General features: G+C 39.8%; 6 protein-coding genes across 6 annotated transcripts; all 6 read right to left on the reverse strand.

The window, feature by feature from the left end:
• Positions 1–1,026: 1,026 nt before the first annotated feature.
• On the reverse strand, positions 1,027–16,481 carry LOC117657916 (vomeronasal type-2 receptor 26-like). The gene is made up of 8 exons (XM_087885364.1): positions 16,329–16,481; positions 14,315–14,554; positions 13,235–13,630; positions 12,824–13,042; positions 11,505–11,705; positions 4,670–4,720; positions 3,579–3,612; positions 1,027–1,925 (listed from the first exon to the last, which is right to left on the reverse strand). The coding sequence occupies exons 1-8, from the start codon at positions 16,479–16,481 to the stop codon at positions 1,027–1,029; spliced, it is 2,193 nt and encodes a 730-aa protein (XP_087741490.1).
• Positions 16,482–21,088: 4,607 nt separating this feature from the next.
• Positions 21,089–52,383, reverse strand: LOC132709455 (vomeronasal type-2 receptor 26-like). The gene is made up of 9 exons (XM_087885365.1): positions 52,231–52,383; positions 50,506–50,745; positions 49,428–49,823; positions 49,017–49,235; positions 47,697–47,897; positions 46,654–46,704; positions 25,560–25,772; positions 23,619–23,745; positions 21,089–22,449 (listed from the first exon to the last, which is right to left on the reverse strand). The coding sequence occupies exons 1-9, from the start codon at positions 52,381–52,383 to the stop codon at positions 21,539–21,541; spliced, it is 2,511 nt and encodes an 836-aa protein (XP_087741491.1). The 3' UTR covers positions 21,089–21,538.
• A 4,141-nt stretch (positions 52,384–56,524) lies between these two features.
• Positions 56,525–77,820, reverse strand: LOC148116059 (vomeronasal type-2 receptor 26-like). Its single transcript, XM_087885366.1, has 4 exons — positions 77,521–77,820; positions 60,982–61,194; positions 59,046–59,172; positions 56,525–57,885 (listed from the first exon to the last, which is right to left on the reverse strand). The coding sequence occupies exons 1-4, from the start codon at positions 77,818–77,820 to the stop codon at positions 56,975–56,977; spliced, it is 1,551 nt and encodes a 516-aa protein (XP_087741492.1). The 3' UTR covers positions 56,525–56,974.
• A 5,269-nt stretch (positions 77,821–83,089) lies between these two features.
• Positions 83,090–87,794, reverse strand: LOC148116060 (vomeronasal type-2 receptor 1-like). Its single transcript, XM_087885367.1, has 5 exons — positions 87,642–87,794; positions 85,917–86,156; positions 84,839–85,234; positions 84,428–84,646; positions 83,090–83,308 (listed from the first exon to the last, which is right to left on the reverse strand). The coding sequence occupies exons 1-5, from the start codon at positions 87,792–87,794 to the stop codon at positions 83,090–83,092; spliced, it is 1,227 nt and encodes a 408-aa protein (XP_087741493.1).
• Positions 87,795–91,935: 4,141 nt separating this feature from the next.
• Positions 91,936–101,617, reverse strand: LOC148116061 (vomeronasal type-2 receptor 26-like). Its single transcript, XM_087885368.1, has 5 exons — positions 101,505–101,617; positions 99,450–99,513; positions 96,395–96,607; positions 94,457–94,583; positions 91,936–93,296 (listed from the first exon to the last, which is right to left on the reverse strand). The coding sequence occupies exons 1-5, from the start codon at positions 101,615–101,617 to the stop codon at positions 92,386–92,388; spliced, it is 1,428 nt and encodes a 475-aa protein (XP_087741494.1). The 3' UTR covers positions 91,936–92,385.
• Positions 101,618–109,795: 8,178 nt separating this feature from the next.
• Positions 109,796–120,229, reverse strand: LOC148116062 (vomeronasal type-2 receptor 26-like). The gene is made up of 5 exons (XM_087885369.1): positions 120,018–120,229; positions 118,631–118,916; positions 114,866–115,654; positions 113,092–113,304; positions 109,796–109,930 (listed from the first exon to the last, which is right to left on the reverse strand). Exons 1-5 carry the CDS (start codon positions 120,227–120,229, stop codon positions 109,796–109,798), a joined length of 1,635 nt encoding a protein of 544 aa, XP_087741495.1.
• Positions 120,230–144,179: the final 23,950 nt, after the last annotated feature.

Raw genomic sequence — 144,179 nt, forward strand, 5'->3', positions numbered from 1 at the left:
ATACTAATCGTAGAATGCTAACACCCCCAGTGATCATATCTTTATCTGCAGCGTAAAGAAAAATGTTCACTTGTCTCCAACTACGATACGGATTCCGATCTATGAACTTCTTACGGTAGGAAGTGGAAAAGGTTTCTGCTCTAACTGGACAAATGTCATTCCTGATCAGCATGGAAGTCATTGTCCTCATGAAATTCTGGCCATTGTCAGTGTCTGGTGCCATCAGACCAACCAAGGTCCACCGAAAATGTAAGAGGAGCTTGACCATCCCTGGATACTGGAATCCTTCAGCAGGAAGCATTGGATGGAAGAGAGGAAACCTAATTTTATCTACTCAGCATCTGGGCCGCAAAATTGTAACTGACCTGAAAAGGAATGAAAAGGTGGTAGAACGGAACGAAATGGAATGGAAATGGAATGGAACAGAACAGAACAACAGAGTTGGAAGGGACCTGGAGGTGTTCTAGTACAACACCCTGCTTAGGCATGAAACTCTATACCACTAGATTTTCTAGACATACCCAGTTCCAGCAACCGTTCCTCATATGTTTTAGCCTCCACTCCACTTCTCCAAACTGTTTTAGAGTCACATCGTGGCGACCAAAACTGGATGCAGTATTCCAAGGGTGACCTTCCCAAGTATTTTAAACTTTACACACAAAATTAAATGCATATTCTTCTTGTAATAAAACTCTTCTCTTAATTTACAACTGAGGATCTTTGATTGAATGTCGCATGATAGAAAACTGTCTCCCAAACAAAGACACACCTGTGGGATTTTATAGGTTCTCAACATGTATTGCAGGCTAATTCTGCTGACTGCCAGGAGTCCAATTCTCATCGGCACTCAACCTTCCATCCTCCCAAGGTCAGTAAAATGAGGATCCTGATTGTTGGAGGCAACATGCTTAGAAAGTGCTATAACATACTATGAAGTGGTATATAAGTCAAAATGCTACTGCTATTTGCCAGAATTATTATTTGACAAGTTTGGGGATTACATCACCCCGAATCCACTTTTCAGTGTTATATATTTGACATCAAATGTTCTTTTCTATTGAGATTTGGCCTTAGCAGAATGATGTAGCACTTGGGGATAAAGATGCAGCCCAGCAGGCCAGCACTGGAGGCCAAAATGGAAAAAACCTGCACAGCCACCACATATTTCCCCTTCGTGCTCAAGTAGGTGGGCACAAAAGTAATCCAGACGCTGCAGAAGACCAGCATGCTGAAGGTGATCAGTTTGGCTTCATTGAAGGCCCCAGGGAGGTTCCTGGCCAGAAAAGCCATCAGGAAGCAGATGGTGGCCAGTAGGCCCATGTAGCCCAGGACTCCATAAAACATGGTGACAGAGCCTTCATTGCATTGCAGGATGATCTCTCCAGGCTGGGAGCGCAGGTCGGAATCAGGGAATGGTGGAGAAGTGCCCAAATAGATGCTGCAAATGACAACTTGGAGGCCAGTGCAAGAAAAGACAATGAAATTGGCCAGACTCTTTCCCAGCCATCTCTGCCATTTATTTCCTGGTTTTGTGGCCAAGAAGGCTAACACCACCGTGATTGTTTTGGCCAAGACCGCAGAGACAGCAAGCGAGAAAACAATGCTGAAGGCTGTTTGTCGGAGAAGGCAGGTAGCTCTCGTTGGCTGGCCGATGAACAGGAAGGACGTCAGGAAGGAAAGCAGAAGGGAAACTAGGAGGATGTAGGAGAGATCCCGATTGTTGGCTTTGACAATTGGTGTTTCCTGGAATTTAATTAAGATTCTCAAGATAAAGCTTGTGATTAAAGAAAGGAACAAAGCAAGGGAAGCCAGGATGATTCCTAGATTTTCTTGATAGGATAGGAAGGTTTCAATCTTGGAGACACAATTATTTTTCTGGATGTTTGGATACTGATCTTCTGGACATTTGCTGCATTTTTCTGCATCTGAAAAAGAGGGCTAATAAATTTCCCTATACAGCTTTACTTCAATTAGTTAAATGCAATACTTTTGGTGAAAATGGTGATGGTAGCATGAACAATTTTGTGTATTGGAAGTCAGTATATAGTACAAATGGGGACCCAAAGACCCAAAGAGTTGGGTACTCCCCTTCAGGGTTCAAGTAGTCACAGCAATGTCATGGTTTAATGTTGCTTTAATTTGGATTGGAGTTAGGGAATTTCCTTGGGCAAATATGATGAGAAAAAAAAACCTGCTAGTGTTTTTTGCTTCTTCCTTTCACACCAGTTAGAAGGGGAGGGAGGGAGGGAGGGAGAGAGAGAGAGAGGGAGGGAAACAGATGGGAATGAAAAGGAGGGAGCAAGGGAAGGAGAAGATAAGGGAAGGAAGGAAGGAAGGAAGGAAGGAAGGAAGAAAAGAAAACAGATGGGAATGAAAAGGAGGAAGGGAGAGAGGGAATGAGGAGATAAGGGGAGGGAGGGAGGGAGGGAGGGAGGAAGGGAGGGAGGGAGGAAGGAAGGAAGGAAGGAAGGAAGGAAGGAAGGAAGGAAGGAAGAAAAGAAAACAGATGGGAATGAAAAGGAGGAAGGGAGAGAGGGAATGAGGAGATAAGGGGAGGGAGGGAGGGAGGGAGGGAGGGAGGAAGGAAGGAAGGAAGGAAGGAAGGAAGGAAGGAAGGAAGGAAGGAAGGAAAACAGATGGGAATGAAAAGGAGGAAGAGAGAGAGGGAATGAGGAGATAGGGGAAGGGTGGGATGGAGGGAGGAAGGAAGGAAGGAAAGGAGCCATTTTGGAGAGTGGGATAATCTGAATTTTGTGAACATAGCAAGAAAGATGTGAGATATGAGCAGGTTGAGCCTGAGGGTGGGGTCAAATTCATCATCAGTTTGGAGACTCTGTGCCCCTGTAAGAGATCTAAATTCAACCTTCCTTGAAGTCCATTGACTTTTATCTACCGCCAATTAATTTGCTTTGACCCTTAGTAGTTCAGGTATGTGGGTAGCATAAAATAAAACTTGTAGTACTTTTGAACTCTCCCCTAGTTCCAGATTTCTTATACATGACAGAAAAGTTGAACATGGAAATTGTCTTGTGGCTCCTCCTGATATTTGAAGGCATAAACTTTGGCTGCCCATAGAAGTGGTATCCATTGTTAAAAGGAGTAATTAAGGTGATAGAAGGAAGGGTAATATGATACATATCCATAGTAATAAGTGAAATATATTAGTATTAATATTTGTGATTGTAATATGAAATAAAGGAAATATGTTATATATCTATAGAATTAAATTAATTGTATTAAGATTAGTATTGTAAAATTGAATTTTGATACAAATTGTGAAATATAAAAAGAAGGCTAGAAGGGTTAATATGATTTTATGATGTATTTAGAAGGGGTTAAGATATGGAAATTTAAATGAAATTGAAATTGAAAAAGATATTAATAGAAATTAAGAAAAAGAAGATAATTAAGAGATTAAGAGAACGTTTTGATTTGAAAAAAGTGGTGTGAAAAATAAATTTGAAGAAATACATTATTTTTGGTAAAATGGTTAAGTGATTAATAGGGAAATAAGAAATGATAAATTGGTCCATCTTAGAAAACAATTGGCTTAAACTATGAGTAGGGAAAAAACCTACAATTGGCATTAAAAGTCAAATAGGAAATATTAAGCTACAACAACAAAAAAATAGAAATTAAGGATGGAAAAAAACTAGCTCAATTAAAGAAAGATTTCCTTAAAGATTGGCAGTTTGGAAATTCATTTAATTTTGAGATAGCACCGCAGTCTGACAGGGTTTCAATAGAAAAAAGAAAATAAGGGAAAACAAATAGATGATAATTTGTAAATGTGATGATTTTGAGAAATGTAGGTGATAAATGGAGAAATAAGATCATGAAATGAAATAAGACTTAGGGTGGAGGGTAATATTGATGATGTATTAAATACTAAGTAGAGATGGAAAATAAAAAAGTAGAAAACAAAAAGGAATATTATGGCAGAAATTGAAATATATAAATTATATTTGGGAAAAAACTTAAAAAGAGGATGGGAATTTAAAATATTATACTTATGATATAAGCGGTATAAATTTTGACTTGGTCAATACTCTATTCAGAAAAGATGTACTGTTTGTTTTTAAAAATAAAAAAAATATTTTAAAAAAAGGAAAAAAAAGAAGTGGTATCCATTGACATGGATAGTTGTAGAACAGGGGTGTCAAACTCGCGTCATTACATCATCACGTGACATAGCAGGACTTTCCCCCCCTTTGCTAAATTGGGGGTGGGCATGGCCAGTGCATGATTCATCCAGTCCACGGGCCGCGAGTTTGAATCCCCTGTTGTAGGGAGACCCGATCAAAGTAATTATACCGTATCTTGGACATTCTGCCTCTTCAGCTAAAAGAGATGTATAAAACATGAAGGGTGTATGTTGAAGTTGAAAAGAAAGAGATGCCATCCTTCTCATAATGCTAGGCCCTCCTTGTTCCAGTATCTTTTCAAGTCCTGTCCCCCAGTTTAATTTCCAAAGTCATTTCTTATCGTTCACTATGAAACTTATTATACATATTATAAAGAAGTGGATGTTTTAAAAGCCAAGCTTTTGTTGATGTTCTCCGAACTCTGCCCCTTTCTCTTCGTGTCACAGACCTGCCTTGGTGGAGATGGTTCCTTCTGCACAAGGATGACAGTCATAGCAGCAGATGGGCTTCTCCTCTTGAGTTACCTTCACGAATCCAGGAACACAGCTTTCCACACATCGGGAAGGAGGCAAGGGCTGGGCAGAGAGAGGAGGGAAATCCAAAAAATGAATTTCTTTCCAGAAAATAAGCAAAAGGAGAAAGGAATTGGTGATTCCTGCATTGAATATCGCATTCAGTTTTGGTTGCCACGATGTAAAAAAGATGTGGAGACTCTAGAAAGAGTGCAGAGAAGAGCAACAAAGATGATTAGGGGATTGGAGGCTAAAACATATGAAGAACAGTTGCAGGAACTGGGTACATCTAGTTTAATGAAAAGAAGGAGTAGGGATGACATGATAGCAGTGTTCCAATATCTCAGGGGCTCCCACAAAGAAGAGGGAGTCAAGCTATTCTTTAAAGCACCTGAGGGTAGAAGAAGAAGCAATGGGTGGAAACTAATCAAGGAGAGAAGCAAATTAGAACTAAGAAGAAATTTTCTGACAGTTAGAACAATTCATCAGTGGAACAACTTGCCTCCAGAAGTTGTGAATGTTCCAACACTGGAAGTTTTTAAGAAGATGTTAGATAACCATTTGTCTGAAGTGGTGTAGGGTTTCCTGCCTAAGCAGGGGGTTGGACTAGAAGACATCCAAGGTCCCTTCCAACTCTGTAATTATATTATATTTCTAGAGGAAGGTTCAGCTTGGCTTAAATTTGAAGGCAATAAAATCTTGAATCTTATTAAGTTGAACAGGCTACCTGAAGCTTTCCTGTTCTAACTTTTCACACATGATGATTTCTAGATTTGAACATTTTGTCTTAAATACTGAATAGAAGGTTTCTTCTAAGAAAAAGCATAGAAATCATTTCTCCCTGTCAGATGTAAATGCCTTATTCTCCAATGTGTAAATAATGTATATATGGAACATCAGAGGTTAACTTATTCTTTGGACTTTAATGTATTCATAACTTACCACTCCCATTCCTAGCTCCACCCCTTGTATATATAAGGAGCCACCCTCACCATTCTCGTCGCTTCTACCTTGAATATTCAGTGAATATAGAATGCCTATCATAATTAAAAAGAAATATATTTAAAGCTCTAACTCCAATTATCTTTATTGAGTCTGATCCTGAAAATATTGCAACAAGCTGGTAGCAGAGGATGGTTAATTGACTCAATAAGTAATTAAAAATGTCCAAGAAAGATAGGCCCAACACCAGGGCCTACAGCAAAGAAATAGAAACTGATCAAGAGATGATCAACGAATCCACCAATGCGATTTCGAGAGAATCCGAAGAATACACCACTGAAGAAGAAGAACTAATGAGTGAAAATAATGACCAGAAAGAAATCGAAATAGAAAATAACGAACTCAGGTCAGAGATATTAAAGATACTAAAAAGCCAAAAGAATGATGAAAGTCTCATCGCAGACCTCCAGGAGATGCTGAAGAACAGCGGAGCAGCGAGAGAGAAAAACGTCATTAAAGAAAAACCCAAAGATCAAAAAACCGTAAGTGAGATGACTACTGAGAAAATAGTTGTTAAAAAGAAAAGATGTGATCCCGCGCGAAATTTTGAATGGCAGCCATCTTGGTTTCAACGAACTTCAAAAGAGAATGAAGCAGAGCCAATCAAAACGCTCAGTTCAAAATTTCTGGCGCGAAAAACACTATCAGACGAAGAAAGTGAGAAAGAAGTCTCAAACTCTTCAGATGATCCAAAATCAGAAAGTGAAGACGATTTAACAAAATCTCAAGTAAAATCAGCAATGAAAACGCTTTTTGCTGCTTTTGGGCCAAGACTGAAAATTACCAAGACATCTACGAAGAAGCAAGAAATCAAACCGGCGACTCAAGACCTGCACGCTCCCATCCTGACTTCGAAAGCGACGACGCCCGAGCCCAGAGAGCCATGCCGATTTCGCCCTACACCACAGACAAAATTGAATACCAACGCACACAAAAAGAAGAAAAGAACCGTCACCACCACCAGAACCCCAAAAACCGAGCCAGAGACCGACTCATCTGAGGAGGAGCGGATCGAGAGAGCTGAAAGGGAGAGAACCTTCCACGACGCCACCAAAGAAGAAATGAGCAACGCGCATGTGCGAAACTACGTAGACGACCCAGAAGGACTTGAACTGGCCAGAGAACCGCGCAGACTCATTGCAAGCATCCCAATGCCGTTCTGTAATTTCCTGCACTTGAGAGATCACGGACTGCCCCAGGTTGTAAGTAATGGACAGAATAATGTAGGTAACTTACCCAGTGACTTCCCAAAACTTAGAATTGATGGCATTAATTTACAAGAGTGGTACCAACAGCTTCAGGTTATTTTCATGAAAGAAAATTTACTATTCTTTATAACTAGCCCTCCAAGAAGACCTTGGACTTTAAAAATAGATTGTTTACATCATAGAGCATTTTTCATAATAATATCTAGCGTGTCCCCTGCAATGTATCATAGCATCAAACCAAACCTAACGGTATCAGAAATAATTCAATGCATGTTTAATCTATTTCACAGCGATAGCGTAGCTACAACCACAAGAATGTCTAAGGATTTCTTTTCCTCTAGAGTAAAACCAGGGGTTTCTATAAGTGAGCATTTGATAAATCTAAACAAAATAAGAGCTGAGCTACAATTGAGGGGGGAAGTGATTTCAGATCAAACAATGAAAAGTGTTATTATCAATTCACTTGATCCATCATGGGATAGCTTTATGTCACACTTAGATACCATTAATTTGGGATATTTATCCATAGAAAGTCTATCTAACAAATTGATAGCAGAAGACAATTCAAGAAAAAATCGATCCAGTAACCAAACAGACCACAAACCTTTTAGGAAAGTAGTCTTTCAAGATAAACATAATGAGGCCTTTAGATGTTACAATTGTGGATCCAGGGAACATAGTAGAAGAGACTGCCCCAAAGCCTCAAGAGAGAGACATAGACCAGAATATAGGAGCAAATATAATTACAGACAATCTTCCACAGATAGACACAAATATAGAAGCCCACCAAATTACAAAGAAGGTAGAGGGGGTAGAGAAAATTCAAAAGAGAGGAAATCTGGGTCACTGAATGGGCTAAATAAACAAGACAGCACCAGAACACAGCAGGATGAGAATAACAATTGGCTTATTGATTCTGGTGCAACAAATCACACCACCAACAACAAAAGTATATTATCTTCATTTATAGAAGATAAGTTTGTGATAAAGGTAGCTAATCAAGAAAAGGTTCAAGTACTAGGCAAAGGAAATGTGACCTTGCCTGGTCTAGGGAAAATAGAGGGGGTATTATTAATCCCAGAAATACCTCACAACATACTAAGTGCCATAAAATTAAGCAGAGAATCTGATATCAATATAGTTTTCTCAAAGGGGAAAGCAACTATAGAAAAGAACAAAACAAATGTAGGTACTGTAATGATAAAAGGAGGTCTACCCTATCTGATAACTATAGAAAGATGTTTACATAACATTGATTCAAATATGGAAGATTGTATTGAAGCAGATGATGAAAATGTCAGTAACAGTGACAATGATGAGTGTAGAATAACTCATGATCACAAAAATACATACAAGGAAAAGAAACCAAAAATAGGTAAACCAATTCATGATGAGTGTGCTCACATCTTACACAGGAAGTTAGGACATGCAAGCTTTCCTGTAGTACAAAAAATGACTGAACACGCAGAAGGTGTCAAAATAAAAAATTGTGAAAATTATTTGGAATGCTCAGTATGTAAGTCCACCAAACTAAAAACCAGTCCCAGACCAAAAAAATCTAACAGATCAACTAACAATATTTTTGATTTGGTACACATGGACTTAGTTGGTCCATTAAGTCCCTCAATTACCTATAGAAAACGTTACTTCCTAACAATAGTGGATGACTACAGCCGATATGGTTTTGTTTACACATTAAAGCACAAGGATGAAACATTTCAGAAATTTAAGGAATTCTACAAACGTATAGAAACACAACATAATATCAGAATAAAGCAAATTATGACAGATAGGGGATGTGAGTTCATGTCTAAAGAATTCTCCCAATGGTTAAAGGATAGAGGAATGTTACATTTCACGTCCAATCCTTTTTCTGCATTTCAAAATGGAGTTGCAGAGAGGAAAAATTCCACACTACAAACCATGATTAGGTGCACATTAGAGGATGCTGGTTTAGGCAAACAATTTTGGTCAGAGGCATTACATTATTCGAATTACACTCAAAATAGAACCTGGTCCAGTATTGTGAATAAGACACCATATGAGGTGATGTACAATAGAAAACCCAAATTATCACACATGCACATATTTGGAGTCACTGCAGACGTACACATACCTAAACAATTGAGGAGAAAGGGAGAAAACGTATCCAGGAGATTAAGATTCATGGGATACGAAACTGGAACCAAAGGGTACAGATTTATTGATAGTAATAACAAATTTATAGTATCCAGAACAGCTGTGTTCCATGAACAGGCCAATTGGTCAAAATTGCACCTTAATGAAATATTTCCTAATAAATGTAAAGATACGATATCTTGCGAGGAAGGAACAACAGAAAATCAAAATATTAACAAAAGTAAGAACAAAACCAAAACTTGGACTAATAGTCAGCATAAAATAAAGACAGACACATTAACAAAAAAGGAAGCTAGATATTTGCATGATAACCATAGCAAGCCTGAAAGAACTATTAGAAACAATAGAAACCAAATACCAAATAAATACAAAGATTACATAATGCATATGAATGGAGAACAAATAACACCTAATACATATGAAGAAGTATTGAAACTTCCACATGAAGAAAGAGAAAAATGGGAACTAGCTATGGAAAAAGAGATGGAAAGTTTACAAGGATTAAATGTATTCACACCTGCGATCGCACCTAAGGATAAAACAATTATAGGTACCAGGTGGATTTATAAAATTAAGAACTTAGAAGGAGGCAATACCTTATACAAGGCTAGACTAGTTGCACAAGGCTATGCACAAAAATATCCAGAAGACTATACTGATACATATTCACCCACAGTGAGAACAGAGAGTGTCAAAACAGCCCTTGTAGTAGCATCTGCACTCAATCTGGACGTATTCCAATATGACATACAGACCGCATACTTACATGCAAAATTAGATAAGGAAATATATGTAAGAGCACCACACAGTCAATACACTAATAAGAACGAAATTTGGTTATTAAATAAGAGTCTGTACGGATTGAAGCAATCCGGCAAAAGATGGTACGATTGCTTGGTAAAAGTACTTAAGACCATGGATTTCAACGCCACCACTGCTGATAACTGTTTCTTTGTAAAAAGAGTAATGATCATATTGAATTTGTATTAATTTACGTGGACGATATTTTATACATTGGAAAGCATAAAGAGAGCAGGGAAATCTTTGTAAATAAGTTAAATGAACACTTCTCACTGAAATCTCTGGGTAAAGTGAATAAATACCTTGGTGTGCAAATTAACAAAACTAAAAGGGGATTCAAACTTACACAGAAAGATAAAATCATCGAACTCCTAAACAAATGTAACTTAAATAATGCTAAAACCTGTGACTCCCCTATGCAAACTGATTTCCTTAGAAACACTGATGAATCTTCCCCTGAGTTTAAAGACAACACATTTTACAGATCAGTTATAGGTTCACTCCTTTATATATCTAATTGGACTAGGCCAGATATTGCATTACCTCTCAATCTATTGTCAAGATATGTTAGTAAACCAACCTTGTATCATTGGGAAGCTGTCAAAAGAATTCTAAGATATCTGAAGGGTACATTAGATTTTTGTTTAATGTTGGAACCCAATAATGACAGAGAACCAAAAATTACTTGTTATGCTGATGCAGATTGGGCTGGTGATACATCATGCAGAAAGAGTACTTCTGGTTATGTTTTTCTATTGAATGATTGTCCAGTTTACTGGTATACTGGTAAACAAGAACTAGTAGCCACTTCTACTACAGAAGCGGAATATGTTTGTTTGTCCAAGGCTGCAAATAACCTTGTATGGTTCAATGATCTGATCACTGATGTTTGGAAGAAACCCACCTTACCATTTATTATGCATGAAGACAATAAAGCGGCCATTGAAATATCCAGATCCGATGCAATTGGACAAAGGTCCAGGCATATTGATATAAAGTTTAAGCATGTGAGACAACTGTCTCAAGACGGATTCATTAAAGCAATACATTGCGATACTTCTGAACAATTAGCTGACATATTAACAAAACCCTTACCTTCTAAACAACACAAATATTTAACTTCTAAATTATATGTATTATATTGTCCTGAATCAGAATGTAATTGGTGTTGTGTAACGAACCGGCATTTAGAGGGGGATTTGTCAGATGTAAATGCCTTATTCTCCAATGTGTAAATAATGTATATATGGAACATCAGAGGTTAACTTATTCTTTGGACTTTAATGTATTCATAACTTACCACTCCCATTCCTAGCTCCACCCCTTGTATATATAAGGAGCCACCCTCACCATTCTCGTCGCTTCTACCTTGAATATTCAGTGAATATAGAATGCCTATCATAATTAAAAAGAAATATATTTAAAGCTCTAACTCCAATTATCTTTATTGAGTCTGATCCTGAAAATATTGCAACACTCCCTGTGGCTCAAAACTTCCTCCCTTTTCACAAGTCTAATATACTCTTTATTGAAATAGTTGAGGGTGCATTTCTCACGGACATCTAATGACTAATGAATGTCTTGCCTTCCTGGGAGACTTTCCTTCTTAGATGACATTCAGAGGCATTTCTTGCCCCAGGGGTGTCATCTTCTAGGTAAGAACAAGAAGAAAAGTGAAATCAAGATTTAACCCCCACCTTCTTCAACCTTTCCATCTCTGCAGTAGCATTCTGGCGGATCATAAACGTGAAATCCAAGGATCCTTGTTTTTCTAGACTCCCAAAGATAACTCTCCTAAAGGATTTGTTAACCATAGCCTCCCACTTCACAATATCCAGGTTTGCTGAGAGGTCTCCTTTCTCCTCCAAAAACATTCCATTTATGGAATTATTGTAATACTGAAAGTTTTGAAGAAAGAAATTGAGCTGGAATAGAAGAAAAACTGGCTATGTTTAAACAGGACATTCTAAATTCAATTCTAACCTTAACCTACTAACTCTTGGAAGTCTTCAGGTCCAGCCCCCTGCTCAGGCATGAAACCCTATACCATTTCAGACCAATGGTTGTCCAATATCTTCTTAAAAACTTCCAGTGTTGGAGCATTCACAACTTCTGACAACATTCACAACAACATTCAAGTTGTTCCACTGATTAATTGTTCTCACTGTCAGGAAATTTCTTCTTAGCTCTAGGCTGTTTCTCTCCTTGATTAGTTTCCATCCATTGCTTCTTGTCCAGCCTTCAGATATTTTGGAGAATAGCCTGTTCTTTGTGGCAGCCCTTATATATTGGAACACTGCTATCATGTCACCCATAGTCCTTCTTTTCATTAAACTACACATACCTAATTCCAGTAAACATTCTTTATTTTTAGCCTCCAATCCCCTAATCATCTTTCTTGCTCTTTTCTGTACTCTTTCTAGAATCTCAATATCTTTCCTGTCCTTCTGTAAGATCTTGCTTCTCCAACCTTCCCAAGAAAGCAGGACTCTTGAAACTACATTTGTTCCAAAAGGAGCTTTTATTGAAATGTTTGTGATAACAAGAGCTCTAGGCAAGAACTGAAGCTTTTCACTTAAAACCAGCTATTTCAAGCAATGCTAACCAAACCCCTCCCACGTTACATCATTGCAGGGAAACAGAAACTTCATATTGAGATTAACACAGTAATGCAAGAAACAAAACAAAAAAAGAAGAAACTTCATATAGAGATTAGCACAGTAATGCAGGAAACAGAAACAGAAACTTCATATACAGATTACTCCATTCCTCCACCCTTCCTCTCACCAAAATGCCAGCATCCCTGTAGAAATATCTGGGACCTGACACCTTCTGTCCTTCTTTCCTCTCATAATGAAGTTAATACATTGCAACAATCAGGAAAGGAGTGAAGGGAATGAAAGAGGGACAGGACTGGAAAGTTGGGATTCATTTTATTTTTCGTATTCAAAATAAATCAATTTTTCAAAAGTAACTGCCCAATTCTTACACTTCTGGAATTGATTCTGAGACATACCTGCCATGGCTTTGGTGTTTCCATGTCTTCACCCCCTTTGATCCTTGTCTTCTTAGAACTGAGTGTAGAAGCTGCATGGATGGCTCGTGCCACAGCCCAGATCGTGTTATAAGTTAAATAGCCATCCAGAGACTGGATCGCATCGATGTTCTCCTGGGACAGAGCCTCCAGTTCTCTTGTCTCCCTGCAACGTCTCCAGACTTTCACAGAAAAGGTATCCTTGGGGTATGAACACGTAAAGGATTTTTCTGCTATGTTTTTGATGAAATAGTAAAAATCCACAGGCAAAAGAGACTTTGCCATTTGGTTTCCCTTAATAAGAAAGGAAAAAATGCTGTGGATGAATTGAAAGGGAAAAGTCAAACCCATAAAATAGATGGTGAGGTCCCAACAAATTGTTGTAATCATCACCTTTCCTATAACAGGTTGCTCAAAGGATTTAAATACTAATCGTAGAATGCTAACACCCCCAGTGATCATATCTTTATCTGCAGCGTAAAGAAAAATGTTCACTTGTCTCCAACTACGATACGGATTCCGATCTATGAACTTCTTACGGTAGGAAGTAGAAAAGGTTTCTGCTATAACTGGACAAATGTCATTCCTGATCAGCATGGAAGTCATTGTCCTCATGAAATTCTGGCCATTGTCAGTGTCTGGTGCCATCAGACCAACCAAGGTCCACCGAAAATGTAAGAGGAGCTTGACTATCCCTGGATACTGGAATCCTTCAGCGGGAAGCATTGGGTGGAAGAAAGGAAACCTAATTTTATCACTCAGCATCTGGGCTGCAAAATTGTAACTGACCTGAAAAGGAATGAAAAGATGGTGGAACAGAATGGAATGGAATGGAAATGGAATGGAATAGAATAACAGAGTTGGAAGGGACTTTGGACATCTTCTAGTTCAACCCCTTGCTTAGGCAGGAAACTCTATACCATTTCAGACAAATGGTTATCTAATCTCTTCTTAAAAAGTTCCAGTGTTGGAGCATTCACAGCTTCTGGAGGCAAGTTATTCCACTGATTGATTGTTCAAACTGTTAGGAAATTTCTCCTTAGTTGTAAGCTGCTTCTCTCCTTGATTAGTTTCCATCCGTTGCTTCTTGCTCTGTCTTCAGGTGCTTTGAAGAATAGTTTGACTCCCTCTTCTTTGTGGCAACCCCTGAGATATTGGAACACTGCTATCATGTCTCCCCTAGTCCTTCTTTTCATTAAACTAGACATGCCCAGTTCCTCCAACCATTCTTCATATGTTTTAGCGTCCATTCCCCTAATCATCTTTGTTGCTCTTCTCCACACTGTTTTTAGAGTCACATCGTGGTGACCAAAACTGGATGCAGTATTCCAAGTGTGGCCATACCAAGTATTTTAAACTTTACACGCAAAATTAAATGCATATTCTTCTTGTAATAAAACTCCTCTCTTAATTTACAACTGAGGATCTCTGATTGAATATTGCGAGAAAACTGTCTCCCAAACAAAGACACACCTGTGGGATTTTATAGGTTCTCAACATGGTTGAAATCTGGATGGAGATGTCAGTATCAGCCCCTTCAAGAACAGCCAGTGCGTTTCTCTGGCTTCCACAGTTGTAGTTGGGAATCTTGGTCTCCCCGTCTGAAAGTAGCCCCAGCAAAGCATCTGCAGTCCTTCCTGCATGGTAATAGTTTTCATAAATGCTGTAGCCCAAGGTGATGTTGGGTAAGACATAGAAATCCTGGTTGATCTTCTGGATGGCAAGAAGGAAGAAGAGGATTTTCCAATCTTCAGTCACTAATTTTCTACAGGTATAAATGTATGTAATCAATTAAAGAAATATTTTATTTAATCATTTATGTATGTATTTTATATATATACCCTCCCAATGACAAGATTTCCTCTGAATGGATTACAACATTATAGAAGTTTAACATAAAAGTAAATTCAAAAAACCAAAATACTATGTAAATAATGAATAGAATAGAATAGAATAGAATAGAATAGAATAGAATAGAATAGAATAGAATAGAATAGAATAGAATAGAATAGAATAGAATAGACTAACAGAGTTGGAAGGGATCTTGGAGGTCTTCTACTCCAACCCACTGTTTAGGCAGGAAACCCTATACCATTTCAGACAAATCTAATCTTTTCTTTAAAAGTTCCAGTGTTGGAGCATTCACCACTACTGGAGGCAAGTTGTTCCACTGATTAATTGTTCTAACTGCCAGGAAATTTTCTCAGTTTTAAGTTGCTTCTCTCCTTGACTAGTTTCCATCCATTGCTTCTTGTTCTACTCTCAGGTGCTTTGGAGAATAGCTTGACTCCCTCTTCTTTGTGGCAGCCCCAGAGAAATCAGAACACTGCTATCATGTCACTCCTTATCCTTCTTTTCCAGACATACCCAGACATACCCAATTCCAGCAACTGTTCCATATAATGTACATTGGGTGGGAATTATCCCTATAAATCTCAATTATTTGAAAGGACTGTTTTGCTTATGCTGGATATTCAGTGCTGCATACACTTTTGAGGTTGCTACCATGCTTGCACTTCTACTGAAATGTTGGACTGACTTTAGACATTCTTCCTGTTTCTCTTCTCATTAATAGAAATAGCAATAGCACTTAGACTTATATACCAGTATATAGACTTATATGCTTTACAGTCCTCTCTAAATGGTTCATAGAGTCAGCCTCTTGCCCCCAACAAGCTGGGTCTTCATTTTACCAACTTCAGAAGGGTGGAAGGCTGAGTCAACCTTGGGCCGGTGAGACTCAAACTGCCAAAATGCTGGTAGCCGGCAGTCAGCAGAAGTAGCCTACAGTACTGCATTCTAAGCACTGGGCCACCATGGCTCATAACCTTCTCAAATACTTCACAGTAATTCAACCTAATCTCCCAATTTAATAGAGATTCATTAATGGCAAAGTTGGAAAGGACCATTGGCACGCTATCAACAAAACTAACAAGTTACCAAATTCTGGAAATGTTTAAAGTCCCTTATCAAACATTTCTTGAGAGGAGATTTAACTGACCTCATTTACAAAGTAAGAAAGAAAATTTAGGGTCATCCCTACTTGATGTCCGTATTTGAGAATCAGCAGCGGGGTACAAAATGGATACCCAACTTTGAAAGGGGACAGAAGTAGAGAAAATGTAGCTGATCAAGGGGACAATGCCTGGAAGGAGAAGACGGCCAGAACCTTACAAATTACCAATAAAGAAGAATATTTGTAGCTCGGGGTTGAAATGAGGAGTCTTTAGTGCCCTCTGAGCTTGGCTGTTTTCTTGCAGATGTTTCATTACCCAAACTAGGACTAGTAGATAGTACTAGTGCTAGTACTATCACTGATGATGTTGTCTAGTTTGGGTAATGAAATATCTGTAGGAAAACAACCAAGGACCCCTCACCTTAGAAATTATTCAGAAAAGAAGTAGCTGTAATTCAGGGCACAAAAATGAACCTACATGTGTGCTTGGGATGAAGGAGTTGTGATGAAGCTTAGTGGCCGAAGAAAAACCTTAACTGCAGAGACTATGGCACCAATGAGAACTTCTCCTGGCCTGTAATGGTTCTCTGACTCCAACTTTGCCTTCTTTGGACTCAGGAGGTTTTTGGGATCGAGCCTCCCATGGACTTCCTGGGGCCTCTGAAGCAGGATGAGAAGTAACATGACTAGTAGTGCTGATGGAGCCTCCAGTTCTGTGTTTATTTTGAACAAAGAAGAATAAGAAGAGGTGGAAGAAAGCAAAGCCCTGTTCCAAGACAGAAGCTTCAGGGACTTTCCTCATCCAGAGCCCAGCTGAATCTTGAAAGCTGAAAGGCAGTTTAAACAAAGCTTCTGTCTGCCCTAAAAGCCTTCCCAGGTTCTCTCTGTCTCCAGACTCATTTACTCAAGACTTTCCAGTGCCGTGACATCATCCCACAAACCCTAATGGGATATTGAGGAGAAAGCCTGTTATTGATGTCTTTGCGGCAAAAGTTCTGAAAGTCTGCAGAAATATCTCTAGGGACTAGTGGCAAGACAACAAGCAAATCATTATGATTTGAATAATGGCAAGGAGGGGAGACATCACTTCTCTGCATTCTGAATGAGCCAACAGGCAGATGCTCTCTAGGGAAAGTTGCAGACGGGGTTCAAACTTTTAAGAGGAGCCAATAAATAAATCTTCTGGCCAAAGTTATCTCAGAAAATATTACTGCTTCTATCCATTTGGTCCTCTTTCTCCTGATTGTGTTGTGGGTTTACTGCAAGGTCTCTATAGTTCAATATGTTGTTATCATTATAACAGAATAAGAGAGTTGAGATCTTGGAAGTATTCAGGTCCAACCCCCCGCTTGGGCAGGAAACCCTATACCTGTGATGGTGAACCTATGGAACGCATGCCAGAGGTGGCACGCAGAACCCTCTCTGTGGGCACACCTGCTGTGCCAGCTGCTCTTCTGGTTTTCGGCACACATATGTGCAACTGCCAGCTGGTCTTCACTGGTGCTGGAGCACCAGAAAATGGCCTAAAATTGGCCTGAAAAATGGCCAAAAAACAGACCATTTTTTGGGCCTTTTTTATTTTTTTTAATTTTTTTTAAAATTTGATTTATATGCCGCCCTTCTCCGGAGACTCAGGGCGGCTTACAATGCATTAAGCAATAGCCTTCATACTTTTGTATATTTATACAAAGTCAGCTTATTGCCCCCACAACTGGGTCCTCAATTTACCTACCTTAGAAAGGATGGAAGGCTGAGTCAACCATGAGCCTGGTGAGATTCAAACTTACAGTCATTGCAGACAGCTGGTGTTAATCACAATGCTATCAGTCTGCTGAGCCACCAGGCCCTTTTGGGGCCCTTTTGGGGCCTTTTTCGGGCGTTTTTGGCCAAAACGGCCAAAAAAAAAAAAAAACAGCCAAAAAACAGGCAGAAAAAACAGGAAAACCAGCTGGTTGGCACGCATGCATGTGCCGGAAACCCGAAGACCAGCTGGCCAGTGCAAGCATGCACATCGGACAGCTAGTTTTCCAGTTTCCGGCACTCCAACATGTGTACATGCAGAGGCATGCACACGCGTTTCAGTTTGGACACTTGGTGCCCAAAAGTTTCGCCATCACTGCCCTATATCATTTCAGACAAATGGCTGTCCAACCTCTTCTTAAAAATCTCCAATGTTGGAGCACCCACAATTTCTGGAGGCAAGTCAGTCCATTGATTAATTGTTCTGTCAGGAAATTATTAGTTATCATTTATATGTTCCGCATCTCACCAATAAGTTGATTCTGGGTGACTGAAAAACAGTAAAAAAAATAACTATAAAAACATTTTTTTTAAAAAAGCTATATAAAAATGAAAACTAAGGAGACACTGTCAACCCTGAAACTGACCTGGCTGTAGCTGTTTTCTTTTCTGTAGTTTTTTTTTTTTTCTTCTATCAGAATTTCTTTTCATGTGGCTTCAGGCTTGACACAGTTTGGAGCTGAAGGGGGGTAGAGATAGATGAGGTTTTGTAGCTAAAACAAGATAATTCTCTCATGAGTCAAGGACATTCCAACTGCTGGCTGGACAGAGGAGGAAGAGAGTAGCAACCAGGCAACCAGACAGCACCCAGATTGGACAATGTGACTTGTTGTTTGGGAATAAGGGAAGCTTTTACTTTTTAATGAGGTGAAAAGGATGGGTATCCGCAGAGTTGGCTTTCCACCAGTTTGTGCCAAGATGATATATCCTAATAAAACTGTTCTTTGAGGAACCAACTTGCCTCAGAGTTCTCTGTGCGATGGGTGTATTACTTGGATCATTGACAGACAGATAGAATGGGGAGATCTTTTTACACTGTCAACTACCTCCAGTGGTGAGTGACCCCTTAAGGACCCCAAGCCTTGCGGTCTTGGATCCAGTCTTCGGAGGCTCCATTTCAGCTTGCAATGGGCTGGGGGAGTCCTCTGGAAGGCCAAACAGGGCTTCTGAGGGATTGATCCACCCCTCGGAAGCTCTATTTCGGCTGGCAAGATATCGGGTGAGGCCTCTGGATGGCCAAATGGGGTTTCTGAGGGACAGAGTTGCCCCTCAGAAGCTCCATTTAGGCTGGCAAGGTACTGGGCAAGGCCTCTGGATGGCCAAATGGGGCTTCTGAGGGGTGGACCTGCTCCTCAGAAGCTCCGTTTCAGCCAGCAATGTGCAGTGGTGCTGCAAGATTTATAGTTTTGGGCCTCGTTCGGAAACGTTAGGGGGAGCTGATCATGTAACTTTGAATGTTCACTAAGGGAATGCTTGTAACCTAGGGATTACCTGTACCATCAACAAGATTCTTTATGTGAGCTTTGAAAATGTTATTGAAATAAGTCACACAAGGCTTTTGGATTATGCATGAGAATGGACACTGTTGTCAGGGTTCCAAGTAATAATCCCGTAGAAAGGAAAACTCTGAGGCAGATGAATTCCTCAAAGAATAGCTTTATTGGATATAGCATATTGACACAAATCTGGTGAAAACCAACTCTGAAGGTTTCCACGGTTTTAACCTTATGAAAAGATAAAGTTTTCCCAGAACTCCAAACAATCAGTCACATAGTCCATTCAAGATGCTTTCTGGTTGTCTGGTGACCTCACTCCTCCTTCCACAGTCCAGGTGTAACAATGTCCTTGGTTCTCAAGAGAAAGTATTTTATTTTGGCTACACAACCCCCGCTATCTCTAATCCCCCCTCCCTTTTTTCAGCTGGAGGAAAATAATTCAATATCCAGGGAATTGACTTCTGCTGTCCTTCATCATGGTATCTTCTCTCCAGAGACCGCCGATGAAGGTTACCCAGAGGTATGAAGTTTGATTAAACTCTACGTTAATGACACAACTCTAGTCCTTCCTGTCTTCTTGTGCTTTTCTTTTCTCATTAATCCTAAATTGGAGCTGATTTTGAAATTCTTTGTGCCTGAAGTGAAATTTCATTTTTCATCTGTTCTAGAAATATCAATTTTTGGACAAAAGACAACCAAGAGTCCAGGAATTGATAGCCTACCGCAGAGAATTTGGACGCATGGTCAAGAACTGCCCTTCTAAGACTCCCAACATTTACACTGGTCTACTAATTTAGACATTTTGTCAAAGAATGAAATATGATTGGATTGGCATGATCTGTTTTTAACAAACCCATGCTGGCTACTAGTTATAACTTTATTTGTTTCTAGATGTTTGTTCACAGATCTATTTTTTGATATATTTTTCCAGTATCTTCCCAGGTATTCATGTTAGGCTGACAGGTCTGTGGTTTCCAAAGTCTGTCCCCCCCCTTTTATTTTTTTCCAAGATGGGAACTTCATCAGCTCTTTTCCAATTCTCTGGTAGTTCCCTGGTGCTCCAGGATTTTTGAAAAATATGATACAATGTTTGTGACATAGCATCTGCCAACTCCTTTAGAACTCTGAGATGTAAACCATCAGGTCCCAGTGATTTACATTCGTCAACATCAGATAGATGTTATCTGCACAATTTCTTGCTTATTTTAATTTTTATTTCTAGCCTGTCTTTTACAGTTAGCTTTTTCATAGGTTGGGCTACAGTTTCTTTTTGTGTGAAGACTGATGCAAAGGATAGGTTAAGCAACTCTGATTTCTCTTTACAGCCTGTTCCTTCCTTGCCATCATCTCTCTTTAGTGGATTTACTATTTCCTGACTTTTTTTCTTGTTATTTATACGTTGAAAAAAACCTTTTTAAAATTATCTTTGACTTTTGTTGTAAGTCTTTGTTCATTCTGAACCTTTGCTTTTCTGACTTCATCTTTGCAGATTCTGGCTACCTGTTGATATTCTGCCTTAGTTATGTGTCCCTCTTTCCATTTTTGTACTTATCCTTTTTGTCTTTCAGTTTATCAGAGAGATCTTTATACAACCATGCTGGTTTCTTCTTGGAATTCTTGTTTATCTTTTTCAGTAGTTTTGTGTTAGACTGGGCTTTTATAATCATATTTTTCTCTGTTTCCCATGCTTCTTACATTCCCCCCCGCCATTTAGGATTTTTGTCCATGAAATTTTGCTCAGGGTCCCTCTGAGTTTGTTAAAATCAGCTCTTTTAAAGTTTAAGATGCTGGTTGGATTATATTGTATTGCTTGTGTTTGCATTATATTGAATTCTAGAATGACTAAACGAAGAATGAATGCATGATGCTCCTATAGAGAATCCACCTACTACTGGAAATCTCTCTAATTTCTTTAGCCAATCAGAGATCATCCAGGAGTTCTAACTTTGCCCAATGCCCACCTGGGTTGCAATCTTAATGACAATCTCAATGATGTTCAAGCAATTTTCACTTTTATTATACAGGAAGGGTAAACAACAGGACCACAGAAAAATGACATGGACTTTCCCAGAGAAGGGGATTGAAGGAATCTTGTTTCTGAAAAACACAACTAAAATAATGGAATTTAAAGACTGCCCAAAGCCCCCCTCCCCATTTATTTTTGTGGCATATCTACAAGATTCCATTGCAGCAAGTGTCATGTTTCAAACACCTGGATGTGGCATCTTGGGCCTCAATAGGCTAAGGGCATTAAAGAGATATGCTGCTTTGAGAATTCAAAAAAACTGAGTGAACATCTTAGAATTTTATATATCAAGATTGGGGACATTATCTTCTAAACACTCTTTAATTATTTCAAGAAAAATCATTGGCCCCCTTGTGTATGGAGAGGAATTTGGATCAACTTCGAGGTGTGGAACTAATGAGACTTAAAATTCCTCTGTCTCACATTTCTACATTTCTTCTGGTCGTCATTTGCTCCTTTGTATTCAGCTCTGGCCTCAGGATGATAATGTAGCACTTGGGGATGAAGATGCAGCCAAGCAGACCAGTGCTGGAGGACAAGATGGAGAAGACCTGCACAGCCACCATATATTTCCCTTTGGTGCTCAGGTAGGTGGGCACAAAACTCACCCAGACACTGCAGAAGAGGAGCATGCTGAAGGTGATCAGTTTAGCTTCATTGAACGTCCCAGGGAGATTTCTGGCCAGGAAAGCCACCGTGAAGCAGATGGCAGCCAGGATGCCCATGTAGCATAGGCTGATGTAGAACATGACAACAGAACCTTCATTGCATTGCAGGATGATTTCTCCCGGCTGGGAGTGGAGGTCAGAGTCAGGGAATGGGGGAGAAACTCCTAGCCAGATGGAGCAGATGATAATTTGGACAGCAGAAGAAGAAAGGATGATGGAGTTGGCCAAGCTTTTCCCCAACCATCTCTTCACTCGGTTTCCCGGTTTTGTTGCTAGGAAAGCCAATACCACCATGATTGTTTTAGCCAGGAGAGAAGAAATGGCAACTGAGAAGACAATGCTGAACACTGCTTGTCGGAGAAGGCAGGTGGCTTTCCTTGGTTGACCAATGAAGAAAAAGGAGGACAAGAAGCAAAGCAAGAGAGAGACCAGGAGGATGTAGGAGAGGTCCCGATTGTTGGCTTTGACAATGGGAGTTTCTCGGTATTTAATGAATATCATTAAAAAAAGAGTTGTGGTTAAGAACAAGAGTAAGGTAAAAGACACAAGGATGATGCCCAGATATTCTTCATAAAACAGAAAGGTTATAATTTTGGAGATACATTGGACTCGGTCCTCATTTGGATATTGATCAGGTGGACATTTGGTGCATTTTTCTGTATCTGAGAATACCAAAAGGATTATTTAAAAAAAAAAAAATCTCCATTCACATTTTAAGAAGAAGCTCCTTGGGACAACAGCTGTTACCAGGAACATCTTCCCAAATTAATGTTTTAACATCTCCTCAGAATAAAGTTAATAAGAATATAATTTTTGAATATATAAATATATATCTGAGATCTATGGAATTTGGGCAGAACCTACATAGAAACCTACAGTGTTAGAAGTTAATAATGAATCAGTTAATCTTCCTAATTACACTTCCTGAATCCTGAAATATGGCAATTCTTAATCTACTGGGTTTAGAAGATTTGTGAAATCTCAAAAGCTAACAGAGAAAACCAGTTCTGCAATGAATCAGTGCAATGTCTTGCCTTCAGAAATTGTGGGTGCCTGATTGCTGGAGGCATTTAAGAAGAGACTGAACAGGCACTTGTCTGGAATGGTATAGGGCAGTGATGGCGAACCTATGGCATGCATGCCCCAGGTGGCACGTGGAGCCATATCTGTGGGCACATGAGCGTTGCCCTAACTCAGCTCCAGTGTGCATGCCAGCACTGGCCAGCTGATTTTTGGGCCTTCCGGTCCCACTGAAGTCGGGAAATGGGCCATTTCCAACCTCTGGAGGGCCTCTGGGAGGGTGGGGAAGGCTGTTTTTGCCCTCCCCAGGCTTCAAGAAAGCCTCTGGGGCCTGGGGAGGGCGAAAAATGAGCCTACCTGGCCTACCATGCCATCACATGCCAAAAGTGGGGGAACAGGGGGTTGTGTGTGCATACGTGGGAGGGGGGTAGGACACTTTCAATTATGGTGTGGGCATGCGCACGTATAACCCCCTGCTTTTGGCATGCAACAGCAAAAAGGTTACTCTGGTATAGGGTCTCCTGCTTGGACTAGAAGACTTCCAAGATCCCTTCTAACTGTTATTCTGTTCAGCAGATAAACCCAAATTATAAAACTGTAAGTAGTAAAGCATGCCCAGTCTGCAAAACAATCCTACTTCTAACGAATCCCTCTTTTTGCTATACCTCCTGTGAAATAAATTGAGCAGAAGATGAACCAAAAAAAATCCCAGTTGGGCTTCAATTTCTCAACTTGCACTTTCATGAAAATATTTTGGATGAGTCCACTACCAAAAAACTGCCCTCCCCCCTTTTTTTTTAGTGTGACCCACCTTCCTGAGTGGAGATGGTCCCCTCTGGACAAGGAATGCAGTTGTAGCAGCAAACTGGTTCTCCTTCTCGAGACTGCTTGACAAACCCAGGACGACAGTTTTCCACACATTGGGACCGAGGCAGAGTCTAAGCAGGAAAACAAAGAATGCCAAAGAAAATGTGTTAGGACTCACCATCCATGGAAAACAAAGGTCAAAATGTATATTCGCAAGAGAGTCTCTGGCCTTCATTTAGCTAAGTTTGAACTCTACAACTAGCAGCAAATAATTGCAGGAGATACAGCTAGTCGCAGATTCTTCATTTAGTTCATCCCTTTAGCTTTTGGAATATCTCATAGATATTCAGTAGTGGCCAAAATTGTGGAAACCTTTTGGGAAAAGTGTATTTTTGAGGTTTGATGGCTAATAACACCACTTTTTTTTTTCTTTTTTTTTTTTTGAGTTTCAAGATAATCCTATTCCACTGCTGGAATGACCTGGGAATAGCCCAGACCTTAACCCAATTGAAAATCTAGGAAGCCGAGCCAATTAAAGAAACTTCTTAGTCAGAAGCAACCCAGCAATAAAACCCAGTTAATAGCAACCATTCAATCTTGGTTTCACATTAGAACAGCTGCAGAACTAAAAGACTTGGTTCACTCCGTGGGAAGACGTTGTAAGGCTGTAATTCATGCTAAAGGTTACCCAACTAAGTATTAGCTGACATGGTGATAATTTTTGTATATCTCGGTTTTTTTCTACGTGTTTCACTTTTCTTCTTTATACTTTAACTCCTATTCTAATAGCAGATTCTTCATAAAAGTTGCATTACATTCTTGATTAAATTATCTTTCCATTGATATATAATTTTATGGTACTACTCCAAAAAAAAAAAAGTTGTGTTATTAGCTAGTTTTAGAAAATACACTTTTCCCAAAAGAAGCTTATCCCTGTGCAAAGGTTTCTTTAAAACTACGTAAAACATTGCAAAGCTACTCCCCTTTGAAAGTAATCTAAAATAGTCTCCATGTTAAGATACATAGGAAAAGGTCCTTACAAGCAGAGGTGTCAACCTTAAAAGAGAAAGTCTTTTTTAAGGGACAAAGACCAAACCTGAACTTGGGAAATATTAGAATACTTAGAATAACAGAGTTGGAAGGCACCTTGGAGGTATTCTAGTCCAACCACCTACTTAGGGTAGGAAACCCTACAGCACTTCAGACAAATGGTTATTCAATCTCCTCTTTAAAACTTCCAGTGTTGGAGCATTTACAACTTCTGGAGGCAAGTTGTTCCACGAAGTAATTGTTCTCAATGTCAGGAAATTTCTCCTTAGTTCTAAATTGCTTCTCTCCTTGATTAGTTTCCACCCATTGCTTCTTGTCCTGCCCTCAGGTGCTTTGGAGAATAGCTTGACTCCCTCTTCTTTGGGGAAGCCCCTTAGATATTGCAACACTGCAATCATGTCTCTCCTGGTCCTTCTATTCATTAACCTAGACATACCCAATTCCAGCAACCGTTCTTCAAATGCACTCTTTCTAGAATTGCAACAGAATTTAACAGAATTACCTTCTCCTTTGCTATTCTAGAACAAGGAACAAGCAAAGTTGATTCTATCATTACCACAGTCATTAGTATTTGGAAATCTCATCAGTTTTATGTAAATTCTAGATTGCAGAGGATGCAGAAAAGGACATGGCCTATGTGCTGAAACTTTGTCACCTAGCACCTCATGTTGGACAATGCAGAATCAGCTGAAAACAATAATCCATATTTTAACATGCAAAGGACACTTTGATCAATAGTACTGATGCCTTGTAAGCAGTCTAAGAAAACTGATACATCTACTCCTCACAGTTAATTCCCAATGAAGGTCAACCACCTTGGTGATTTAGCTTAGCCAAATTGAAAAGGGTGCTCAGGCTTTTGAAGGTAGAGAATGGACACCAATATTTCTCCCACCTTATTGAGTGACTTTAGCAATAACAGAGTATCTTTATTGACTGTAAATCTCTGCTTTTCAAAACTCCCCAGTTTCTCATCGAAGGGATCCAACAAGGGAAGAAGCACCCAGCTGATGATGTCCAGATCTGCTGTAACATCTCCATTTTGGTCCACATACAATTTCCAATGGGAAATATTGCAAAACTCATTCTTCTCCATAAAGGGATGGAACTAAAACAGGAACATCCAAGAATTTCAAAAGAAGAAAATTTAGTTTCTTATCCCAGGTGGTCTTTTCACATTCGAAACTTTCATCTACAGTTGCCTAACTTGCAAATATTGTGAGTTGGGAAAACAAGTGTTAGCCACTGTCTTCAAAAGTGAAAAAAGCTCAGATAAATTGGTCAATCATGTATTGATAAAAATATGTATGGACAAAATATACTGTATTTTTCGGAGTATAAGACACCTACCTTTTTTGGGGAGGAAAACGAGAAAAAAACCTGTCTCTGCCTCCCAGCAATTTGGCTCCTTGCAGCAAATGTGGTGTGTGGCAATAGGCTATGGCAATCCCTGCAGCCTTAAATAACTGATAGTCGGGAGGCTGATCCAACCAATAATCAGCTGCTTGTGCTAATCAGGCTGTGCTGATGCTGAAACGGGCTGTTTGCTGCAAGGAGCCAAATTGCTGGGAGGCAGAGGCAAAAGGTGGGGTCCGGTGGGTGGGCGGGACTACATTCCTTGTATACATTGAACAAAGAAACAAACAATGAGATTATTCATAAATGCCTTGGAGGAAACAAGAAAGCATGGAGTTCTCAAGAAAAAAGTTGCCAGGCTAATCTTCTCCCATGTAAACCAGATAGGAAACTAATGAGCTAATTCTACATTATTGTAAGGTACATTAAGGGACTCTTACAAGTCTTATGAGAGTCCAAAAAGGTGTTTTTCCAAGAGGCAACTGGACTTTCTGGTGCATTTTTTTTTAAAAAAAAGATGTTTCACTTTTCATCCAAGAAGCTTCTTCAGCTCTGAGTGGATGGTAGGGAATGGAAGGATTTATACCCCTTGCAGATAGCTAGTCATTTGCATTCCTTTAGCAAGTTGTTGAGGCCCCCTGCAGTTTTATTTATGCCATCTGGGTCACCTGAGTATTGCAAATGGGTGTAGAGCCTTCTTGGAACTGCTGAAAGGATTGTATTGTAGACTGTAGAATGATGTTGTATCCCACCCCCTCTGTTGAGAGAGGGCTGTTCAATTTTGACATAGTTGACCTCTTTGACCCCTCTTTCAAAGCAGTGGTCCTCTCTGTCCAAAATGTGGACTTTGCTGTCTTCAAAAGAGTGGCCTTTGTCTTTTAAATGCAGATGGGTCTAGTCCTCACGGATTTGTTCTCCTATGTTGTGCCATTTGTTTATGAAGTGGAAAGAATACAAGGTACTTACTATATGACTTCATGGCGTCCTTCAAATGGATGAATATAAAATTCTACAACGCTACTCATAATACTCTACCAATACCGATTTATTTAAAAACATCCACATTGTTTTAAAATTAGTCATTTTAACATAAATATATGTGTCATAGTGCCCACTCTTTGGAAATTGATTGACTGATTGATTGATTGATTTGATCTGTTTGCTACCCATCTCTCCTTGAGGTGACTCTAGGCATCATACAATATTAAAGCCAATAATACTATAAATAATGTTTCTAATCACAGTAAAAAAAATTACAGTTAAAAGGATGGGGAGGAAAGGAGCAGGATGTGGCACCACAGGAGCCTGAGTGGCGTAGGAGGCTAATGCCTCCTACTAAGGCAGCATTTAACATCCAGCTGCCTGCAATTTACTGCGAGTTCAATTCTCACCAGGCTCAAGGTCGACTCAGCCTTCCATCCTTTCTAAGGTGGATAAAATGAGGACCTGATTTGTGGGGGCAATAAGCTGTCCTTGTATAAAATATACAAAAGTATGAAGGCTATTGCTTAACACATTGTAAGCCTCCCTGAGTCTCCGGAGAAGGGCGGCATATAAAAATAAATAATAAATAAATAAATAAATAAATAAATAAATAAATAAATAAATAAATAATAAACAAACAAACAAACAAACAAACAAACAAACAAATAAATATAACGTGCTCTGGGGGATATGGGATCTTCTTTTAATCCATCAACCACCTCCATTATGACACAGCCCTGTGAGGGCTGCAAGCTATCTGGAGGAACCAAGTTCCCTGGCTCTTAGAGAAGGTCAGAAAGGAGGATGCAGATCTCACCTCAGGGGGAAGATGTTCCAAAGAGCAGGAGCCATGGCAGAAATTGCTCTTTCCCTGAACCCCACCAGCCAGAATTCCAAGGCTGCCAGGACCCACAGGATGACTCTTCTGCTGCCAGAGTGCTCTGGGACAATCCCATTGGGGTGAGATTGAGGTGAAATCTACTTACCCTCCCTACTGGTTCGGAAGTGCACACACCTCCATCATCATGTGCGATTTTGGACACTGCTCATGCAAACCAGAGCCAGTGCAGTTTGTCACACTAGGGACACCCAGAGCTGCCTGCCCTGCTGCCCTCTGGACCAGCAGTAGCTTCCGAATGCTCTTCAAGGGTAGCCCCATGTAGAGTGCATTGCAATATTCCCAGCAGAAGATGACTAGGGCTTGAGTGACTGAGCATAGGGCCTCTTCATCCAGGAAAGGATGCAACTGGCACACAAGACATAGTTCTGCAAAATCTGTCATAGATGTGACTGCCACCTACTCTTTGAACAGGAGTCGAGAGCTCAGAAGAATCCCAACGTTATGGACAGGTCTTCCAAAGGTAGTGCAACCCCATCCAGAATTAAAGATGTTAAATTTCCAGTTCTGAAGAACCATGCAGCTAAAGACACTTGATCTTGCCAGGATTCAGTCAAAGATTCTTGTTCTCCATCTCCAGAACTTTATTTCCTGAATTATTAGATTGGCGTTTTGTGGTACAAGGAGGTTGAGAAGGTTCTTCTCCATCTCCTTTGGCATTGTCAGATGTAAATGCCTTATTCTCTAATGTGTAAATAATGTATATATGGGATATCAGGGGTTAACTTATTCTTTGTTTCTTAATGTATTCATAATTCACCACTCCCACTCTTGGCTCCACCCTTTGTATATATAAGGAGCCACCTTCGCCATTTTTCCTTGCTTCTATCTGTGAATATTCAGTGAATATAGAATGCCTACTATAATTAAAGAGAAATATATTTGAACCTCTAACTCTCATTATTATTATTGAGTCTGATCCTAAAAATATTGCAACAAACTGGTAGCAGAGGATGGTTAATTGACTCAATAAATAACTAAAAATGTCTAAGAAAGATAGGCCCAACACCAGGGCCTACAGCAAAGAAATAGAAACTGAACAAGAAATAATCAACGAATCCACAAACGCGATTTCGAGAGAATCCGAAGAATACACCACTGAAGAAGAAGAACTAATAAATGAAAATGATGACCAGGAGGAAATCGAAATAGAAAATAACGAACTCAGGTCAGAGATACTGAAGCTTTTAAAAAGCCAGAAGAATGATGAAAGCCTCATCGCGAACCTCCAAGAAATGCTGAAGAACAGCGGAGCAGCGAGAGAGAAAAACATCGCTAAAGAGAAACCCAAAGACCAAAAAACTGTGAGTGATATGACTACAGAGAAAGTCGTTATGAAAAAGAAAAGATGTGATCCCGCGCGAAATTTTGAATGGCAGCCATCTTGGTTTCAACAAGCCCCCAAAGTGAGCGAAGCAGAGCCAATCAAAATGCTCAGTTCAAAATTTCTGGCGCGAAAAACGTTATCAGACAACGAAAGTGAAAAGGAGGATTCAAACTCTTCGGAAGAGCCAGAATCAGAAAATGAAAACGACTTAACGAAATCCCAAGTAAAGTCAGCAATGAAGACGCTTTTTGCTGCATTCGGGCCAAAATTAAAAATTTCCAAAGCGCCAACGAAGAAGCAAGCGAACAAGCCGATACCTCAAGACCTGCACGCTCCCATCCTGACTTCGAGAACGACGACGCCCGAGCCCAGAGAGCCATGTCGATTCCGCCCTACACCGCAGACCGAAGCAAGTGCCAACGCACCCAAAAGAAAGAGAAGAACAGTCACCGCCATCAGAACTCCTAAGACCGAGCCAGAGACCGACTCGTCTGAAGAGGAACGGAGCGAGCGAGCTGCAATGGAGAGAACCTTCCACGACGACGTCAAAGAAGAAATGAACAACGCGCATGTGCGAAACTACGTAGACGGTCCGGAAAGACTTGAACTGGCCAGAGAACCGCGCAGACTCGTTGCGAGCATTCCCATGCCGTTTTGCAATTTCCTACACTTGCGAGACCACGGACTGCCTCAGGTTGTAAGTAATGGACAAAATAATGTGGGTAACTTACCCAGTGACTTCCCAAAACTTAGGGTTGATGGCATTAATTTACAAGAATGGTATCAACAGCTCCAGGTTGTCTTTATGAAAGAAAATTTACTATTTTTTATCACTAGTCCCCCAAGAAGACCTTGGACTTTAAAAATAGATTGTTTACACCATAAGGCATTTTTCTTAATAATATCTAGCGTGTCTCCTGCAATGTATCATAGCATCAAACCAAATCTAACTGTTTCAGAAATAATTCAATGCATGTTTAATTTGTTTCACAGCGATAGTGTAGCTACCACCACAAGGATGTCTAAGGACTTCTTTTCTTCCAGAGTAAAACCAGGGGTTTCCATAAGTGAGCATTTAATATCTTTAAACAAAATAAGAGCTGAGCTGCATTTGAGGGGGGAAGTGATTTCAGATCAAACAATGAAAAGTGTTATTATCAACTCACTTGATTCATCATGGGATAGTTTTATGTCACACTTAGACACCATCAATCTAGGATATTTGTCAATAGAAAGTCTGTCTAACAAATTGATAGCAGAAGACAATTCAAGAAAAAATCGTTATAGCAATCACACAGAACACAAACCTTTTAGGAAGGTAGCTTTCCAAGAAAAATATAATGAAACTTTTAAATGCCACAATTGTGGGTCCAGAGAACACAATAGAAGAGATTGCCCCAAAATTTCAAAGGAAAGACATAGGTCAGAATATAGGAATAAATACAATTATAGACAGTCTTCCACAGATAGACATAAATATAGAAGCCCACCAAATTACAGAGAAAGTAGAGGGGGCAGAGAAAATTCAAAAGAGAGAAAATCTGGTTCACTGAATGGACTAAATAAACAAGATAGCACCAAAACGCAACCAAATGAGAACAATAATTGGCTTATTGATTCTGGAGCAACTAATCACACCACTAATAACAAAAATATATTGTCTTCATTTACAGAAGATAAGTTTGTAATAAAGGTAGCTAATCAAGAAAAAGTTCAAGTATTAGGCAGAGGGAATGTGACCTTACCTGGTCTAGGAAAAATAGAGGGGGTATTATTAATACCAGAAATACCTCATAACATACTAAGTGTCATAAAATTAAGCAGAGATTCTGACATCAATATAGTTTTCTCAAAGGGAAAGGCAACTTTAGAGAAGAATAAAACAAATGTAGGCACTGTGATGATTAAAGGAGGCCTACCCTATCTGATAACAAAAGAAAGATGGTTACATAACATTGATTCAAATATGGAAGATTGCATTGAGGCAGATGATGAAAATATTAGTAACAGTGACAATGATGAATGTAAAATATCTCATGATCACACAGATACACACAATGAGAAGAAACCAAAAATAGGTAAACCAATTCATGACGAGTGTGCTCATATCTTACATAGGAAGTTAGGACATGCAAGTTTTCCTGTAGTACAAAAAATGACTGAACACGCAGAAGGTGTCAAAATAAAAAATTGTGAAAATTATTTGGAATGCTCAGTATGTAAATCTACTAAATTAAAAACTAGTCCCAGGCCAAAAAAATCCACCAGATCAACTAACAAAATTTTTGACTTAGTACACATGGACTTAGTTGGTCCATTAACTCCATCAATCACTTATAGAAAACGTTACTTCCTAACAATAGTAGACGATTACAGTCGCTATGGTTTTGTTTACACATTAAAACACAAGGATGAAACCTTTCAAAAATTTAAGGAATTTTACAAACGCATAGAAACACAACATAATATCAGAATAAAACAAATTATGACAGATAGGGGATGTGAATTCATGTCTAAGGAATTCTCCCAATGGTTAAAGGATAGAGGAATGCTACATTACACGTCTAGTCCATTTTCTGCGTTCCAAAACGGGATTGCAGAGAGAAAGAATTCCACATTACAAACCATGATTAGATGCACATTAGAGGATGCTGGTTTAGGCAAACAATTTTGGTCAGAAGCCCTACATTATTCAAATTACACTCAAAATAGAACCTGGTCCAGTATTGTGAATAAGACACCATATGAGGTGATGTATAATAGGAAACCAAAATTAGCACACATGCACATATTTGGGGTCACTGCAGACGTACACATACCCAAACAATTGAGGAGAAAGGGAGAAAACGTATCCAGAAGATTAAGATTTATGGGATATGAAACTGGCACCAAAGGGTACAGATTCATTGATAATAATAATAAATTTATAGTTTCCAGAACAGCTGTGTTCCATGAACAGGCCAACTGGTCTAAATTACATCTTAATGAAATATTTCCGAATAAATGCAAGAATACCAAATCTCGTGAAGAAGGGACGATAGAAAATCAAAATATTAACAAAAGTAAAAGCAAAACCAAAACATGGACAAATAGTCAACACAAAATAAAGACAGACACATTAACAAAAAAGGAAGCAAGATATTTGCATGACTATCATAGCAAACCAGAAAGAGCTATTAGGAATAACAGAAATCAAATACCAAATAAATACAAAGATTACATAATGCATATGGATGGTGAACAAATAACACCTAATACATATGAGGAAGTATTAAAACTACCTCGTGAAGAAAAAGAAAAATGGGAACTAGCTATGAAAAAAGAGATGGAGAGTTTGCAAGGATTAAATGTATTCACACCTGCGATTGCACCCAAAGATAAAACAATTATTGGTACCAGGTGGATTTATAAAATTAAGAATCTAGAAGGAGGCAATACCTTATACAAAGCTAGATTGGTTGCACAAGGTTATGCACAAAAATATCCGGAGGACTATACTGACACATACTCTCCCACAGTGAGAACAGAGAGTGTTAAAACAGCTCTAGTAGTAGCATCCACACTCAATCTTGATGTATTTCAATATGACATACAGACTGCGTACCTACACGCAAAACTAGATAAGGAAATATACGTAAGAGCACCTCACAGTCAATACACTAATAAAAATGAAATTTGGCTATTGAACAAGAGTTTATACGGATTAAAGCAATCTGGCAAAAGATGGTACGATTGCTTGGTAAAAGTACTTAAAACCATGGATTTCAACGCTACCACTGCTGATAACTGTTTCTTTGTCAAAAAGAGTGATGATCACGTTGAGTTTGTATTGATTTATGTAGATGATATTTTATATATAGGAAAACACAGAGAGAGAAGAGAAATTTTTGTAAACAAGTTAAATGAACATTTCTCGTTGAAATCTCTAGGTAAAGTAAACAAATACCTTGGTGTACAAATTAACAAAACTAGAAGGGGTTTCAAACTTACTCAAAAAGATAAGATTATTGAACTTCTAAACAAATGCAATTTAAACAATGCCAAACCCTGTGACACTCCTATGCAAACTGATTTCCTTAGAAATAATGATGAATCTTCCCCTGAATTCAAGGATAATACATTTTATAGATCAGTCATAGGTTCACTTCTTTATATATCTAATTGGACCAGGCCAGATATTGCATTACCACTCAATTTATTATCAAGGCACGTTAGTAAACCAACAATGTATCACTGGGAAGCTGTCAAAAGAATTTTAAGATATCTGAAAAGTACATTAGACTTTTGCCTAGTATTAGAGCCTAGTGATAATAAAGAACCAAGACTTACATGTTACGCAGATGCGGATTGGGCTGGAGATGCATCATGCAGAAAAAGTACTTCTGGTTATATTTTTATGTTAAATGACTGTCCAGTTTACTGGTACACTGGTAAACAAGAACTGGTAGCCACTTCAACCACAGAAGCGGAATATGTTTGTTTATCCAAAGCTGCAAATAACCTTGTATGGTTTAATGATTTAATTTCAGATGTTTGGAAAAAACCTGCTTTGCCTTTTGTTATGCATGAAGACAATAAAGCAGCCATTGAAATATCTAGATCCGATGCTATTGGACAAAGATCCAGGCATATAGATATAAAATTTAAGCATGTGAGACAATTGTCCCAAGATGGATTTATCAAAGCAGTGCATTGTGATACCTCTGAACAATTAGCTGACATATTGACGAAGCCTTTACCTTCTAAACAGCACAAATACTTAACTTCTAAATTGTATGTCTTATATTGTCCTGAATCTGAATGTAATTGGTGTTGTATAGCGAACCGGCATTTAGAGGGGGATTTGTCAGATGTAAATGCCTTATTCTCTAATGTGTAAATAATGTATATATGGGATATCAGGGGTTAACTTATTCTTTGTTTCTTAATGTATTCATAATTCACCACTCCCACTCTTGGCTCCACCCTTTGTATATATAAGGAGCCACCTTCGCCATTTTTCCTTGCTTCTATCTGTGAATATTCAGTGAATATAGAATGCCTACTATAATTAAAGAGAAATATATTTGAACCTCTAACTCTCATTATTATTATTGAGTCTGATCCTAAAAATATTGCAACAGGCATTTCATGGATTCTGGTAGGGACTACATACCTGCCACGGCTGCAGCCTTGGAGACCCCAAACTCTCTTCGCCCTGCTTTCTTCTCCTTCTCGATCTGGAGGAATACGCAGCATTCAAGGTGTAGGCCAGAGTCTTAATAACACTGTGTATATGACAGTGAACAGAAATAAATTGACTCCTCCACTCCGTCTCAGACTGCAGGAGTGTTTTCTGGGTGCATCTTTTCCGGCTTTTGACAGAAAACATGCGCTTTGCAAAAGAACAATGAAAACACAGATCGTCAAATTTCACTAAGTGTTTGTCTCCAAAAACATCGTCTTCATAGGCATCTGGCCTTGTTTTTTGCTGAAAAGCAAAGCTCCAAATATTATGGACGTATTTGTAAAGGCTCTCCCGTCCCGATACCAAATACGCAATAGTTTCCACAATCCAGACTTTCCCTCCAATAGGTCCTGGCACATCTTCAAATGTTAAGTGTAAAGTAAGAATTCTGTCCCAAACGCTAGCATAACCTATATAGTTTACAAAGACATTGACTTGTCTCCACTTAGAGATGGCATCCCTGAGGGGTGCTGTCTGTCCAGTTGCTGTGAATCGTTGGGATATAACAACACAAATTCCATTCCTGACAAGCACAGGAATAAAAGTCCTCATGAAATTCTCTCCTTCCTCTGTGTCCGACGTAAAGAGCCCAATCATGGTCCATCTGAAATGGTGGAGCGCTTGAACAATTGCTGGATATGCGATCTCTTTTTTGGGGAAGATCCGGTGGAAAAAAGGGAATAGACTTTTATCATGCAGAGCCTCTGAAACAATGGCATCACTGATCTGAAAAAGCAATGAAAATGCTATGCTATATTTGGGGTCAGATTAAGTCCAAAACACTAGATTTTAATAAATCCAACTTATTACTCATGAACATCTTAGAAAAGCTTATTGTGGCGGCACAATATGTACTTCAGGACCCTTCATTAGCCCTTGTATGTCATTAATGTCTAGACTGAATGAAAATGGAGTAAGTACGCATCCTTGTCTTATCCCTTAGTAAGTATTTATCTTTGTTGTCTTGTCTTTATTGAGTCCAGACTGCACTTTCAAACATGTGTTTGTAAAAACGGCTTTAAGCAGAGCAAATGCTTCTCTTGTCTGTTCCCAATGAATCCATAAGTCATATAGGTTTTTCAGATGTAGGTAAAATACTCATTTGGATTCTTTTCAGAAATCACAGAATTGTTCACCATGGACAATATTATTTTGATTAAGAGTTTCTACAAACTCCACCTCAAAGCGTTACCTTCCTTTTTTACTGAAGACTTTTTTGATTGAACAAGGAGTCCCTCCTCATCTTCACAAGGACACAGTGGAAGCCCCCAAACAATGGGGATAGTGTCATAAGAGGATATAACTGCTTTCTCCCCCCCTTCCACACAGACTATCCCAATCCACAGCCACGATGCCTATAAAGGCCATGGTGAAAAGCAACTCTTGAATTTGAGAGACAAAATAAAGGTAACCGTTGCCTCTGTCCGGTCCTAGGGACTGGTGATCATCTCTATTTCCTAGCAGAGGGAGCCAGAGCTGTCTCAAAATTTTTCCATGGTCATGTGATCAGTATGACTATAAGCCGAGAAACATAGAACACTGTTACCTTCTCACTGATATGGTACCTATGTATCTACTTGTGTTTGCATGTTTTGAACTGCTAGGTTGGTAGGAGCTGAGGCTAGGATGGAAGCTCACCCTGTCACATGGTGCTTGGGTCTCCAACTTCCAATCTTCCAATTGACAAGTATCAACCCAGCATCTTATTCACTAGGTCCCTGCACCCCTTCTAGACAAAATATGGTTGGATTTATGGCTCATACACTGCAACTCCGCTCACTTTGCCAGAAAGAGAAACACACACACACACAAACCTGTGGGACTTTGTAGGCGGCTACTAATGTTGACATCTGGATGGAGATGTCCATCTTTGCTCCATCAACAAGAGCCAAAAGGTTTTCCTTCCTTCCACAGCTGTAGTTGGGAACGTTGGCTTCTCCAGTAGAGAGCATGTCCAACAAGGCTTCTGAAGTGCCAAGAGCATCGACATAGTTGTCATGGATGTTATAGCCTAGTGTGAGATTGTGCAGAAGCTGGGGATTCTGGTTGATCATTTGAATGGCGAAAATCATGATTCGCAGTTTAAAATGATTTACTGTACTGTAAGAAATGTTCATGTTATCATTATCAACAGAAACAATTAATTAAATGTAACCCTATTTGTCTCCACAAGCCTACTGAATTTTAAGGCAATATAGATCCAAAACCAAAGGCAAATAATAGCCACCCATGATCATATAAATTTTATGAGCATTGAGAAGATTGGATGGAGATAGTCTTCCACCATAGTTAAGAGTCACAAATACACCATTAATTTGTAACAGTCCTAATTTTCCTTTGCCCAGTAGCCTGCGCTTAAAATCATTCAATCATTAAAGTACAACCAACATAAAATGAAGAGATTGTTTCCTTAAAGGTAAAGGTAAAGGTTCCCCTCGCACATATGTGCTGGTCGTTCCTGACTCTAGGGGGCAATGCTCATCTCCATTTCAAAGCCGAAGAGCCAGTGGTGTCTGAAGATGTCTCCGTGGTCATGTGGCCGGCATGACTAAATGCCAAAGGCACATGGAATGATGTTACCTTCCCACCAAAGGTGGTCCCTATTTTTCTACTTGCATTTTTTTTTATAGAAACTTTATTGAGGTTTTTTACAAACAAAACAGAAATAAAAAGAAATAGAAAAAAAAGAGGAACAAAACATTCAGACAAAGACATAAAACATAAATATAATAACATTTTCAGTTACTATCAGATGTACAGTGTTTTCACTATTTACATAAATAATACTTGGTGATATTTCAGCTCACTTTTAATCAATATTTTGCACACCTTTAGGTCTTCCTTTCATTTTATCATGCAACCACTTATACCACCTTTCCCACACCAAATAATAAACTATCTTCTCATCATTTAATTCATAGGTTAATTTAGTCATTTCTGCGCACTCGAGTATTTTCTTAATTGTAAGCTCTTCTGGTGGTTGAGTTTTCTCTTTCCAGTACTGTGCATATGCCAATCTGGCGGCTGTAATTATATGGATCATTAAATGTATCATTTCCTTTCTATATGGCTTCTTTATTATTCCCAGGAGGAAAATCTCTGGTGTTAATTCAATATTGAATTTCTACTTGCATTTTTTATGTGCTTTCAAACTTAGGTTGGCAGAAGCTGGGACAAGTAACGGGAGCTCACCCCGTTATGCAGAACTAGGGATTCGAACCCCTGAACTGCCGACCTTTTGATCGATAAGCTCAGCGTCTTAGCCACTGTTTCTTTAGTGACCTAGAAAAGCAACTGTAGAAAGTCTAGAGAAGGAAGGACTGGAGGGGAATATGATAGCAGTCTTCCAGTATTTGAGAGGAGGGGGTCACATTTATTGCCACAAAGAGGAGGGGGTCAATTTATTTTCCAAAGCACCACAAGGCAAGACAGGAATCAATTGATGGAAACTAATCAAGGACAGAAGCAACCTGAAGTTAAGGAGAAACACTGAAGACAATTAACCAGTGTAATAGCTTGCCTTCAGATGTTGTGGGTGCTTCACCATTGGAGGTTTTTAAGAAGAGACTGGACAGTCACTTGTCTGAAATATTATAGGCTCTTCTGCTTGAGCAGAGGGCTGAACGAGGAGACCTCCAAGGTCACTTCCAGCTCTCTTCTTATTGATCTATACCTCTATGGATCAGAAATTGGATATCAACCAGTAGTTATTTAAATATGGAAATGGGCTGGACAGAGGCATCTATAACCCTTTCAACTATTACTTTTAACCAACCTCAGAATTTTAGTGATTGGAAGGGAAAGGATAAATAATCCGGACTCGTTTCAGGTTTTATTTGCCTCATATTGGGATTTGAGTTTATTCCACAAAAGAGGAAAGCCATAGAAATCAAAACAATTCAAGACATTAGACAGCTCCTGCAACATAAGAATAAATGAAATAAAAAGAAAATGACATTGTTGGAACTGCAAGTGGAACGAATGCGACTCTGTCACATTGAATAACTTACGAATGAGACTGACTCGTAGGAGCCATGTTGAAAGGCAACATTTCAAGCGATATTCTTGTCATAGAAGTGACTATACCAAGGAGATGGTCTCCTGGCATGTAATAGTTCCATGGTTTTTTCTCATCCTGGATCTCAAAATTCAATGGGCATTTCATTCTAAGCTTCCCAGAGACTCCCTGAGACACCAACACCATCAGAAGCATGAAATCCATAATTTATAGAGCCAAACGCTTTGTTTCTAAAGAAAACCAGAAAGAAGAATTAGAAGAATTCAAAACATTTCCACTTTCCTGATTCAGATAGGCAAACCAATCTTCGCCTGGAAAGGAGAGAAGGGCACAGTCTGAAGCACAATCTGTGCTTGTGCCAAAACTTGTGCCATACAGTGTGATCTGAAGCATTTATCCTTTTCTGATACAAGATCATTTCACGTTGCTTCAGTCTGATGTTTACATCAATGACAGTCAGTACAGTAGTAGCAGATGAAGTCTGAAAATCCAGGACGGTGATAATTACAGTGAGAAACAACTTCTCCTCTGGGGATCTTGAAGTTCTTCCAAGACTCCATGTGGAAAGGGTCAGCTGGAGAATAGCATTTAAGCAAAAAGTTACAAATACATCCCTGGGGTTGTTGTGGTCCTTCCTGTCAGGACATGTCCAGAAGGTGATGATGGAGGAAAATAGTTCGTGACCCAAGGAATTGACTTCGGCTGTCCTTCCTCAGGGTGCTTTGTCTCCAGAGGCTGCTGAGGAAGTTCACCCAGTTACAAAGTTCGATGAAACTCTACATTGATGACACAACTCTAGACCTTCCTGTCTTTTAATACAAAGGAGGCTATATGTATCCTTGGACCCTTCTTAATGTTAAGAGTAGGGTTTTCCTGTGACCATAGGGATGCTGCAACAGTGATAAGTGTGAAAAATGGCCGTGTCACTTTTTTTCAGTGCTGTTGTACCTTCAAACGGTCACTAAATGAACTGTTGTAAGTTGAGGACAACCTGCACAGTTGGGTTTATAAGTGATCTGTCCCTGTCTCCACACACACACAAACACAGCCAGCCGAGGGTTAAGAAAGCACTTGGCACACACACAGGTCGTTATCTCAAACTTGGCAACAATATAAGCACTGTCTGCCAAGAGCTTTACTTCAACAGATAACATAAAATTACATACGCATTGTAAATAGTCCAGCAAAACAATATCCCTTCGGCAGCTTCAGGTGTTGTTCAAGTGACTAGCCAGAGTTAGTTTTTGTTCGTCACAGAGTTTTACCAGCCACCACCCTCTCTTATATAGTTTCTGGGGTGTGGTCCAGTGACTCAGTTATAATCCCTAGCATGCCTCCTTAACTGCTGCAACCGTTTATCATGCCTTCGTTAGCGTGCATCCAGGAACGACGGCTCTCCTTCCTCACTCTCATCAGAGACACCTGGCTCCTGGCTAATCTCCTCTTCCTCGGCCAGCACCTGGGGCAGTGCCAGAGGGGAGGGGCCTGGAGAGGGATGCCTGGCTGACTCCTCTCCCTCATGTTCGGAGCCTTCTTCCTCCGATGAGATAGGCTCGGAGGACGGAGCCACAACAATAAGATTCAGCTCTTATATCCTGGCTAAATAAAGTAGAGCTCTAGTTTTCCTGTAGAGATTTTTTTTTCCCCTGGTCTGATATATCTGTTGTAGGAGTGCAGTTCCTCCCATGGTTAGGAGGCTGGGTTGGAGATTAGCAAGCCTCCAACGTTCAAGTCTAGAGTGCTGCTGCATGGCAGGGTGAGCTCCCTTCATTCACTCTAGCTCCTTGTCGAGGACATGAAAGGAGGCCTCACAGGTGTTCCACAGGCAATGGTGATGACACCAGCTAATACTTTTAACTAAGAAGCATCTTAAAAGATGCTTCCAACATGAATGGGGCAGGGGGAATATCTGTTTCGTCAACATCAATTTTGACACATATTTCTCCTTGCAATATTAATGATGTCTTTTGCCTTCTGTCCCAAGAAATACCTAGTCCGGAACTGGTTATTTGCCTGCTCAGAGCCAATGAAACAGGGTCCTTCATATTCTGCAAGGATGCATTATTTGCAATGAAAATACAATGACTGAGGCAGGCAAGCTTAACAAAAAAAAAGAGGGGGCAGGTAGTGGTCGCATGACCCTACAAGGATGCCACTCATGGAAAACTTTCACAACATTTATTTATTTATAAATTATTTATTTATTTATAAATAAAACTGCCTGTTAAATATAGCCTCAGATCCTGCCTCTTGTTGTGGTCCGCCAACAGCCTGCAGAGCTGGCAGCCGAGTCTGTGGAGGAATATGGGCCAGTCCTGGAGTCTGGGGAGGAACATGGGCCAGTCCTGGAGTCTGGGGAAGGCCCGGACAAGGCTCTACATTGGAATGCAGAGATGGGGCCAGGGCCATCTGGGAGTGATGCACGGACTCCGGAGCCCCCAGAGTCAAATAGCAGAGAGGTAGAGGAACAGGAGGGGCCTGTTCCTAGTGCACGCATGCACAGTTCTGCCGGAAGGCAAGAGCAGCTAAAGCAAAAGGAACTACTCAGGAGTAAGGCCAAGAGATGACTGGCCCCTCCCATAAGGCTTAAAATGATTCTTGATGAATGTATCTTTTATTTTATGTACACTGAGAGCATATTCACCAAGACAAATTCCTTGTGTGTCCAACGACATTTGGCCAATAAAAATTCTATTCTATTCTATTCTATTCTATTCTATTCTATTCTATTCTATTCTATTCTATTCTATTCTATTCTATTCTAAAGAGAAACAAAGGACTTGGGCCTTTTTGCAGGAAAGCAACTCTGTTTCCAGTCGATATCTCTCCTTTGTTTCTGAACTTTGTGGGGCTTTGCCAAGCAAGGTCTTTGGCAGGGTGTCAAAGAAGATAAAGGTTGGTGATTATCCCGAAGGACTTCTTCCAAAGGATTTGTTTTGCAACTAATTGGGCCCAGTGATGGGTTGCCCCTGGTTCAGACCAGTTCTATAGAACTAGCAGTGAAACTGGCAGGAGGCTTCGCCCACTGACCCCGACATCATCAGGAAGTTTCCGCACATGTGCAGAAGCATGCCCACAGCCCTGTTGCGAACCGGTAGTAAATGTAAGTAGAACCCACCCCTGATTGGGACTCAGCTGGGAATGAATGTAATTCTCAGCTGTTACAATAAAATAGGTTTATTTGGGACTAATTGTGTCTTGTAATGACTCAGTAAGCTTCCGTCACAACACCTCTGAGTTACATTTCTTCAGGTGTTCAGCTTTTCCTTAGAGTGAAAAGAGGCAATAGAGTTCATCAAGGCTGGTGGCAGGAAGAGGGCTAAGATTTAACAACCAGTTCAATAGCCATCCAGAGACTGGATCGCATTGATGTTCTCCTGGGACAGAGCCTCCAGTTCTTCTGTCTCCCTGCAACGTCTCCGGACTTTCACAGAAAAGGTATCCTTGGGGTATGAACATGTAAAGGATGTTTCTGCTATGTTTTGGATGAAATAGTAAAACTCCACAGGCAAAAGAGACTTTGCCATTTGGTTTCCCTTAATAAGAAAGGAAAAAATGCTGTGGATGAATTGAAAGGGAAAAGTCAAACCCATAAAATAGATGGTGAGGTCCCAACAAATTGTTGTAATCATCACCTTTCCTATAACAGGTTGCTCAAAGGATTTAAATACTAATCGTAGAATGCTAACACCCTCAGTGATCATATCTTTATCTGCAGCGTAAAGAAAAACGTTCACTTGTCTCCAACTGCGATACGGATTCCGATCTATGAACTTCTTACGGTAGGAAGTGGAAAAGGTTTCTGCTCTAACCGGACAAACGTCATTCCTGATCAGCATGGAAGTCATTGTCCTCATGAAATTCTGCCCATTGTCAGTGTCTGGTGCCATCAGACCAACCAAGGTCCACCGAAAATGTAAGAGGAGCTTGACCATCCCTGGATACTGGAATCCTTCAGCAGGAAGCATTGGGTGGAAGAGAGGAAACCTAATTTTATCTACTCAGCATCTGGGCCGCAAAATTGTAACTGACCTGAAAAGGAATGAAAAGATGGTAGAACAGAACGAAATGGAATGGAAATGGAATGGAACAGAACAGAACAACAGAGTTGGAAGGGACCTGGAGGTGTTCTAGTACAACTCCCTGCTTAGGCATGAAACTCTATACCACTAGATTTTCTAGACATACCCAGTTCCAGCAACCATTCCTCATATGTTTTAGCCTCCAGTCCACTTCTCCAAACTGTTTTAGAGTCACATCGTGGCGACCAAAACTGGATGCAGTATTCCAAGTGTGACCTTCCCAAGTATTTTAAACTTTACACACAAAATTAAATGCATATTCTTCTTGTAACAAAACTCTTCTCTTAATTTACAACTGAGGATCTTTGATTGAATGTCGCATGACAGAAAACTGTCTCCCAAACAAAGACACACCTGTGGGATTTTATAGGTTCTCAACATGTATTGCAGGCTAATTCTGCTGACTGCCAGGAGTCCAATTCTCATCGGCACTCAACCTTCCATCCTCCCAAGGTCAGTAAAATGAGGATCCTGATTGTTGCAGGTAATATGCTGCCTTCTGATTGTTGGAGGCAACATGCTTAGAAAGTGCTATAACATACTATGAAGTGGTATATAAGTCAAAATGCTACTGCTATTTGCCAGAAATATTATTTGACAAGTTTGGGGATTATGCCACCCCGAATCCACTTTTCAGTGTTATATATTTGACATCAAATGTTCTTTTCTATTGAGATTTGACCTTAGCAGAATGATGTAGCACTTGGGGATAAAGATACAGCCCAGCAGGCCAGCACTGGAGGCTAAAATGGAAAAAACCTGCACAGCCACCATGTATTTCCCCTTCGTGCTCAAGTAGGTGGGCACAAAAGTAATCCAGACGCTGCAGAAGACCAGCATGCTGAAGGTGATCAGCTTGGCTTCATTGAAGGCCCCAGGGAGATTCCTGGCCAGAAAAGCCATCAGGAAGCAGAAGGTGGCCAGTAGGCCCATGTAGCCAAGGACTCCATAAAACATGGTGACAGAGCCTTCATTGCATTGCAGGATGATCTCTCCAGGCTGGGAGCGCAGGTCGGAATCAGGGAATGGTGGAGAAGTGCCCAAATAGATGCTGCAGATGACAACTTGGAGGCCAGTGCAAGAAAAGACAATGAAATTGGCCAGACTCTTTCCCAGCCATCTCCGCCATTTATTTCCTGGTTTTGTGGCCAAGAAGGCTAACACCACCGTGATTGTTTTGGCCAAGACCGCAGAGACAGCAAGCGAGAAAACAATGCTGAAGGCTGCTTGTCGGAGAAGGCAGGTAGCTGTCGTTGGCTGGCCAATGAACAGGAAGGACATCAGGAAGGAAAGCAGAAGGGAAACTAGGAGGATGTAGGAGAGATCCCGATTGTTGGCTTTGACAATTGGTGTTTCCTGGAATTTAATTAAGATTCTCAAGATAAAGCTTGTTATTAAAGAAAGGAACAAAGCAAGGGAAGCCAGGATGATTCCTAGATTTTCTTGATAGGATAGGAAGGTTTCAATCTTGGAGACACAATTATTTTTCTGGATGTTTGGATACTGATCTTCTGGACATTTGCTGCATTTTTCTGCATCTGAAAAAGAGGGCTAATAAATTTCCCTATACAGCTTTACTTCAATTAGTTAAATGCAATACTTTTGGTGAAAATGGTGATGGTAGCATGAACAATTTTGTGTAGAGGAAGTCAGTATATAGTACAAATGGGGACCCAAAGACCCAAAGAGTTGGGTACTCCCCTTCAGGGTTCAAGTAGTCACAGCAATGTCATTGTTTAATGTTGCTTTAATTTGGATTGGAGTTAGGGAATTTCCTTGGGCAAATATGATGGAAAAAAAAACTGCTAGTGTTTTTTGCTTCTTCCTTTCACACCAGTTAAAAGGGGAGGGAGGGAGGGAGGGAGGGAGGGAGGGAAACAGATGGGAATGAAAAGGAGGGAGCAAGGGAATGAGAAGATAAGGGAAGGAAGAAAGGAAGGAAGGAAGGAAGGAAGGAAGGAAGGAAGGAAGGAAGGAAGGAAGGAAGGAAGGAAGGAAGAAAAGAAAACAGATGGGAATGAAAAAGAGGAAGGGAGAGAGGGAATGAGGAGATAAGGGGAGGGAGGGAGGGAGGGAGGGAGGAAGGGAGGGAGGAAGGAAGGAAGGAAGGAAGGAAAACAAATGGGAATGAAAAGGAGGAAGAGAGAGAGAGGGAATGAGGAGATAGGGGAAGGGTGGGATGGAGGGAGGAAGGAAGGAAGGAAAGGAGCCATTTTGGAGAGTGGGATAATCTGAATTTTGTGAACATAGCAAGAAAGATGTGAGATATGAGCAGGTTGAGCCTGAGGGTGGGGTCAAATTCATCATCAGTTTGGAGACTCTGTGCCCCTGTAAGAGATCTAAATTCAACCTTCCTTGAAGTCCATTGACTCTTATCTACCGCCAATTAATTTGCTTTGACTCTTAGTAGTTCAGGTAGTGTGTGTGTGGGTAGCATAAAATAAAACTTGTAGAACTTTTGAACTCTCCCCTAGTTCCAGATTTCTTATACATGACAGAAAAGTTGAACATGGAAATTGCTTGTCTTGTGGCTCCTCAGGATATTTGAAAGCATAAACTTTGGCTGCCCATAGAAGTGGTATCCATTGTTAAAAGGAGTAATTAAGGCGATAGAAGGAAGGGTAATATGATACATATCCATAGTAATAAGTGAAATATATTAATATTAATATTTGTGATTGTAATATGAAATAAAGGAAATATGTTATATATCTATAGAATTAAATTAATTGTATTAAGATTAGTATTGTAAAATTGAATTTTGATACAAATTGTGAAATATAAAAAGAAGGCTAGAAGGGTTAATATGATTTTATGATGTATTTAGAAGGGGTTAAGACATGGAAATTTAAATGAAATTGAAATTGAATAAGATATTAATAGAAATTAAGAAAAAGAAGATAATTAAGAGATTAAGAGAATGTTTTGATTTGAAAAAAGTGGTGTGAAAAATAAATTTGAAGAAATACATTATTTTTGGTAAAATGGTTAAGTGATTAATAGGGAAATAAGAAATGATAAATTGGTCCATCTTAGAAAACAATTGGCTTAAACTATGAGTAGGGAAAAAACCTACAATTGGCATTAAAAGACAAATCTGAAATATTAAGCTACAACAAAAAAAAATAGAAATTAAGGATGGAAAAAACTATGTTTAAATTAAAGGGTTTCAACAGAAAAAAGAACATAAGAGAAAACAAAAAGATGATCATTTGTAAATGTGATGATTTTGAGAAATGTAGGTGATAAATGGATAAATAAAATCATGAAATGAAATAAGACTTAGGGTGGAGGGTAATATTGATGATGTATTAAATACTAAGTAGAGATGGAAAATAAAAAAGTAGAAAACAAAAAGGAATATTATGGCAGAAATTGAAATATATAAATTATATTTGGGGAAAAAACTTAAAAAGAGGATGGGAATTTAAAATATTATACTTATGATATAAGCGGTATAAATTTTGACTTGGTCAATACTCTATTCAGAAAAGATGTACTGTTTGTTTTTAAAAATAAAAAAAATATTTTAAAAAAAGGAAAAAAAGAAGTGGTATCCATTGACATGGATAGTTGTAGAACAGGGGTGTCAAACTCGCGTCATTACATCATCACGTGACATAGCAGGACTTTTCCACCCCCCTAAATTGGGGGTGGGCATGGTCAGTGCATGATTCATCCAGTCCACGGGCCGCGAGTTTGAATCCCCTGTTGTAGGGAGACCCAATCAAAGTAATTATACCGTATCTTGGACATTCTGCCTCTTCAGCTAAAAGAGATGTATAAAACATGAAGGGTGTATGTTGAAGATGAAAAGAAAGAGATGCCATTCTTCTCATAATGCTAAACCCTCCTTGTTCCAGTATCTTTTCAAGTCCTGTCCCCCAGTTTAATTTCCAAAGTCATTTCTTATCGTTCACTATGAAACTTATTATACATATTATAAAGAAGTGGATGTTTTAAAAGCCAAGCTTTTGTTGATGTTCTCCGAACTCTGCCCCTTTCTCTTCGTGTCACAGACCTGCCTTGGTGGAGATGGTTCCTTCTGCACAAGGATGACAGTCATAGCAGCAGATGGGCTTCTCCTCTTGAGTTACCTTCACGAATCCAGGAACACAGCTTTCCACACATCGGGAAGGAGGCAAGGGCTGGGCAGAGAGAGGAGGGAAATCCAGAAAATGAATTTCTTTCCAGAAAATAAGCAAAAGGAGAAAGGAATTGGTGATTCCTGCATTGAATATCGCATTCAGTTTTGGTTGCCACGATGTAAAAAAGATGTGGAGACTCTAGAAAGAGTGCAGAGAAGAGCAACAAAGATGATTAGGGGATTGGAGGCTAAAACATATGAAGAACAGTTGCAGGAACTGGGTACATCTAGTTTAATGAAAAGAAGGAGTAGGGATGACATGATAGCAGTGTTCCAATATCTCAGGGGCTCCCACAAAGAAGAGGGAGTCAAGCTATTCTTTAAAGCACCTGAGGGTAGAAGAAGAAGCAATGGGTGGAAACTAATCAAGGAGAGAAGCAAATTAGAACTAAGTAGAAATTTTCTGACAGTTAGAACAATTCATCAGTGGAACAACTTGCCTCCAGAAGTTGTGAATGTTCCAACACTGGAAGTTTTTAAGAAGATGTTAGATAACCATTTGTCTGAAGTGGTGCAGGGTTTCCTGCCTAAGCAGGGGGTTGGACTAGAAGACATCCAAGGTCCCTTCCAACTCTGTAATTATATTATATTTCTAGAGGAAGGTTCAGCTTGGCTTAAATTTGAAGGCAATAAAATCTTGAATCTTATTAAGTTGAACAGGCTACCTGAAGCTTTCCTGTTCTAACTTTTCACACATGATGATTTCTAGATTTGAACATTTTGTCTTAAATACTGAATAGAAGGTTTCTTCTAAGAAAAAGCATAGAAATCATTTCTCCCTGTGGCTCAAAACTTCCTCCCTTTTCACAAGTCTAATATACTCTTTATTGGAATAGTTGAGGGTGCATTTCTCACGGACATCTAACTAATGAATGTCTTGCCTTCCTGGGAGACTTTCCTTCTTAGATGACATTCAGAGGCATTTCTTGCCCCAGGGGTGTCATCTTCTAGGTAAGAACAACAAGAAAAGTGAAATCAAGATTTAACCCCCACCTTCTTCAACCTTTCCATCTCTGCTGTAGCATTCTGGTGGATCATAAACGTGAAATCCAAGGATCCTTGTTTTTCTAGACTCCCAAAGATAACTCTCCTAAAGGATTTGTTAACCATAGCCTCCCACTTCACAATATCCAGGTTTGCTGAGAGGTCTCCTTTCTCCTCCAAAAACATTCCATTTATGGAATTATTGTAATACTGAAAGTTTTGAAGAAAGAAATTGAGCTGGAATAGAAGAAAAACTGGCTATGTTTAGACAGGACATTCTAAATTCAATTCTAACCTTAACCTACTAACTCTTGGAGGTCTTCTATTCCAACCCTCTGCTCAGGCATGAAACCGTAAACCATTTCAGACCAATGGTTGTCCAATATCTTCTTAAAAACTTCCAGTGTTGGAGCATTCACAACTTCTGACAACATTCACAACAACATTCAAGTTGTTCCACTGATTAATTGTTCTCGCTGTCAGGAAATTTCTTCTTAGCTCTAGGCTGTTTCTCTCCTTGATTAGTTTCCATCCATTGCTTCTTGTCCAGCCTTCAGATGTTTTGGAGAATAGCCTGTTCTTTGTGGCAGCCCCTTATATATTGGAACACTGCTATCATGTCACCCATAGTCCTTCTTTTCATTAAACTACACATACCTAATTCCAGTAAACATTCTTTATTTTTAGCCTCCAACCCCCTAATCATCTTTCTTGCTCTTTTCTGTACTCTTTCTAGAATCTCAATATCTTTCCTGTCCTTCTATAAGGTCTTGCCTCTCCAACCTTCCCAAGAAAGCAGGACTCTTGAAACTACATTTGTTCCAAAAGGAGCTTTTATTGAAATGTTTGTGATAACAAGAGCTCTAGGCAAGAACTGAAGCTTTTCACTTAAAACCAGCTATTTCAAGCAATGCTAACCAAACCCCTCCCACGTTACATCATTGCAGGGAAACAGAAACTTCATATTGAGATTAACACAGTAATGCAAGAAACAAAACAAAAAAAGAAGAAACTTCATATAGAGATTAGCACAGTAATGCAGGAAACAGAAACAGAAACTTCATATACAGATTACTCCATTCCTCCACCCTTCCTCTCACCAAAATGCCAGCATCCCTGTAGAAATATCTGGGACCTGACACCTTCTGTTCTTCTTTCCTCTCATAATGAAGTTAATACATTGCAACAATCAGGAAAGGAGTGAAGGGAATGAAAGAGGGACAGGACTGGAAAGTTGGGATTCATTTTATTTTTCGTATTCAAAATAAATCAATTTTTCAAAAGTAACTGCCCAATCCTTACACTTCTGGAATTGATTCTGAGACATACCTGCCATGGCTTTGGTGTTTCCATGTCTTCACCCCCTTTGATCCTTGTCTTCTTAGAACTGAGTGTAGAAGCTGCATGGATGGCTCGTGCCACAGCCCAGATCATGTTATAAGTTAAATAGCCATCCAGAGACTGGATCGCATCGATGTTCTCCTGGGACAGAGCCTCCAGTTCTCTTGTCTCCCTGCAACGTCTCCAGACTTTCACAGAAAAGGTATCCTTGGGGTATGAACACATAAAGGATTTTTCTGCTATGTTTTTGATGAAATAGTAAAAATCCACAGGCAAAAGAGACTTTGCCATTTGGTTTCCCTTAATAAGAAAGGAAAAAATGCTGTGGATGTATTGAAAGGGAAAAGTCAAACCCATAAAATAGATGGTGAGGTCCCAACAAATTGTTGTAATCATCACCTTTCCTATAACAGGTTGCTCAAAGGATTTAAATACTAATCGTAGAATGCTAACACCCCCAGTGATCATATCTTTATCTGCAGCGTAAAGAAAAATGTTCACTTGTCTCCAACTACGATACGGATTCCGATCTATGAACTTCTTACGGTAGGAAGTAGAAAAGGTTTCTGCTATAACTGGACAAATATCATTCCTGATCAGCATGGAAGTCATTGTCCTCATGAAATTCTGGCCATTGTCAGTGTCTGGTGCCATCAGACCAACCAAGGTCCACCGAAAATGTAAGAGGAGCTTGACTATCCCTGGATACTGGAATCCTTCAGCGGGAAGCATTGGGTGGAAGAAAGGAAACCTAATTTTATCACTCAGCATCTGGGCTGCAAAATTGTAACTGACCTGAAAAGGAATGAAAAGATGGTGGAACAGAATGGAATGGAATGGAAATGGAATGGAATAGAATAACAGAGTTGGAAGGGACTTTGGACATCTTCTAGTTCAACCCCTTGCTTAGGCAGGAAACTCTATACCATTTCAGACAAATGGTTATCTAATCTCTTCTTAAAAAGTTCCAGTGTTGGAGCATTCACAGCTTCTGGAGGCAAGTTGTTCCACTGATTGATTGTTCAAACTGTTAGGAAATTTCTCCTTAGTTGTAGGCTGCTTCTCTCCTTGATTAGTTTCCATCCGTTGCTTCTTGCTCTGTCTTCAGGTGCTTTGAAGAATAGTTTGACTCCCTCTTCTTTGTGGCAACCCCTGAGATATTGGAACACTGCTATTATGTCTCCCCTAGTCCTTCTTTTCATTAAACTAGACATGCCCAGTTCCTCCAACCATTCTTCATATGTTTTAGCGTCCAGTCCCCTAATCATCTTTGTTGCTTTTCTCCACACTGTTTTTAGAGTCACATCGTGGTGACCAAAACTGGATGCAGTATTCCAAGTGTGGCCATACCAAGTATTTTAAACTTTACACGCAAAATTAAATGCATATTCTTCTTGTAATAAAACTCCTCTTAATTTACAACTGAGGATCTCTGATTGAATATTGCGAGAAAACTGTCTCCCAAACAAAGACACACCTGTGGGATTTTATAGGTTCTCAACATGGTTGAAATCTGGATGGAGATGTCAGTATCAGCCCCTTCAAGAACAGCCAGTGCGTTTCTCTGCCTTCCACAGTTGTAGTTGGGAATCTTGGTCTCCCCGTCTGAAAGTAGCCCCAGCAAAGCATCTGCAGTCCTTCCTGCATGGTAATAGTTTTCATAAATACTGTAGCCCAAGGTGATGTTGGGTAAGACATGGAAATCCTGGTTGATCTTCTGGATGGCAAGAAGGAAGAAGAGGATTTTCCAATCTTCAGTCACTAATTTTCTACAGGTATAAATGTACGTAATCAATTAAAGAAATATTTTATTTAATCATTTATGTATGTATTATATATATATATATATATATTCTTACTTCTTCGTAGGGTTTATGTGTGTTTTTCTTCTAGCCAGGTTTTCCCTACGTAGCCAAGGGTTTTTTTTTTTTTTTTTTTTGTAGCTCCAGCTCAGTAGAATCTCATCTACTCGGTTCTGGGCTTTTTTCCTTTCTAACACCTAGCAAGCTCTAACTGCTAGGTGGGAGACCTAAGTAGATCCATAGAGGATATGGGTGTGGCCTACTGATGACAGCTAATGAGCTAGAAATGGATCTATTCCAGCAACTGTTCCATGTAATGTACATCGGGTGGGAATTATCCCTATAAATCTCAATTATTTGAAAGGACTGTTTTGCTTATGCTGGTATTCAGTGCTGCATACACTCTTGAGGTTGCTAGCATGCTTGCGCTTCTACTGAAATGTTGGACTGACTTTAGACATTCTTCCTGTTTCTCTTCTCATTAATAGAAATAGCAATAGCACTTAGACTTATATACCAGTATATAGACTTATATGCTTTACAGTCCTCCCTAAATGGTTCATAGAGTCAGCCTCTTGCCCCCAACAAGCTGGGTCTTCATTTTACCAACTTCAGAAGGGTGGAAGGCTGAGTCAACCTTGGGCCGGTGAGACTCAAACTGCCAAAATGCTGGTAGCCAGCAGTCAGCAGAAGTAGCCTACAGTACTGCATTCTAAGCACTGGGCCACCATGGCTCATAACCTTCTCAAATACTTCACAGTAATTCAACCTAATCTCCCAATTTAATAGAGATTCATTAATGGCAAAGTTGGAAAGGACCATTGGCACGCTATCAACAAAACTAACAAGTTACCAAATTCTGGAAATGTTTAAAGTCCCTTATCAAACATTTCTTGAGAGGAGATTTAACTGACCTCATTTACAAAGTAAGAAAGAAAATTTAGGGTCATCCCTACTTGATGTCCGTATTTGAGAATCAGCAGCGGGGTACAAAATGGATAACCAGCTTTGAAAGGGGACAGAAGTAGAGAAATTGTAGCTGATCAAGGAGACAATGCCTGGAAGGAGAAGACGGACAGAACCTTACAAATTACCAATAAAGAAGAATATTTGTAGCTCGGGGTTGAAATGAGGAGTCTTTAGTGCCCTCTGAGCTTGGTTGTTTTCTTGCAGATGTTTCATTACCCAAACTAGGACTAGTAGATAGTACTAGTGCTAGTACTATCACTGATGATGTTGTCTAGTTTGGGTAATGAAATATCTGTAGGAAAACAACCAAGGACCCCTCACCTTAGAAATTATTCAGAAAAGAAGTAGCTGTAATTCAGGGCACAAAAATGAACCTACATGTGTGCTTGGGATGAAGGAGTTGTGATGAAGCTTAGTGGTCGAAGAAAAACCTTAACTGCAGAGACTATGGCACCAATGAGAACTTCTCCTGGCCTGTAATGGTTCTCTGACTCCAACTTTGCCTTCTTTGGACTCAGGAGGTTTTTGGGATCGAGCCTCCCATGGACTTCCTGGGGCCTCTGAAGCAGGATGAGAAGTAACATGACTAGCAGTGCTGATGGAGCCTCCAGTTCTGTGTTTATTTTGAACAAAGAAGAATAAGAAGAGGTGGAAGAAAGCAAAGCCCTTTTCCAAGACAGAAGTTTCAGGGACTTTCCTCATCCAGAGCCCAGCTGAGTCTTGAAAGCTGAAAGGCAGTTTAAACAAAGCTTCTGTCTGCCCTAAAAGCCTTCCCAGGTTCTCTCTGTCTCCAGACTCATTTACTCAAGACTTTCCAGTGCCATGACATCATCCCACAAACCCTAATGGGATATTGAAGAGAAAGCCTGTTATTGATGTCTTTGCGGCAAGAATTCTGACAGTCTGCAGAAATACCTCTAGGGACTAGTGGCAAGACAACAAGGAAATCATTATGATTTGAATAATGGCAAGGAGGGGAGACATCACTTCTCTGCATTCTGAATGAGCCAACAGGCAGATGCTCTCTAAGGAAAGTTGCAGACTTTTAAGAGGAGCTAATAAATAAATCTTCCGGCCAAAGTTATCTCAGAAAATGTTACTGCTTCTATCCATTTGGTCCTCTTTCTCCTGATTGTGTTGCGGGTTTACTGCAAGGTCTCTATAGTTCAATATGTTGTTTTCATTATAACAGAATAAGAGAATTGAGATCTTGGAAGTCTTCAGGTCCAACCTCCCACTTGGGCAGGAAATCCTATACCTGTGATGGTGAACCTATGGAACGCATGCCAGAGGTGGCATGCAGAACTCTCTCTGTGGGCACGCCTGCCATCGCCAGCTGCTCTTCTGGTTTTCGGCACACATATGTGCGATGGCCAGCTGGTCTTCACAGGTGCTGGAGCACCAGAAAATGGCCTAAAATTGGCCTGAAAAATGGCCAAAAAACAGACAATTTTTCAGGCCTTTTTAAAAAAAATTTTAAAATTTGATTTATATGCCGCCCTTCTCCGGAGACTCAGGGCGGCTTACAATGCGTTAAGCAATAGCCTTCATACTTTTGTATATTTATACAAAGTCAGTTTATTGCCTTTACAAACTGGGTCCTTGTCACTGCGTTATTTTATTTGCCAGCTGAACTCATCATTTCTGGACTGTCAGACTCTCCGTAGCTTGCCAATTTCTTATCAGTAAGATACGTGTTTCCGTATCCACCCACATTCCTTCACACACTTTTTCTTTTGTTCTCTTGCCAGAGGTCCGGCTGGACCGGCAGGAGATCTCGCTTGCCAAAATGTAACAATTTATCTTTCTTAGTTAGTGAGGTGTTTTATTTTCTTTATAACAAATAAATGAGTTTTATTAGAAACTTTTCCTCGTGTTTCTTTTTCAGAATATTGCAAACTTGGAGAGACCACGATCCATCCTCTAATTAACCAGGGTGATTAGTCCCAGAGCCAAACATGGGATTAATAAATGCCCTGACAGTCCTCAATTTACCTACCTTAGAAAGGATGGAAGGCTGAGTCAACCTTGAGCCTGGTGAGATTGGAACTTACAGTAATTGCAGGCAGCTGAATGTTAATAACAGGCTATTAGTCTGCTGTGCCACCAGGCTCTTTTGGGGCCTTTTAGGGGTCTTTTTCGGGCGTTTTTGGCCAAAACGGCCAAAAAAAAAAACAGCCAAAAAACAGGCAGAAAAAATAGGAAAACCAGCTGGTTGGCATGCATGCATGTGCCGGAAACCCGAAGACCATCTGGCCAGTGCAAGCATGCACATCGGACAGCTAGTTTTCCAGTTTCCGGCACTCCAACATGCGTACATGCAGAGGCATGCACACGCGTTTCGGTTTGGGCACTTGGTGCCCAAAAGTTTCGCCATCACTGCCCTATACCATTTCAGACAAATGGCTGTCTAACCTCTTCTTAAAAAAATCTCCAATGTTGGAGCACCCACAATTTCTGGAGGCAAGTCAGTCCATTGATTAATTGTTCTGTCAGGAAATTATTAGTTATCATTTATATGTTCCTCATCTCACCAATAAGTTGATTCTGGGTGACTGAAAAACAGTAAAAAAAATAACTATAAAAACATTTTTTTAAAAAAAAAAAAAGCTATATAAAAATGAAAACTAACCAGACAGTGTCAACCCTGAAGCTGACCTGGCTGTAGCTTTTTCTTTTCATGTAACTTTGAATGTTCACTAAGGGAATGCTTGTAACCTAGGGATTACCTGTACCATCAACAGGATTCTTTATGTGAGCTTTGAAAATGTTATTGAAATAAATCACACAAGGCTTTTGGATTATGCATGAGAATGGACACTGTTGTCAGGGTTCCAAGTAATAGTCCCATAGCAAGGAAAACTCTGAGGCAGATGAATTCCTCAAAGAATAGCTTTATTGGATATAGCATATTGGCACAAATCTGGTGAAAACCAACTCTGAAGGTTTCCACGGTTTTAACCTTATTAAAAGATAAAGTTTTCCCAGAACTCCAAACAATCAGTCACATAGTCCATTCAAGATGCTTTCTGGCTGTCTGGTAACCTCACTCCTCCTTCCACAGTCCAGGTGTAAAAATGTCCTTAGTTCTCAAGAGAAAGTATTTTATTTTGGCTACACAACCCCCACTATCTCTAATCCCCCCTCCCTTTTTTCAGCTGGAGGAAAATAATTCAATATCCAGGGAATTGACTTCTGCTACTTCATGGTATCTTCTCTCCAGAGACCGCCAACAAAGGTTACCCAGAGGAATTAAGTTTGATTAAACTCTACGTTAATGACACAACTCTAATCCTTCCTGTCTTCTCGTGCTTTTCTTTTCTCATTAATCCTAAATTGGAGCTGATTTTGAAATTCTTTGTGCCTGAAGTGAAATTTCATTTTTCAGCTGTTCTAGAAATATCAATTTTTGGACAAAAGACAACCAAGAGTCCAGGAATTGACAGCCTACCGCACAGAATTTGGACACATGGTCAAGAACTGCCCTTCTAAGACTCCCAACATTTACACTGGTCTACTAATTTAGACATTTTGTCAAAGAATGAAATATGATTGGATTGGCATGATCTGTTTTTAACAAACCATGCTGGCTACTAGTTATAACTTTATTTGTTTCTAGATGTTTGTTCATAGATCTATTTTTTGATATATTTTTCCAGTTTCTTCCCAGGTATTCATGTTAGGCTGACAGGTCTGTGGTTTCCAAAGTCTGTCCCCCCCCCTTTTATTTTTTTCCAAGATGGGAACTTCATCAGCTCTTTTCCAATTCTCTGGTAGTTCCCCGGTGCTCCAGGATTTTTGAAAAATATGATACAATGTTTGTGACATAACATCTGCCAGCTCCTTTAGAACTCTGAGATGTAAACCATCAAGTCCCAGTGATTTATATTCGTCAACATCAGATAGATGTTCTCTGCACAATTTCTTGCTTATTTTAATTTTTATTTCTAGGCTGTCTTTTACAGTTAGCTTTTTCATAGGTTGGGCTACAGTTTCTTTTTGTATGAAGACTGATGCAAAGAATAGGTTAAGCAACTCTGATTTCTCTTTACAGCCTGTTCCTTCCTTGCCATCATCTCTCTTTAGTGGACTTACTGTTTCCTGACTTCTTTTCTTGTTATTTATATGTTGAAAAAAACCTTTTTAAAATTATCTTTGACTTTTGTTGTAAGTCTTTGTTCATTCTGAACCTTTGCTTTTCTGACTTCATCTTTGCAGATTCTGGCTACCTGTTGATATTCTGCCTTAGTTGTGTGTCCCTCTTTCCATTTTTGTACTTATCCTTTTTGTCTTTCAGTTTATCAGAGAGATCTTTATACAACCACACTGGTTTCTTCTTGGAATTCTTGTTTATCTTTTTTAGTGGTTTTGTGTTAGACTGGGCTTTTATAACCATATTTTTCTCTGTTTCCCATGCTTCTTACATCCCCCCCCCACCATTTAGGATTTTTGTCCATGAAATTTTTCTCAGGGTCTCTCTGAGTTTGTTAAAATCAGCTCTTTTAAAGTTTAAGATGCTGGTTGGATTATATTGTATTGCTTGTGTTTGCATTATATTGAATTCTAGAATGACTAAATGAAGAATGAATGCATGATGCTCCTATAGAGAATCCACCTACTACTGGAAATCTCTCTAATTTCTTTAGGCAATCTGAGATCATCCAGGATCTCCAACTTTGCCCAACGCCCACCTGGGTTGCAATCTTAATGACAATCTCAATGATGTTCAAGCAATTTTCACTTTTATTATACAGGAAGGGTAAACAACAGGACCACAGAAAAATGACATGGACTTTCCCAGAGAAGGGGATTGAAGGAATCTTGTTTCTGAAAAACACAACTAAAATAATGGAATTTAAAGACTGCCCAAAGCCCCCCTCCCCATTTATTTTTGTGGCATATCTACAAGATTCCATTGCAGCAAGTGTCATGTTTCAAACACCTGGATGTGGCATCTTGGGCCTCAATAGGCTAAGGGCATTAAAGAGATATGCTGCTTTGAGAATTCAAAAAAACTGAGTGAACATCTTAGAATTTTATATATCAAGATTGGGGACATTATCTTCTAAACACTCTTTAATTATTTCAAGAAAAATCATTGGCCCCCTTGTGTATGGAGAGGAATTTGGATCAACTTCGAGGTGTGGAACTAATGAGACTTAAAATTCCTCTGTCTCACATTTCTACATTTCTTCTGGTCGTCATTTGCTCCTTTGTATTCAGCTCTGGCCTCAGGATGATAATGTAGCACTTGGGGATGAAGATGCAGCCAAGCAGACCAGTGCTGGAGGACAAGATGGAGAAGACCTGCACAGCCACCATATATTTCCCTTTGGTGCTCAGGTAGGTGGGCACAAAACTCACCCAGACACTGCAGAAGAGGAGCATGCTGAAGGTGATCAGTTTAGCTTCATTGAACGTCCCAGGGAGATTTCTGGCCAGGAAAGCCACCGTGAAGCAGATGGCAGCCAGGATGCCCATGTAGCATAGGCTGATGTAGAACATGACAACAGAACCTTCATTGCATTGCAGGATGATTTCTCCCGGCTGGGAGTGGAGGTCAGAGTCAGGGAATGGGGGAGAAACTCCTAGCCAGATGGAGCAGATGATAATTTGGACAGCAGAAGAAGAAAGGATGATGGAGTTGGCCAAGCTTTTCCCCAACCATCTCTTCACTCGGTTTCCCGGTTTTGTTGCTAGGAAAGCCAATACCACCATGATTGTTTTAGCCAGGAGAGAAGAAATGGCAACTGAGAAGACAATGCTGAACACTGCTTGTCGGAGAAGGCAGGTGGCTTTCCTTGGTTGACCAATGAAGAAAAAGGAGGACAAGAAGCAAAGCAAGAGAGAGACCAGGAGGATGTAGGAGAGGTCCCGATTGTTGGCTTTGACAATGGGAGTTTCTCGGTATTTAATGAATATCATTAAAAAAAGAGTTGTGGTTAAGAACAAGAGTAAGGTAAAAGACACAAGGATGATGCCCAGATATTCTTCATAAAACAGAAAGGTTATAATTTTGGAGATACATTGGACTCGGTCCTCATTTGGATATTGATCAGGTGGACATTTGGTGCATTTTTCTGTATCTGAGAATACCAAAAGGATTATTTAAAAAAAAAAAAATCTCCATTCACATTTTAAGAAGAAGCTCCTTGGGACAACAGCTGTTACCAGGAACATCTTCCCAAATTAATGTTTTAACATCTCCTCAGAATAAAGTTAATAAGAATATAATTTTTGAATATATAAATATATATCTGAGATCTATGGAATTTGGGCAGAACCTACATAGAAACCTACAGTGTTAGAAGTTAATAATGAATCAGTTAATCTTCCTAATTACACTTCCTGAATCCTGAAATATGGCAATTCTTAATCTACTGGGTTTAGAAGATTTGTGAAATCTCAAAAGCTAACAGAGAAAACCAGTTCTGCAATGAATCAGTGCAATGTCTTGCCTTCAGAAATTGTGGGTGCCTGATTGCTGGAGGCATTTAAGAAGAGACTGAACAGGCACTTGTCTGGAATGGTATAGGGCAGTGATGGCGAACCTATGGCATGCATGCCCCAGGTGGCACGTGGAGCCATATCTGTGGGCACATGAGCGTTGCCCTAACTCAGCTCCAGTGTGCATGCCAGTGCTGGCCAGCTGATTTTTGGGCCTTCCAGTCCCACTGAAGTCGGGAAATGGGCCATTTCCAACCTCTGGAGGGCCTCTGGGAGGGTGGGGAAGGCTGTTTTTGCCCTCCCCAGGCTTCAAGAAAGCCTCTGGGGCCTGGGGAGGGCGAAAAATGAGCCTACCTGGCCTACCATGCCATCACATGCCAAAAGTGGGGGAGCAGGGGGTTGTGTGTGCATACGTGGGAGGGGGGTAGGACACTTTCAATTATGGTGTGGGCATGCGCACGTATAACCCCCTGCTTTTGGCATGCAACAGCAAAAAGGTTACTCTGGTATAGGGTCTCCTGCTTGGACTAGAAGACTTCCAAGATCCCTTCTAACTGTTATTCTGTTCAGCAGATAAACCCAAATTATAAAACTGTAAGCATGCCCAGTCTGCAAAACAATCCTACTTCTAACGAATCCCTCTTTTTGCTATACCTCCTGTGAAATAAATTGAGCAGAAGATGAACCAAAAAAAACCCCAGTTGGGCTTCAATTTCTCAACTTGCACTTTCATGAAAATATTTTGGATGAGTCCACTACCAAAAAACTGCCCTCCCCCCTTTTTTTTAGTGTGACCCACCTTCCTGAGTGGAGATGGTCCCCTCTGGACAAGGAATGCAGTTGTAGCAGCAAACTGGTTCTCCTTCTCGAGACTGCTTGACAAACCCAGGACGACAGTTTTCCACACATTGGGACCGAGGCAGAGTCTAAGCAGGAAAACAAAGAATGCCAAAGAAAATGTGTTAGGACTCACCATCCATGGAAAACAAAGGTCAAAATGTATATTCGCAAGAGAGTCTCTGGCCTTCATTTAGCTAAGTTTGAACTCTACAACTAGCAGCAAATAATTGCAGGAGATACAGCTAGTCGCAGATTCTTCATTTAGTTCATCCCTTTAGCTTTTGGAATATCTCATAGATATTCAGTAGTGGCCAAAATTGTGGAAACCTTTTGGGAAAAGTGTATTTTTGAGGTTTGATGGCTAATAACACCACTTTTTTTTTTTTTTTTTTTGAGTTTCAAGATAATCCTATTCCACTGCTGGAATGACCTGGGAATAGCCCAGACCTTAACCCAATTGAAAATCTAGGAAGCCGAGCCAATTAAAGAAACTTCTTAGTCAGAAGCAACCCAGCAATAAAACCCAGTTAATAGCAACCATTCAATCTTGGTTTCACATTAGAACAGCTGCAGAACTAAAAGACTTGGTTCACTCCGTGGGAAGACGTTGTAAGGCTGTAATTCATGCTAAAGGTTACCCAACTAAGTATTAGCTGACATGGTGATAATTTTTGTATATCTCGGTTTTTTTCTACGTGTTTCACTTTTCTTCTTTATACTTTAACTCCTATTCTAATAGCAGATTCTTCATAAAAGTTGCATTACATTCTTGATTAAATTATCTTTCCATTGATATATAATTTTATGGTACTACTCCAAAAAAAAAAAAGTTGTGTTATTAGCTAGTTTTAGAAAATACACTTTTCCCAAAAGAAGCTTATCCCTGTGCAAAGGTTTCTTTAAAACTACGTAAAACATTGCAAAGCTGCTCCCCTTTGAAAGTAATCTAAAATAGTCTCCGTGTTAAGATACATAGGAAAAGGTCCTTACAAGCAGAGGTGTCAACCTTAAAAGAGAAAGTCTTTTTTAAGGGACAAAGACCAAACCTGAACTTGGGAAATATTAGAATACTTAGAATAACAGAGTTGGAAGACACCTTGGAGGTATTCTAGTCCAACCACCTACTTAGGGTAGGAAACCCTACAGCACTTCAGACAAATGGTTATTCAATCTCCTCTTTAAAACTTCCAGTGTTGGAGCATTTACAAGTTCTGGAGGCAAGTTGTTCCACGAAGTAATTGTTCTCAATGTCAGGAAATTTCTCCTTAGTTCTAGCTTGCTTCGCTCCTTGATTAGTTTCCACCCATTGCTTCTTGTCCTGCCTTCAGGGGCTTTGGAGAATAGCTTGACTCTGTCTTCTTTGGGGAAGCCCTTTAGATATTGCAACACTGCAATCATGTCTCTCCTGGTCCTTCTATTCATTAACCTAGACATACCCAATTCCAGCAACTGTTCTTCAAATGCACTCTTTCTAGAATTGCAACAGAATTTAACAGAATTACCTTCTCCTTTGCTATTCTAGAACAAGGAACAAGCAAAGTTGATTCTATCATTACTACAGTCATTAGTATTTGGAAATCTCATCAGTTTTATGTAAATTCCAGATTGCAGAGGATGCAGAAAAGGACATGGCCTATGTGCTGAAACTTTGTCACCTAGCACCTCATGTTGGACAATGCAGAATCAGCTGAAAACAATAATCCATATTTTAACATGCAAAGGACACTTTGATCAATAGTACTGATGCCTTGTAAGCAGTCTAAGAAAACTGATACATCTACTCCTCACAGTTAATTCCCAATGAAGGTCAACCACCTTGGTGATTTAGCTTAGCCAAATTGAAAAGGGTGCTCAGGCTTTTGAAGGTAGAGAATGGACACCAATATTTCTCCCACCTTATTGAGCGACTTTAGCAATAACAGAGTATCTTTATTGACTGAAAATCTCTGCTTTTCAAAACTCCCCAGTTTCTCATCGAAGGGATCCAACAAGGGAAGAAGCACCCAGCTGATGATGTCCAGATCTGCTGTAACATCTCCATTTTGGTCCACATACAATTTCCAATGGGAAATATTGCAAAACTCATTCTTCTCCATAAAGGGATGGAACTAAAACAGGAACATCCAAGAATTTCAAAAGAAGAAAATTTAGTTTCTTATCCCAGGTAGTCTTTTCACATTCGAAACTTTCATCTACAGTTGCCTAACTTGCAAATATTGTGAGTTGGGAAAAGAAGTGTTAGCCACTGTCTTCAAAAGTGAAAAAAGCTCAGATAAATTGGTCAATCATGTATTGATAAAAATATGTATGGACAAAATATACTGTATTTTTCGGAGTATAAGACACCTACCTTTTTTGGGGAGGAAAACGAGAAAAAAATCTGTCTCTGCCTCCCAGCAATTTGCCTCCTTGCAGCAATGTGGCGCGTGGCAATAGGCTATGGCAATCCCTGCAGCCTTAAATAACTGATAGTCGGGAGGCTGATCCAACCAATAATCAGCTGCTTGTGCTAATCAGGCTGTGCTGATGCTGAAACGGGCTGTTTGCTGCAAGGAGCCAAATTGCTGGGAGGCAGAGGCAAAAGGTGGGGTCCGGTGGGTGGGCGGGACTACATTCCTTGTATACATTGAACAAAGAAACAAACAATGAGATTATTCATAAATGCCTTGGAGGAAACAAGAAAGCATGGAGTTCTCAAGAAAAAAGTTGCCAGGCTAATCTTCTCCCATGTAAACCAGATAGGAAACTAATGAGCTAATTCTACATTATTGTAAGGTACATTAAGGGACTCTTACAAGTCCAAAAGGAGTTTTTTTTCAAGAGGCAACTGGACTTTCTGGTGCATTTTTTTTTTAAAAAAAGATGTTTCACTTTTCATCCAAGAAGCTTCTTCAGCTCTGAGTGGATGGTAGGGAATGGAAGGATTTATACCCCTTGCAGATAGCTGGTCATTTGCATTCCTTTAGCAAGTTGTTGAGGCCCCCTGCAGTTTTATTTATGCCATCTGGGTCACCTGAGTATTGCAAATGGGTGTAGAGCCTTCTTGGAACTGCTGAAAGGATTGTATTGTAGACTGTAGAATGATGTTGTATCCCACCCCCTCTGTTGAGAGAGGGCTGTTCAATTTTGACATAGTTGACCTCTTTGACCCCTCTTTCAAAGCAGTGGTCCTCTCTGTCCAAAATGTGGACTTTGCTGTCTTCAAAAGAGTGGCCTTTGTCTTTTAAATGCAGATGGGTCTAGTCCTCACGGATTTGTTCTCCTATGTTGTGCCATTTGTTTATGAAGTGGAAAGAATACAAGGTACTTACTATATGACTTCATGGCGTCCTTCAAATGGATGAATATAAAATTCTACAACGCTACTCATAATACTCTACCAATACCGATTTATTTAAAAACATCCACATTGTTTTAAAATTAGTCATTTTAACATAAATATATGTGTCATAGTGCCCACTCTTTGGAAATTGATTGACTGATTGATTGATTGATTTGATCTGTTTGCTACCCATCTCTCCTTGAGGTGACTCTAGGCATCATACAATATTAAAGCCAATAATACTATAAATAATGTTTCTAATCACAGTAAAAAAAATTACAGTTAAAAGGATGGGGAGGAAAGGAGCAGGATGTGGCACCACAGGAGCCTGAGTGGCGTAGGAGGCTAATGCCTCCTACTAAGGCAGCATTTAACATCCAGCTGCCTGCAATTTACTGCGAGTTCAATTCTCACCAGGCTCAAGGTCGACTCAGCCTTCCATCCTTTCTAAGGTGGATAAAATGAGGACCTGATTTGTGGGGGCAATAAGCTGTCCTTGTATAAAATATACAAAAGTATGAAGGCTATTGCTTAACACATTGTAAGCCTCCCTGAGTCTCCGGAGAAGGGCGGCATATAAAAATAAATAATAAATAAATAAATAAATAAATAAATAAATAAATAAATAAATAAATAATAAACAAACAAACAAACAAACAAACAAACAAACAAATAAATATAACGTGCTCTGGGGGATATGGGATCTTCTTTTAATCCATCAACCACCTCCATTATGACACAGCCCTGTGAGGGCTGCAAGCTATCTGGAGGAACCAAGTTCCCTGGCTCTTAGAGAAGGTCAGAAAGGAGGATGCAGATCTCACCTCAGGGGGAAGATGTTCCAAAGAGCAGGAGCCATGGCAGAAATTGCTCTTTCCCTGAACCCCACCAGCCAGAATTCCAAGGCTGCCAGGACCCACAGGATGACTCTTCTGCTGCCAGAGTGCTCTGGGACAATCCCATTGGGGTGAGATTGAGGTGAAATCTACTTACCCTCCCTACTGGTTCGGAAGTGCACACACCTCCATCATCATGTGCGATTTTGGACACTGCTCATGCAAACCAGAGCCAGTGCAGTTTGTCACACTAGGGACACCCAGAGCTGCCTGCCCTGCTGCCCTCTGGACCAGCAGTAGCTTCCGAATGCTCTTCAAGGGTAGCCCCATGTAGAGTGCATTGCAATATTCCCAGCAGAAGATGACTAGGGCTTGAGTGACTGAGCATAGGGCCTCTTCATCCAGGAAAGGATGCAACTGGCACACAAGACATAGTTCTGCAAAATCTGTCATAGATGTGACTGCCACCTACTCTTTGAACAGGAGTCGAGAGCTCAGAAGAATCCCAACGTTATGGACAGGTCTTCCAAAGGTAGTGCAACCCCATCCAGAATTAAAGATGTTAAATTTCCAGTTCTGAAGAACCATGCAGCTAAAGACACTTGATCTTGCCAGGATTCAGTCAAAGATTCTTGTTCTCCATCTCCAGAACTTTATTTCCTGAATTATTAGATTGGCGTTTTGTGGTACAAGGAGGTTGAGAAGGTTCTTCTCCATCTCCTTTGGCATTGTCAGATGTAAATGCCTTATTCTCTAATGTGTAAATAATGTATATATGGGATATCAGGGGTTAACTTATTCTTTGTTTCTTAATGTATTCATAATTCACCACTCCCACTCTTGGCTCCACCCTTTGTATATATAAGGAGCCACCTTCGCCATTTTTCCTTGCTTCTATCTGTGAATATTCAGTGAATATAGAATGCCTACTATAATTAAAGAGAAATATATTTGAACCTCTAACTCTCATTATTATTATTGAGTCTGATCCTAAAAATATTGCAACAAACTGGTAGCAGAGGATGGTTAATTGACTCAATAAATAACTAAAAATGTCTAAGAAAGATAGGCCCAACACCAGGGCCTACAGCAAAGAAATAGAAACTGAACAAGAAATAATCAACGAATCCACAAACGCGATTTCGAGAGAATCCGAAGAATACACCACTGAAGAAGAAGAACTAATAAATGAAAATGATGACCAGGAGGAAATCGAAATAGAAAATAACGAACTCAGGTCAGAGATACTGAAGCTTTTAAAAAGCCAGAAGAATGATGAAAGCCTCATCGCGAACCTCCAAGAAATGCTGAAGAACAGCGGAGCAGCGAGAGAGAAAAACATCGCTAAAGAGAAACCCAAAGACCAAAAAACTGTGAGTGATATGACTACAGAGAAAGTCGTTATGAAAAAGAAAAGATGTGATCCCGCGCGAAATTTTGAATGGCAGCCATCTTGGTTTCAACAAGCCCCCAAAGTGAGCGAAGCAGAGCCAATCAAAATGCTCAGTTCAAAATTTCTGGCGCGAAAAACGTTATCAGACAACGAAAGTGAAAAGGAGGATTCAAACTCTTCGGAAGAGCCAGAATCAGAAAATGAAAACGACTTAACGAAATCCCAAGTAAAGTCAGCAATGAAGACGCTTTTTGCTGCATTCGGGCCAAAATTAAAAATTTCCAAAGCGCCAACGAAGAAGCAAGCGAACAAGCCGATACCTCAAGACCTGCACGCTCCCATCCTGACTTCGAGAACGACGACGCCCGAGCCCAGAGAGCCATGTCGATTCCGCCCTACACCGCAGACCGAAGCAAGTGCCAACGCACCCAAAAGAAAGAGAAGAACAGTCACCGCCATCAGAACTCCTAAGACCGAGCCAGAGACCGACTCGTCTGAAGAGGAACGGAGCGAGCGAGCTGCAATGGAGAGAACCTTCCACGACGACGTCAAAGAAGAAATGAACAACGCGCATGTGCGAAACTACGTAGACGGTCCGGAAAGACTTGAACTGGCCAGAGAACCGCGCAGACTCGTTGCGAGCATTCCCATGCCGTTTTGCAATTTCCTACACTTGCGAGACCACGGACTGCCTCAGGTTGTAAGTAATGGACAAAATAATGTGGGTAACTTACCCAGTGACTTCCCAAAACTTAGGGTTGATGGCATTAATTTACAAGAATGGTATCAACAGCTCCAGGTTGTCTTTATGAAAGAAAATTTACTATTTTTTATCACTAGTCCCCCAAGAAGACCTTGGACTTTAAAAATAGATTGTTTACACCATAAGGCATTTTTCTTAATAATATCTAGCGTGTCTCCTGCAATGTATCATAGCATCAAACCAAATCTAACTGTTTCAGAAATAATTCAATGCATGTTTAATTTGTTTCACAGCGATAGTGTAGCTACCACCACAAGGATGTCTAAGGACTTCTTTTCTTCCAGAGTAAAACCAGGGGTTTCCATAAGTGAGCATTTAATATCTTTAAACAAAATAAGAGCTGAGCTGCATTTGAGGGGGGAAGTGATTTCAGATCAAACAATGAAAAGTGTTATTATCAACTCACTTGATTCATCATGGGATAGTTTTATGTCACACTTAGACACCATCAATCTAGGATATTTGTCAATAGAAAGTCTGTCTAACAAATTGATAGCAGAAGACAATTCAAGAAAAAATCGTTATAGCAATCACACAGAACACAAACCTTTTAGGAAGGTAGCTTTCCAAGAAAAATATAATGAAACTTTTAAATGCCACAATTGTGGGTCCAGAGAACACAATAGAAGAGATTGCCCCAAAATTTCAAAGGAAAGACATAGGTCAGAATATAGGAATAAATACAATTATAGACAGTCTTCCACAGATAGACATAAATATAGAAGCCCACCAAATTACAGAGAAAGTAGAGGGGGCAGAGAAAATTCAAAAGAGAGAAAATCTGGTTCACTGAATGGACTAAATAAACAAGATAGCACCAAAACGCAACCAAATGAGAACAATAATTGGCTTATTGATTCTGGAGCAACTAATCACACCACTAATAACAAAAATATATTGTCTTCATTTACAGAAGATAAGTTTGTAATAAAGGTAGCTAATCAAGAAAAAGTTCAAGTATTAGGCAGAGGGAATGTGACCTTACCTGGTCTAGGAAAAATAGAGGGGGTATTATTAATACCAGAAATACCTCATAACATACTAAGTGTCATAAAATTAAGCAGAGATTCTGACATCAATATAGTTTTCTCAAAGGGAAAGGCAACTTTAGAGAAGAATAAAACAAATGTAGGCACTGTGATGATTAAAGGAGGCCTACCCTATCTGATAACAAAAGAAAGATGGTTACATAACATTGATTCAAATATGGAAGATTGCATTGAGGCAGATGATGAAAATATTAGTAACAGTGACAATGATGAATGTAAAATATCTCATGATCACACAGATACACACAATGAGAAGAAACCAAAAATAGGTAAACCAATTCATGACGAGTGTGCTCATATCTTACATAGGAAGTTAGGACATGCAAGTTTTCCTGTAGTACAAAAAATGACTGAACACGCAGAAGGTGTCAAAATAAAAAATTGTGAAAATTATTTGGAATGCTCAGTATGTAAATCTACTAAATTAAAAACTAGTCCCAGGCCAAAAAAATCCACCAGATCAACTAACAAAATTTTTGACTTAGTACACATGGACTTAGTTGGTCCATTAACTCCATCAATCACTTATAGAAAACGTTACTTCCTAACAATAGTAGACGATTACAGTCGCTATGGTTTTGTTTACACATTAAAACACAAGGATGAAACCTTTCAAAAATTTAAGGAATTTTACAAACGCATAGAAACACAACATAATATCAGAATAAAACAAATTATGACAGATAGGGGATGTGAATTCATGTCTAAGGAATTCTCCCAATGGTTAAAGGATAGAGGAATGCTACATTACACGTCTAGTCCATTTTCTGCGTTCCAAAACGGGATTGCAGAGAGAAAGAATTCCACATTACAAACCATGATTAGATGCACATTAGAGGATGCTGGTTTAGGCAAACAATTTTGGTCAGAAGCCCTACATTATTCAAATTACACTCAAAATAGAACCTGGTCCAGTATTGTGAATAAGACACCATATGAGGTGATGTATAATAGGAAACCAAAATTAGCACACATGCACATATTTGGGGTCACTGCAGACGTACACATACCCAAACAATTGAGGAGAAAGGGAGAAAACGTATCCAGAAGATTAAGATTTATGGGATATGAAACTGGCACCAAAGGGTACAGATTCATTGATAATAATAATAAATTTATAGTTTCCAGAACAGCTGTGTTCCATGAACAGGCCAACTGGTCTAAATTACATCTTAATGAAATATTTCCGAATAAATGCAAGAATACCAAATCTCGTGAAGAAGGGACGATAGAAAATCAAAATATTAACAAAAGTAAAAGCAAAACCAAAACATGGACAAATAGTCAACACAAAATAAAGACAGACACATTAACAAAAAAGGAAGCAAGATATTTGCATGACTATCATAGCAAACCAGAAAGAGCTATTAGGAATAACAGAAATCAAATACCAAATAAATACAAAGATTACATAATGCATATGGATGGTGAACAAATAACACCTAATACATATGAGGAAGTATTAAAACTACCTCGTGAAGAAAAAGAAAAATGGGAACTAGCTATGAAAAAAGAGATGGAGAGTTTGCAAGGATTAAATGTATTCACACCTGCGATTGCACCCAAAGATAAAACAATTATTGGTACCAGGTGGATTTATAAAATTAAGAATCTAGAAGGAGGCAATACCTTATACAAAGCTAGATTGGTTGCACAAGGTTATGCACAAAAATATCCGGAGGACTATACTGACACATACTCTCCCACAGTGAGAACAGAGAGTGTTAAAACAGCTCTAGTAGTAGCATCCACACTCAATCTTGATGTATTTCAATATGACATACAGACTGCGTACCTACACGCAAAACTAGATAAGGAAATATACGTAAGAGCACCTCACAGTCAATACACTAATAAAAATGAAATTTGGCTATTGAACAAGAGTTTATACGGATTAAAGCAATCTGGCAAAAGATGGTACGATTGCTTGGTAAAAGTACTTAAAACCATGGATTTCAACGCTACCACTGCTGATAACTGTTTCTTTGTCAAAAAGAGTGATGATCACGTTGAGTTTGTATTGATTTATGTAGATGATATTTTATATATAGGAAAACACAGAGAGAGAAGAGAAATTTTTGTAAACAAGTTAAATGAACATTTCTCGTTGAAATCTCTAGGTAAAGTAAACAAATACCTTGGTGTACAAATTAACAAAACTAGAAGGGGTTTCAAACTTACTCAAAAAGATAAGATTATTGAACTTCTAAACAAATGCAATTTAAACAATGCCAAACCCTGTGACACTCCTATGCAAACTGATTTCCTTAGAAATAATGATGAATCTTCCCCTGAATTCAAGGATAATACATTTTATAGATCAGTCATAGGTTCACTTCTTTATATATCTAATTGGACCAGGCCAGATATTGCATTACCACTCAATTTATTATCAAGGCACGTTAGTAAACCAACAATGTATCACTGGGAAGCTGTCAAAAGAATTTTAAGATATCTGAAAAGTACATTAGACTTTTGCCTAGTATTAGAGCCTAGTGATAATAAAGAACCAAGACTTACATGTTACGCAGATGCGGATTGGGCTGGAGATGCATCATGCAGAAAAAGTACTTCTGGTTATATTTTTATGTTAAATGACTGTCCAGTTTACTGGTACACTGGTAAACAAGAACTGGTAGCCACTTCAACCACAGAAGCGGAATATGTTTGTTTATCCAAAGCTGCAAATAACCTTGTATGGTTTAATGATTTAATTTCAGATGTTTGGAAAAAACCTGCTTTGCCTTTTGTTATGCATGAAGACAATAAAGCAGCCATTGAAATATCTAGATCCGATGCTATTGGACAAAGATCCAGGCATATAGATATAAAATTTAAGCATGTGAGACAATTGTCCCAAGATGGATTTATCAAAGCAGTGCATTGTGATACCTCTGAACAATTAGCTGACATATTGACGAAGCCTTTACCTTCTAAACAGCACAAATACTTAACTTCTAAATTGTATGTCTTATATTGTCCTGAATCTGAATGTAATTGGTGTTGTATAGCGAACCGGCATTTAGAGGGGGATTTGTCAGATGTAAATGCCTTATTCTCTAATGTGTAAATAATGTATATATGGGATATCAGGGGTTAACTTATTCTTTGTTTCTTAATGTATTCATAATTCACCACTCCCACTCTTGGCTCCACCCTTTGTATATATAAGGAGCCACCTTCGCCATTTTTCCTTGCTTCTATCTGTGAATATTCAGTGAATATAGAATGCCTACTATAATTAAAGAGAAATATATTTGAACCTCTAACTCTCATTATTATTATTGAGTCTGATCCTAAAAATATTGCAACAGGCATTTCATGGATTCTGGTAGGGACTACATACCTGCCACGGCTGCAGCCTTGGAGACCCCAAACTCTCTTCGCCCTGCTTTCTTCTCCTTCTCGATCTGGAGGAATACGCAGCATTCAAGGTGTAGGCCAGAGTCTTAATAACACTGTGTATATGACAGTGAACAGAAATAAATTGACTCCTCCACTCCGTCTCAGACTGCAGGAGTGTTTTCTGGGTGCATCTTTTCCGGCTTTTGACAGAAAACATGCGCTTTGCAAAAGAACAATGAAAACACAGATCGTCAAATTTCACTAAGTGTTTGTCTCCAAAAACATCGTCTTCATAGGCATCTGGCCTTGTTTTTTGCTGAAAAGCAAAGCTCCAAATATTATGGACGTATTTGTAAAGGCTCTCCCGTCCCGATACCAAATACGCAATAGTTTCCACAATCCAGACTTTCCCTCCAATAGGTCCTGGCACATCTTCAAATGTTAAGTGTAAAGTAAGAATTCTGTCCCAAACGCTAGCATAACCTATATAGTTTACAAAGACATTGACTTGTCTCCACTTAGAGATGGCATCCCTGAGGGGTGCTGTCTGTCCAGTTGCTGTGAATCGTTGGGATATAACAACACAAATTCCATTCCTGACAAGCACAGGAATAAAAGTCCTCATGAAATTCTCTCCTTCCTCTGTGTCCGACGTAAAGAGCCCAATCATGGTCCATCTGAAATGGTGGAGCGCTTGAACAATTGCTGGATATGCGATCTCTTTTTTGGGGAAGATCCGGTGGAAAAAAGGGAATAGACTTTTATCATGCAGAGCCTCTGAAACAATGGCATCACTGATCTGAAAAAGCAATGAAAATGCTATGCTATATTTGGGGTCAGATTAAGTCCAAAACACTAGATTTTAATAAATCCAACTTATTACTCATGAACATCTTAGAAAAGCTTATTGTGGCGGCACAATATGTACTTCAGGACCCTTCATTAGCCCTTGTATGTCATTAATGTCTAGACTGAATGAAAATGGAGTAAGTACGCATCCTTGTCTTATCCCTTAGTAAGTATTTATCTTTGTTGTCTTGTCTTTATTGAGTCCAGACTGCACTTTCAAACATGTGTTTGTAAAAACGGCTTTAAGCAGAGCAAATGCTTCTCTTGTCTGTTCCCAATGAATCCATAAGTCATATAGGTTTTTCAGATGTAGGTAAAATACTCATTTGGATTCTTTTCAGAAATCACAGAATTGTTCACCATGGACAATATTATTTTGATTAAGAGTTTCTACAAACTCCACCTCAAAGCGTTACCTTCCTTTTTTACTGAAGACTTTTTTGATTGAACAAGGAGTCCCTCCTCATCTTCACAAGGACACAGTGGAAGCCCCCAAACAATGGGGATAGTGTCATAAGAGGATATAACTGCTTTCTCCCCCCCTTCCACACAGACTATCCCAATCCACAGCCACGATGCCTATAAAGGCCATGGTGAAAAGCAACTCTTGAATTTGAGAGACAAAATAAAGGTAACCGTTGCCTCTGTCCGGTCCTAGGGACTGGTGATCATCTCTATTTCCTAGCAGAGGGAGCCAGAGCTGTCTCAAAATTTTTCCATGGTCATGTGATCAGTATGACTATAAGCCGAGAAACATAGAACACTGTTACCTTCTCACTGATATGGTACCTATGTATCTACTTGTGTTTGCATGTTTTGAACTGCTAGGTTGGTAGGAGCTGAGGCTAGGATGGAAGCTCACCCTGTCACATGGTGCTTGGGTCTCCAACTTCCAATCTTCCAATTGACAAGTATCAACCCAGCATCTTATTCACTAGGTCCCTGCACCCCTTCTAGACAAAATATGGTTGGATTTATGGCTCATACACTGCAACTCCGCTCACTTTGCCAGAAAGAGAAACACACACACACACAAACCTGTGGGACTTTGTAGGCGGCTACTAATGTTGACATCTGGATGGAGATGTCCATCTTTGCTCCATCAACAAGAGCCAAAAGGTTTTCCTTCCTTCCACAGCTGTAGTTGGGAACGTTGGCTTCTCCAGTAGAGAGCATGTCCAACAAGGCTTCTGAAGTGCCAAGAGCATCGACATAGTTGTCATGGATGTTATAGCCTAGTGTGAGATTGTGCAGAAGCTGGGGATTCTGGTTGATCATTTGAATGGCGAAAATCATGATTCGCAGTTTAAAATGATTTACTGTACTGTAAGAAATGTTCATGTTATCATTATCAACAGAAACAATTAATTAAATGTAACCCTATTTGTCTCCACAAGCCTACTGAATTTTAAGGCAATATAGATCCAAAACCAAAGGCAAATAATAGCCACCCATGATCATATAAATTTTATGAGCATTGAGAAGATTGGATGGAGATAGTCTTCCACCATAGTTAAGAGTCACAAATACACCATTAATTTGTAACAGTCCTAATTTTCCTTTGCCCAGTAGCCTGCGCTTAAAATCATTCAATCATTAAAGTACAACCAACATAAAATGAAGAGATTGTTTCCTTAAAGGTAAAGGTAAAGGTTCCCCTCGCACATATGTGCTGGTCGTTCCTGACTCTAGGGGGCAATGCTCATCTCCATTTCAAAGCCGAAGAGCCAGTGGTGTCTGAAGATGTCTCCGTGGTCATGTGGCCGGCATGACTAAATGCCAAAGGCACATGGAATGATGTTACCTTCCCACCAAAGGTGGTCCCTATTTTTCTACTTGCATTTTTTTTTATAGAAACTTTATTGAGGTTTTTTACAAACAAAACAGAAATAAAAAGAAATAGAAAAAAAAGAGGAACAAAACATTCAGACAAAGACATAAAACATAAATATAATAACATTTTCAGTTACTATCAGATGTACAGTGTTTTCACTATTTACATAAATAATACTTGGTGATATTTCAGCTCACTTTTAATCAATATTTTGCACACCTTTAGGTCTTCCTTTCATTTTATCATGCAACCACTTATACCACCTTTCCCACACCAAATAATAAACTATCTTCTCATCATTTAATTCATAGGTTAATTTAGTCATTTCTGCGCACTCGAGTATTTTCTTAATTGTAAGCTCTTCTGGTGGTTGAGTTTTCTCTTTCCAGTACTGTGCATATGCCAATCTGGCGGCTGTAATTATATGGATCATTAAATGTATCATTTCCTTTCTATATGGCTTCTTTATTATTCCCAGGAGGAAAATCTCTGGTGTTAATTCAATATTGAATTTCTACTTGCATTTTTTATGTGCTTTCGAACTTAGGTTGGCAGAAGCTGGGACAAGTAACGGGAGCTCACCCCGTTATGCAGAACTAGGGATTCGAACCCCTGAACTGCCGACCTTTTGATCGATAAGCTCAGCGTCTTAGCCACTGTTTCTTTAGTGACCTAGAAAAGCAACTGTAGAAAGTCTAGAGAAGGAAGGACTGGAGGGGAATATGATAGCAGTCTTCCAGTATTTGAGAGGAGGGGGTCACATTTATTGCCACAAAGAGGAGGGGGTCAATTTATTTTCCAAAGCACCACAAGGCAAGACAGGAATCAATTGATGGAAACTAATCAAGGACAGAAGCAACCTGAAGTTAAGGAGAAACACTGAAGACAATTAACCAGTGTAATAGCTTGCCTTCAGATGTTGTGGGTGCTTCACCATTGGAGGTTTTTAAGAAGAGACTGGACAGTCACTTGTCTGAAATATTATAGGCTCTTCTGCTTGAGCAGAGGGCTGAACGAGGAGACCTCCAAGGTCACTTCCAGCTCTCTTCTTATTGATCTATACCTCTATGGATCAGAAATTGGATATCAACCAGTAGTTATTTAAATATGGAAATGGGCTGGACAGAGGCATCTATAACCCTTTCAACTATTACTTTTAACCAACCTCAGAATTTTAGTGATTGGAAGGGAAAGGATAAATAATCCGGACTCGTTTCAGGTTTTATTTGCCTCATATTGGGATTTGAGTTTATTCCACAAAAGAGGAAAGCCATAGAAATCAAAACAATTCAAGACATTAGACAGCTCCTGCAACATAAGAATAAATGAAATAAAAAGAAAATGACATTGTTGGAACTGCAAGTGGAACGAATGCGACTCTGTCACATTGAATAACTTACGAATGAGACTGACTCGTAGGAGCCATGTTGAAAGGCAACATTTCAAGCGATATTCTTGTCATAGAAGTGACTATACCAAGGAGATGGTCTCCTGGCATGTAATAGTTCCATGGTTTTTTCTCATCCTGGATCTCAAAATTCAATGGGCATTTCATTCTAAGCTTCCCAGAGACTCCCTGAGACACCAACACCATCAGAAGCATGAAATCCATAATTTATAGAGCCAAACGCTTTGTTTCTAAAGAAAACCAGAAAGAAGAATTAGAAGAATTCAAAACATTTCCACTTTCCTGATTCAGATAGGCAAACCAATCTTCGCCTGGAAAGGAGAGAAGGGCACAGTCTGAAGCACAATCTGTGCTTGTGCCAAAACTTGTGCCATACAGTGTGATCTGAAGCATTTATCCTTTTCTGATACAAGATCATTTCACGTTGCTTCAGTCTGATGTTTACATCAATGACAGTCAGTACAGTAGTAGCAGATGAAGTCTGAAAATCCAGGACGGTGATAATTACAGTGAGAAACAACTTCTCCTCTGGGGATCTTGAAGTTCTTCCAAGACTCCATGTGGAAAGGGTCAGCTGGAGAATAGCATTTAAGCAAAAAGTTACAAATACATCCCTGGGGTTGTTGTGGTCCTTCCTGTCAGGACATGTCCAGAAGGTGATGATGGAGGAAAATAGTTCGTGACCCAAGGAATTGACTTCGGCTGTCCTTCCTCAGGGTGCTTTGTCTCCAGAGGCTGCTGAGGAAGTTCACCCAGTTACAAAGTTCGATGAAACTCTACATTGATGACACAACTCTAGACCTTCCTGTCTTTTAATACAAAGGAGGCTATATGTATCCTTGGACCCTTCTTAATGTTAAGAGTAGGGTTTTCCTGTGACCATAGGGATGCTGCAACAGTGATAAGTGTGAAAAATGGCCGTGTCACTTTTTTTCAGTGCTGTTGTACCTTCAAACGGTCACTAAATGAACTGTTGTAAGTTGAGGACAACCTGCACAGTTGGGTTTATAAGTGATCTGTCCCTGTCTCCACACACACACAAACACAGCCAGCCGAGGGTTAAGAAAGCACTTGGCACACACACAGGTCGTTATCTCAAACTTGGCAACAATATAAGCACTGTCTGCCAAGAGCTTTACTTCAACAGATAACATAAAATTACATACGCATTGTAAATAGTCCAGCAAAACAATATCCCTTCGGCAGCTTCAGGTGTTGTTCAAGTGACTAGCCAGAGTTAGTTTTTGTTCGTCACAGAGTTTTACCAGCCACCACCCTCTCTTATATAGTTTCTGGGGTGTGGTCCAGTGACTCAGTTATAATCCCTAGCATGCCTCCTTAACTGCTGCAACCGTTTATCATGCCTTCGTTAGCGTGCATCCAGGAACGACGGCTCTCCTTCCTCACTCTCATCAGAGACACCTGGCTCCTGGCTAATCTCCTCTTCCTCGGCCAGCACCTGGGGCAGTGCCAGAGGGGAGGGGCCTGGAGAGGGATGCCTGGCTGACTCCTCTCCCTCATGTTCGGAGCCTTCTTCCTCCGATGAGATAGGCTCGGAGGACGGAGCCACAACAATAAGATTCAGCTCTTATATCCTGGCTAAATAAAGTAGAGCTCTAGTTTTCCTGTAGAGATTTTTTTTTCCCCTGGTCTGATATATCTGTTGTAGGAGTGCAGTTCCTCCCATGGTTAGGAGGCTGGGTTGGAGATTAGCAAGCCTCCAACGTTCAAGTCTAGAGTGCTGCTGCATGGCAGGGTGAGCTCCCTTCATTCACTCTAGCTCCTTGTCGAGGACATGAAAGGAGGCCTCACAGGTGTTCCACAGGCAATGGTGATGACACCAGCTAATACTTTTAACTAAGAAGCATCTTAAAAGATGCTTCCAACATGAATGGGGCAGGGGGAATATCTGTTTCGTCAACATCAATTTTGACACATATTTCTCCTTGCAATATTAATGATGTCTTTTGCCTTCTGTCCCAAGAAATACCTAGTCCGGAACTGGTTATTTGCCTGCTCAGAGCCAATGAAACAGGGTCCTTCATATTCTGCAAGGATGCATTATTTGCAATGAAAATACAATGACTGAGGCAGGCAAGCTTAACAAAAAAAAAGAGGGGGCAGGTAGTGGTCGCATGACCCTACAAGGATGCCACTCATGGAAAACTTTCACAACATTTATTTATTTATAAATTATTTATTTATTTATAAATAAAACTGCCTGTTAAATATAGCCTCAGATCCTGCCTCTTGTTGTGGTCCGCCAACAGCCTGCAGAGCTGGCAGCCGAGTCTGTGGAGGAATATGGGCCAGTCCTGGAGTCTGGGGAGGAACATGGGCCAGTCCTGGAGTCTGGGGAAGGCCCGGACAAGGCTCTACATTGGAATGCAGAGATGGGGCCAGGGCCATCTGGGAGTGATGCACGGACTCCGGAGCCCCCAGAGTCAAATAGCAGAGAGGTAGAGGAACAGGAGGGGCCTGTTCCTAGTGCACGCATGCACAGTTCTGCCGGAAGGCAAGAGCAGCTAAAGCAAAAGGAACTACTCAGGAGTAAGGCCAAGAGATGACTGGCCCCTCCCATAAGGCTTAAAATGATTCTTGATGAATGTATCTTTTATTTTATGTACACTGAGAGCATATTCACCAAGACAAATTCCTTGTGTGTCCAACGACATTTGGCCAATAAAAATTCTATTCTATTCTATTCTATTCTATTCTATTCTATTCTATTCTATTCTATTCTATTCTATTCTATTCTATTCTAAAGAGAAACAAAGGACTTGGGCCTTTTTGCAGGAAAGCAACTCTGTTTCCAGTCGATATCTCTCCTTTGTTTCTGAACTTTGTGGGGCTTTGCCAAGCAAGGTCTTTGGCAGGGTGTCAAAGAAGATAAAGGTTGGTGATTATCCCGAAGGACTTCTTCCAAAGGATTTGTTTTGCAACTAATTGGGCCCAGTGATGGGTTGCCCCTGGTTCAGACCAGTTCTATAGAACTAGCAGTGAAACTGGCAGGAGGCTTCGCCCACTGACCCCGACATCATCAGGAAGTTTCCGCACATGTGCAGAAGCATGCCCACAGCCCTGTTGCGAACCGGTAGTAAATGTAAGTAGAACCCACCCCTGATTGGGACTCAGCTGGGAATGAATGTAATTCTCAGCTGTTACAATAAAATAGGTTTATTTGGGACTAATTGTGTCTTGTAATGACTCAGTAAGCTTCCGTCACAACACCTCTGAGTTACATTTCTTCAGGTGTTCAGCTTTTCCTTAGAGTGAAAAGAGGCAATAGAGTTCATCAAGGCTGGTGGCAGGAAGAGGGCTAAGATTTAACAACCAGTTCAATAGCCATCCAGAGACTGGATCGCATTGATGTTCTCCTGGGACAGAGCCTCCAGTTCTTCTGTCTCCCTGCAACGTCTCCGGACTTTCACAGAAAAGGTATCCTTGGGGTATGAACATGTAAAGGATGTTTCTGCTATGTTTTGGATGAAATAGTAAAACTCCACAGGCAAAAGAGACTTTGCCATTTGGTTTCCCTTAATAAGAAAGGAAAAAATGCTGTGGATGAATTGAAAGGGAAAAGTCAAACCCATAAAATAGATGGTGAGGTCCCAACAAATTGTTGTAATCATCACCTTTCCTATAACAGGTTGCTCAAAGGATTTAAATACTAATCGTAGAATGCTAACACCCTCAGTGATCATATCTTTATCTGCAGCGTAAAGAAAAACGTTCACTTGTCTCCAACTGCGATACGGATTCCGATCTATGAACTTCTTACGGTAGGAAGTGGAAAAGGTTTCTGCTCTAACCGGACAAACGTCATTCCTGATCAGCATGGAAGTCATTGTCCTCATGAAATTCTGCCCATTGTCAGTGTCTGGTGCCATCAGACCAACCAAGGTCCACCGAAAATGTAAGAGGAGCTTGACCATCCCTGGATACTGGAATCCTTCAGCAGGAAGCATTGGGTGGAAGAGAGGAAACCTAATTTTATCTACTCAGCATCTGGGCCGCAAAATTGTAACTGACCTGAAAAGGAATGAAAAGATGGTAGAACAGAACGAAATGGAATGGAAATGGAATGGAACAGAACAGAACAACAGAGTTGGAAGGGACCTGGAGGTGTTCTAGTACAACTCCCTGCTTAGGCATGAAACTCTATACCACTAGATTTTCTAGACATACCCAGTTCCAGCAACCATTCCTCATATGTTTTAGCCTCCAGTCCACTTCTCCAAACTGTTTTAGAGTCACATCGTGGCGACCAAAACTGGATGCAGTATTCCAAGTGTGACCTTCCCAAGTATTTTAAACTTTACACACAAAATTAAATGCATATTCTTCTTGTAACAAAACTCTTCTCTTAATTTACAACTGAGGATCTTTGATTGAATGTCGCATGACAGAAAACTGTCTCCCAAACAAAGACACACCTGTGGGATTTTATAGGTTCTCAACATGTATTGCAGGCTAATTCTGCTGACTGCCAGGAGTCCAATTCTCATCGGCACTCAACCTTCCATCCTCCCAAGGTCAGTAAAATGAGGATCCTGATTGTTGCAGGTAATATGCTGCCTTCTGATTGTTGGAGGCAACATGCTTAGAAAGTGCTATAACATACTATGAAGTGGTATATAAGTCAAAATGCTACTGCTATTTGCCAGAAATATTATTTGACAAGTTTGGGGATTATGCCACCCCGAATCCACTTTTCAGTGTTATATATTTGACATCAAATGTTCTTTTCTATTGAGATTTGACCTTAGCAGAATGATGTAGCACTTGGGGATAAAGATACAGCCCAGCAGGCCAGCACTGGAGGCTAAAATGGAAAAAACCTGCACAGCCACCATGTATTTCCCCTTCGTGCTCAAGTAGGTGGGCACAAAAGTAATCCAGACGCTGCAGAAGACCAGCATGCTGAAGGTGATCAGCTTGGCTTCATTGAAGGCCCCAGGGAGATTCCTGGCCAGAAAAGCCATCAGGAAGCAGAAGGTGGCCAGTAGGCCCATGTAGCCAAGGACTCCATAAAACATGGTGACAGAGCCTTCATTGCATTGCAGGATGATCTCTCCAGGCTGGGAGCGCAGGTCGGAATCAGGGAATGGTGGAGAAGTGCCCAAATAGATGCTGCAGATGACAACTTGGAGGCCAGTGCAAGAAAAGACAATGAAATTGGCCAGACTCTTTCCCAGCCATCTCCGCCATTTATTTCCTGGTTTTGTGGCCAAGAAGGCTAACACCACCGTGATTGTTTTGGCCAAGACCGCAGAGACAGCAAGCGAGAAAACAATGCTGAAGGCTGCTTGTCGGAGAAGGCAGGTAGCTGTCGTTGGCTGGCCAATGAACAGGAAGGACATCAGGAAGGAAAGCAGAAGGGAAACTAGGAGGATGTAGGAGAGATCCCGATTGTTGGCTTTGACAATTGGTGTTTCCTGGAATTTAATTAAGATTCTCAAGATAAAGCTTGTTATTAAAGAAAGGAACAAAGCAAGGGAAGCCAGGATGATTCCTAGATTTTCTTGATAGGATAGGAAGGTTTCAATCTTGGAGACACAATTATTTTTCTGGATGTTTGGATACTGATCTTCTGGACATTTGCTGCATTTTTCTGCATCTGAAAAAGAGGGCTAATAAATTTCCCTATACAGCTTTACTTCAATTAGTTAAATGCAATACTTTTGGTGAAAATGGTGATGGTAGCATGAACAATTTTGTGTAGAGGAAGTCAGTATATAGTACAAATGGGGACCCAAAGACCCAAAGAGTTGGGTACTCCCCTTCAGGGTTCAAGTAGTCACAGCAATGTCATTGTTTAATGTTGCTTTAATTTGGATTGGAGTTAGGGAATTTCCTTGGGCAAATATGATGGAAAAAAAAACTGCTAGTGTTTTTTGCTTCTTCCTTTCACACCAGTTAAAAGGGGAGGGAGGGAGGGAGGGAGGGAGGGAGGGAAACAGATGGGAATGAAAAGGAGGGAGCAAGGGAATGAGAAGATAAGGGAAGGAAGAAAGGAAGGAAGGAAGGAAGGAAGGAAGGAAGGAAGGAAGGAAGGAAGGAAGGAAGGAAGGAAGGAAGAAAAGAAAACAGATGGGAATGAAAAAGAGGAAGGGAGAGAGGGAATGAGGAGATAAGGGGAGGGAGGGAGGGAGGGAGGGAGGAAGGGAGGGAGGAAGGAAGGAAGGAAGGAAGGAAAACAAATGGGAATGAAAAGGAGGAAGAGAGAGAGAGGGAATGAGGAGATAGGGGAAGGGTGGGATGGAGGGAGGAAGGAAGGAAGGAAAGGAGCCATTTTGGAGAGTGGGATAATCTGAATTTTGTGAACATAGCAAGAAAGATGTGAGATATGAGCAGGTTGAGCCTGAGGGTGGGGTCAAATTCATCATCAGTTTGGAGACTCTGTGCCCCTGTAAGAGATCTAAATTCAACCTTCCTTGAAGTCCATTGACTCTTATCTACCGCCAATTAATTTGCTTTGACTCTTAGTAGTTCAGGTAGTGTGTGTGTGGGTAGCATAAAATAAAACTTGTAGAACTTTTGAACTCTCCCCTAGTTCCAGATTTCTTATACATGACAGAAAAGTTGAACATGGAAATTGCTTGTCTTGTGGCTCCTCAGGATATTTGAAAGCATAAACTTTGGCTGCCCATAGAAGTGGTATCCATTGTTAAAAGGAGTAATTAAGGCGATAGAAGGAAGGGTAATATGATACATATCCATAGTAATAAGTGAAATATATTAATATTAATATTTGTGATTGTAATATGAAATAAAGGAAATATGTTATATATCTATAGAATTAAATTAATTGTATTAAGATTAGTATTGTAAAATTGAATTTTGATACAAATTGTGAAATATAAAAAGAAGGCTAGAAGGGTTAATATGATTTTATGATGTATTTAGAAGGGGTTAAGACATGGAAATTTAAATGAAATTGAAATTGAATAAGATATTAATAGAAATTAAGAAAAAGAAGATAATTAAGAGATTAAGAGAATGTTTTGATTTGAAAAAAGTGGTGTGAAAAATAAATTTGAAGAAATACATTATTTTTGGTAAAATGGTTAAGTGATTAATAGGGAAATAAGAAATGATAAATTGGTCCATCTTAGAAAACAATTGGCTTAAACTATGAGTAGGGAAAAAACCTACAATTGGCATTAAAAGACAAATCTGAAATATTAAGCTACAACAAAAAAAAATAGAAATTAAGGATGGAAAAAACTATGTTTAAATTAAAGGGTTTCAACAGAAAAAAGAACATAAGAGAAAACAAAAAGATGATCATTTGTAAATGTGATGATTTTGAGAAATGTAGGTGATAAATGGATAAATAAAATCATGAAATGAAATAAGACTTAGGGTGGAGGGTAATATTGATGATGTATTAAATACTAAGTAGAGATGGAAAATAAAAAAGTAGAAAACAAAAAGGAATATTATGGCAGAAATTGAAATATATAAATTATATTTGGGGAAAAAACTTAAAAAGAGGATGGGAATTTAAAATATTATACTTATGATATAAGCGGTATAAATTTTGACTTGGTCAATACTCTATTCAGAAAAGATGTACTGTTTGTTTTTAAAAATAAAAAAAATATTTTAAAAAAAGGAAAAAAAGAAGTGGTATCCATTGACATGGATAGTTGTAGAACAGGGGTGTCAAACTCGCGTCATTACATCATCACGTGACATAGCAGGACTTTTCCACCCCCCTAAATTGGGGGTGGGCATGGTCAGTGCATGATTCATCCAGTCCACGGGCCGCGAGTTTGAATCCCCTGTTGTAGGGAGACCCAATCAAAGTAATTATACCGTATCTTGGACATTCTGCCTCTTCAGCTAAAAGAGATGTATAAAACATGAAGGGTGTATGTTGAAGATGAAAAGAAAGAGATGCCATTCTTCTCATAATGCTAAACCCTCCTTGTTCCAGTATCTTTTCAAGTCCTGTCCCCCAGTTTAATTTCCAAAGTCATTTCTTATCGTTCACTATGAAACTTATTATACATATTATAAAGAAGTGGATGTTTTAAAAGCCAAGCTTTTGTTGATGTTCTCCGAACTCTGCCCCTTTCTCTTCGTGTCACAGACCTGCCTTGGTGGAGATGGTTCCTTCTGCACAAGGATGACAGTCATAGCAGCAGATGGGCTTCTCCTCTTGAGTTACCTTCACGAATCCAGGAACACAGCTTTCCACACATCGGGAAGGAGGCAAGGGCTGGGCAGAGAGAGGAGGGAAATCCAGAAAATGAATTTCTTTCCAGAAAATAAGCAAAAGGAGAAAGGAATTGGTGATTCCTGCATTGAATATCGCATTCAGTTTTGGTTGCCACGATGTAAAAAAGATGTGGAGACTCTAGAAAGAGTGCAGAGAAGAGCAACAAAGATGATTAGGGGATTGGAGGCTAAAACATATGAAGAACAGTTGCAGGAACTGGGTACATCTAGTTTAATGAAAAGAAGGAGTAGGGATGACATGATAGCAGTGTTCCAATATCTCAGGGGCTCCCACAAAGAAGAGGGAGTCAAGCTATTCTTTAAAGCACCTGAGGGTAGAAGAAGAAGCAATGGGTGGAAACTAATCAAGGAGAGAAGCAAATTAGAACTAAGTAGAAATTTTCTGACAGTTAGAACAATTCATCAGTGGAACAACTTGCCTCCAGAAGTTGTGAATGTTCCAACACTGGAAGTTTTTAAGAAGATGTTAGATAACCATTTGTCTGAAGTGGTGCAGGGTTTCCTGCCTAAGCAGGGGGTTGGACTAGAAGACATCCAAGGTCCCTTCCAACTCTGTAATTATATTATATTTCTAGAGGAAGGTTCAGCTTGGCTTAAATTTGAAGGCAATAAAATCTTGAATCTTATTAAGTTGAACAGGCTACCTGAAGCTTTCCTGTTCTAACTTTTCACACATGATGATTTCTAGATTTGAACATTTTGTCTTAAATACTGAATAGAAGGTTTCTTCTAAGAAAAAGCATAGAAATCATTTCTCCCTGTGGCTCAAAACTTCCTCCCTTTTCACAAGTCTAATATACTCTTTATTGGAATAGTTGAGGGTGCATTTCTCACGGACATCTAACTAATGAATGTCTTGCCTTCCTGGGAGACTTTCCTTCTTAGATGACATTCAGAGGCATTTCTTGCCCCAGGGGTGTCATCTTCTAGGTAAGAACAACAAGAAAAGTGAAATCAAGATTTAACCCCCACCTTCTTCAACCTTTCCATCTCTGCTGTAGCATTCTGGTGGATCATAAACGTGAAATCCAAGGATCCTTGTTTTTCTAGACTCCCAAAGATAACTCTCCTAAAGGATTTGTTAACCATAGCCTCCCACTTCACAATATCCAGGTTTGCTGAGAGGTCTCCTTTCTCCTCCAAAAACATTCCATTTATGGAATTATTGTAATACTGAAAGTTTTGAAGAAAGAAATTGAGCTGGAATAGAAGAAAAACTGGCTATGTTTAGACAGGACATTCTAAATTCAATTCTAACCTTAACCTACTAACTCTTGGAGGTCTTCTATTCCAACCCTCTGCTCAGGCATGAAACCGTAAACCATTTCAGACCAATGGTTGTCCAATATCTTCTTAAAAACTTCCAGTGTTGGAGCATTCACAACTTCTGACAACATTCACAACAACATTCAAGTTGTTCCACTGATTAATTGTTCTCGCTGTCAGGAAATTTCTTCTTAGCTCTAGGCTGTTTCTCTCCTTGATTAGTTTCCATCCATTGCTTCTTGTCCAGCCTTCAGATGTTTTGGAGAATAGCCTGTTCTTTGTGGCAGCCCCTTATATATTGGAACACTGCTATCATGTCACCCATAGTCCTTCTTTTCATTAAACTACACATACCTAATTCCAGTAAACATTCTTTATTTTTAGCCTCCAACCCCCTAATCATCTTTCTTGCTCTTTTCTGTACTCTTTCTAGAATCTCAATATCTTTCCTGTCCTTCTATAAGGTCTTGCCTCTCCAACCTTCCCAAGAAAGCAGGACTCTTGAAACTACATTTGTTCCAAAAGGAGCTTTTATTGAAATGTTTGTGATAACAAGAGCTCTAGGCAAGAACTGAAGCTTTTCACTTAAAACCAGCTATTTCAAGCAATGCTAACCAAACCCCTCCCACGTTACATCATTGCAGGGAAACAGAAACTTCATATTGAGATTAACACAGTAATGCAAGAAACAAAACAAAAAAAGAAGAAACTTCATATAGAGATTAGCACAGTAATGCAGGAAACAGAAACAGAAACTTCATATACAGATTACTCCATTCCTCCACCCTTCCTCTCACCAAAATGCCAGCATCCCTGTAGAAATATCTGGGACCTGACACCTTCTGTTCTTCTTTCCTCTCATAATGAAGTTAATACATTGCAACAATCAGGAAAGGAGTGAAGGGAATGAAAGAGGGACAGGACTGGAAAGTTGGGATTCATTTTATTTTTCGTATTCAAAATAAATCAATTTTTCAAAAGTAACTGCCCAATCCTTACACTTCTGGAATTGATTCTGAGACATACCTGCCATGGCTTTGGTGTTTCCATGTCTTCACCCCCTTTGATCCTTGTCTTCTTAGAACTGAGTGTAGAAGCTGCATGGATGGCTCGTGCCACAGCCCAGATCATGTTATAAGTTAAATAGCCATCCAGAGACTGGATCGCATCGATGTTCTCCTGGGACAGAGCCTCCAGTTCTCTTGTCTCCCTGCAACGTCTCCAGACTTTCACAGAAAAGGTATCCTTGGGGTATGAACACATAAAGGATTTTTCTGCTATGTTTTTGATGAAATAGTAAAAATCCACAGGCAAAAGAGACTTTGCCATTTGGTTTCCCTTAATAAGAAAGGAAAAAATGCTGTGGATGTATTGAAAGGGAAAAGTCAAACCCATAAAATAGATGGTGAGGTCCCAACAAATTGTTGTAATCATCACCTTTCCTATAACAGGTTGCTCAAAGGATTTAAATACTAATCGTAGAATGCTAACACCCCCAGTGATCATATCTTTATCTGCAGCGTAAAGAAAAATGTTCACTTGTCTCCAACTACGATACGGATTCCGATCTATGAACTTCTTACGGTAGGAAGTAGAAAAGGTTTCTGCTATAACTGGACAAATATCATTCCTGATCAGCATGGAAGTCATTGTCCTCATGAAATTCTGGCCATTGTCAGTGTCTGGTGCCATCAGACCAACCAAGGTCCACCGAAAATGTAAGAGGAGCTTGACTATCCCTGGATACTGGAATCCTTCAGCGGGAAGCATTGGGTGGAAGAAAGGAAACCTAATTTTATCACTCAGCATCTGGGCTGCAAAATTGTAACTGACCTGAAAAGGAATGAAAAGATGGTGGAACAGAATGGAATGGAATGGAAATGGAATGGAATAGAATAACAGAGTTGGAAGGGACTTTGGACATCTTCTAGTTCAACCCCTTGCTTAGGCAGGAAACTCTATACCATTTCAGACAAATGGTTATCTAATCTCTTCTTAAAAAGTTCCAGTGTTGGAGCATTCACAGCTTCTGGAGGCAAGTTGTTCCACTGATTGATTGTTCAAACTGTTAGGAAATTTCTCCTTAGTTGTAGGCTGCTTCTCTCCTTGATTAGTTTCCATCCGTTGCTTCTTGCTCTGTCTTCAGGTGCTTTGAAGAATAGTTTGACTCCCTCTTCTTTGTGGCAACCCCTGAGATATTGGAACACTGCTATTATGTCTCCCCTAGTCCTTCTTTTCATTAAACTAGACATGCCCAGTTCCTCCAACCATTCTTCATATGTTTTAGCGTCCAGTCCCCTAATCATCTTTGTTGCTTTTCTCCACACTGTTTTTAGAGTCACATCGTGGTGACCAAAACTGGATGCAGTATTCCAAGTGTGGCCATACCAAGTATTTTAAACTTTACACGCAAAATTAAATGCATATTCTTCTTGTAATAAAACTCCTCTTAATTTACAACTGAGGATCTCTGATTGAATATTGCGAGAAAACTGTCTCCCAAACAAAGACACACCTGTGGGATTTTATAGGTTCTCAACATGGTTGAAATCTGGATGGAGATGTCAGTATCAGCCCCTTCAAGAACAGCCAGTGCGTTTCTCTGCCTTCCACAGTTGTAGTTGGGAATCTTGGTCTCCCCGTCTGAAAGTAGCCCCAGCAAAGCATCTGCAGTCCTTCCTGCATGGTAATAGTTTTCATAAATACTGTAGCCCAAGGTGATGTTGGGTAAGACATGGAAATCCTGGTTGATCTTCTGGATGGCAAGAAGGAAGAAGAGGATTTTCCAATCTTCAGTCACTAATTTTCTACAGGTATAAATGTACGTAATCAATTAAAGAAATATTTTATTTAATCATTTATGTATGTATTATATATATATATATATATATTCTTACTTCTTCGTAGGGTTTATGTGTGTTTTTCTTCTAGCCAGGTTTTCCCTACGTAGCCAAGGGTTTTTTTTTTTTTTTTTTTTGTAGCTCCAGCTCAGTAGAATCTCATCTACTCGGTTCTGGGCTTTTTTCCTTTCTAACACCTAGCAAGCTCTAACTGCTAGGTGGGAGACCTAAGTAGATCCATAGAGGATATGGGTGTGGCCTACTGATGACAGCTAATGAGCTAGAAATGGATCTATTCCAGCAACTGTTCCATGTAATGTACATCGGGTGGGAATTATCCCTATAAATCTCAATTATTTGAAAGGACTGTTTTGCTTATGCTGGTATTCAGTGCTGCATACACTCTTGAGGTTGCTAGCATGCTTGCGCTTCTACTGAAATGTTGGACTGACTTTAGACATTCTTCCTGTTTCTCTTCTCATTAATAGAAATAGCAATAGCACTTAGACTTATATACCAGTATATAGACTTATATGCTTTACAGTCCTCCCTAAATGGTTCATAGAGTCAGCCTCTTGCCCCCAACAAGCTGGGTCTTCATTTTACCAACTTCAGAAGGGTGGAAGGCTGAGTCAACCTTGGGCCGGTGAGACTCAAACTGCCAAAATGCTGGTAGCCAGCAGTCAGCAGAAGTAGCCTACAGTACTGCATTCTAAGCACTGGGCCACCATGGCTCATAACCTTCTCAAATACTTCACAGTAATTCAACCTAATCTCCCAATTTAATAGAGATTCATTAATGGCAAAGTTGGAAAGGACCATTGGCACGCTATCAACAAAACTAACAAGTTACCAAATTCTGGAAATGTTTAAAGTCCCTTATCAAACATTTCTTGAGAGGAGATTTAACTGACCTCATTTACAAAGTAAGAAAGAAAATTTAGGGTCATCCCTACTTGATGTCCGTATTTGAGAATCAGCAGCGGGGTACAAAATGGATAACCAGCTTTGAAAGGGGACAGAAGTAGAGAAATTGTAGCTGATCAAGGAGACAATGCCTGGAAGGAGAAGACGGACAGAACCTTACAAATTACCAATAAAGAAGAATATTTGTAGCTCGGGGTTGAAATGAGGAGTCTTTAGTGCCCTCTGAGCTTGGTTGTTTTCTTGCAGATGTTTCATTACCCAAACTAGGACTAGTAGATAGTACTAGTGCTAGTACTATCACTGATGATGTTGTCTAGTTTGGGTAATGAAATATCTGTAGGAAAACAACCAAGGACCCCTCACCTTAGAAATTATTCAGAAAAGAAGTAGCTGTAATTCAGGGCACAAAAATGAACCTACATGTGTGCTTGGGATGAAGGAGTTGTGATGAAGCTTAGTGGTCGAAGAAAAACCTTAACTGCAGAGACTATGGCACCAATGAGAACTTCTCCTGGCCTGTAATGGTTCTCTGACTCCAACTTTGCCTTCTTTGGACTCAGGAGGTTTTTGGGATCGAGCCTCCCATGGACTTCCTGGGGCCTCTGAAGCAGGATGAGAAGTAACATGACTAGCAGTGCTGATGGAGCCTCCAGTTCTGTGTTTATTTTGAACAAAGAAGAATAAGAAGAGGTGGAAGAAAGCAAAGCCCTTTTCCAAGACAGAAGTTTCAGGGACTTTCCTCATCCAGAGCCCAGCTGAGTCTTGAAAGCTGAAAGGCAGTTTAAACAAAGCTTCTGTCTGCCCTAAAAGCCTTCCCAGGTTCTCTCTGTCTCCAGACTCATTTACTCAAGACTTTCCAGTGCCATGACATCATCCCACAAACCCTAATGGGATATTGAAGAGAAAGCCTGTTATTGATGTCTTTGCGGCAAGAATTCTGACAGTCTGCAGAAATACCTCTAGGGACTAGTGGCAAGACAACAAGGAAATCATTATGATTTGAATAATGGCAAGGAGGGGAGACATCACTTCTCTGCATTCTGAATGAGCCAACAGGCAGATGCTCTCTAAGGAAAGTTGCAGACTTTTAAGAGGAGCTAATAAATAAATCTTCCGGCCAAAGTTATCTCAGAAAATGTTACTGCTTCTATCCATTTGGTCCTCTTTCTCCTGATTGTGTTGCGGGTTTACTGCAAGGTCTCTATAGTTCAATATGTTGTTTTCATTATAACAGAATAAGAGAATTGAGATCTTGGAAGTCTTCAGGTCCAACCTCCCACTTGGGCAGGAAATCCTATACCTGTGATGGTGAACCTATGGAACGCATGCCAGAGGTGGCATGCAGAACTCTCTCTGTGGGCACGCCTGCCATCGCCAGCTGCTCTTCTGGTTTTCGGCACACATATGTGCGATGGCCAGCTGGTCTTCACAGGTGCTGGAGCACCAGAAAATGGCCTAAAATTGGCCTGAAAAATGGCCAAAAAACAGACAATTTTTCAGGCCTTTTTAAAAAAATTTTTAAAATTTGATTTATATGCCGCCCTTCTCCGGAGACTCAGGGCGGCTTACAATGCGTTAAGCAATAGCCTTCATACTTTTGTATATTTATACAAAGTCAGTTTATTGCCTTTACAAACTGGGTCCTTGTCACTGCGTTATTTTATTTGCCAGCTGAACTCATCATTTCTGGACTGTCAGACTCTCCGTAGCTTGCCAATTTCTTATCAGTAAGATACGTGTTTCCGTATCCACCCACATTCCTTCACACACTTTTTCTTTTGTTCTCTTGCCAGAGGTCCGGCTGGACCGGCAGGAGATCTCGCTTGCCAAAATGTAACAATTTATCTTTCTTAGTTAGTGAGGTGTTTTATTTTCTTTATAACAAATAAATGAGTTTTATTAGAAACTTTTCCTCGTGTTTCTTTTTCAGAATATTGCAAACTTGGAGAGACCACGATCCATCCTCTAATTAACCAGGGTGATTAGTCCCAGAGCCAAACATGGGATTAATAAATGCCCTGACAGTCCTCAATTTACCTACCTTAGAAAGGATGGAAGGCTGAGTCAACCTTGAGCCTGGTGAGATTGGAACTTACAGTAATTGCAGGCAGCTGAATGTTAATAACAGGCTATTAGTCTGCTGTGCCACCAGGCTCTTTTGGGGCCTTTTAGGGGTCTTTTTCGGGCGTTTTTGGCCAAAACGGCCAAAAAAAAAAACAGCCAAAAAACAGGCAGAAAAAATAGGAAAACCAGCTGGTTGGCATGCATGCATGTGCCGGAAACCCGAAGACCATCTGGCCAGTGCAAGCATGCACATCGGACAGCTAGTTTTCCAGTTTCCGGCACTCCAACATGCGTACATGCAGAGGCATGCACACGCGTTTCGGTTTGGGCACTTGGTGCCCAAAAGTTTCGCCATCACTGCCCTATACCATTTCAGACAAATGGCTGTCTAACCTCTTCTTAAAAAAATCTCCAATGTTGGAGCACCCACAATTTCTGGAGGCAAGTCAGTCCATTGATTAATTGTTCTGTCAGGAAATTATTAGTTATCATTTATATGTTCCTCATCTCACCAATAAGTTGATTCTGGGTGACTGAAAAACAGTAAAAAAAATAACTATAAAAACATTTTTTTAAAAAAAAAAAAAGCTATATAAAAATGAAAACTAACCAGACAGTGTCAACCCTGAAGCTGACCTGGCTGTAGCTTTTTCTTTTCATGTAACTTTGAATGTTCACTAAGGGAATGCTTGTAACCTAGGGATTACCTGTACCATCAACAGGATTCTTTATGTGAGCTTTGAAAATGTTATTGAAATAAATCACACAAGGCTTTTGGATTATGCATGAGAATGGACACTGTTGTCAGGGTTCCAAGTAATAGTCCCATAGCAAGGAAAACTCTGAGGCAGATGAATTCCTCAAAGAATAGCTTTATTGGATATAGCATATTGGCACAAATCTGGTGAAAACCAACTCTGAAGGTTTCCACGGTTTTAACCTTATTAAAAGATAAAGTTTTCCCAGAACTCCAAACAATCAGTCACATAGTCCATTCAAGATGCTTTCTGGCTGTCTGGTAACCTCACTCCTCCTTCCACAGTCCAGGTGTAAAAATGTCCTTAGTTCTCAAGAGAAAGTATTTTATTTTGGCTACACAACCCCCACTATCTCTAATCCCCCCTCCCTTTTTTCAGCTGGAGGAAAATAATTCAATATCCAGGGAATTGACTTCTGCTACTTCATGGTATCTTCTCTCCAGAGACCGCCAACAAAGGTTACCCAGAGGAATTAAGTTTGATTAAACTCTACGTTAATGACACAACTCTAATCCTTCCTGTCTTCTCGTGCTTTTCTTTTCTCATTAATCCTAAATTGGAGCTGATTTTGAAATTCTTTGTGCCTGAAGTGAAATTTCATTTTTCAGCTGTTCTAGAAATATCAATTTTTGGACAAAAGACAACCAAGAGTCCAGGAATTGACAGCCTACCGCACAGAATTTGGACACATGGTCAAGAACTGCCCTTCTAAGACTCCCAACATTTACACTGGTCTACTAATTTAGACATTTTGTCAAAGAATGAAATATGATTGGATTGGCATGATCTGTTTTTAACAAACCATGCTGGCTACTAGTTATAACTTTATTTGTTTCTAGATGTTTGTTCATAGATCTATTTTTTGATATATTTTTCCAGTTTCTTCCCAGGTATTCATGTTAGGCTGACAGGTCTGTGGTTTCCAAAGTCTGTCCCCCCCCCTTTTATTTTTTTCCAAGATGGGAACTTCATCAGCTCTTTTCCAATTCTCTGGTAGTTCCCCGGTGCTCCAGGATTTTTGAAAAATATGATACAATGTTTGTGACATAACATCTGCCAGCTCCTTTAGAACTCTGAGATGTAAACCATCAAGTCCCAGTGATTTATATTCGTCAACATCAGATAGATGTTCTCTGCACAATTTCTTGCTTATTTTAATTTTTATTTCTAGGCTGTCTTTTACAGTTAGCTTTTTCATAGGTTGGGCTACAGTTTCTTTTTGTATGAAGACTGATGCAAAGAATAGGTTAAGCAACTCTGATTTCTCTTTACAGCCTGTTCCTTCCTTGCCATCATCTCTCTTTAGTGGACTTACTGTTTCCTGACTTCTTTTCTTGTTATTTATATGTTGAAAAAAACCTTTTTAAAATTATCTTTGACTTTTGTTGTAAGTCTTTGTTCATTCTGAACCTTTGCTTTTCTGACTTCATCTTTGCAGATTCTGGCTACCTGTTGATATTCTGCCTTAGTTGTGTGTCCCTCTTTCCATTTTTGTACTTATCCTTTTTGTCTTTCAGTTTATCAGAGAGATCTTTATACAACCACACTGGTTTCTTCTTGGAATTCTTGTTTATCTTTTTTAGTGGTTTTGTGTTAGACTGGGCTTTTATAACCATATTTTTCTCTGTTTCCCATGCTTCTTACATCCCCCCCCCACCATTTAGGATTTTTGTCCATGAAATTTTTCTCAGGGTCTCTCTGAGTTTGTTAAAATCAGCTCTTTTAAAGTTTAAGATGCTGGTTGGATTATATTGTATTGCTTGTGTTTGCATTATATTGAATTCTAGAATGACTAAATGAAGAATGAATGCATGATGCTCCTATAGAGAATCCACCTACTACTGGAAATCTCTCTAATTTCTTTAGGCAATCTGAGATCATCCAGGATCTCCAACTTTGCCCAACGCCCACCTGGGTTGCAATCTTAATGACAATCTCAATGATGTTCAAGCAATTTTCACTTTTATTATACAGGAAGGGTAAACAACAGGACCACAGAAAAATGACATGGACTTTCCCAGAGAAGGGGATTGAAGGAATCTTGTTTCTGAAAAACACAACTAAAATAATGGAATTTAAAGACTGCCCAAAGCCCCCCTCCCCATTTATTTTTGTGGCATATCTACAAGATTCCATTGCAGCAAGTGTCATGTTTCAAACACCTGGATGTGGCATCTTGGGCCTCAATAGGCTAAGGGCATTAAAGAGATATGCTGCTTTGAGAATTCAAAAAAACTGAGTGAACATCTTAGAATTTTATATATCAAGATTGGGGACATTATCTTCTAAACACTCTTTAATTATTTCAAGAAAAATCATTGGCCCCCTTGTGTATGGAGAGGAATTTGGATCAACTTCGAGGTGTGGAACTAATGAGACTTAAAATTCCTCTGTCTCACATTTCTACATTTCTTCTGGTCGTCATTTGCTCCTTTGTATTCAGCTCTGGCCTCAGGATGATAATGTAGCACTTGGGGATGAAGATGCAGCCAAGCAGACCAGTGCTGGAGGACAAGATGGAGAAGACCTGCACAGCCACCATATATTTCCCTTTGGTGCTCAGGTAGGTGGGCACAAAACTCACCCAGACACTGCAGAAGAGGAGCATGCTGAAGGTGATCAGTTTAGCTTCATTGAACGTCCCAGGGAGATTTCTGGCCAGGAAAGCCACCGTGAAGCAGATGGCAGCCAGGATGCCCATGTAGCATAGGCTGATGTAGAACATGACAACAGAACCTTCATTGCATTGCAGGATGATTTCTCCCGGCTGGGAGTGGAGGTCAGAGTCAGGGAATGGGGGAGAAACTCCTAGCCAGATGGAGCAGATGATAATTTGGACAGCAGAAGAAGAAAGGATGATGGAGTTGGCCAAGCTTTTCCCCAACCATCTCTTCACTCGGTTTCCCGGTTTTGTTGCTAGGAAAGCCAATACCACCATGATTGTTTTAGCCAGGAGAGAAGAAATGGCAACTGAGAAGACAATGCTGAACACTGCTTGTCGGAGAAGGCAGGTGGCTTTCCTTGGTTGACCAATGAAGAAAAAGGAGGACAAGAAGCAAAGCAAGAGAGAGACCAGGAGGATGTAGGAGAGGTCCCGATTGTTGGCTTTGACAATGGGAGTTTCTCGGTATTTAATGAATATCATTAAAAAAAGAGTTGTGGTTAAGAACAAGAGTAAGGTAAAAGACACAAGGATGATGCCCAGATATTCTTCATAAAACAGAAAGGTTATAATTTTGGAGATACATTGGACTCGGTCCTCATTTGGATATTGATCAGGTGGACATTTGGTGCATTTTTCTGTATCTGAGAATACCAAAAGGATTATTTAAAAAAAAAAAAATCTCCATTCACATTTTAAGAAGAAGCTCCTTGGGACAACAGCTGTTACCAGGAACATCTTCCCAAATTAATGTTTTAACATCTCCTCAGAATAAAGTTAATAAGAATATAATTTTTGAATATATAAATATATATCTGAGATCTATGGAATTTGGGCAGAACCTACATAGAAACCTACAGTGTTAGAAGTTAATAATGAATCAGTTAATCTTCCTAATTACACTTCCTGAATCCTGAAATATGGCAATTCTTAATCTACTGGGTTTAGAAGATTTGTGAAATCTCAAAAGCTAACAGAGAAAACCAGTTCTGCAATGAATCAGTGCAATGTCTTGCCTTCAGAAATTGTGGGTGCCTGATTGCTGGAGGCATTTAAGAAGAGACTGAACAGGCACTTGTCTGGAATGGTATAGGGCAGTGATGGCGAACCTATGGCATGCATGCCCCAGGTGGCACGTGGAGCCATATCTGTGGGCACATGAGCGTTGCCCTAACTCAGCTCCAGTGTGCATGCCAGTGCTGGCCAGCTGATTTTTGGGCCTTCCAGTCCCACTGAAGTCGGGAAATGGGCCATTTCCAACCTCTGGAGGGCCTCTGGGAGGGTGGGGAAGGCTGTTTTTGCCCTCCCCAGGCTTCAAGAAAGCCTCTGGGGCCTGGGGAGGGCGAAAAATGAGCCTACCTGGCCTACCATGCCATCACATGCCAAAAGTGGGGGAGCAGGGGGTTGTGTGTGCATACGTGGGAGGGGGGTAGGACACTTTCAATTATGGTGTGGGCATGCGCACGTATAACCCCCTGCTTTTGGCATGCAACAGCAAAAAGGTTACTCTGGTATAGGGTCTCCTGCTTGGACTAGAAGACTTCCAAGATCCCTTCTAACTGTTATTCTGTTCAGCAGATAAACCCAAATTATAAAACTGTAAGCATGCCCAGTCTGCAAAACAATCCTACTTCTAACGAATCCCTCTTTTTGCTATACCTCCTGTGAAATAAATTGAGCAGAAGATGAACCAAAAAAAACCCCAGTTGGGCTTCAATTTCTCAACTTGCACTTTCATGAAAATATTTTGGATGAGTCCACTACCAAAAAACTGCCCTCCCCCCTTTTTTTTAGTGTGACCCACCTTCCTGAGTGGAGATGGTCCCCTCTGGACAAGGAATGCAGTTGTAGCAGCAAACTGGTTCTCCTTCTCGAGACTGCTTGACAAACCCAGGACGACAGTTTTCCACACATTGGGACCGAGGCAGAGTCTAAGCAGGAAAACAAAGAATGCCAAAGAAAATGTGTTAGGACTCACCATCCATGGAAAACAAAGGTCAAAATGTATATTCGCAAGAGAGTCTCTGGCCTTCATTTAGCTAAGTTTGAACTCTACAACTAGCAGCAAATAATTGCAGGAGATACAGCTAGTCGCAGATTCTTCATTTAGTTCATCCCTTTAGCTTTTGGAATATCTCATAGATATTCAGTAGTGGCCAAAATTGTGGAAACCTTTTGGGAAAAGTGTATTTTTGAGGTTTGATGGCTAATAACACCACTTTTTTTTTTTTTTTTTTTTTGAGTTTCAAGATAATCCTATTCCACTGCTGGAATGACCTGGGAATAGCCCAGACCTTAACCCAATTGAAAATCTAGGAAGCCGAGCCAATTAAAGAAACTTCTTAGTCAGAAGCAACCCAGCAATAAAACCCAGTTAATAGCAACCATTCAATCTTGGTTTCACATTAGAACAGCTGCAGAACTAAAAGACTTGGTTCACTCCGTGGGAAGACGTTGTAAGGCTGTAATTCATGCTAAAGGTTACCCAACTAAGTATTAGCTGACATGGTGATAATTTTTGTATATCTCGGTTTTTTTCTACGTGTTTCACTTTTCTTCTTTATACTTTAACTCCTATTCTAATAGCAGATTCTTCATAAAAGTTGCATTACATTCTTGATTAAATTATCTTTCCATTGATATATAATTTTATGGTACTACTCCAAAAAAAAAAAAGTTGTGTTATTAGCTAGTTTTAGAAAATACACTTTTCCCAAAAGAAGCTTATCCCTGTGCAAAGGTTTCTTTAAAACTACGTAAAACATTGCAAAGCTGCTCCCCTTTGAAAGTAATCTAAAATAGTCTCCGTGTTAAGATACATAGGAAAAGGTCCTTACAAGCAGAGGTGTCAACCTTAAAAGAGAAAGTCTTTTTTAAGGGACAAAGACCAAACCTGAACTTGGGAAATATTAGAATACTTAGAATAACAGAGTTGGAAGACACCTTGGAGGTATTCTAGTCCAACCACCTACTTAGGGTAGGAAACCCTACAGCACTTCAGACAAATGGTTATTCAATCTCCTCTTTAAAACTTCCAGTGTTGGAGCATTTACAAGTTCTGGAGGCAAGTTGTTCCACGAAGTAATTGTTCTCAATGTCAGGAAATTTCTCCTTAGTTCTAGCTTGCTTCGCTCCTTGATTAGTTTCCACCCATTGCTTCTTGTCCTGCCTTCAGGGGCTTTGGAGAATAGCTTGACTCTGTCTTCTTTGGGGAAGCCCTTTAGATATTGCAACACTGCAATCATGTCTCTCCTGGTCCTTCTATTCATTAACCTAGACATACCCAATTCCAGCAACTGTTCTTCAAATGCACTCTTTCTAGAATTGCAACAGAATTTAACAGAATTACCTTCTCCTTTGCTATTCTAGAACAAGGAACAAGCAAAGTTGATTCTATCATTACTACAGTCATTAGTATTTGGAAATCTCATCAGTTTTATGTAAATTCCAGATTGCAGAGGATGCAGAAAAGGACATGGCCTATGTGCTGAAACTTTGTCACCTAGCACCTCATGTTGGACAATGCAGAATCAGCTGAAAACAATAATCCATATTTTAACATGCAAAGGACACTTTGATCAATAGTACTGATGCCTTGTAAGCAGTCTAAGAAAACTGATACATCTACTCCTCACAGTTAATTCCCAATGAAGGTCAACCACCTTGGTGATTTAGCTTAGCCAAATTGAAAAGGGTGCTCAGGCTTTTGAAGGTAGAGAATGGACACCAATATTTCTCCCACCTTATTGAGCGACTTTAGCAATAACAGAGTATCTTTATTGACTGAAAATCTCTGCTTTTCAAAACTCCCCAGTTTCTCATCGAAGGGATCCAACAAGGGAAGAAGCACCCAGCTGATGATGTCCAGATCTGCTGTAACATCTCCATTTTGGTCCACATACAATTTCCAATGGGAAATATTGCAAAACTCATTCTTCTCCATAAAGGGATGGAACTAAAACAGGAACATCCAAGAATTTCAAAAGAAGAAAATTTAGTTTCTTATCCCAGGTAGTCTTTTCACATTCGAAACTTTCATCTACAGTTGCCTAACTTGCAAATATTGTGAGTTGGGAAAAGAAGTGTTAGCCACTGTCTTCAAAAGTGAAAAAAGCTCAGATAAATTGGTCAATCATGTATTGATAAAAATATGTATGGACAAAATATACTGTATTTTTCGGAGTATAAGACACCTACCTTTTTTGGGGAGGAAAACGAGAAAAAAATCTGTCTCTGCCTCCCAGCAATTTGCCTCCTTGCAGCAATGTGGCGCGTGGCAATAGGCTATGGCAATCCCTGCAGCCTTAAATAACTGATAGTCGGGAGGCTGATCCAACCAATAATCAGCTGCTTGTGCTAATCAGGCTGTGCTGATGCTGAAACGGGCTGTTTGCTGCAAGGAGCCAAATTGCTGGGAGGCAGAGGCAAAAGGTGGGGTCCGGTGGGTGGGCGGGACTACATTCCTTGTATACATTGAACAAAGAAACAAACAATGAGATTATTCATAAATGCCTTGGAGGAAACAAGAAAGCATGGAGTTCTCAAGAAAAAAGTTGCCAGGCTAATCTTCTCCCATGTAAACCAGATAGGAAACTAATGAGCTAATTCTACATTATTGTAAGGTACATTAAGGGACTCTTACAAGTCCAAAAGGAGTTTTTTTTCAAGAGGCAACTGGACTTTCTGGTGCATTTTTTTTTTAAAAAAAGATGTTTCACTTTTCATCCAAGAAGCTTCTTCAGCTCTGAGTGGATGGTAGGGAATGGAAGGATTTATACCCCTTGCAGATAGCTGGTCATTTGCATTCCTTTAGCAAGTTGTTGAGGCCCCCTGCAGTTTTATTTATGCCATCTGGGTCACCTGAGTATTGCAAATGGGTGTAGAGCCTTCTTGGAACTGCTGAAAGGATTGTATTGTAGACTGTAGAATGATGTTGTATCCCACCCCCTCTGTTGAGAGAGGGCTGTTCAATTTTGACATAGTTGACCTCTTTGACCCCTCTTTCAAAGCAGTGGTCCTCTCTGTCCAAAATGTGGACTTTGCTGTCTTCAAAAGAGTGGCCTTTGTCTTTTAAATGCAGATGGGTCTAGTCCTCACGGATTTGTTCTCCTATGTTGTGCCATTTGTTTATGAAGTGGAAAGAATACAAGGTACTTACTATATGACTTCATGGCGTCCTTCAAATGGATGAATATAAAATTCTACAATGCTACTCATAATATTCTACCAATACCGATTTATTTAAAAACATCCACATTGTTTTAAAATTAGTCATTTTAACATAAATATATGCGTCATAGTGCCCACTCTTTGGAAATTGATTGATTGATTGATTGGAACTATTTGCTACCCATCTCTCTATTCTTTTTTTTTTTAAAAAAATTATTAATATATTCTATACACTAATACACATCTGCTACCCATCTCTCCTTGAGGTGACTCTAGGCATCATACAACATTAAAGCCAATAATACCATAAATAATGTTTCTAATCACAGTAAAAAAAAATTACAGTTAAAAGGATGGGGAGGAAAGGAGCAGGATGTGGCGCCACAGGAGCCTGAGTGGCGTAGGAGGCTAATGCCTCCTACTAAGGCAGCATTTAACATCCAGCTGCCTGCAATTTACTGCGAGTTCAATTCTCACCAGGCTCAAGGTCAACTCAGCTTTCCATCCTTTCTAAGGTGGATAAAATGAGGACCTGATTTGTGGGGACAATAAGCTGTCCTTGTATAAAATATACAAAAGTATGAAGGCTATTGCTTAACACATTGTAAGCCACCCTGAGTTTCCGGAGAAGGCGGCACATAAAAATAAATAAATAAATAAATAATAAACAAACAAACAAACAAACAAACAAACAAACAAACAAACAAATAAATATAACGTGCTCTGGGGGATATGGGATCTTCTTTTAATCCATCAACCACCTCCATTATGACACAGCCCTGTGAGGGCTGCAAGCTATCTGGAGGAACCAAGTTCCCTGGCTCTTAGAGAAGGTCAGAAAGGAGGATGCAGATCTCACCTCAGGGGGAAGATGTTCCAAAGAGCAGGAGCCATGGCAGAAATTGCTCTTTCCCTGGACCCCACCAGCCAGAATTCCAAGGCTGCCAGGACCCACAGGATGACTCTTCTGCTGCCAGAGTGCTCTGGGACAATCCCATTGGGGTGAGATTGAGGTGAAATCTACTTACCCTCCCTACTGGTTCGGAAGTGCACACACCTCCATCATCATGTGCGATTTTGGACACTGCTCATGCAAACCAGAGCCAGTGCAGTTTGTCACACTAGGGACACCCAGAGCTGCCTGCCCTGCTGCCCTCTAGACCAGCAGTAGCTTCCAAATGCTCTTCAAGGGTAGCCCCATGTAGAGTGCATTGCAATATTCCCAGCAGAAGATGACTAGGGCTTGAGTGACTGAGCATAGGGCCTCTTCATCCAGGAAAGGATGCAACTGGCACACAAGACATAGTTCTGCAGAATCTGTCATAGATGTGACTGCCACCTACTCTTTGAACAGGAGTCGAGAGCGCAGAAGAATCCCAACGTTATGGACAGGTCTTCCAAAGGTAGTGCAACCCCATCCAGAATTAAAGATGTTAAATTTCCGGTTCTGAAGAACCATGCAGCTAAAGAAACTTGATCTTGCCAGGATTCAGTCAAAGATTCTTGTTCTCCATCTCCAGAACTTTATTTCCTGAATTATTAGATTGGCCTTTTGTGGTACAAGGAGGTTGAGAAGGTTCTTCTCCATCTCCTTTGGCATTTCATGGATTCTGGTAGGGACTACATACCTGCCACGGCTGCAGCCTTGGAGACCCCAAACTCTCTTCGCCCTGCTTTCTTCTCCTTCTCGATCTGGAGGAATACGCAGCATTCAAGGTGTAGGCCAGAGTCTTAATAACACTGTGTATATGACAGTGAACAGAAATAAATTGACTCCTCCACTCCGTCTCAGACTGCAGGAGTGTTTTCTGGGTGCATCTTTTCCGGCTTTTGACAGAAAACATGCGCTTTGCAAAAGAACAATGAAAACACAGATCGTCAAATTTCACTAAGTGTTTGTCTCCAAAAACATCGTCTTCATAGGCATCTGGCCTTGTTTTTTGCTGAAAAGCAAAGCTCCAAATATTATGGACGTATTTGTAAAGGCTCTCCCGTCCCGATACCAAATACGCAATAGTTTCCACAATCCAGACTTTCCCTCCAATAGGTCCTGGCACATCTTCAAATGTTAAGTGTAAAGTAAGAATTCTGTCCCAAACGCTAGCATAACCTATATAGTTTACAAAGACATTGACTTGTCTCCACTTAGAGATGGCCTCCCTGAGGGGTGCTGTCTGTCCAGTTGCTGTGAATCGTTGGGATATAACAACACAAATTCCATTCCTGACAAGCACAGGAATAAAAGTCCTCATGAAATTCTCTCCTTCCTCTGTGTCCGACGTAAAGAGCCCAATCATGGTCCATCTGAAATGGTGGAGCGCTTGAACAATTGCTGGATATGCAATCTCTTTTTTGGGGAAGATCCGGTGGAAAAAAGGGAAAAGACTTTTATCATGCAGAGCCTCTGAAACAATGGCATCACTGATCTGAAAAAGCAATGAAAATGCTATGCTATATTTGGGGTCAGATTAAGTCCAAAACACTAGATTTTAATAAATCCAATTTATTACTCATGAACATCTTATAAAAGCTTATTGTGGTGGCACAATATGTACTTCAGGACCCTTCACTAGCCCTGGTAAGTCATTAATGTCTAGACTGAATGAAAATGGAGTTTGTTTTATTAGATTTATAGAGTAAGTATGCATCCTTGTCTTATCCCTTAGTAAGTATTTATCTTTGTTCTCTTGTCTTTATTGAGTCCAGACTGCCCTTTCAAACATGTGTTTGTAAAAACGGCTTTAAGCAGAGCAAATGCTTCTCTCGTCTGTTCCCAACGAATCCATAAGTCATATAGGTTTTTCAGATGTAGGTAAAATACTCATTCGGATTCTTTTCACAAATCACAGAATTGTTCACCATGGACAATATTATTTTGATTAAGAGTTTCTACAAACTCCGCCTCAAAGCGTTACATTCCTTTTTTACTAAAGACTTTTTTGATTGAACAAGGAGTCCCTCCTCATCTTCACAAGGACACAGTGGAAGCCCCCAAACAATGGGGATGGTGTCATAAGAGGATATGACTGCTTTCCCCCCCCCTTCCACACAGACTATCCCAATCCACAGCCACGATGCCTATAAAGGTCATGGTGAAAAGCAACTCTTGAATTTGATAGACAAAATAAAGGTAACCGTTGCCTCTGTCCATTCCTAGGGACTGGTGCTCATCTCTATTTCCTAGCAGAGGGAGCCAGAGCTGTCTCAAAATTTTTCCATGGTCATGTGATCAGCATGACTAGAAGCCGAGAAACACAGAACATTGTTACCTTCTCACTGAAATGGTACCTATTTATCTACTTGTGTTTGCATGATTTTGAACTGCTAGGTTGGTAGGAGATGAGGCTAGGATAGAAGCTCACCCCTTCACAGGGTGCTTGGGTCTCCAACTTCCAATCTTCCAATTGACAAGTATCAACCCAGCATCTTATTCACTAGGTCCCTGCACCCCTTCTAGACAAAATATGGTTGGATTTATGGCTCATACACTGCAACTCCACTCACTTTGCCAGAAAGAGAAACACACACACACACAAACCTGTGGGACTTTGTAGGCGGCTACTAATGTTGACATCTGGATGGAGATGTCCATCTTTGCTCCATCAACAAGAGCCAAAAGATTTTCCTTCTTTCCACAGCTGTAGTTGGGAACGTTGGCTTCTCCAGTAGAGAGCATGTCCAACAAGGCTTCTGAAGTGCCAAGAGCATTGACATAGTTGTCATGGATGTTGTAGCCTAGTGTGAGATTGTGCAGAAGCTGTGGATTCTTGTTGATCATTTGAATGGCGAAAATCATGATTCGCAGTTTAAAATGATTTACTGTACTGTAAGAAATGTTCATGTTATCATTATCAACAGAAACAATTAATTAAATGTAACCCTATTTGTCTCCACAAGCCTACTGAATTTTAAGGCAATATAGATCCAAAGCCAAAGGCAAATAATAGCCACCCATGATCATATAATTTTTATGAGCATTGAGAAGATTGGATGGAGATAGTCTTCCACCATAGTTAAGAGTCACAAATATACCATTAATTTGTAACAGTCCTAATTTTCCTTTGCCCAGTAACCTGCGCTTAAAATCATTCAATCATTAAAGTACAACCAACATAAAATGAAGAGATTGTTTCCTTAAAGGTAAAGGTAAAGGTTCCCCTCGCACATATGTGCTAGTCGTTCCTGACTCTAGGGGGCAATACTCATCTCCATTTCAAAGCTGAAGAGCCAGTGGTGTCTGAAGACGTCTCCGTGGTCATGTGGCTGGCATGACTAAATGCCAAAGGCACATGGAATGATGTTACCTTCCCACCAAAGGTGGTCCCTATTTTTCTACTTGCATTTTTTTTATATAGAAACTTTATTGAGGTTTTTTACAAACAAAACAGAAATAAAAAGAAATAGAAAAAAAAGAGGAACAAAACATTCAGACAAAGACATAAAACATATAAATATAATAACATTTTCAGTTACTATCAGATGTACAGTGTTTTCACTATTTACATAAATAATACTTGGTGATATTTCAGCTCACTTTTAATCAATATTTTGCACACCTTTAGGTCTTCCTTTCATTTTATCATGCAACCACTTATACCACCTTTCCCACACCAAATAATAAACTATCTTCTCATCATTTAATTCATAGGTTAATTTAGTCATTTCTGCGCACTCGAGTATTTTCTTAATTGTAAGCTCTTCTGGTGGTTGAGTTTTCTCTTTCCAGTACTGTGCATATGCCAATCTGGCGGCTGTAATTATATGGATCATTAAATGTGTCATTTCCTTTCTATATGGCTTCTTTATTATTCCCAGGAGGAAAATCTCTGGTGTTAATTCAATATTGAATTTCTACTTGCATTTTTTATGTGCTTTCGAACTTAGGTTGGCAGAAGCTGGGACAAGTAACGGGAGCTCACCCCATTATGCAGAACTAGGGATTCGAACCGCTGAACTACCGACCTTTTGATCGATAAGCTCAGCGTCTTAGCCACTGTTTCTTTAGTGACCTAGAAAAGCAATTGTAGAAAGTCTAGGGAAGGAAGGACTGGAGTGGAATATGATAGCAGTCTTCCAGTATTTGAGAGGCTGCCACAAAGAGGAGGGGGTCAATTTATTTTCCAAAGCACCACAAGGCAAGACAGGAATCAATTGATGGAAACTAATCAAGGACAGAAGCAACCTGAAGTTAAGTAGAAACACTGAGGACAATTAACTAGTGTAACAGCTTGCCTTCAGATGTTGTGGGTGCTTCACCATTGGAGGTTTTTAAGAAGAGACTGGACAGTCACTTGTCTGAAATAGTATAAGTTCTCCTCCTTGAGCCGAGGGCTGGAACAGAAGGCCTCCAAGGTCACTTCCAGCTCTCTTCTTATTGATCTATTCCTCTATGGATCAGAAATTGGATATCAACCAGTAGTTATTTAAATATGGAAATGGGCTGGACAGAGGCATCTATAACCCTTTCAATCATTACTTTTAACCAACCTCAGAATTCAAGTGATTGGAAGGGAAAGGATAAATAATCCGGACTCGTTTCAGGTTTTATTTGCCTCATATTGGGATTTGAGTTTATTCCACAAAAGAGGAAAGCCATAGAAATCAAAACAATTCAAGACATTAGACAGCTCCTGCAACATAGGAATAAATGAAATAAAAAGAAAATGACATTGTTGGAACTGTAAGTGGAACGAATGCGACTCTGTCACATTGAATAACTTACGAATGAGACTGACTCGTAGGAGCCACGTTGAAAGGCAACATTTCAAGCGATATTCTTGTCATAGAGGTGACTATACCAAGGAGATGGTCTCCTGGCATGTAATAGTTCCATGATTTTTTCTCATCCTGGATCTCAAAATTCAGTGGGCATTTCATTCTAAGCTTCCCAGAGACTCCCTGAGACACCAACACCATCAGAAGCAGAAAGTCCATAATTTATAGAGCCAAACGCTTTGTTTCTAAAGAAAATCAGAAAGAAGAATTAGAAGAATTCAAAACATTTCCACTTTCCTGATTCAGATAGGCAAACCAATCTTCATCTGGAAAGGAGAGAAAGGTACGGTCTGAAGCACAATCTGTGGCTATCCCAAATCTTGTGCCATACAGTGTGATCTGAAGCATTTATCCTTTTCTGATACAAGATCATTTCACATTGCTTCAGTCTGATGTTTACATCAATGACAGTCAATACAGTAGTAGCAGATGAAGTCTGAAAATCCAGGACGGTGATAATTACAGTGAGAAACAACTTCTCTGGGGATCTTGAAGTTCTTCCAAGACTCCATGTGAAAAGGGTCAGCTGGAGAATAGCATTTAAGCAAAAAGTTACAAATACATCCCTGGGGCTGTTGTGGTCCTTCCTGTCAGGACATGTCCAGAAGGTGATGATGGAGGAAAATAGTTCGTCACCCAAGGAATTGACTTCTGCTGTCCTTCCTCAGGGTGCCTTGTCTTCAGAGGCTGTGTGAAAGATCACCCAAAGTTACAAAGGTTGATTAAACTCTACATCGATGACACAACTCAGTCCTTCTTGTCTTCCAATGCAAAGGAGGCGATACGTATCCTTGAACCCTCCCTAATGTTAAGAGTAGGTTCGTTCTGTGCTTTTCCTTTCAATGAGATCTCCCTACAGTAATCCTAAATTGGAGCTGATTTTAAAATACTTTGTGCCTGAATTGAAATTTCATTTTTCATCTGTTCTACAAATATCAATGTTTGGATAAAAGAGAACCAAGAGTCCAGGAATTGACAGCCTACCGCAGAGAACTTGGACACATGGTCAAGAACTTCTAAGATTTTCAACATTTCCACTGGTCTACTAGATGTTCACAGATCTATTTTTTGATATTTTTTTTCCAGTATCTCCCCAGGTCAGGCTGACTGGTCTGTGATTTCCAAAGTCTGTGTCCTCCCCCACTTTTTTATTTCAAGACGGGAACGTCATCAGCTCTTTTCCAATTCCCTGTAATTCAGGATTTTTGAAAAACGTGATACAATGTTTATGAGATAACATCTGCCAGCTCCTTTAAAGCTCTGGGATGTAAATCATCAGGTCCCAGTGATTTATATTTGTCAACATCTGATAGGTGTTCTCTATACATTTTCTTGCTTATTTCATTTTTTCTTTCTAGGCCCGTGTTGGCGAACCTTTGGAACGTGTGCCAGAAGCGGCATGCAGAACCATCCCGCATGGGACACATGGCCTCGCTGGCTCCTCTCCCATGTTCCTGTGCACACATGTATGCCGGTCAGCTGGCCTTCGCATGCATGGGAACGCCAAAATCCAGAAGAGCAGCATTCTGTTGTGCATGCATCCGCCGCCACCTGAACTTCCAGGTGTCCAGAATGTTCAAGCATTCTGATGCTGCCATAAAAAGACGAGGCTTGACTTTTCGCCTACTTATTTTCTCTGTAGATAATATACCCTAGGAGATGGGATGGGAGGGGGGAACATTCCGGTGGGGTGAGGTCAGAAGCTGGGGAGACTGACTTGGAAGATGGCCAATGAGAAGATGAGAATTGGGGAATGGAAAGGGAAGGGTTTGGGGGTCAGAGGGTTAGTATCGGCTACGACGAAGTCGGGGCCAGAGCTGTCGTACTCAATAAATGGAATATTTCAGCAAAGATTAATTGTTTGGGAGTGCAATGACATCGAAACCTGACACCAGGTTTCCATGGTATGCAAGTGTGATGACCGTCTGTTCGTTGGGCACACATCTGTGCTGGAAACTGGAAGCTTGGGTGCCAGCACGCACATGCGTGATGGAAAGCTGCTCTTCCGGGTTTCAGTGCTCCTGTGTGCATGAAGGCCAGCGAGGCCATGCGGTTCAGGTGGGATGGTTTTGTGTGCCATTTCCAGCACTCAGGTAGGCACGCGGTGATGTAAAAGGTTAGCCATCACTGTTCTAGGCTGTCTTTTACACTTAGGCTTTTGGTAGGTTGGGCTACAGTTTCTTTTTGTATGAAGACTGATGCAAAGAATAGGTTAAGCAGTTCTGCTTTCTCTTTACTGCCTTTTACTTCCTTGCCATCTTCTCTCTTTAGTGGACTGACTATTTCCTGACTTTTTCTTGATATTTATGTTAGGGAATGGCTATTGCCTAACTGGTTGGGTTGGCAATATATATAAACCATCAATGCATGTTTGCAGTCAAAATGTAATGTATAGCTTTAAGACTGTAATGTTGTATTGCATCATACTGTATTCTGATTGGCTAGCTCTGTAGACAATGTACTTAAGAGGAAGCTTGAATCATGGCTTATTTTTTCTTATTATATTATTATTGCTACCTCTGCTCCTCTCTGCCTGTTCTCTCTGCATGATCACTGCTTGATCATTGCTACTTGTTTTTTTTTTTACTGTTTTACTGACAGTTTTACAGCTGTACTTGTTCCTGTTTGCAACTCCAAAAAGAACTGTTTTACTGCATATAACTGGTAAGAAGACTTTGTTCTTGGAATATCCCTGGATTGACAATTTTATTATCTTTATCTATGTATGACCTGGATTGTTTATTGGACTTGCTTTGCTTTTTCCTAAAAGTAAAAGAATATCACAACTCAGTGTGTCTGTATTGTGCAATACTTATTCACAATCACTCTCAGCGGTTTTCTTATGTGCACAACCTTGCTATGCAAGGGTTACTCTGTGCATATTCCTTAACAATTTATACATTGAAAAAACTTTTTTATTATTATTATCTTTGACTTTTGTTGCAAGTCTTTGTTCATTCTGAGCCTTTGCTTTCCTGACCACATCTTTGCAGATTCAGGCTATCTGCTGATATTCTGCCTTAGTTATGTGTCCCTCTTTCCATTTTTTAACTTACCTTTTTTGTCTTTCAGTTTATCAGAGAGATCTTTGCACAGCCATGCTGGCTTCTTCTTGGATTTCTTGTTTTTCTTTTTCAGTGGTATTGTGTTGGACTGGGCTTTTATGATCATATTTTTCAGGGTTTCCCATGTTTCATACATTTTTTTCCCTTTAGGATCTTTATCCATGAAATTTTACTTAGTCTCTCTCTGAGTTTGTTAAAATCAACACTTTTAAAGTTTAAGATGCTGGTTGGGTTATATTGAATTCTAGTATGATTAAATGAAGAATGAATGTATAATGCTCTTATAGAGAATCCACCTACTACTGGAAAGATCTCTAATTTCTTTAGGCCATCCAAGATCAGCCAGGATCTCCAACCTTCCCCAATGCCCACCTTTGCAATCTTAATGACAATTTCAATGATGTTTAATTAATTCAATTTATATGCCACCCCTCTCCGAAGACTCAGTTCATGTTCAGCCACTTTCCGCTTTTATTACACAATTTGCAGATGGAGCATTTCATTTTTCTGATTTCAAATGGCAATTGTCAGAGGAAGGCTAAACAACATGGCCACAGAAAGAAGATTTTGACTCTACCACAAATGGGGATTAAAGGAATCTTGTTGCTAAAAAAACTAAAATAATGGAATTTAGCCCAACCCCCCTCCATAATTTTTTGGCATATCAACAAGATCCCATTGCACAAATGTCATGTTTCAAAAACCTGGATGTGGCATCCTGGGCCTCAATAGGCTAAGAACATTAGAGAGATATGCTTCTTTGAGAATTCAAAAAAAAAAAAAAAACTGAGTGGACAACTCAGAATTTTATTGATCAAGATTGGGGACATTATCTTCTAAACACTCTTTAATTATTTCAAGCAAAATCATTGGCCCCCTTATGTATGGAGAGGAATTTGGATCAACTTCAAGGTGTGGAACTAATGAGCCTTAAAATTCCTCTGTCTCACATTTCTACATTTCTTCTGGTTGTCATTTGCTCCTTTGTATTCAGCTCTGGCCTCAGGATGATAATGTAGCATTTTGGGATGAAGATGCAGCCAAGCAGACCTGCACTGGAGGACAAGATGGAGAAGACCTGCACAGCCACCATATATTTCCCTTTGGTGCTCAGGTAGGTCGGCACAAAACTCACCCAGACACTGCAGAAGAGGAGCATGCTGAAGGTGATCAGTTTAGCTTCATTGAACGTCCCAGGGAGATTTCTGGCCAGGAAAGCCACCGTGAAGCAGATGGCAGCCAGGATGCCCATGTAGCATAGGCTGATGTAGAACATGACAACAGAACTTTCATTGCATTGCAGGATGATTTCTCCAGGCTGGGAGTGGAGATCAGAGTCAGGGAATGGGGGAGAAACTCCTAGCCAGATGGAGCAGATGATAATTTGGACAGCAGAAGAAGAAAGGATGATGGAGTTGGCCAAGCTCTTCCCCAACCATCTCTTCACTCGGTTTCCTGGTTTTGTTGCTAGGAAAGCCAACACCACCATGATCGTTTTAGCCAGGAGAGAAGAAATGGCAACTGAGAAGACAATGCTGAACACTGCTTGTCGGAGAAGGCAGATGGCTTTCCTTGGTTGACCAATGAAGAAAAAGGAGGACAAGAAGCAAAGCAAGAGAGAGACCAGGAGGATGTAGGAGAGGTCCCGATTGTTGGCTCTGACAATGGGAGTTTCTCGGTATTTAATGAATATCATTAAAAAAAGGGCTGTGGTTAAGAACAAGAATAGAGCAAAAGACACAAGGATGATGCCCAGATTTTCTTCATAAGACAGGAAGGTTATAATTTTGGAAATACATTGGACTTGGTCCTCATTTGGATATTGATCAGGTGGACACTTGGTGCATTTTTCTGTATCTGAGAATACCAAAAGGATTATTTTTTAAAAAAATACTCTCCATTTACATTTTGAGAAGAAGCTTCTTGGGACAACAGCTCTTACCAGAAGAGTTTCCCAAATGCATGTTTTAACATTTCCTCAGAATAAAGTTAATCAGAATACCATTTTTGAATATATCAATATATATCTGAGATCTATGAATTTGAGCAAATCTTAGGAACTGTAGGATTTCATATTTAATGTGGAGAATCTCCATAAGAACCTATAGTATTAAATAATGAATCAGTTAATCTTCCTAGTTACACTTCCTGAATCCTGCAATATGGCAATTCTTAATATACTGGATTCAGAAGATTTCTATCTTGTGAGATCTGGTAAACTAGCAGAGAAAACTAGTTCTGCAAATAATCTGGAATGGCTATTGGGAGCATTGGTAATTTTTTACATTTACATTTTATTTGATTTATATACCGCCCTACTCCCGAAGGACTCAGAGCGGTGAACAGGCACAAGATAAAACACATAGAATACAAAAATGTAAGAGCAGAAGTAAAATAAAATTAAATCAATTTAGCCCAAGACAAATTTAAAACCCCAGGTTAAGAACAAATTAAAATTTACATTAAAATTTACATTAAAAAGAGAATGGGAAAGGTTAGGCCAGACCAGCCTGGTGAAATAAAAAGGTCTTGAGAGTGCGGCGGAAGTGCGTAGATCCGGGATCCTCCGTATCTCCGGGGGGAGCTCGTTCCAGATAGTAGGTGCCCCCACAGAGAAGGCTCTCCCCCTGGGAGCTGCCAGCTGACATTGTTTGGCCGACGGAGGAGTCCCTCTCTGTGAGAGTGTACCGGCCAGTGAGAGGCTGTTTGTGGCAGCAGGCGGTCCCGTAAATAACCAGGCCCTATGCCATGGAGCGCTCTAAAGGTGGTAACCAAAACCTTGAAGCGCACCCGGAAGACCACAGGGAGCCAGTGCAGCTCGCGCAGGAGAGGTGTTACATGGGAGCGCCACGTCACTCCCATAACCACCCGCGCGGCCGCACTCTGCGCCAGTTGGAGCCTCCGGGTGCTCCTCAAGGGGAGCCCCATATAGAGAATATGGATGGGATAAGAGCTATCCATAATTTAACACAACAGAAATTGTGAATCAGTGATACCTTCCCTAATGAATATATTACAATAATTCTTCCAATAATTATCCTAACATAAATCTTCAAACTTGCACTTTCATGAAAATACTTTGGATGAGTCCACTACCACAAAACTGCCCTCCCCCTCCTTTTTTTTTTTTGGTGTCACCCACCTTCCTGAGTGGAGATGGTCCCCTCTGGACAAGGAATGCAGTTGTAGCAGCAAACTGGCTCTCCTTCTCGAGACTGCTTCACTAACCCAGGACGACAGTTTTCCACACATTGGGACCGAGGCAGAGTCTAAGCAGGAAAACAAGGAATGCCAAAGAAAATGTGTTAGGACTCACCATCCATGGAAAACAAAGGTCAAAATGTATATTCGCAAGGGTCTCTGGGCTTCATTTAGCTAAGTTTGAACTCTATAACTAACAGCAAATAGTTGCAAGAGATAAAACTGCTGACAGATTCTTCATTTAACTCATCCCTTTTGCTTTTGCAATGTCTCATTGATATAAAGGACTTTTCTACTTAATAAAGTTAGGAAGGATGGAATTAAGAAAAGACTTAAGCATTAAATGATAACCAGTAGTTTCCTTATCCTGCCTGTATTAAAATTTATTCCTCCATTCTTCATATATCCATTTTAAAGTATGATGAAGTATTCGCGTTGCATTATAGAATCAAATTTCTTCTAAAATATTTAGAGCAGGACTCAAGCTATTCTCCAAAACACCTGAGGGCAGGACAAGAAGCAATGGATGGAAACTAATCAAGGAGAGAAGTACCTGGAAGTAAGGAGAAATTTCCTCACAGTTAGAACAATTAATCCTCTCCTGCGCAAGCTGCATTGGCTTCCTGTGAACTTCTGGGTGCGCTTCAAGGTGTTGGTGATCACCTTTAAAGCGCTCCATGGCTTAGGACCGGGGTACTTACGGGACCATCTTCTGCCACCAATTGCCTCCCACTGGCCAGTTCACTCCCACAGAGAGGGCCTCCTCAGGGTGCCGTCGGCCAGACAATGTTGGCTGGCGACCCCCAGGGGGAGAGCCTTCTCTGTGGTAGCACCCACCCTCTGGAACAATCTACCCCCAGAGATACGAGTGATCCCAGACCTCCGGACTTTTCATCGGGCCCTTAAAACCTACTTTTTTCAGTTAGCCGGGCTGTCCTGATTTTATGGTGGGTTTTTAAAATTTGAAATTGGTTTTAAATTGAAATGTTTTAAATTATGGGCCAAACTTATTTAATTATTTTAAATCTATTTTAACTTTTGTGTACAAATGTTTTACTTTGGCTGTTCACCACCATGAGTCCGAAAGGAGAAGGGTGGTATAGAAATCTAACAAATAAATAAATAAAATAAAATAAAATAAAATAAATAATCAGTGGAATGACTTGCCTCCAAAGCTGTGGCTGCTCCAACACTGAAAGTTTTTAAGAAGAAATTGGACAACCATTTTTCTGAAATGGTATAGGATTTTCTGACTAAACGGGGGCTGGACTAGAAGACCTCCAAGGTCCCTTCCAACTCTACATTTTTAAAAGTTTTTTTTATTCAATTTATGAAAATATAATAAAACTGTGAAGAAGAAAGAAGCTTATCACTGTGCAAAGGTTTCTTTAAGACTACATAAAACATTTCAAAGCTGCTCCCCTTTGAAAGTAGTCTAAAATATTCTCCCTTAAGATATATAAGAAAAGGTCCTTACAAGTAGAAGTGTCAACCTTAAAAGAGAGGGCCTTTGTTTATTTTCTTTAATTTCTTTGGCTGCCATCTTAGTCATGTGAGAATAAAACCAAGTGCCTAGTGTCTGAACTCTAGTTAGATGACAGAGATCATGAAAACATTCTAATAAAGGAGACTATTTGTAACTCAGGGTTGGAATGAAGGCAGAGGTGAAATGTAAATTTTGTTACTACTGGTTCTGTGGGCGTGGCTTGGTTGGAGAGGTAATGTGACCGGGTGGGCGTGGCCAACTTTTTTTTAAAAAAAAATTTCAAAGCATTTTTTCTGCAAATGCAAAAAAATGCTTTGAAAAGCCTCTGCCGATCAGGAACACAGCTGGCATCGTCAGAGTCTTTTCAAAGCATTTTTTAACCACCTCTTCCGCTGAAGAGGTTGCAGAAAAAAATGCTTTAAAAGTTTCTCTGATGATCCCAGCTGAGTTGCCTAATCGTTTTAAAAAATGCTTTGAAAAGTCTCTCTGACGATCAGGCAACTCAGCTGGGATCGTCAGAGAAACTTTTAAAGCATTTTTTTCTGCAACCTCTTCAGTAGAAGAAGTGGTTAAAAAAATGCTTTGAAAAGGCTCTGACGATCCCAGCTGAGCCGCGCGATTGTCAGAGGCTTTTTTTTTTTACTTTTAAAAGCATTTTTTCGGCAAAAGAAGTTATAGAAAAAATGCTTTTAAAAGTAAAAAAAAAAAGCCTTTGATGATCGTGCGGCTCAGCTGGGCATGTGGGGGGGGCACGATTTTTACTACCGGTTCTCCAAGCCACCCACCTCCATCGCTACCGGATTGGACGATCCGGTCCGAACCAGGAGCATTTCACCCCTGAATGAAGGCTCTTTGGTGCTCTCTGAGCTTGCTTTTGTTCTTTCAGACATTTCATTACCTAAAGTAGGTAACATCCAGGGGTGGGCTGCTGGGGGTTTGCAGGGGTTCAGGAGAATCTCTAGATAAGAGTCTGTGCAGTTCGGAGAACCCCCAAATCCCACTCCTAGCTGGCCCTGCCCACCCCGCCTCACCCCTCCCAAGAGTCCCCAGTTGGCCTGTTTTGGATGCAGGTAAATGCAGGGTGCACACAGAGCCTTAGAGAGGGTGAAAAATGGGCCTACCAGAAGTTCGGAAATGCCAGAAACAGGCCTCCAGAGGGCCTCCGGAGCCTGGGGAGGCTGTTTTCACCCTCCCAGAGGCTCAAGAAAAGCCTTTGGAGCCCAGGGAGGGCGAAAACACCACCACCACCTCCGCCATGGTACAGGAGGCCAACTAGGCCACGCCCACCATGGTCACACCCACCCAGCAACTGGGCAGAGAACCCCTTGCTAAAAATTTTTGAAGCCCACTTCTGGTAACATCATCGGTGTGAATCATGTCCCTCAAAAGGTTGAGCACCTTTTGCTGCTGGAGATGAACCTGAGTATGACTCTTTGTTGGAAAAGATTATTTCTAAGGTCCAGGTAGACATCCAAGACATCTTTTTGTAGAAGAACTACAATTAGGTGACACCAGCTGGCATGGAAAGACAGAGCCACATTTATTATTAGGTAAAACTGGAGTCCCATTTCTGCTCAGCAAGACTTAATGTACTGATGCCTTCTAAGCAGTCTAAGAAGACTGAGATTTCTACTCCTCACATTCAATTCTCAGTGAAGGTCAACTTGGTGAATTGACTTGGCCAACTTTTAATGGGTGCTTAGTCATTTGGAGCTAGAGGATGGACATCAATATTTCTCCTACCATGTTGATCAATGTTAGCAATAACAGAGTATCTTTATTGACCGTAAAGGTCTGCCTTTCAAAACTCCCCAGTTGCTCGTCACTGGGATCCAATAAGGGAAGAAGCACCCAACTGATGATGTTCAGATCTGCTGTTACGTCTCCATTTTGATCCAAGTACAATTTCCAATGGGAAATATTGCAAAACTCATTCTTCTCCAGAAAGGGATGGAGCTAGAATACAAACATCCAGGAATTTTAAAAGGAGAACATTTATTTTCTCATCCCAGGTGGTCTTTTCACATTCAAAACTTTCATCTACAGTTGTCAAACTTGCAAATATTGTGAGTTGGGAGAACAAGCGCGACCACTTTCTTTAAAAAGTGAAAAAGGCTCAGATAAATTGGTCAATCAGATACTGAAATATATATATATATATATATATATATATATACTGACAAAATATAATTGACCAAATTTGTCTATCAAAGGAAACATTTTGGAACACAAATAAATTGAAAAAAAGAAACAAATAATGAGATTCTTCATAAATGCCTTGGAAAAAACAAGAAAGCATGGAGTTCTCAAGAAGAAATTGGCCAGGCTAATTTTCTCCCAAGTAGACCAGATGGGAAGCATGACCACATGAGCTAATTCTACATTATGGTAAGGGTAGATTAAGAGACTCTTATACGTTTTATAATACAAATCTCCCACCAACACTTTTTACAGTCTGAAAAATTAAAAGGCTACTTAATGTGTGTGTGTGTGTGTGTGTGTGTGTGTGTGTGTGTGTATTGTTTTACACTGACACAATATTAGCAACTCAAGGTTGCTAAGATATCGAACAGATTTTCTTCTTTCTATTTTCTCCACAAAAACAACCAGGGGTGAAATTCAGCAGGTTCTGACAGGTTCTGGCGAACCGGTAGTGGAAATTTTGAGTAGTTCGGAGAACTGGCAAATACCACCTCTGGCTGGCCCCAGAGTGGGATGGAAATGGAGATTTTGCAGTATCCTTCCCCCAGGAGTGGGGAGCAAATGGGGATTTTGCCATATCCTTCCCCTGGAGTGAGGTGGGAATGGAGATTTGTAGTATCCTTCCCCTGCCATGCCCACCAAGCCACCCCCACAGAACCAGTAGTAAAAAAAAAATTGGATTTCACCACTGCTCTGACCAACTGGCATGGAAAGACAGACCCACATTTATTATCAGGTAAATCTGGAGCCTCTTTTCTGCTCAGCAAGACTTAATATAGGTCACAATCATGATAAACAATATCATTCCAGGGTTATCAGAAGAAATGCCCTCTTACAAGCCAGAACCCAAATCTAAAGAATATTTCCTTTCAAATTGTCCCTTGTAATTCCAATATCAGGAATGGCTTTTCTATGAATCCTAGTCATGTTTCAGTCTTCCACTGTTTCTAAGTCAGGTCATTATCTCACATTATGATTCCAGGTGAGCTGAATGCTTTGGACCTCCTTCCACTGAGCTGATGGCCTAGTGATCTATCCCAGTGGGATGAAAGGAAACCACCAATAATACTGGTCACAACATTATGGCCACCATATTACTATGGAGCTTCCCTTTCAATGGACACTGTCCCCAGCCACAACAATCTTTTAAAAGTAAAAAAAAAAAAAAAAAAAAAAAAAGTTGGCCACATCCACCCAGTCACATTCCCCCCCACCAAGCCACACCCACAGAACTGGTAGTAACAAATTTTACATTTCACCACTGCTCCTCTCCCTCTGCTTTGGAGTTTCACAGATCCTGGTAGGGACCTCATACCTGCCATGGCTGCAGCCTTGGAGCCCCTAACTTCTCTTGGCCTTTCTTGCTTCTCCTCCTGGATCTGGAGGAATATGCAGTGTTCAAGGCGTAGACCAGAGTCTTAACAACACTGTGTAAATGGAGGTGAAATGGGATCCATATAATCCTCCATTCCTTTTCAGGCTCAAGTGGCATTTTCTGGGTGCATCTTTTCCGACCTTTGACAGAAAAAATGTGCTTTGAAAAAGAACAGTGAAAACATTGGTCTTCAAATTTCCCAAGGAGTTTGGTTCCAAAAGTATCATCTGTTGCCCCTTTTTCCCCCTGAAAAGCAAAAGTCCAAATAGTATGCACATATTTGTAAAGTCTCTCCCGTCTCGTTATCAAATGCTCAATGGTTCCCATGATCCAGACTTTCCGTTCAATGGGTCCTGGCATTTCTTCAAATGTTAAATGGAAAGAAAGAATTCTGTCCCAAATGTCAGTATATTCTACGTAGTGAACAAAGGCATTGACTTGTCTCCACTTAGAGACGGAATCCATGAGAGGTGTTGTATGTCCAGTCACTGAGAAACGTTGCAACATAACAACACAAATTCCACTCCTGACAAGCCTAGGAGTAAAAGTCTTCATGAAATTCTCTCCCTTCTCCGTGTCTGAAGTAAAGAGACCAATCAAGGTCCACCTGAAATGGAGGAGCAGTTGGACAATTGCTGGATACATAATCTCTTCTTTGGGGAGCATCCCATGGAAAAAAGGGAATTGACTGTTATCATTCAGAGCCTCTGAAACAATTGCATCACTGATCTGAAAAAAGCAATGAAGAATGCTATGCTATATTTGAGGTCAGATCAAGTCCAAAATATTAGATTTTAATAAATCCAACTTGCTTCTCAAGTTGGATTTATTAGAATAATTTATTGTTGATTACTCATTAAACTATATCAAGGTACAGAATCTTAACAAGACTGTACATAAAAATAAAATAAAAACAAGTTAAAAGAATAAGAATAAATAATGTATGTGGATAGATAGATAGATAGATAGATAGATAGATAGATAGATAGATAGATAGATAGACAGACAGACAGACAGATAGACAGATAGACAGATAGATAGATCGAATAAGGATCACAATAGATCTTTGGTAGTACAGTGGTTTAAAGCACCCTGTTATTAACACAGCTGCCTGCAATTACTGCAGGTTCGAATCTTACCAGGCTCAAGGTTGACTCAGCCTTCCATCCTTTCTAAGGTAGGTGAAATGAGGACCCAGTTTGTGGGGGCAATAAGCTGACTTTGTATAAATATACAAAAGTATGAAGGCTATTGCTTAACGCATTGTAAGCCGCCTTGAGTCTCTGGAGAAGGGCGGCATATAAATCAATTTTTTTTTTAAAAAAAAAAGATAATTGATCTATTGTAAAAGGGATTTAGTTAAACCTTCCATTACTATGCATTGTGTACAACTGCCCAAATCTTGCTCAAGTAAATATCATGCTATTAGGTTTGAACATTTTTGCATTAAAATTGGTAATTTGGACGGAGGGTCCATTTGTAGCAACTTATCCATTTCATTGGGATGCAATGAAGGCTTAATGACACTGGATCTGGCAACCAAAAGTGGACAACAGTCTGATGGTTCAATCCCTGGTAGCACCGTGGGATGGAGTGAGCTCCTGTCACTCACCTCTAGCTCCTGATCTTTAGGCATATGTACTTCAGGATTCTAGTCAAAACTCCAGTGCTTCAATCCCTGGAAGTACCATGGGATGAACTCCTGTCATTCACCTCTAGTTCCTGATCCTTAGACATATGTAGTTCTGGATCCTTCATTAATCCTGGTAAGTCATTAATGTGTACACTGAATAAAAATGAAGCAAGTATTCACCATTGTTTTACACCTTGGTAAACACTGATCCTTCTTTTTAAGCCTCCATTGAGCCCAACTGGACTCTCAAATAAATGCTTGTACAAAGGGCTTTGATCAGAGCCAACAGCCTCAGTTACATTTCAAGGAAAACCAATTTCCTCCCTAATAGTTCTCTCTTTACTGTGTCAAATGCTGTATGTACTTATAAAGGCAAAAAAAACAAAAAAACATTGCTTCCATTGATTGACATTTTTTGTAATTGGATGGTTTAAGACAAAACAATTGTCAATAGTGAATCTACTCTGTCTAAAACTTGATTGTTCTTCTGTAAAGACTGCACTTTTCATTTACCCACTCTCAACTCTCCTCAAGAGGAAATCAGCAAAATTTGAGTCGCAACATCTATAAGAATAATGGGTCAGTAATTGCAAAGTTCCTTTTTATTTTTTCTTCACAAATACGAACTATTGTTGCCATCTTCCACCAAACTGGATATAGTAGATATTGGTGATATATATCCATATTCTCTTGGGGGCTCCATTTATCACCAACTCTTTTATGATGAATTTGATCATGACTATATTAGGATGAAAAATAGTTGACACATTGGATAATGTGCTTGTAACTTTTTTTTAATAAAGTGGTTAATGCTCGGGTCCATAAGTCATGTATGTTTTCTGAAATTAGGTAAGATAATCATTGGGATTATTTCATGAATCATGGATTTGTTCACCATGGAAATATATATATATATATATATATATATATATATATATATATATATATATATATATATATATATATATATATAAATTTGATTTATATGCCGCCCTTTCTCCGAAGACTCAGGGCGGCTTACAATGTGCTCAGCAATAGCCTTCATCCTTTTGTATATTTATACAAAGTCAGCTTATTGCCCCCACAAACTGGGTCCTCATTTCACCTACCTTAGAAAGGATGGAAGGCTGAGTCAACCTTGAGCCTTGGCGAGATTCGAACCCTGCAGTAATTTTGTACAAAGTTTCCCTTCAAAGCTGCACCTTCCTTTTTTTTTTTTACTGAAGACCTTTTTGATTAGATATAGAACAACTCCTCACCTTCAGAAATGTGGAGAAGAAGTTCCCAAAGCAATAGGAATAGTGTCATGAGAGGATAGGACTGTTTACCCCGCCCTCCCCATTGTGTATCTCAATCCACAGCCATGATACCTCTAAAGGCCATGGTGAAAAACAGCTCTGGAATTCTATGGACAAAATAAGGGTAAAAGTAAAAGATTCCTCTATCCAGAGGAACCAGAGTTGTCAAAGATGCTTCCCTGATTTCTGTGAGCAGTACAACTATAAACTGAAGCATACAGAACCCTGATACCTTCTCATCAAAGTGGTACCTATTTATCTACTCGTGTTCACATGCTTTCAATTGGCAGGAGCTGGGACAAGGTTAGGAGCTCACTCCATTGCATAGAACTTGGGTCTCCAGCACCCAATCTTCCAGTCAGCAAGCCCAACATCCACCACACTCCTTGTAGGCAAAATATAGTTAGATATATTTATTTTATTTATTTATTTCTCAAGTACATATTAGATAATATATATAAGCATGTATTGAATACTTAAAATGAATACAAATAAAGGGAACATTAGGACAGGGACGGTAGGCACACTGGTGCTCATTCACTATATCTATATCTATATCTATATCTATATCTATATCTATATCTATATCTATATCTATATCTATATCTATATCTATATCTATATCTATATCTATATCTATATCTATATCTATATCTATATCTATATCTATCTATCTATCTATCTATCTATCTATCTATCTATCTATCTATCTATCTATATGCCTCATTCACTGCAATCCCAGCCACTTTGCCAGATACAGAAACACACACAAACCTGTGGAACTTTGTGGGAGCGTACTAATGTTGACATCTGGATGGAGATGTCCCTCTTAGCTCCATCAACAAGAGCCAAAATGTTTTCCTTCCTTCCACAGCTGTAGTTGGGAACGTTGGCTTCTCCAGAAGAGAGTATGTCCATCAAGGCTTCTGAAGTGCCAAGAGCATTGACATAGTTGTCATGGATGTTGTAGCCTAGTGTGAGATTGTGCAGAAGCTGGGAGTTCTTGTTGATCATTTGGATGGCGAAAATCATGATTCGCAGTTTAAAATTATTTACCTTACTGTAAAAAATGTTCATGTTGTTATCATCATCAATAAAAACAATTTTTTTTCCAATTTAATCCTCTTTGTTGCCACAAGCCTACTGAGTCTTAAGGTAATAAAGATCCGAAGTAGTGGTGAAATCCTACCAGTTCACACCGGTTCGGGTGAACCGATAGTGATAAAAGCCACCGGTTCAGCGAACTGATAGTAAAAACAGGTACCGGTTGGTCCAAACCGGTATTTCCAATGATCAGCTGTGCTGGCGATATATATTTGCTAGAAAGCAGGAAATCTAAATAGTGCGGCACAGGTGTTCCCCCCCTTGCTGTTCTATTTACCTTGTTAAGCATCCTTTTTCCATGCAAAGCATGCATTTGGTGCATACTGCCCATGCCTACGCAGTATGCATTCGTTGTGCACCACACATGCACATGCACCGAACCGGTGGCAAACTGTGGAGGATTTCACCACTGATCCAAAGCCAAGGGCAAATGATAACCACCCATGATGAGATATATATTTTATGAGCGTCGAGAAGATGGGATGGAGATAGTCTTCCACCACAGTTAAGACTTACAAATACACCATTATTTGTAACAGTCCTAATTTTCCTTTGCCCAGTAACCTGTGCTTAAAATCATTCAATCATTAAAGTCACAACCAATGTAACATGAAGAGGTTGTTTCCTTAGTGACCCAGAAAAGCAACAGTAGAAAGTCTAGAGAAAAGAAGGAATGGGGGGGGAACATGATAGCAGTATTCCAGTATTTGAGAGGCTGCCACAAAGAGGAGGGAGTCAATTTATTTTCCAAAGCACCAGTAATTTAAATATGGAAAAGGGCTGAGCAGAGGCATCTATAACCTTTTCAATCATTACTTTAAACCAACCTCAGGATTAAAGTGATGAGCTCAGTATTGGATGGGAATGGATAAATAATCTGGATTTATTTGTCTCATAGTTGCGTATGAGTCTGTTGCACAAAAGAGGAAAGCCATAGAAATCAAAACAATTCAAGACATTAGATCCTACAACATAGGAATAAATGAAATAAAAAGAAAACAAGAGTGTTAGAACTTCAAGTGGAGGGAACGCGACTCCGTCACATTGTATAACTTACGAATGAGACTGACTCGTAGGAGCCATGTTGAAAGGCAACATTTCAAGCGATATTCTTGTCATAGAGGTGACTATACCAATCAGATGGTCTCCTGGCATGTAATAGTTCCATGGCTTTTTCCCATCCCAGATCTCGAAATTCAGTGGGCATTTCATTTTAAGCTTCCCAGAGACTCCATGAGACACCAACACCATCAGAAGCATGAAATCCATAATTTATAGGGCTGAATCAATCCCCTTTCTGTTTCTAAAGAAAAGAGGAAAGAAGGATTAGAAGAATTCAAAACACCCTTCAATCAACTAATCATCACCTGGAAAGGAGAGAAGGGCACAGTCTGAAGCACAATCTGTGCTTGTGCCAAAACTTGTGTCATACAGTGTGATCTGAGGCATTTATCCTTTTCTGATACAAGATCATTTCACGTTGCTTCAGTCTGATGTTTACATCAATGACAGTCAGTACAGTAGTAGCAGATGAAGTCTGAAAATCCAGGACGGTGATAATTACAGTGAGAAACAACTTCTCCTCTGAGGATCTTGAAGTTCTTCCAAGACTCCATGTGGAAAGGGTCAGCTGGAGAATAGCATTTAAGCAAAAAGTTACAAATATATCCCTGGGGCTGTTGTGGTCCTTCCTGTCAGGACAGGTCCAGAAAGTGATGCTGGAGGAAAATAGTTCATCACCCAAGGAATTGACTTCTGCTGTCCTTCATCATATAAACAGATTGACAGACTTGGAAGGGACCTTGTATGTCATCTAGTCCAACCCCACCCCCAAAGCAGGGGACCCTACACCATTTCTGACAAATGGCAGTCCAATCTCTTCTTGAAAGCTTCCAGTGATGAAGCTCCCACAACTTCTGAAGGCAACTTCTGTTCCATGGGTTGATTGCTTTCCTTGTCAGAAAATGTCTCCTTATTTCCAGGTTGAATCTCTCCTGGTTCAGTTTCCATCCATTATTCCTTGTCTGGCCTTTGGGTGCCTTGGAAAATAGTTTGACCTGCTTCCTCTCTGTGGCAGCCCCTCAATTACTGGAGCACTGAAAGGTTACAGGAACTAGGCCTATCTAGTCTAGTGAAGAGAAGGACCAGGGGAGACATGATAGCAGTATTCCAATATTTGAGGGGCTGCCACAGAGAGGAGGGGGTCAAGCTATTTTCCAAAGCACCTGAAGGCCAGACAAGGAATAATGGATGGAAACTGACCAAGGAGAGATTCAACCTAGAAATGAGGAGGAACGTTCTGACAGTGAGAACAATCAACCAATGGAACAGCTTGCCCTCAGAAGTTGTGGAGCTTCATCACTTGAGTCTTTCAAGAAAAGATTGGACTGCCATTTGTCAGAAATGGTATACAGGGAATTGTTGGACAGTGGGGGAAATCTTAGATCTAAAGCGGAACTACAAATACGGGGAATCAATTTGGACTGGTGGGCATATGCACAAATTCAAGCAAGATATCAAAAAGATAAAGCCAATGGGGGAGTTTTCACTTCACCACAAGAGTTCGATAAGGCCCTCCTGGAATGTGATAAGAAATGTACCACTAAGGTATATAACCTCCTCCTGTCCCGATTTGTAGCTGAGGAAATAGTTAAAGACTTGATGATAGCCTGGGGGAGGAATTTTGGATATTCATTAGATCTAGAAAAATGGCAACAAATATGGAATAGAAATGCGAAAATGACGATGGCAGTGTCTTTCAAAGAAAATATACTTAAAATGTTATACAGATGGCATATACCACCAGCAAGAATCGCAGGAGGATTTTTCATCAGGTTCGCCTGATCCGCCAGTTGTGTCCCTTTCTGGATCGGGACTCCTTACACACTGTCACTCATGCCCTCGTCACCTCCCGCCTGGACTATTGTAATGCTCTCTACATGGGGCTCCCCTTGAGGAGCACCCGGAGGCTCCAACTGGCGCAGAGTGCAGCCACGCGGGTGGTAATGGGAGCAACATGGCGTTCCCATGTAACACCCCTTCTGCACGAGCTGCACTGGCTCCCAGTGGTCTTCCGGGTGCGCTTCAAGGTTTTGGTTACCACCTTTAAAGCGCTCCATGGCTCAGGACCTGGGTACTTGCGGGACCGCCTACTACCACCAATAGCCTCCCTCTGGCCGGTACGCTCCCATAGAGAGGGGCTCCTCCAGATGCCATTGGTCAAACAATGCCGACTGGCGGCCCCCAGGGGGAGAGCCTTCTCTGTGGGGGCACCTACTATCTGGAACGAGCTCCCCCCAGAGATACGGAGGATCCCGGATCTGCGCACCTTCCGCAGCGCCTTAAAGACCTTTTTATTTCACCAGGCGGGCCTGGCCTAATTTTCTCCCTCTTTTATAAAAGATTTTTATTTTTTAAATTTTTTAGTATTTTATATATTCAAATTTTAAATTAGGTTTTAAATTGATTGGGGTTTTAATTTGTCTGGGCCATTAAAATTTGATTTTAATTCCACTTTTAAATTTTGTATGTATGTATTTTATTGTTTGGCTGTGCACCGCCCTGAGTCCTTCGGGAGTAGGGCGGTATAGAAATAAAATAAAATAAATAAAATAAAATAAAATAAAATAAAATAAGATAAGATAAGATAAGATAAGATAAGATAAGATAAGATAAGATAAGATAAGATAAGATAAGATAAGATAAGATAAGATAAATAAATAAAATAAAGATGTTCCCTGAAACCTCAGCAGAATGTTGGAAATGTGGGTCAGCCAGGGGTACATTTTACCACCAATGGTGGACATGTCTACAAGCCCAAAATTATTGGAGTAAAATAAAAGTTTGGCTCATGGAGATTACAGGAGTCAGCTTTCAACTGAGACCAGAGGTCTACTTGCTAGGAATAAACCCTGGGGGCATAAGGAAAGCAGACTGGTACCTTTTCATACACATTACCACTGCGGCTAGAATTGCATATGCGCAGCTTTGGAAAGGGAAGGAAGTACCATCGGATCAGATGATTATCAACAAAATTTTGTGGTGTGCAGAATGTGATAGATTAACATATATACTTAAAGATGTTTGTTGCTCTTCTCTGCACTCTTTCTAGAGTCTCAAAATCTGTTTTATAGTGTGGGATCATGTTATCTTCTCTCCAGAGACTGCTGAGGAAGGTTACCCGAAGTCTGATTAAAATCTACATTAATGAAACAACTCTAGTCCTTCCTGCCTTCTCGTGCTTTTTTTTTCAATGACATCTCCATATATTAATCCTAAACTGGAGCTGATTTTAAATTTTATTTTCCCATCTGTTCTAGGAATATCAATTTTTGGAGAAAAGACAACCAAGAGTCTGGGAATTGACAGCCTACTGCAGAGAATTTGGAAACATGCTTAAGAACTACTTTAACAGTTATCTAGTTAGGTACTATGGGACCCAGTGGTTCATTGGCTAAGACGTTGAGCTTGTCGATCAAAAAGTCGGCAGTTCAGCAGTTCAAATCCCTAGTTCTGCATAACGTGGTGAGCTCCCGTTACTTGTCCCAGCTTCTGCCAACGTAGCAGTTCGAAAGCATGTAAAAAATGCAAGTAGAAAAATAGGGACCATCTTTGGTGGGAAGAAAACAGTGTTCCATGCGCCTTTGGCATTTAGTCATGCCGGCCACATGACCACGGAGACATCTTCAGACAGCATTGGCTCTTTGGCTTTGAAACAGAGATGAGCACCACCCCCTAGAGTCAGGAATGACTAGCACATATGTGCAAGGGGAACCTTTACCTTTTACCTTTACCTAGTTAGGTACTACTGTTAACATTAGTCAGAGTTGAAGGGAACGGATTGCTTATTTGGTGTCAGAAGACAGGCAGAACTAAAATGTCACCAGTGTAAAGTGGCACCAAGTTCCTTAGCTCTAAGTGATTTTCCCTATCAGTCTCTGGAGACAAGAAACCACACTGAACGAGACAGCAGAAGTTGAGTCCCTGAGTGTTGAATTATCTTCCTCCAGCATCACTTTCTGGACATGTCCTGGTAGGAAGGACCACAACTACTGCAGAACAATGCCCCCAGGGGTGTATCTGCAATTTCTCACTAACATATTTTTCTCCATCTACTCTGCACATAGAGACCTAAAGAAGTTCAACATCCCAAGAGTAGATGCTTCTCGCTGTAATTATAACCATCCCAATTTTTGAGATCTCTTCGGCTACTTCTCCAAGAACTGCCTTTGATGTAAACATCAGACTGAAGCAACACGGAAGAGATCTTGCATTAGAAAAGAATAAATGTCTCTAGCCATGCTGAGCGCTTTCAATAATTTTTAGGACAGGCTAGGGCTGTGCTCTTGAATATATCTTTCTATCCTTTCCAGGTGAAGGTGATTTGTCTCTCAGAATCAGAAAACCCGCTGGCATTTCCACCCTGTGAGAGTATTTGGTTGTTCTTGTTTGATTAATTCAGCCCTGTGAATTATGGACCTCCTGTTTCTGCTTCTGATACTGCCGGTATCCCAGCCAATCTCTGGGAAGCTTAGAACGAAGTGCCCGCTGAGTTTGGAGCAGCAGGATAGAAACAAACCATGGAGCTACTACAGGCCAGGAGACCATCTCATTGGTATAGTCACCAGTACAACAAAAATATCACAAACAATGTTGCCTTTCAACGTGGTTCCTTCAAGTCAATCTCACTCGTAAGTCATTCATTATGATGGAGTTAAATTCCCTCCATTTGCATTTCTAACGCCCTTCTATCTATCTATCTATCTATCTATCTATCTATCTATCTATCTATCTATCTATCTATTCCTATATTGAATGACCTGTCTGAATAATTTTGATTTCCATGACTTGTTTCTTTAGTCTTCTTTTGTGGAAGAGACTGAAATCTAAGGATATGGCAGAAAAAAAACCCTGATTATAAATCCAAATTATGTTCTTCTCCTCATCCACTCCTGAGATCATGACTTGAATACTGGTTGTCATTTGAAGTAATAATTGAAATAGATGTAGTTGCTTCTGCCCAGTCTTTTATCATATTTTTATAATGACTCATTGATATTGAATCTATCTAATAGAATGAAATTCAGTGTAGAGAAAAATGAGGCAAGAAAAAAAACAAAATGTACAAATACAGATTAGATGAAATTCGGCTCAATAGCAGTAACTGCATGAGGGATCTTAAAATCTTAGTGGACAATCAGTTAAACATGAGCCAGCAGTGTGTAACAACAGTCAAAAAAACAAAAAAACAAAACCAATGCAATCCTAGGTTGTGTTAACAGGGATAAAATCAAAATCATATAAAGTATTAGTATAGAATAGAATAGAACAGAATTTTTTATTGGCCAAGTGTGATTGGACACACAAGGAATTTGTCTTGGTGCATATGCTCTGAGTGTACATAAAAGAAAAGATACGTTCATCAAGAATCATAAGGTACAACACTTAATGATAGTCATAGGGTACAAATAAGCAATCAGGAAACAGTATCAATATAAATTGTAAGGATACAAGCAACAAAATTACAGTCATACAGTCATAAGTGGAAGGTGATGAGTGGTATCACTTTATAAAGCCTTAGTAAGACCACACTTAGAATAATGCATCCAATTTTGATTACCATATTATAAAAAGATGTATTATAAAAGAGATTCCATACAGAATACAGAGAAGAGCAACAAAGATGATTAGGGAATTGGAGGCTAAAATAGATGAAGAACAGTTGCAGGAATTGGGTGTGTCTAGTCTAGTGAAAAGAAGGACTAAGGGTGACATGATAACAGTGTTCCCAATGTTTGAGGGGTTGCCACAAAAAAATCAGACTCAGAATAGAGCTGGAAGGGATCTTGGAGGTCTTCTAGTCTAGCCCCGAGCTCAAGCAGGAGATCCTATACCATTTCAGACAAGTGACGGTTCCGTCTCTTCTTAAAAACCTCCAGTCATGAAGCACCCATAACTTCTGAAGGCAAGCTGTTCCTCTGGTTAATTGTCCTCACTATTCTCCAAAGCACCAGAAGGCAAGACAAAAAACAATGGATGGAAACTAATCAAGCGGAGAAGCAACCTAGAACTAAGGAAAAAGTTCCTAATAGTGAGAACAATTAACCAGTGGAACCAGCCTTCAGAAGTTGTGGGTGCTCCATCACTGGAGGCTTTTAAGAAGAGGGTGGACAGCCACCTGTTTGGAATGGTATAGGGTCTCCTGCTTCAGCAGGGGATTGGAAGACCTCCAAGATCCCTTCCAGCTTCTCTTCTCTTCTCTTCTCTTCTCTTCTCTTCTCTTCTCTTCTCTTCTCTTCTCTTCTCTCTTCTCTTCTCTTCTCTTCTCTTCTCTTCTCTTCTCTTCTCTTCTCTCTTCTCTTCCCTTCCCTTCCCTTCCCTTCCCTTCCCTTCCCTTCCCTTCCCTTCCTATATTCTCTTCTCTTCTCTTCTCTTCTCTTCTCTTCTCTTCTCTTCTCTTCTCTTCTCTTCTCTTCTCTCTTCTCTTCTCTTCTCTTCTCTTCTCTTCTCTTCTCTTCTCTTCTCTCTTCTCTTCCCTTCCCTTCCCTTCCCTTCCCTTCCCTTCCCTTCCCTTCCATTCCATTCCATTCCATTCCATTCCATTCCATTCTGAATATCTGATCCTTATAGGAATAGAGGCTGACTACTTTTTAGAAGGGCCACTTATAAAACATCTTTTTCCTTTTATGATGATTCTATTTCAATAATTGAATGATTTTGAATCCTTCCCATCTTCTCAACAATTTTGGTTTTGGATTATTTTTATACAAAACAAATTTAAGAGTTCGTATGAGGAGATAAAGAAGATAAAATTGAAAACGGTATTTTGTTATTATTGATGATGATGATAATAATAATAATATGAACATTTTACAGTGATTTCTTTTTTGAAGAATTATTTCTGTTACGCTATATTTTTGCCATTCAACTGGTCAACAATAAGGCAAGGGTCCGGCACAATCTCACACTTGGCTACAACATCCATGACAACTATTTGAACGTGCTTGGCACCTCAGATGCCTTGCTGGATGTGCTCTCTACTGGAGAAGCCAATGTTCCCAACTACAGCTGTGGAAGGAAGGACAACCTTTTGGCTCTTCTGGATGGAGCTAAAATGGACATCTCCACGCAGATGTCAACATTAGTTGGTGCCTACAAAGTCCCACAGGTTTGTGTATGTGTTTCACTATCTGGTAAAGTGAGAATGGTAGTTGTAGGAGTAATAGAACCAACCATAACTTATTTATGGATTCCAAGAGCTGCCTTTCAGCATGGCCATTTTAGGTTGTTAGGGCTAGGAGTTGGGATTCAGAGTGGGGAGGAGTACAGGATCAATGGTGAGAACAATTAACCAGTGGAACAGTTTGCCTTCAGGAATTATGGGTGCTTCATCACTGGAGGTTTTTAAGAAGAGACTGGACAGACACTTATCTGAAATGCTGTAGGGTCTCCTGATTGAGCAGAGGGCTGGATTAGAAGACTTCCAATGTCCCTTCCTGTTCTGTTATTCTATTTTCTATGTTTACTATTTGAGGATCAGTATCTTTGACTGCAACAGAATAATATATTTGGAAGGGACCTTAGAGGTCTTTTGGTCCAATACCCTCCTCAAGCAGGAAACCCTATACCATTTCAGACAAATGGCTTTTCAAACTCTTAAAACTGTAGCTAAGACTGTACCTAAAATCAACAACCTTTTTGGATAGTGAAACAACATATATCCTATGTGGTAAAAATGATAGATAGATCATAGATAGATCCTATGAGAGAGAGAGAGAGAGAGAGAGAGAGAGAGAGAGAGAGAGAGAGAGAGAGAGAGAGAGAGAGAGAGAGGGAGAGAGAGAGAGAGAATAGATGATAGAGATAGATAGATAGATAGATAGATAGATAGATAGATAGATAGATAGATAGATAGATAGATAAAGGATGAATAGAGATAGATAGATACAGTAGTTAGATAGAGATAGATATAGATAGATAGATAGATAGATAGATAGATAGATAGATAGATAGATAGATATAGATAGATGATAGAGAGAGAAAGATGATGGATGATAGATGATAGATATAGATAGATAGATGTTAGATAGGTAGGTAGGTGTTAGATGTTAGGTAGGTAGGTAGGTAGGTAGGTAGGTAGGTAGATAGATAGATAGATAGATAGATAGATAGATAGATAGATAGATAGATAGATAGATAGGCAGAGGTAGAAGATAAATAGATGATAGATAAATAGATGATAAAGATAGATAGATGATAGATAGATAGATAGATAGATAGATAGATAGATAGATAGATAGATAGATAGATAGATAGAGATAGATGATAGAGAGAGAAAGATGATGGATGATAGATGATAGATATAGATAGATAGATGTTAGATAGGTAGGTAGGTGTTAGATGTTAGGTAGGTAGGTAGGTAGGTAGGTAGGTAGATAGATAGATAGATAGATAGATAGATAGATAGATAGATAGATAGATAGATAGATAGGCAGAGGTAGAAGATAAATAGATGATAGATAAATAGATGATAAAGATAGATAGATGATAGATAGATAGATAGATAGATAGATAGATAGATAGATAGATAGATAATTTATAGATAGATAGATAGACAGACAGACAGACAGACAGAGATAGAAGATAAATAGATGATAGATAGATAGATAGATAGATAGATAGATAGATAGATAGATAGATAGATAGATGGATGGATGGATGGATGGATGGATGGATGGATGGATGGATGTAGAGATAGATATATATAATATTGGAACAAAACAGTTCAATTGACATCTGCATGTGTGAGTGTGTTTGCAGTAAATAGTAGGGATGATACAGAATTATGATTTGCATATTTCATTATTACACTTCATTAATACATTATTATTATTGGTTAATCTTTAGTGAGATTCACAGCCTTTGAGGCTGGTTAATAGCTCAGCAGCTCGAGTCCTAACCAAGGACCTAGGAACTGTTAAGGTATCGTCGGAGGATGTAAGCTGTTCCGAGTAAGGTGGTTTTTTGTAGAGTCAAAATGTTCAAGTCCGGCAAATTTAGAATTTCTAAATAGCGGGGTAGCCCTTTGGGTATTGCTCCGAGGGCTCCAATTACAATCGGGACAACACACGATTTCTTTTTCCACAGTCGCTCAACTTCAATTTGTAAGTCCCGGTACTTTGTGATTTTTTCTTGCTGCTTATCTTCAATTTGTGCATCACCAGGTATTGCAATGTCAATGAACCATACTTTTTTCTTTTCAACTATTGTTATGTCAGGTGTGTTGTGGACCAAGTGCCTGTCAGTCTGAATCCTAAAGTCCCACAACAATACATTATTATTATTATTATTATTATTATTATTATTATTATTATTATTATTATTATTATTATTTATTGGTTAATTTTTAGTGAGATTTACAGCCTTTGAGGCTGGTTAATAGCTCAGCAGCTCGAGTCCTAACCAAGAACCTAGGAACTGTTAAGGTATCGTCGGAGGATGTAAGCTGTTCCGAGTAAGGTGGTTATTATTATTATTATTATTATTATTATTATTATTATTATTATTATTATTATTACATTTTTATGTAATTTCTTTTATTCTATTTTATATTGAAAATTGTATTCTGTATCCTGATAGAGCCTAATGGCTAATCAACAGTAAACTGTTCTAATATGTTCATGTAAAACTAAGTTGGATTTCTTAAAAGCTAGTATTTTTGATTTTGTCTGACCCCAAGTATAACACAGCATTCTTCGTTGCTTTTTCAGATTAGTTATATAACTTCTTCAGCGGCTCTGAGTGATAAAAATCACTTCCCCTTTCTTCACCAAATGTCCCCCCCAAACAGGATCCAGTACCCAGCAATCATCCAAGTGCTCCTCCATTTCAAATGGACCTTGATTGGTCTCTTTGCTTCAGACACAGAGAATGGGGAGAATTTCATGAGGACTTTTACTCCTATGCTTGTCAGGAATGGCATTTGTGTTGTTCTATCGCACCGATTCTCAACGATTGGATATACAGCATTCCTCAGGGATGGCCTCTCCAAATGGAGACAAGTCAATGTTTTTGTTCACTTCATGGAACAAGTTCCTGCTTTGGACAGAATTCTTCCTTTTCATTTAACATTTATGCATTTGCCAGAACTGATTGAAGAGAAAGTCTGGATCATCACTGGATTTTGGGGAGGGAATAGAAACAAGCACAGACTTTACAGATATGTTCATAGTATATGGGCCCTTGAAATTCAGGTGAGAGACTGGGGATTGCATCATAACCAACCCACTCTATTTATTGATCCTCAGTCTGAAGATCAGTATTTCCACTGTTCTTTCTCAAATCATGGCTTTTCTGTCAAAGGCCGGAAAAGATGCATCCAGAAAGCACCACTGGAGACCCAAATGGGAAGAAACAGGAGAGCGATCATCAATATCCAATATGTCCACACTATCATTCTGACTGTGGCTCATGTCTTGAATGATGCATATTCCTCCAGATCCAGGAAAAGAAGGAAGGAGGGTGATGGGAGGTTGGAGCTTCTAAAACTGCAGCCATGGCAGGTATGGGGTCCCAACACATATCCATCAGACTTATTTCTGAGCAGGAATTCAAAGGAGAAAATGATATCAACCTCCTTATTCTACAAAAGACCAACATATTTGGCCAATCAAAAGCACATTTCTCTCTCCTTCTGTCCTGGCCACTTTTTACAGAATTGTAAAAAGCATTTTAACAAACTGCATCACTGTTTGGTTTGGTGGCAGCAGGGCCTCAGATAGAAAGTCTATACAGAGAGTGGTGAGGACAGCAGAGAAGATTATAGGAAGCTCACTTCCCAATTATTCATGATACTGCTTACAAGTGCTATGAGCTTAGAGCTCGAAGCATTGTTAGAGATCCCACACACCCACTTCATGATCTGTTTCTGCTGCTTCAAATGTTTCAAAGTATCTATAGCAGCACTACTAGGTTCTGTAACAGCTTTGTTCCTTATGCCATTCATCTTGTAAATTCATAGGATTTCTTCTTCTTCTTTTTTTTTTGCCATGTATATGTAAACATTCTAATTAGACTGTGATGTTTCTCTGTGTCATATATGCGTGTGTATGTGGTTATATGCATAATGGTTATCCTTTGAGAGCTGAATGCAATGAAATTTCATTTTAATGTGTGCTGATTAGCATGCGTTTAAAGTGACAACAAAGTTTTATTCTACTCTTCTTTCTATTCTAATAGCTCAGGGGATAATTTTTCAAACAGCTTACACCGCATCAGATACATTCACCCTGTTGTTTTCAAGCAGTTTATAAACAATCTCTTTTTATGTTGCTCAATTTATTTGTCAGCTACTTATTTTCTCCATAATTGACCAATTTTGTCAATATAGGATTGAGAAATTTTGCTGAACCTTTTTTGTTCACTTATGAAGATTGTGGTTACATCTGTTCCAATTAAGCATATTTGGAGATTAGGCCCCTTTAGAAGAAAGATTCAAATATGAAAAGCTTGCATCAGATAAGAAACCAATTGTATCAGCTTTTTTAAATTCATGGATATTTCCATTCTAGTTTCATCTATATCTGAAGAATAATGAATTTTCCAATCTTTCCAATCGGAAACTGTATTTGGACCAAAATGGAGAAGTAACAGCAGATATGGACATCATGAACATGGTGGCTGTCTCCAAGAAGGATGCCATCCTAATGAGATTGGGGACTTTTGAAAGACAGAGACTTATTATCAAACAAAAAACTCTGTCACGGCTAAAGTTGCTCAACAAGGTGGTGAAATATTGCTCTGTTTTCCAAAACTTTACATCCCATTTCAAGTGGGCTAAGGCCAGTCTTCAAGATGGATGATTTTCACTGAGAATTGAATGTGGGAAGTAGAAAAATAGAAAATAGAACAACAGATATTCTAATAATGATATTCCTGTCCTTTCTTCAGTTTCGATTGATGATTAGTCCTGACACATTTTCTTTCACATATCATGTTTTTCTGCTTAGTCCCTGCCTCAGTCCAAATGTGTAGAAAAATGCCACCCTGGATTTGTGAAGAGGGCTCGAGAAGGAGAGTCAGTTTGCTGCTACAGCTGCATTCCTTGTCCAGAGGGGACCATCTCCATGCAGGAAGGTGGGTGACACAAAAGAAAGGGGCAAGAAAGAAGTGGAAATGTATTCATCCACTTCTGGTTTGGCGTCGCGGTGAGACAGTCGGGGAAATAGCGGGCTCTGATGAGCCCCGTGAAAACCCGGACTGACAAACCGCTGCCGATGGGTCTTCGGACCAGAACTGTCCTGCAGGGACAGGGAAGAAAAAGAGGCACCTCGAAAGACAAAGAGGAACAGGAAAGTTCCTCAAAGGTCAGAGGAAACTCTCTATGACTTGGCGGCGGGGGATGGCAGCCATTGCAGCTGCTACGAAGCTGGGTGAACCGGATTAAGCATTGAGCAGGAGGGATGAATGGAACTGAGTTTTTGGAAGCCGGGTGAGTGACAGCCAACCCATGGCTTGAAAACAACAATAAGGAAAACATTTTTTTAACTTTAAGACCCCAAGTGATGAAACAGCAGTTAATGAGTAGGGGGGAAGAAGAGTCTGAAGTGCAATCTTAAAGGGATAAAAAGCCAATGGAAAATTGAATTTTGAACAAAATTATTTGAAACTTTAAATAATCAGAGAAATTGCCCCAAGATTGGTTAAAGGATCGGAAAGAAATAAATAGATCCTTTCTTTTTCAAACTTTAAGAAAATTAAAGAGAATGGACAACAAATTTTAAAACAGAAAAAAGAAAAAAAGAAGTGAGAAGAGCTGTTTAAATTTGAACTGAACTATAAAATTGTTTTTATATTTTTAAAAGCTAAAAAGAAATAGAGAAGCCAAATAAGATTGTTGATGTAGATTGAAACAAAATGGATACTTGTTTGACATTTGATAATTGTGGATTGCAGAGAGACACCTTCAGGAGTAAAAAGGAAAAATTGCAACTTGGTCTTTGTTTTGGAAAAGTGTGAACTTTACAGATAAGAGCCGTGAGAACTTTTGGGGGAGGATTTCTTTGTCTGCAAGAGGCTTGACTTTGAGGGAAAAAAGGGGGGGCAATACAACGGAACTTTTATAATCGGAACAATACTAACTTAAAAAGAATAAAATGGTGCAAGAAATTAGAGAAATGATTAAATTGATGTACTTGCCATGGAAAATGGAAATAAGAGAAATAATTATAATGTTGTATGGAGGACTAAAATTTGAGGATATAAAAGCTGAAATGGAGCACACATAAGCAGACAGGAAAATGAAGACAGAGAAGCAAGACACAGAGATCGAAAATAAAGAAGATAAAGACAATATGATTAAATATGAAGAGGTTATTGAATATGTGGATAGTAATAATAAAAAGGAGGTTCCTAGAGATTACATTGGGATTCACAATGAAAAAAAAAGTTGATTATGCTGGGATTAACAGTAAAAATAAAGATGATTATACTGGGATTAACAGTAAAAATAAGATGATTATGCTGGGATTAACAGTAAAAATAAAGATGATTATGCTGGGATTAACAGTAAAAATAAGATGATTATGCTGGGTTTAACAGTAAAAATAAAGATGATTATGCTGGGATTAACAGTAAAAAATAAAGATGATTACACTGGAATTAATAGTGGAATGATAAAAGAAAAAGGTTGAAAAAAAATCAGGGAATATAGAGTTAAACAGAAGAGTCCAGGATTTTGATTTAATGATTATACTGAGATTAATAATGGTGAAATAAGAGGAAAAGAAAGAGAGGGGAAACAACGGGATAGATAGGGTAAAATAGGGGAGAGAGAAATGAAGATAGAAAGGAGAGAAGAATATGTTACAGAGACTTAGAATTGAAATATAGATGGAAGCAAAAATAAATGAAAATTAGATTATGTAAAGAAAATATGTCAATGGACATAATGAATTAATTTTTATTGAGATGTTGGATGATATTATTTGAGAAAAGTGATGGCTATAATAATTGGGATATTGTTTAAATATCTATAACAATTGTAATAATTTGAATATTTTTAATAATATATTAATTTAAGCAAAAAGAAAAGAAAATTGAAATATATAGGATTATGATTTACTAAATAAGACTCATGTAATGGGTTTTTAGATAATGGTATTGTTAAATAGAATCTAGGGAAATAATTATGAATTGTATTATGTTGTGTTATTTGAACTAAGAACTTTATCTAAATGTCAAATTGGTATATTTTCAAGATTAGAGATAAGACTTAAATTTGAGGAAGTAATAATTAAATAAAGATTTAATGAATATTATATGAAGTAATAACAAAATGTAAGGAAGTTTTAGAAATGTAAATAAGGTTTAGAAATATGAACATGTTTGAATTGTATTGTAAATAGTGAGTATTTAGGGTAAGAATTGTGAAATGTATTATGAGGTATTAATTGAATTAAGATTTAAGGTGGATTAATAGAAGGGTAATTGCTTTGATCAAGTTAATATGAGTTAGTTTTTTATAAGATGATAATAGTTGAGATTTGTGATAAGTATTATGGCAAAAATAGAATATAAATTTTTTTGTTAAAGATGAGCAAAAAGTTGAACAAATGTACGACCGGATCAATGCTCTGTTCCAAAAAAATGTATTGTATGTTTATTTCTGTGTTGTTGTTTTTTAAAAAAAAAATTGAAAAAAAAAAAAGAAATGTATTCATCCAGAGCATTTTCATGAAGGCGCAAATTAAAAGACAAAACAAAGTGCAACTTTTCTTGTTTATTTTTAAACTGCACAATTTGTTATCTAAAGAAGGATTAATATCAAAAAGACTTTGAAAGCAGGACTGGGAATAAATAGGAGAGTGTGGTGGATTCCTTGAAAAGTGAAAGGATAGAATTTTAAAGAAATATTGCTTTTTTGTTTTCTCAGACACAGAAAAATGCACCAAGTGTCCAGATGACAAATATCCAAATGAGGATCAAATTCAATGTATCCCCAAAATTATAACCTTCCTGTCTTATGAAGAACATCTGGGCATTACCTTGGTCTCCTTTGTTCTATTCTTCTTCCTAACTACAGGCTTTGTTTTAATCATTTTCATTAAATATCGAGAAACTCCCATTGTCAAAGCCAACAACCGGGACCTCTCTTACATTGTCCTGGTCTCCCTCCTGCTTTGCTTCTTGTCTTCGTTTCTCTTCATTGGTCAACCAAGGAAATCCTCTTGCCTTCTACAACAAACAGTGTTCAGCATTGTCTTCTCAGTTGCAATTTCTTCACTCTTGGCCAAAACAGTCATGGTGGTGCTGGCTTTCCTAGCCACAAAACCAGGAAACCGAGTGAAGAGATGGTTGGGGAGGAGCTTGGCCAACTCCATCATCCTTTCTTGTTCTAGTGTCCAAATTATCATCTGTTCCATCTGGCTTGGAGCTTCTCCCCCATTTCCTAACTCTGACCTCCACTCACAGCCTGGAGAGATTATCCTGCAATGCAATGAAGGGTCTATTGTCATGTTCTATATCACACTCAGCTACCTGGGCTTCCTGGCTGCCATTTGCTTCACATTAGCTTTCCTAGCCAGAAATCTCCCTGGGGCCTTCAATGAAGCCAAGCTAATCACCTTCAGCATGCTGGTCTTCTGCAGTGTCTGGGTGACTTTTGTGCCCACCTACCTGAGCACCAAAGGGAAATACATGGTGGCTGTGCAGGTCTTCTCCATCTTGGCCTCCAGTGCTGGTCTGCTGGTCTGCATCTTCTTCCCCAAGTGCTACATTATCATTCTGAGGCCAGACCTGAATACAAAAGAGCAGCTTACCACCAGAAGAAATGTAGAAATGTGATACCGAGGAATTTCAAATATCAAGAGTTTCCAAGAGACCAAACTTAGAAAATGGTGCAAGCTGCTCTCCATAGCTAAGCTGGGCCAGTGATTTTATTTGAAATAATTAAAGGGTGGCTGGAAGATAATATCCTTCACTTTTGTTTAGTAGAATCTTTTGATCTTTTGTTCTTTGTTTCTTAGCCTATTTGTGGCTTGAAATGCTACACACAGGTATTTGAAACATGATGCTTGTGCGATGAGAATCTTGTTTATATGTCAGAAATGATTGAAGGGGCTCTAAAGTTCCTCTTTTTATACTTGTATCATAGCTTATCTGCAGTTGGGGGTCTTTACTATATTGCACGGAAGATCTCAAGTTTAGCAGCATAAGGAGAATATAGCCCAATTATCCCAGCCAAATTAGGAGAGGGATAATCTGAATTGTCTAACTAGTCAACTAAATTATTTTGTAGAAGCTAAACAAGAGCTAAAATACAGTTCGGGGTGAAATCCAGCAGGTTCTGACAGGTTCTGGAGAACCGGTAGCGGAAATTTTGAGTAGTTTGGAGAACTGGCAAATACCACCTCTGGCTGGCCCCAGAGTGGGGTGGGAATAGAGATTTTGCAGTATCCTTCCCTTGCCATGCTCATCAAGCCACCCCCACCAAGCAGTAAAATAGAAGAGTAAATGGCCTGAATGACACTGGATTTGATTCTTTCAAAGCAGAGCTCACCTGAAAAGGAATGAAAGGATGACATTAACAATGTTTAATGGAATGTTTTGCTTTGTTTGAGAGGAAACTAAAAATAAAATTATTATAAAGAATGGTGCTTGTATTGCTGAAGCAAGTGATTCTTTCTCTTGTAGATTAAAACAAAATGCACAAGTACAGTATATGTGGTACCTTGTTCAATAATAGTAACAGTAATAGTGGTAACTGTGAGAGAAATCTTGGAGTCCTAGTGGACAACCATTTAAATAGGAGCCAGCAGTGTGCAGCAGCTGCCAAAAAAATCAACACAGTTCTAGGCTGCGTAAACAGAGGGATAGAGGGACCGGAGGCTAAAACATATGAAGGACAGTTGCAGGAACTGGGTATGTCTAGTTTAATGAAAAGAAGGACTAGGGGAGACATAATAGCAGTCTTCCAATATTTCAGGGGCTGCCTCAAAGAAGAGGGAGTTAAGCTATTCTTCAAAGCACCTGAGGGCAGGACAAGAAGCAATGGGTTCTAATCAAGGAGAGAAGCAACTTAGAACTAAGGAGAAATTCCCTGACAGTTAGAACAATTGATCAGTGGAACAACTTGCCTCCAGAAGTTGTGAATGCTCCAATACTGGAAGTTTTTAAGAAGATGTTGGATAACCATTTGTCTGAAGTGGTGTAGGGTTTCCTGCCTAAATAGGGGGTTGGACTAGAAGACCTCCAAGGTTCCTTCCAACTCTGTTATTCTAAAGCAAATATCTAAAGATGGAGGAGAAGATGGCAACCACAGAAGGAGCTACAGGGACTGGCTCAGAGGTCATCCTCAAGACCATCTACTCCCCTTTGGAGAGAGTGGTGGCAGCAGCAGAGGCTGTGGAGGCTGATCATCAGTGAGATGGAGAGTGGAGTGGAGAGTGGAATGGAATGGAATGGAATGGAACGGAACGGAATGGAACAGAACAGAACAGAACAGAACAGAACAGAACAGAACAGAACAGAACAGAATAGAATAGAATAGAATAACAGAGTTAGAAGGGATCTTGGAGGTCTTTCCCCTGCTTAGACAGGAAACCCTCTACCATTTCAGATAAATGGTTGTCCAATCTCTTTTTAAAAACTTCCAGTGTTGGAGCATTCACAACTTCTGGAGGCAGGTTGTTCCACCGATTAATTGTTCCAACTGTCAGGAAATTTCTCCAGGAAAGTTCTAGATAGAAACACCTAAGGAATAGGAGTTTCCTCCTTGATCAGTCATTAGAGGCCCTGAAAATATTGACTGAGATTTAAAAACGTTTAGCCTATTTAACACATTCCAGTATCTACCCTGTCCTTTGTAAGTCTGTGAACCAGTTCATGACTGGTTATATAAATATCTGATTTATATAGTTTGGCATGGCACATTATGCCAATGTGTCAGTTCCCTTTCATTAACCTTTGTTAGGTGGGGGGTTGTATGAATACTCCTTGATTTACCTCATAATAACTATGTATTATATTGGCCAATGTTGATTTGCACATACAGTAGGACTGAAAGCTCTTTATAGCATCTGCTTTTGGATTCAGGGCTCATGGATATCTAGCATGGTGACATTCACACGGCAAGAGCTTAAGTCTGTTTGTGATCCTGGCTTGCTATAGAAGGAACATCTGAGGTTTTATCTAGTTCTCAATCGAGAAAAATAAAGCCTCTGTTTATGCCAAAAGCACCTTGTTACCACTGATTGCTACCACTGATTTTTTTGTTTACATTTTTTATTTTTAAAATATGAGGCTTTAGGTCAAGGGTGTCAAACTCACACCGTCATGGCAGCATCACGTGATGTACTGGGACTTTTTTCCCCTTCACTAAACCAGGGGTGGGCATGGCCAGAATGTGACGCATCTGGCCCATGGGCCGGAGGATTGACAGACTTGCTATAGGTAGTCCTCTTACAACCACAATCAAGCCCAAAATTTATGTTGCTAAGTGAGATACCCTGTTTCCCCGAAAATAAGACACCCCCTGATAATAAGCCCAATCGAGCTTTTGAGCGCATGCGCTAAAATAAGCCTCCCCCAAAATATTTAAATGCAGAGCTGGAAATCAGGTAAGATGGCAAAAGGAGCCCCATCTTGCTCCATGCACCCCAAAATAATAAGACCTCCCCAAATATAAGGCCAAGCGCTTATTTCAGGGTTCAAAAAAAATATAAGACAGGGTCTTATTTTTCGGAAAACACAGTATTTGTTAAGTATGTTTTGCTCCATTTCACAACCTTTCTTGCCACATTTTTTTTTTCTGTCGGGTCTTTTTCTTTTCTTTTAAAATTGCATCCTAAAATCTTCTATGCCCCGTAGTTCCACAGCCGCTGTTTTAAGGCTACAGGTCTTACAAGTAAAAAACCATTTCTCCAAATGTTGTTTCGAGCCTAAGTTGGTTGTCACTCACCTGGCTTCAAAGAGCATCATTCCTTTCCTCTTTCCTCCTGCACATCACTTAGCCCGGTTTGTCCCAGCTTCATGGCAGCCACCATGGCTGCCGCCCCCCACCGCCGACTTACAGAGAGTTCCCTCTGACATCTGAGGAACTTGCCTGTTCCTCTTGGTCATCCGAGGTGCCTCTCTTTCTACCCCATCCCTGCAGGATGGTTCTGGTCTGAAGATCCATCAGTGGCGGTTCGGCAGCTGGGGTTTTCGCGGGACTCATCAGAGCCCGCTATTTCCCCAACTGTCTCGCCATGACGCCACCTGGAAGTCTCTTGCCACATTTGTTAAATGAATCACTGCAGTTGTTAAGTTAGTCACATGATTGTGTTAGTGAATCTGGCTTCCCCACTGACTGCGTATCAGAAGGTCACAAAGGTTGACCACATGACCACAGGACACTGCAACCATCATAAATATGAGTTAGTTGCCATGCATCTGAATTGTGATCACATGACCATGGCGATGCTGCTGGTCATAAGTGTAGAATATGGTCATAAGTCACTTTTTTCAGTGTCGTTGTGACACAGTCACTTGTTCTTTATTTATGCTCGTTTATATCGTATTTGGATTTTCTTTGTTATATTGTGAGCCATCTAGGATCATTCTGGAGTCAGTCAGAATCTAAATCAAATAAGTAAACAATCTGATGTTTTTTTCTTTTTTTTAATTTTTTTTATTATTTTTATTATTTAGATTTATATACCGCCCTACTCCCGAAGGACTCAGGGCGGTGGACAGCCATAGATAAAACAGATACAATATAAAATTTAAAAAAAAAACAATTTAAAAAACATATTAAATAAATTTGGCCCATACTAATTAAAAACACCCCTATTTTTAAAAAACAAATTCGAATTAAAATTAAACAATTAAAAAGAGTTAGGCCAGCCCTGCTTGTTGGAATAAAACAATTGATTTTCACACTGGATATTTAACTGTGAAAAATGTTATTTGAAAGAAAAAGTCTTTCAAATAAAAAAGTGTGCAAATAAATAGATAAATCGATTGATTAATAAACATACAGATGAATACAGAGTGTCAGGGCTAGTGGAAAAATAAAATAGTAGATTTGAAATGGACTACAAAAACCATCTAGATGAACGCTCTGCATTATCTGAATAAACCATTCAAACATCTATCGGAAGTGTCTGTCTATAGCCCCTTCTTCAAAATCTCCAGGTATGAAGAACCCACAAACTTCATAAGGAGACCATTCCTCATTTGTGCAGCTCTTCATATCCTGAAGAAAATGGACTGACTGGTCTTTTATGTTTGGGAAACCTGGAGAACTGGTATTCTGACAGATTCTTCAAGAAGGACAGAGCTCATTGTTAGAGCAGTCATCAGTATATACCAGGGATGTCAAACTTGCGTCATCACGTTGTCATCACATGATGTCTTGCAACTTTTCTCCACTTTCCTAAAACAGCAGTGGGGTGGTCAGCATGTCACGCATCTGGCCCGTGGGCCACAAGTTTGACACCTCTAGTATATACCAACTGGGTAACTTTTTTAAGATAGATGGGTGCTCTAAAACAGGGGTGTCAAACTCGATTTCATTGAGGGATGCATCAGGATTGTGTTTAACCTCAGGAGCCAGGTTGGGTGTGGCCAGAGTGGGCCAGCTTGACATCACTTGTGTCAGGGGCACCTGTGGTGGCCTGAGCACTCTGCCAGCGAAAACAGGACCCCGGACCCAATTTTCAGCTGTGACAGCCTCCTGCAACCCTCTGCAGCAAAAACAGAGTTCCGGGGGCTGGTCCTTTGCTGTTTCCAGGGTGGCCCCACAGGCCAGATCTAAGCACCCCAAGGGCCAGATCCAGCCCCCGGGTCTTGAGTTTGACACCTTTGCTCTAAAACATTTAATGGAGGAACCCCAATATTTTTATTAGCAAGTTTGGGAAGAAGGGCAGTATGCTGCTGTGGTTATCAAGCTGGCTGAGAAAATGCATCCAAGGAGTGCTTATCAATGATTTCTCTTATAACAACCAAGAACTACTGAATTTGGTTACAATGTCCTGTTCTGTATCTTGGATTCACCAACAAGTGAATGAATGACTTTGATGAAAGGAAAGAGGGAATGTATCTTAGAACTTGGGGTAGACGTAAGACCAAAGTGGCTATTGAGATCATAGAATAGAATAGAATAGAATAGAATAGAATAGAATAGAATAGAATAGAATAGGGTAGGGTAGGGTAGGGTAGGGTAGGGTAGGGTAGGGTAGGGTAGGGTAGGGTAGGGTAGGGTAGAGTAGAATAGAATAGAATAGAATAGAATAGAATAGAATAGAATAGAATAGAATAGAATAGAATAGAATAAGTCTTTCCCCTTTTTAAATGGAAATTTTAAATCTGGTTTTAAAACTATTGGGGTTTTAAATTTGTTCAGCCAAATTATTTAATTTGTTTTAATCTATTTTAAATTTTGTATTTATATGTTTTATTCCATGGCTGTTCACCGCCCTGAGTCCTTCGGGAGTAGGGCGGTATACAAATTCAATAAAAAACTTAAAAAAAAAATAGAATTCTTTATTGGCCAAGTGTGATTGGACACACAAGGAATTTGTCTTTGGTGCATACACTCTCAGTGTACATAAAAAGACAAGATACATTCGTCAAGAATCATAAGGTACAACACTTAATGATAGTCATAGGGTACAAATAAGCAATCAAATCATACTAGGAAGCAATCAATATACATTGTAAGGATACAAGCAACAGTCATAAGTGGGAGGAGATGGGTGATAGGAATGATGAGAAGATTAATAGTAATAGTAATGCAGACTTAGTGATTTTGGATGCGTCCATGAGGCTGCCTGAGTCAAGATTGATTAAAATAATTTTAACATTGCATCTGGAAATAGACTGAAATGAATCATGGAGGACTGATTCATCATATTTTGAAACATAACTTTCTAGAAGAACAGGGGCCTGAGAGACACCATGTCTAAATTGTAAGCCAACCAGGAATTCTCTATATTTTTAGAACTTTGTGGCTCAGGATAGGACATAACTTTGCATTATTGCTTGTATTTGCCATTCACTGGGCTGGTTTCCAAGGTGACAGTTCCTGGAGAGAGAAAAAGGAAGAAATCCCCAGGGTTTCCATAATTATAGGGCTGAAGGCAGCAGGACACTTATCACACATCCTTCGCAGAGCTGGAAGTGTGCCTGTAAACAACAACTCATTTCTAAAGACACAGAAACACTCTCCCATTTTGTGTTTGTGATTTTTTTATTTTAACCTTGCAAAGTTCTGATGACTGGCTTTTGACTGAGATTGATTTTCTTCTTCGTGACTTAGCACATGATTGCACCAGCCTTTGTGTGGTGGTCCCCTTGAGCAATGCCCCCTTGGGCATTCAAAGTCAAACTAACTTTTGGTTCCCATTTACCAGGCAGCTGTTTCAGAACAGTGACATGCTCAGGCACTAATTAGCCCCTGGGGTTTTCTCTTTAGCCACTATGCCAACAAATATCAGGTTTATTTTTCTTCAGTCACAGGTGCCGGGTATTCCCTCTGGGGCCAGTTTCAAGGATGGAGCTTCCAAACCTTTCAATTCTTGATGACCAATTTAATTCTCACTCTGCCCTATCATTATGAACCAGATGGGGATTATTTCCCTTCCATTTCTCTCCAGAGAAATGCCCAACAATTTCTGAGTCTAAGAACTAGTTGAATTAGCCAGGGATCTCTCGTGAGAAGGAAAATTATTATTCTCAAAGTTTTATCTCTGCTCTTTGGCCGAATCCTCCAGGGGAGACTTTGGGCAGAGACAGATGGAGTCAGCTGCAGTTCACTTCTCACACTGACCCAGAAGGCCCTAAATGTAAATCTTTCCTGATTGAGAACTTGGCTTTAGGCTAAAAATGTCACTGGAGAATTTCAGACTTTGCATCCCCCTCTCCCCCCATTAAAGATCAGGGCTGTCTGTATTTCTTCACGTCAAAAAATAAGAAAATAAGGTCTGAGTGCAACTGGAAGCATTTGTTTAAGGTCACCACCAAAACAGCCCATCTTTTCCATCTCTTTTCCATGGGTCCAAGTGAGACTCTGCTTTCTTACTAGTGGTTCAATGGGTGCCAGATTCTCCATTACTCCCTTGTATACCACCTCCATCAAACCCCTCTTTAAAGTTGGGGGTCCTGGACCTTCCATATATGGTTGAATAACCAGAGGTGGTATTCAGCCGGTTCAGACCGATTTGGGTGAACTGGTAGCGGTGATCGCGGTACCTGCCCAGATGTAATGCCAACCTATTTAGCCATGTTTTTGAGGCCGGGCACATGCGCAGAAGGCACGCAGCAAACCGGTAGTAAGAATATGTGAAACCCACTGCTGTGGGTAACAACTTTCACCCTCTTACCACTAGAGACACTGACTGGGGATAGAATCTTTGGGGCTCCTACACATATGGAAAAGGGACATCATTAGGCACCTCAGCTAGGTTGGTTAATCATTAAAATTCTATTGTACAATTTGTAGTAGGTAAGTAGGAGTGTGTGTAAGCGAGACAAAGGCAAACTGTTGAGTAACCCTAGAACTCCAACCTCCAACAGATATAGTAAAGCACAGAGTTCCATGGTCACATCAGGTTTCTCCCCTCCCTCCATGGTGGAGTCTACTACTATTGAGTGAGGCACCACCTATACGGTACCTGTGCATTTTGTTTTTCTTGCCTAAATGTAGAACCTTAGGTTTTTTCACCACTGAATTTCATTTTGTTAGATAGCGCCCAATGTTCAAGTCTGTCAAGATCCTTCTGTATCTTGAGCCTATCTTCTGAAGTGTTGGCTATTCCTGCCAGTTTGGTGTCATCTGCAAATTTGATGAGTTCCCCATCTATCCCCTCGTCCAAGTCATTGATGAAGATGTTGAAGAGCACTGGGCCTAAAACTGAGCCTTGGGGTATTCCACTATATGTAGATGCAATTCCATTGAGGACTACACGTTTAGTACAGTTGGTCAGCCAGTTACGAATCCATCTGGTAGTGATGCGGTCTAACCCATTTGCTTCACTAGAGAGAATTGTGGTGACTTTTAGCATGTCTCATATGTCAAAAGCCAGGGAAATCAGGACAGCCAGGCAGTTCAAATGGATATAAAGATTTATTGCAAGTTAAGTTCTCTACAAGAATCTGAACTACTAACAGCCAAAGGAAATTGGCGGTAGATAAGAGTCAAAGGAATTCAAAGTGGGCTGGATTGAGATCTCTTATGGGC

This window comes from Pantherophis guttatus, chromosome 2, assembly GCF_059756535.1.
Source record: "Pantherophis guttatus breed Tessera chromosome 2, ASM5975653v1, whole genome shotgun sequence".
Classification (NCBI taxonomy): domain Eukaryota; kingdom Metazoa; phylum Chordata; class Lepidosauria; order Squamata; family Colubridae; genus Pantherophis; species Pantherophis guttatus.

What these genes read in the sequence shown, in the direction of transcription:
- LOC148116061 (XM_087885368.1), bottom strand. Translation starts at nt 101,617, where the DNA reads ATGATTTTCGCCATTCAAATGATCAACAAGAATCCACAGCTTCTGCAC. An exon ending in CTTGGCACTTCAGAAGCCTT is followed by an intron (nt 99,514 to 101,504) that starts GTTGGACATGCT and finishes GTATTCCTCCAG; the next exon opens with ATCGAGAAGGAGAAGAAAGC. An exon ending in GACCATCTCCACTCAGGAAG is followed by an intron (nt 93,297 to 94,456) that starts GTGGGTCACACT and finishes TGGTATTCTCAG; the next exon opens with ATACAGAAAAATGCACCAAA.
- LOC132709455 (XM_087885365.1), bottom strand. Translation starts at nt 52,383, where the DNA reads ATGTTACTTCTCATCCTGCTTCAGAGGCCCCAGGAAGTCCATGGGAGG. An exon ending in CCATAGTCTCTGCAGTTAAG is followed by an intron (nt 50,746 to 52,230) that starts GTTTTTCTTCGA and finishes CTTGCCATCCAG; the next exon opens with AAGATCAACCAGGATTTCCA. An exon ending in AAACACCAAAGCCATGGCAG is followed by an intron (nt 47,898 to 49,016) that starts GTATGTCTCAGA and finishes CAAAACTTTCAG; the next exon opens with TATTACAATAATTCCATAAA.
- LOC148116059 (XM_087885366.1), bottom strand. Translation starts at nt 77,820, where the DNA reads ATGGTCAAGCTCCTCTTACATTTTCGGTGGACCTTGGTTGGTCTGATG. An exon ending in TGCTAAAGTCGCTCAATAAG is followed by an intron (nt 59,173 to 60,981) that starts GTGGGAGAAATA and finishes TTTCCTGCTTAG; the next exon opens with ACTCTGCCTCGGTCCCAATG. An exon ending in GACCATCTCCACTCAGGAAG is followed by an intron (nt 57,886 to 59,045) that starts GTGGGTCACACT and finishes TGGTATTCTCAG; the next exon opens with ATACAGAAAAATGCACCAAA.
- LOC148116062 (XM_087885369.1), bottom strand. Translation starts at nt 120,229, where the DNA reads ATGGATTTCATGCTTCTGATGGTGTTGGTGTCTCATGGAGTCTCTGGG. An exon ending in CCTACGAGTCAGTCTCATTC is followed by an intron (nt 118,917 to 120,017) that starts GTAAGTTATACA and finishes CATTTTTTACAG; the next exon opens with TAAGGTAAATAATTTTAAAC. An exon ending in TGCTAACATTGATCAACATG is followed by an intron (nt 109,931 to 113,091) that starts GTAGGAGAAATA and finishes TTTCCTGCTTAG; the next exon opens with ACTCTGCCTCGGTCCCAATG.
- LOC148116060 (XM_087885367.1), bottom strand. Translation starts at nt 87,794, where the DNA reads ATGTTACTTCTCATCCTGCTTCAGAGGCCCCAGGAAGTCCATGGGAGG. An exon ending in GAACCTATAAAATCCCACAG is followed by an intron (nt 85,235 to 85,916) that starts GTGTGTCTTTGT and finishes ATTCCTTTTCAG; the next exon opens with GTCAGTTACAATTTTGCAGC. An exon ending in AGCAACCTGTTATAGGAAAG is followed by an intron (nt 84,647 to 84,838) that starts GTGATGATTACA and finishes TCATACCCCAAG; the next exon opens with GATACCTTTTCTGTGAAAGT.
- LOC117657916 (XM_087885364.1), bottom strand. Translation starts at nt 16,481, where the DNA reads ATGTTACTTCTCATCCTGCTTCAGAGGCCCCAGGAAGTCCATGGGAGG. An exon ending in AGATGGAAAGGTTGAAGAAG is followed by an intron (nt 4,721 to 11,504) that starts GTGGGGGTTAAA and finishes CTCTCTGCCCAG; the next exon opens with CCCTTGCCTCCTTCCCGATG. An exon ending in GTGTTCCTGGATTCGTGAAG is followed by an intron (nt 3,613 to 4,669) that starts GTAACTCAAGAG and finishes TTGTTGTTGTAG; the next exon opens with CTTAATATTTCCTATTTGAC.